Source organism: Nuphar pumila, chromosome 12, assembly GCF_984573655.1.
Source record: "Nuphar pumila chromosome 12, dmNupPumi1.hap1.1, whole genome shotgun sequence".
NCBI classification, from domain to species: Eukaryota; Viridiplantae; Streptophyta; class Magnoliopsida; order Nymphaeales; family Nymphaeaceae; genus Nuphar; species Nuphar pumila.
In genome coordinates, this window is record NC_143260.1 from 29,276,281 (window position 1) to 29,420,459 (window position 144,179).

At 36.7% G+C, this 144,179-nt stretch overlaps 3 protein-coding genes across 4 annotated transcripts; 2 read left to right on the forward strand and 1 right to left on the reverse strand.

Moving 5' to 3' along the window:
* Positions 1-11,702: 11,702 nt before the first annotated feature.
* Positions 11,703-39,048, forward strand: LOC149820464 (uncharacterized). Of its 2 annotated transcripts, none has more exons than XM_089983589.1 (2): positions 11,703-11,813; positions 37,584-39,048. In XM_089983589.1, the coding sequence occupies exon 2, from the start codon at positions 37,597-37,599 to the stop codon at positions 38,689-38,691; it is 1,095 nt and encodes a 364-aa protein (XP_089839715.1). In that variant the 5' UTR covers positions 11,703-11,813; positions 37,584-37,596; the 3' UTR covers positions 38,692-39,048. The 2 variants fall into 2 exon arrangements, with proteins under 2 accessions (XP_089839715.1, XP_089839716.1); XM_089983590.1 differs by lacking the exon at positions 11,703-11,813 and adding an exon at positions 11,887-12,087.
* Positions 39,049-54,759: 15,711 nt separating this feature from the next.
* On the reverse strand, positions 54,760-104,855 carry LOC149820465 (uncharacterized). The gene is made up of 12 exons (XM_089982678.1): positions 104,731-104,855; positions 103,824-103,922; positions 103,610-103,725; positions 103,103-103,257; positions 101,328-101,416; positions 100,687-101,212; positions 99,042-99,185; positions 75,993-76,222; positions 73,758-73,840; positions 59,808-59,919; positions 56,736-56,804; positions 54,760-55,485 (listed from the first exon to the last, which is right to left on the reverse strand). The coding sequence occupies exons 1-12, from the start codon at positions 104,821-104,823 to the stop codon at positions 55,363-55,365; spliced, it is 1,839 nt and encodes a 612-aa protein (XP_089838804.1). The 5' UTR covers positions 104,824-104,855; the 3' UTR covers positions 54,760-55,362.
* Positions 104,856-127,198: 22,343 nt separating this feature from the next.
* LOC149820466 (early nodulin-93-like) lies at positions 127,199-128,872 on the forward strand. Its single transcript, XM_089983534.1, has 4 exons — positions 127,199-127,306; positions 127,693-127,754; positions 127,896-127,971; positions 128,685-128,872. The coding sequence occupies exons 1-4, from the start codon at positions 127,201-127,203 to the stop codon at positions 128,768-128,770; spliced, it is 330 nt and encodes a 109-aa protein (XP_089839660.1). The 5' UTR covers positions 127,199-127,200; the 3' UTR covers positions 128,771-128,872.
* The last annotated feature ends 15,307 nt before the right edge of the window (positions 128,873-144,179 follow it).

Sequence of the window (144,179 nt, forward strand, 5' to 3'; positions counted from 1 at the left end):
GCTACCCAGGAGAGGATAAGTAACCTAGCCTACCTCAGTAGATTGAGAGCTCAATAGTTCGAGGAAATCTCTCCTGAAACAGGTTGTTTAGCAAAAATCTCGCATCCTTCTTTCCTCTCTCTTTTACTATGCACACTGTAATCCAGAATCAATAATGGTATCAGAGCCACAATTTTTGGTATGCACAAAGATTATTGTCGATAAGTGTAATTACAACCCTCACAGGGAAACTTAGGAACCCTCAGGCTCAGCCGACGGTGTTGCCTATTCTAAAAATAGGCAACAAAGTAGAGAGGACACCTCCCACAGGCGGTTGTAGGAGAGAAGCAGGTCGACCATACCAGTGTGTGAGGTCCTAGGTACTGGTGTGCACCCATGACGATGTTGCATGGGAGAATTGTCAGCAACAAAGTGTGACACAGTAGCCGAAGAGAGGCTGCCACGAAAGAGAACCCCTTTCAATTAGAGTGGTCAACACTGCTAGCCCATTATATATCTCCACTAGCAACAACGTCGATCAGGTCAACTTGAACAAGTAGAGCCCCCTCCTCCACTACACGACAACGGATGGGCCGCTCGGATGATGGAGTTCCTACTGGGGGTTTGCAACACCAAGTATGTGGTCACCCATAACGGGAAGATGCTCCACATGTCGGCATTGGGGTGGTCTGGATGGGCAGAACAAGCGTGACAGCGGTGTCACTCAGGCGAAGGAGGCAACACCGACAAAGGAGATCGTTGATATTAAAGAGGGAAATTTCCCCTTCGTGCTTCGTCAGCCACCGGGAGGCTGAGCCTAATAGAAAAGGAGGTTCAGAAGCTGTGGAACATGCTCAACTCCTTTGCCATCAAGTTGTCGGTTTAATCCAGCCTGGTCACGTGGTTAGGGTTCACGATGAGGGGCTACAATGCGAAAGATGACATCGAAGATGAGGGCCCAGATGGATCTTCCCCATTGTTGCGATCATTGGGTGACAAGGGACAGTCGATTTTCTCCATCAGGTGTAGGTGTGGCTGTACCACCAATCGATGTACCATGCCAGTGATCCATTAGAGAGTGCCAAGTAGAACGCCACTCATGCAAGATGCCCTTCAGGTTGGCGAGGCTCGTGCTCAATAGAGGGGTAGTGGAGATCCCCTCCATTGGTGCTCATCGTGAGTGGCAGTGATGCTTTCATGGGCGACTACGACTGAGGAGGTTGTTCCCCATCAGACCCTTGTTGCCGTGAGAGGTAGCAACCGAGGAAGAAATGTAAAACCCTCCCTCAAGATCTCTAATTTAGAAGAAGAGGAAATCGATCCTCCGTTATTGTGGAGCGTGTTACTCATCGTCACCACTGCCTCGATTGCCCGACTCTACCGCTCCACCCTCCACACTCATGCTTCCCCCTTCTCTCTTCTTTCCCTCACTGTCTCTACCTCATCTAGCATCGAGGTCCATATGGAGTCCATCATTGACTGGTACCACTCCTGAAACATGGTCTCCGACAAAAGCGTGACCATGGAGGTGGTGGAGGTTCTTCCACTGGATGAGCAGTTGCTAAAATTCATGGTGGCACAGAGGAAATGGATAAAAAAAAAAGAAAAATGAATAAGAGGAAGAGGGCGACAACTGCTGCTCTCCCTCTTCCCTCTCTTAAAGAGGGAACCCTAATCAGGTTTTCCCTTTTAGTATAAAGAAAAGAAAAAAATGAAAAGAGGTTAAACTTTAAGGGTCTCTCCCTTTTATGGGAGAGGGTGAAAACAAATAAAAAATGAAAAAGAAAAAAAATAGGGGAGTCCACTCATTGCTTCTGGTGTCCACTCTCGGCGATGCTGAGGCGGAGGGATTCCGCCAGTGCATACAGGAGGAAGAGGAGACCCCTCGTTAGGTGGACGCTACCAGAGAATGGTGGTGATGGTCGATGACTAGTCTTGCATCAAGCATGCCCTCGACTATCAAAATAGTACAGTCTTATCGATGTTGCGCATAATGGCGGTGGAGGGCAATCAGAAGTACGTGACATGCTGGAGGGGGGATGCTCGTTGTCTTCTGTTTGTAAACAATTACTTCAATATGGTGGTGTTTGCAGTGTTCCTACATACGATGGGGAAGGAGCATGGCCAGAGGTCATTGTTGGTGGCAGTGGTAGCGGCAGAGCAGAACTCCGGCCAGCTGACCACCAAGAGGTATGGTGATACCCCACTTTATCGGGTGGTGGCCGAAAACCTCGATGGCAGCTGTGGAAGAATCTGCAAGAAAGATAAAAAAAATGAAAAAGAAGAAAATGAAACAGGGAGTTATGGTTTCTCAAAAATTTGAGAACCCTTTGTTTTATTTTTTTCATATTCAGTCCCTATTTTATTCAATATTGTATTTACGGGCTTCTGTTTCTTAAAAATTCCAGATATAAGTCTGTTCTCTAAAAAATATAGAGGCAGGGTTGAAAATGTATTTTTCTCAAAACATGCTTTCAATCTTTTTGAAATTACAGAAAACCACTTCAAATTTTCTATTTAACTCAATAAGTTCTAAAAATTCATTTTTTAATGTTTTAGTCTATTGATTTTACCTAGAACTATTTTGACTTTTATGATTTGGGATAAAAGTGCTTCCGGTTTGCAGGATACCTTCTAAAGAGTTATCCAGATAAGTTTGGATCTGAATTAGGTCAAGTTGTTCAGGTAGTTTCTTATAAACTTGGTTAGATCCGGTAAAACTTTTTGGACCCAATTATGATTTGCTTTAGATCTCTACCCTGGTATGAGAGAGGAATGTTTAGCATGCATATATATATATATCCTAAAATATTGTGTTTGCATATATTTTTATATATACTTTAATATTTTGTTCATGTTTCAGATCATTTTAATATCTGGATCTAGTATGGTTTGTATTGATCCAATTTTTATATGGATCAAGTTTAAATGTAAGATCTATTAGATCTAATGTTTGGATCAATATTGGATCTTATCAGTATTGGATCAGATGCTTGGATATGGTAAGGTGACATAGACCTAGTTTGATTCAGTAAAGCATATTAGATCTGGTTGAACCTATATAGATCTGGATAGATCAAATTGATTGAGTATAGGTCCAATTGAATTAGTTTTGGATCTAGACAATGTTATTGAATCTTGTTGAACTTTAATAGATCTAAATATATTCAGTAATAACTTTTGGATCTAGAAAAAGTAATTGAACATACTTGAACTAATATTATATTGGTATGGGCAAGAGTGTTTTAAGGTTATTTAGATGTTGAGCAAACAACTTAACTTGGATCAATATTAAAATCCAACTTGAAATTGTTTTTTACTCAAAGTTCATAGTATGATATGAACCCAATTATGGTCGGATACATGTATAATTTTGAATAGTTTCTTGATTGAGTTCTCTTATTGAATGGATTTAGTGTTATGTCTGGATTTTCGGATGTGAGATATGGATCTAGATTTGATCCAGGTTTTATAATAGATCCAAAAAGTTATAATGCCTGATTATGAGACATAGATCAACATTTGATCCAGAGTTTATAGTGGATTTGGATAGTAACAAATTAGATATTGAACCAGATAATATATTTTTGTATGGGTTCTTGTTTGAATCAGATAGATTCAGATAAGTATAATGTTGGATGAGTGATATGTATCCATTTGAATTTGAAACATATGAATATGAATATGAATATGGATTTGGATTATGGTAAAATCCTTTATGATCCATGGTTTTATTTTCCATGAGATCCATTTGAATTTTAATATGAATCGTGTTGGACTTGATGAGAACATCTCAAGTCACATTTCGACATGGACTCATATAAATTTAATGAATTTGGATATATATTTTTTGTTTGAGTGGATTTGAAAATGGATCTAAACTTATATGTTCAAAAACTTATGGTTTGATTAAAGCCTTGAAATTGGCTTATCATGTTCGTCATATCCAAATGGTAATAAGATCTCCCATTATATATGAATTTGATGCATATCCAAATTAGATTTGGATATGAGAATTTATACTTTACATCATGATGAAAAATCAACCTAGTATCCAATATTCTTATGATGGTGATATATCATGAAGGAAAAGTCTAACTAGTGTATATAAAACCTCATAATGTCATGGCTTAATGCACATATTGCTTAAATGCAATGCATTTGAAAAGTAAGAGTTGTACTATAATTTTACACATGTATGTGAATATATTTATTTAATGATAAATAATCATTATAAGTCATGCTCCGAAATGGTTTATGAATGCATAAAAGAATATTTTTCATGCTTTAGAAGCTTATGCATGAAATGCAACATGGTGTTAGTTAGTCATATTTATGACTTTGGATCTAGATATACTAATCCAAGATAATCAGGCGGTGATCAATCTCAAGAGAATTTAAGAATGTTGCATGTGATAATGCATATGAATAGTGGGAGTATAAACTATGATGAAAGTTTGAAAAATAAAAATATTTACTATGTTTGGCAAATCATGGATCTATAAATTAATCAATTTTATAGTACTCCACTAGTGTGCATATGAACATGATAATGTCCTATGGTATGGTCATGGAGGAGCCGTAAGAACCCCAAACTATGTGAGACCCACATTATGATATATTCACTTCTTCTTTAGCAGTATTGACTGCATGACTTAATATGTAGTGAATGGTGAATACTTGAAATAAATAACTATACATTAAGGGTTATGATAAAAATTATGACATGATGAAAAAATAACAAAATTTCTGAATAACATTATGATAGAGATATATTATGAAGGAGAAAAGTATATGTAAAATCTCATGATATCATGACAAAATCCATATAGTTATGTGAAAGGAGTATAATACATAATGCACCCGTTATAATATAATATGGGTGTTCGGCCTATATGGCCAAGTGAGAGATGTTGGATCATGGTATGGATCCAGTGTGACCATTGAGTCTTACATATGGAACCTATAAGTCAAAGTTAGATCTAGGTATATGATCTGAAATATGGATCTATGTATTGGATCCAGAGTTGTGGGTCAGGAATCCAATGACCCACTTGAGTAGTGGGTCATTGAGTTATGAACCACTGACATAATGGTGGACCCCCCATCATACTTGAGAATCCAATGGGACAGTTATGGCTGGGTAACAACTACCCAGGGGAGGATAAGTAACTTAGCTCGTGCCCTAGCAGATTGAGAGCTCGATACTTGCATCGAAGAAACCCCCCCGAAGTAGGTTGTTTACCAAAAATCTCTCATCTTTCTTTCTTCTCTCCTTTACTGAGCACACTGTGATCCAGAACCTAACAATAATACCATCTAGACAATGGGAAAGTATGAAGGCACAAGATTAACAATGCCAATGCCATAGATGAGATCTTATGAGTGTGTTTGAATCTTTTGGATCTCAAGAGTGAAGCGATCTAGTTCGGGTGAGAAATACTCAGATCTATCATCTTGAAGAATGAACAAGAGATCTGAGTATCTCTCCCCTTCTCCCTTTATTTTAGGATCTAAAATCCCTAAAGTAAAGGGATCTAAATCAAATGTTTGAATTCCTCTGGATCTTGGGGTGACGCCGCCGCATCGACAAGTCTCACACCGGTTAGATCCTAAAATCTAAGATCTAAAGCATTCAAACACATCCCTTGAACCTTTTGCAACTTAATCAATGAATAGATTGGCCTTGTTGATATAAAGTGTCAGCGGAACATGTTTGAAAAGTATATTATTTTGACTCTATTGACAAGGCTATTTCACCTTTTCTTATTGTTTCTGTTTTTCGTAAATTAAAGGGGATGAAAATTGATTTTATTCTCTCTAACTAATAGTCATCAATTTTCAAAATTCTCAGCCAGATGTTGCATGTCATTGTCGAAGTGCATAATAATTTATGAAAATGGCTGAATCGAGTATAGGACCTTATCTTCTTTCAATTGCAAATTTATTGAATTAATTACAATTGAGAATAAACAAGGAAAAAATGAAATGCCTTGTGAATTTTCACACACACACACACACACACACACACACACACACACACACACACACACACACACACACACACATATATATATATATATATATAGAGAGAGAGAGAGAGAGATGTGTAGGTGCAAAATTGATATGTGCTAAATGGGGTTTTTTTGCCCTTTCGGTGTTTTTTTTGTTCCGACCCCATAATGTGTTGGGAATGGTTGATATAAGAGGAATCCACACCTGGATCATGTGTTTTCGATGAAAAAAATGACATTTGAGGCCTCAAAAATTTATAAAGATTTTAGATCATTGATTTTTTGAACCTTATAAAAACCCACCCATGTATCGGAATTGAACACTTCAAGAGCTGATCCCTATAAAATCAAATACATAGATCACATATGTACGGTCAAAATTTAAAAATAAAACAAAAAAATCCTGAAAAACTCATTTAGCACCTACCCATTACTCTCTCTTTCTATATATATATATACTCTCTCTCTCTCTCTCTATATATATATATATATATATATATAAAGAGAGAGAGAGATATGTAGCTCGTTAGGTGCTCAAACGAAGGTCACTCATGCCGAGTGTCCATCACATGTCGTGATAGATGCTCAACATATTTTTGTGCCAAAAGAGTTTTATTAACACCAATAAAAGTCTAAAAGTGTCCACTTAGACTTTTACTGGTGCTATTTTAGCACTGCTAAGTCTTTTTACACAAAAAAAGATGAGCATCCATCATGCCATGTGATGGATGCTCAACACGAGTGACCTTCGTTTAAGCACCTAACAAGTGAGCAACTACCAATTTTCGTATATATATATATATATATATATATATATATATATATATATATATATATATATATATATATATATATATATATATATATATATATATATATATATATATATATATATATATATATATATATATAAAGGGGTGCCATCCAACAAAAAAAATGACCAAAATTTATAATTGATGATGATCAATGGCATTTTTTCTCTAACAATCGAGTTTTTCAGCGATCAAGCTTTACATATTGATTTTTTGTCATTCATTTAGTAAGCGACATATTTTAGATTTTGAATTTTTGATATTTAGATGTATTTTTAAATGGAAAATGATCATCTGTCCTTGCAAAAATGGTGTGTTTCTCAAGATACCTAGCAATTTGATAAAATCCTTTATATATCCAAAATTTGATTTATGATTTTCTTATTTTTAGGATATTTTTACCCCTTTCGCAAATACAATATGATCTTTGCAACTCTTACTTGAGAATGTCACTAAAATGTGTGAACCTCCATAAAAAAGGCACATGTAGGGGGACATTCGCAAATATAGTACGACGTTTGCATTCACAAATGTGTGAGGATATTCGTGTGTGAATGTCAAAACATTCTTAAATGTGATAATATTTAGTTAAAGGAGGTTCACACATGTTGAAACCTTCGCAATCATGAAGGTTCCAAAAATGTGAGAACCTCCTTTAACTAAATACTGTCATATTTGTGAAAAAGTGATAGCTATCTAAACGAAACACACATGTGCTGACCGATAGATGGTCAGCACGCAAAAGTGCTTTAAAATGCAAAAACGAACACTTTTGCGATGCTTTAAAACATTTCTTAAAGACCCTGGAGCGATTCACCCATTATTTTTTCAATTGGTTTTAGCCGTGTTTTGAAGCATCGCTAAAGGTCCCAATGGAACTAAGACCTTTAGCGTCTCTTATACAGTACGACATTCACAACCATGGTATGACACAAGCAGGAGGATATTTACAAATACGGTATGACATTCACAAATACACATATATATATACATATATATCTATCTAGAGAGAGAGAGAGTAGGGCACAATACTAAAATGACACACGTACAAAGACAACACGATTTACATAGTTCAGCAAAAGCGCGCCTACGTCCACGAGAAAGGCTCTCCCTTCAAGTCACTTGAGAGCCATGATTATTATTAGATTTATAGACTTAAGAGGACTTCTGGGTTACATGATTTTGAGAGTTCAGGTTCCCAAGAGGTCTACACTTTTTTTTCTTTGGACTCTTGTGAGTTTCAATTCATACAAGTTTCTACAAGAGACTCTAATCTCTGAGAGTCCTGCATATAGGTTTTCTTCTTGAGAGAGTCCTCTATAGTATGAGAGTCCTTCACGTGTCCAGCACTCATCTGCATGTGTCTTGCACTAATGTGTCCTCTAACAATTACGTTGGACAAACGTGTGACAATAATTGCACGTTATTTTTTGCAAAAAGGAACCTTTAGTGATTATCTTGATCCGCCTAATTAAAGGGTAGTTTTCCATCAAAACATTTAACGGTTGTCTATGACGGCAGCTAACTGTCAAAAAATACAAAAAAAACTGAGATCAAGAGCACTGGACGCATCCGACCCTCATTCGATGATTGGGTGTTCGATGATACACCCAATCTTATATATATATATATATATATATATATATATATATATATATATATATAGGAAAATTATTTGCTACTAATTAAGGTAAAGAACTAATGAGCTAGGAATCATAGGTGCGAGTTGCATCCATTCAATCTAACTACGTAGATGTGTTAAACATGGTCCTTGGATGGTGCTTTTCTAATGTAAAATTGTGGCATTTTGAGTTGTGAAATTTTGACGGGCGGTGATTTTTAGACCTCCTTAAAAACCTAATTATTTATCATAATCACATGATTCAAAACAAGTTTTCTACTAAACAAACCATGTAGATCACAACGGTAACACTTGATCTATAAAAAAATCAAAATTGTTGAAGAAAATAGTGATTTCTACTCGTTAATTCCTTCATTAGTAGGATATTTATATACACCATGGTTTCAAAACTGGCCAGCTGAACAGTGTCATGATTTTTGGGATCCAACTAAAATTGAACATGAAGAATTTGGCAGAATTCTGTAGGAGCAGTCAGTAGTTGCAATGATAGGGATTAATTAGATCAGTTTTAGAGGGATGCTCTTTTTCTTGCTTTTGACAAGGGGATAACTACCGATTCGCATTGGTCTCCATAGACGTGATCTACATCGTCTATTTAATAAAAATCAGAATTTGAAACACTGGAATCCGGCTTTTGTACATGATTTTTTAGAGATTCGGAAGTCAATGGCTGAAAAGGCACAAAATTTTGTGATTAAAAAAATCATATTTTTCTTTCATTGGAAAAAATATGATTTAAACGTCTATTCATATTAAATCAACCATGCTGAATCTATCTATGGGGTAAGATTTGATCAAAACAACACATCAATGAGATTTCGAAGGGTATGACCATAAGGGATGAGTGGAACCAGATTGGAACAACAACAAGCACTATAAGGTTATTATTGTGTATGCTTCTACGCTTGAGAAAAGCACACTGATTAGAAATTCCGTGTGCCCTATTCACCATGATCTTAAAAAATGAACTTGTAACTAAAATTGAATGAATCTTGTTCTTTTCTTTTATGGTCCGGTCATGTTTAGGGGTGACAATCGGGTTAGTTTGGCGGGTTGGTGGGTCAGAATACCTCAACACGAACATAACCCGTTTATTAAAAGGGTCGGATGTGTCAAACACAAACAAGACCCATTTATTAAACGAGTAACCCGACAAGACACGGTTAACCCGTTTAATAAATGGGTCAGGTTGACACGACATGGCAACCCATTTATTAAACGGGTTGACCCGATAACATAGACACGATAACCACACAGGCGCACACCACCACCAGAGAGGAGAGGTCTCGGGTTGCGGGTTGACGGATTCGTGTAAACAGGTTGACCCGCCTGCCTAACCTGTTTATTAAATGGGTCAAATGAGTTGGAGGGTTGGCATACCCCTAACTAACACGACATGACCTGTTTAATAAACTGGTTAGGCGGGTCGACCCGTTTATGACACGAACCCATTTAAGCCAAACCCTAACCCGGCTAAGAAGCGGGTTGGCAAGTCGGGTCAGATTTTGTCACCCCTAGTCATGTTAAGTGTACACAAAGAACTTTTATGGTCCGGTCATGACGGCGTGGTTGGTAGAGCTGTCAGTGCATGTCTGCTTTTGGTGGAATGTTGCACGTTCAAACCCCGTGGTACGTTGAATAATAGCTGGTGGGGTCTACCTAACCCCAGCTTGCCTTTCAAAAACAAAAAAAAAAAAAAAACTTTTATACTGGGTCTTTGCTCATCCAAGTTGTGGAGACCTTATAAGTTAGAAACCCATTGGAGTGATCTCTTGTCACAAAGCTGAAGCTAGTTGTACTCTTAGATGGGTAAGGGGAGTTCAAGGATTTTATCAAATAGAGGCTTACCAATATGCTGCCGGTGATTGAGGAGTTTTCCCTTAGCCTATAGTCAATAAAAAAAAAAAAGTAAAATAAAATAAAAACTTTACTGTCAAACTTTTTACATCAATTCATTTGCTTTTTTGGTCTAACAAGACAGATGAATGATTATGTTGCACTATCATAATTGAGAGGTCTTTGATCCTATCCGATGGGCCTTTCCCAGCTTGACCATACTAACAAAAAAAAAAGAAAAGAAAAGAAAACATTGCTTTGTTATTATATGAGCAAAGTTGTATGCTACAAAATGTCAAGACAAGCAGAGGAAGACCAGGGGTGCAAATGGATGTGATATGGCCAAAACTTGTCGGATCCAAATCTAAGATCTCATTTTGTGTACTTAATCCAAATCCAAGTCCAAACTTGACAAAAATCTGATGATTTAGTATTGAAATTGGGTCCAAACTATATGTAGTAATACTAAATCCGATTAAAATGTATCCATGTTCTACATATAATAATAAATGCAATTGGATTGGATTGAATTTGATCCAAATGTGAATTACACCCAACATAGAATACTCATTTGAATGTGAAAATTAATGAATGAAGCGAGTTCAAGTGTGATCCAAGTGTTCATTCAGATCTCATTTGAAGGACCTGAATGCAGAAATAATATACTGAATCTGGATCTGGATCTGGATCTTAACGTAACTGACCCGTTTGCACCCATACGAACAGCGGAACAGGGGCACCGGTGAGAGGGAGGGATTGATCGGATCCAAGGCTATGTAAAAAATATTTTGGATATATCATGATTTTTATTGTAACATTTCAAAAGCTGGTATCATAATTTTTTTTAAATGTTGAAAATAATGTGTTTTTTCTCCCTGTTATTGATGCCATAAACCTATGTTACAGTGACACGCCATTTTGATGGCATGTCCCCAGTGACACAAGCGGACATGCTCGGATGCCACTGACACGTATGAACAATATTTTAATATTATGTTATTATTTATAATATTAAAAGATCAAAAAAAGATTGTCATTGATTAAAGATAAAAAACTCTGTGTCCTCGTATCCTATTCTTCTAAAAAAAATTCGAACTTGGCAATCGAACCCGCGTCAAGCGTCCTCGTGCCGGCGTGTCTTTCTCACATAACATAAAATCCACCTTTTTAATAACTTTTACTTTTATATGGACGTTTTTATATTTTTAATATTTTTATATTTAAAAATTTTAATTTATCGCGATGTTTTCCCGAGACAAGATTTGTGACGTTGGACTATTGGGGGAAGATTGGCACAACACTCACACCCGACTCGTATCAGTCTTCTTCGAGTCTGCGGACCATGCCCTCCCACGTCAGCTGCCAGCTCAGCAGTGACTCTCTGTAAATAGCTCCGAAATCGCTTACACCGTTTCTCTTTCTCTCTCTCTCGTTCTCTCTCTCTCTCTCTCCGAGAAGGACGAGGAGGAGGAGCCGCCTGATCCTATCTGACGTCCTCAGATAAGATCCAGACCGTCCATCGAGAACCTGGTAAGAGTTTGGATGAAACCCTAACTCTTCCCCCCCTTTTTTGTCGATTTTATTTATTTATTTGACTCATGGGTCTGTCGACTATGCTCTACTTGCTTGGTGATTTCTCGACTTCAGATTCGATTGCTCGATCTGCCTCATCTGTGTAGAGAATTGGGTTTACGGATTTTTTGTCTGGGTTTTCTTTTCTTTTACTTTGTTAGGTTGTGGAAATTTTGGGGTTTTATGGGATTTCGGATGGCAGCTTTGATCTTTGGATCCGTTTCCGAGGAAGGTATTCCGTGATTTTTTTCTTTTTTCTAGATCTTGTTCTGTTTGATTGCGGGATTTGTGTGACATGAGAAATTCAGCTGTCCAGATGAGAGTGGTGATGAATTGGTAGTTTTTGTGTGAACTGTGAGTTTATTACAAATCGAGCTCCGTTTTTGAGGGCGGGATTTTTGTGCCTATTTGTTGTTGACGGCCATTTATGTATCTTCTTGCAATGATGGATGCCGGATTGTGCTGCTACGTTGTTTGGATTGTTCGTCGAGAACAGAATTGTGATGTATGATGTGGATACCGACCTGTTGTAGTTTGGTAGGGCAGGTCGGTGTATGTTTGTTGAAGTAAGCCTTCATGTCAAACATACTTTCTGTATTTGTGAGTGATATAATTGTTTTTTTTTTCTTATGATTTCTTTTGTGAACTAAGCAAACATCTCTAACGCTTAGTGTGCGGTTGTTTTTGGTTTTTGTAGCTCGTGTAATTCAGTATTTTATTTTGTTTTTGGTGCCACTTATTTTAATTTTCAAGCAACCGCTCACGAGTAGGCAGATTCTACTTGGAATTTTAGCAAGCTCGTTCTCTACTTGTTGGCCTTCCCGTGCTTATCTGTTTGATTCCTTATAAATCACACAGAATGTGACATTTCACTCTTGTTCTCATTTTTACACTTCTATTGTGGGTCACAGTAATGAATACACACAATATTTTTATTTTTCCCTGTTTCATTGGTGATCAATTGTGTGGAATAGGTATGTTTTAAAGATTTTGTATCTATTATCATGTCTGGAAATCTTTGATTGATACCTAGTAACCTATATCGTGATGACATTTACATTTGTCTTTTTCTAGTACTCTGTGCTCTAATGAGAATTAGAATTCTTGAATTGTTTGTTTGCTTTAAATTTTCATTTTTTCATTTGCTTTAATTTTCCCTGGATTTCCCAAGGAGAACCGATTTTTTGAATGTCTTCTGATAATTTTTATAGTTGTGCTGTCATAGCTGAGGGGTCTGGGTTTAAAATCCTCTTACAGTTATCCTTCAGTGCCCTTTTGTAAAAGAAAGGTGAAAAAGGGAAAAGGAGAAAAGATCATGCTGTGTGTGTATTGATCTGGCCTTTAGAAGAGAAGATGGTTGTTTCACTTTTTATTTGAGACATTGATTGTCTATAAAGAATGAACCCTTAGAAAAATACACGAAAATTTGATCCTGAACTATTCCATGCTACCCATGGGAATGGTCATAAGTTTTGCATCAGTTCAAGGTGTCTTGCTTATCCAGTCAATACTAATTTTTCTATATTCCATGTCTCTCATTTCTTTGGATATAGAAGTTCTGATTTTTCATCATTTTGTATTCCTCATGCCATGGCGTGCTTAGAATCTCATTGCTTGCTTTGTGCTTATGCCAGAATCAGAGGGGAAAGTGTCTCTGCTAAAACATGTGGTATTCTTTAAGTTATAAGTAGTTTGTTCATGTTTTGACAACAATGTGGCATGGTAACAAAAATCATGTGAGTTGAGAACTGAGAAATATGAGCACATGGACGCTGTGACCAAGCACCTGCATGCTTCTGGCATGCCATAAGCATGAAGGGTTGTATGTTCAATTGTATGGATGTGCACCTTAGTGGCTGGATCACTGCCTGATTTTTTGCTTGTATGGTTCTTTCTACGGAATTGTTGCACCAACTTTTGTTGTTTGCTTGAGCTGATAATTAGAGAGCTGCTCTGTTCTCTAAACAGTGGGAGCTGCAGGATAAACTTTTTAACATATGTAATACTGACTTAAGATATCAATGTAGTCTTTTCATCTCTGAATATCATATGTATCATATCTTATTCTCTCTTTTTTTTCCTTATTTAGGCTACAAACTAACCATTTGAAGTTTGACTGCCTATTCTATGTTATGTGTTGCTAACTGTGCCATCATCCACAAAGTTTCATCAGGTACTTGATTTTTTAGGTCTTCGTGGTCATTCACTAGAACTGGTAAGCAGATAGAGTTGTATGATTGCAACCCATGCCTCTTTGCTGATCAACTCCTACGCAAGGCTAAGAAAATAATATTTTGTGATGACAACACAGGTTTCTACATATTATGGAGGGAGAATATGACCATCCTGGGGTATGGACTTTATACTGTACTGGAGTTTCAGACGAAGGTGACTATATAGTTAGTGGCTCCATATGTTGCTATATTTTAGGTTATCATGTGTTTAAACGGAAATACATGTACTGTGTACATAACTTCATTACTATTTAACTGATGAAGTTGGTAATGTGATTTTTTTACCAGAGCTATGAGGTTTCGTAGTTTATTTAGTCACACTCTTAAGTGATTATGGTGTAAAAGAGTTTTCAATGATTACAGAAGGAAAGCAAAAGAAAAGAAACACATTGTTTGGATTCTATCTCAAAAACGATATGGTGACCGAAATTATGAGTTGATTTTTAGTGTCTTCCTCCATGTGCCTATAGACTGAACATCCTTTGTGTAGTATTCAGAACTCTTTTCAGTGATTCTCTATCCATGTTGCCTGAAATAAGTGCTTTTGAGATTGGCTAGCAACCCATATCTTGCAAATTAGATCTACAAGTGAATGTAAGGTATCCTTTAAAGCCTGATGGGATCTGGACAATCCAATTGGATTGCTTCCTCTGAACTGAAATATGTGGAACTTTAGCAGTGCTTTTGAGGATTAATAAGTTTTGCTCTCTAGACTCCAGGTCCTTTTTTTTCCAGAACTCCAATCATCATATCATTTTTAGGTATTTTCTTTAGCAGTACAACTAAGAATTAGTTTTCCCAGTTTTTTGTGAGACAGAAAATAGTAGTTTGGGGTATAGATTTTTTTATGAGCATTATGATAATTGGCTGTACTACTGGCATGATATTACCCTTTTAAGGTCTAAATGGTTTTCATTTCTTCACCAGTTCCAAGGGATAAATGGTCACCATTCTTCGAAAGTTTGTTGCTGATGAAGATCATCAGTAGTTCTGTTTGTTGATGTGTTGGTAAAGTGATATTCATCAGACAGTGGGCACCTATGTCACCTGGGTAAGGGTGCGGGTACGGAACGACATGGCATATTAAAAAAATGTGGGTGCAGGGACACAACTATATATATATATATATATATATATAAAATAAATTCAAAATAATATAATATCTAAAATATATATTATATACTTAAAATATGAAGTTATAAACTGAAAATATAATTATAAATTATAATTTGAATACAAACTTGTATGTACAAAGGGTAAAATGGTATGTCCAGGTGTCGACGCCTGTCAACAAGGGGACACATGTGTCGACATGGGTACGGAGGGCAAAATGGAGTGTTCGAGTAGCATTGGCCGCTAAACAAGGGATGAAGGTTGTTAAAACATATGTAATAATACCATAATACCTGATAGGGGTATTATGGTCATTTCACAAAGTACCCAATAGGGGTACTTATTTTGTTTCTTTTATTTTACTGTTTTTTATTTTTATTTTTATTATTTAAAATGTATTTTTTAGATACCGAAAAGGGGCCCCACAATGGAGTCGTTGGGGCCCCCAACGGTCACAAATGTGACCGTTGGGGGCTCCCAACGACTCTATTGGGAGCCCCTTGTTAAAATATATGTAATATATTTATATATATATATATATATATATATATATATATATATATATATATATATATATATATATATATATATATATATATATATATATATATATATATATATATATATATATATATTTGTCATTCACTACCCGATAAGGGGTAGTTCTGTAAACTCACCCAATAGGGGCATTCTAGTCTTTTTCTTTTTCTATTTTTTTCCTTTTACCTTTTTCTATTTTTTTCCATTTCTTTTTGTCTTTTTTTATTTTTATTTTTGTGCATTTAATGCACAGCCATTGGGGGCCCCAACAAAGAGTCGTTGGGCCCCCAACGGTCACAATTGTGACCGTTGGGAGCCCAACGACTCCTTGTTGGGACTCCCAATGGTCCCTCTCTCTTGCTTTTCTCTAACTCTCCCTCACTCCTCTCTTGCCTATAAATAAGTGGGGTCTCCCCCTTTGTAATGTGTGGCTTCTTCAAGCCCTTTAGTGCATTTATAAGATTTTATGCTTTCTAGCCATTATTGGCTTTTGTGTATGTCCTCTTTTGGACTTGTTCTTTGATAATGTCCATTGTAGGACATACATTTCTTTTCCGCATATTTCATTACATGGTATCAGAGCCTTGGTTGTGCTCTTGATTCATATAGCTAGTTGTCTAGCTTTCTCTCTCTCTTTGTTTGTCCTCCATTCTTGACTATATAATGGAAGGAGAACAAAAGATTGATCTCTCCTTCAAGCTTAATGGTACGAACTACATGATGTGGGCCGTCGCCATGGAAAACAACCTCAAAGGTAAAAAGCTTTGGGGATATGTGATGGGAACCATTAGGGAACCTCAACTTCAACTTACGAAAATTGATGGTGATCAAGAAAAGGCTCTAGAAGGAAGTGCTCGCATGAAGGCTATTGAAGATCACCAATCCAAGGTAGAAGATTGGGAAAGTAAGCATGCAAAAATTCTTGCATGGTTCATGAACAACGTGGAGCTAAAGATTTGCGCCAACATTGCTAAATTCCGCCTAGCAAATGAAGCATGGTTCTTTATGAAAGGTATGTATACCCAAAAAGACCTTGCTCGTCAATTCTTTATCCAAGAAAAAATTCGTACCATTAAGCAAGGTGAAATGAGTGTAAGAGATTACTATAGCACTCTTGGACCTTTATGGGATGAGCTATCCCTTCTTGAACCCAAATGGGTACAAAGTGAAGATGTTGAAATGAGAAAAGAACAAATGGAGAAAGAACACTTTTTCCAATTTTTACATGGGCTTAGGCTCGAATATGAGCAAGTTAGGTCCTCCTTCCTTCATAGATCAAAACCACTTCCATTGGAAGATGCCATAGCCGAAATATGCCAAGAAGAAACACGTCTTGGCATGATTAAAGGAGGAGATGAAGTTCTTGCCGTGTCTAGACCCGGCAATCATATGAAAGCATATAAGCCTCCACACTTTGGGAGGCAAAATAACTATAATGGCAATTATAGGAAAGCTATTTGCCATCATTGTCAAGAACCGGGTCATATAAGACCTAATTATCCAAAGATAAATGAGCCTCCAAAAGGTAAAGTTGCTACTATTGAAGAAGTTCCCCAAAAGAAGGAGGAGCCAATGAAAGGGAAAGAGTCCTTCTCCCTTGCTCAACTATCCGAAGCACTTCAAATTCTACTCAAATCGCCGTCAACTTCGGGAGCCGCCATTGCCTCTTCTCCTCCTCCAGGTACGCCTTCTTGGATTCTTGATTCTGGAGCATCTTTTCATATGACCCCTATCGAAAATGGACTATCCAATGTATGTAGCAACTCCAAAAACTCTTTTGTCTCCACCGCCGATGGTACCTCTTTACAAGTTAAAAGTTTTGGAACCTTAGATTTTTCGAAAGATTTTTTTGTGCCAAATGTAAGAGTAGTACCTCAACTTAATTTAAATCTTTTATCTGTCTCTCAAATTTGTGATCATGGATGTGAAATCTCCTTCTCAACCAAGGATTGCTTTATACAGGATCTCCAGTCCGGGAAGCGGATTGGGCAAGGCCATAGGAGGGGAGATCTCTACTACATGACCAATTTGAAACTTCCCACTAACTCTTTTTGTAATCATGTCCAAGATAAAAATATAGAAACTTGGCATCAAAGACTTGGACATCCAAGCTTCTCAAAAATGTACTCTTTTCCCTTTGGAAAGAAATTTTGTAATGAGAAACATTTTGTTTGCAAGAGTTGTATTTTTGGAAAAATGAAATCCACCCCCTTTCCAAAGAGAACATTTGTGTCAAAAAGACCCTTTGAATTAATTCATTCGGATGTTTGGGGTCCTTCTCCGGTCATATCAAAAGGAGGATACTCATATTATGTTACTTTCATTGATGATTTCACTCGATATGTGTGGATCTATTTTCTCAACTTAAAATCCGAAGTTTTTAACTTTTTTAAAAAATTTCATATGATTGTCAAAAATCAATTTTCAACTAATATTTCCATTCTTCGATCCGATTCCGGTGGAGAATATCTATCAAATGAATTTCAAGAATATTTGGAAATCAATGGAATTTGTCATCAAAGGTCATGTCCTAGGACTCCCCAACAAAACGGTCTAGCCGAAAGAAAGCATAGACACATTTTGGAAACCACTAGGACTTTTCTCATTTCCAAAGAAATTCCTAAATGCTATTGGGCCGAAGCCGCCTTAACCTCCACTTATTTGATAAATAGAATGATATCCTCATCCCTTCAAAATATATCTCCATATGAAAAACTTTTTGAAAGAACACCCGATTTTAATAGGTTAAGAATTTTTGGGTGTAAGTGTTTTGTCCTTACACATAAAAGAGATAAGTTATCTCCTAAAGCTATCGAATGTGTATTCTTAGGATACGGAGAAAATAAAAAAGGTTTCAGGTGCTTCGATCCCAAAAGCAACAAACTATATGTATCCAAAGATGTTACCTTTTTGGAAAATGAAAACGGCTTTGAGAAAAATAAAGATATTGATGAAAGCGAATATGCTTTCTTATTTGATCTTCTCTCTCAAGAAGATGTGACTCCTCAGCTAGAGGATGTTCCCAATGATTTAGAGGATACTCCTCTTAGTAATGATGAAATTGAAAGTAATGATGTTGAAAATAGGTCAATTCAAACCTATGCTAGGCGTGGTCAAGAAATTCCCATAAGTGCCTTAGAAAAATATTCTCAAAATTCCAACATAGAAGAAACCTCTTTAAGGAGATCTAGCCGAATCTCCAACCCTCCTAATAGGTTTGTTTCCTATGAATCCCTAACACCTAAATATAGGGCATGTCTAATTGCATTACACTCTTATCATGAACCATCACACTATAATGAAGCCAAAAACATTCCTCAATGGGTTGAAGCCATGAAACTAGAACTTAGTGCCCTTGAAAAAGCTAAAACTTGGGAAATAACTTCATTACCCACTGGAAAGAAGTCTATTGGATGTAGATGGGTCTTCAAAATTAAAACTAAAAGTGATGGGTCATTAGAACGTTATAAAGCTAGGTTGGTAGCCAAAGGATATGCTCAAGAGTACGGAATAGACTATGAGGAAACCTTTGCTCCCGTAGCTAGAATGACTAGTGTTAGGACTCTTATTGCGGCTGCATCCATTAAAAATGGCCTATCTATCAATTGGATGTTAAGAACGCATTTCTTAATGGCGAACTAAGTGAAGAGGTCTATATGGATCCTCCACCAGGAGTATCCATTGGTGAAAACAAAGTTCTTAAACTAAAAAAGGCACTATATGGGTTAAAACAAGCTCCAAAAGCTTGGCATGACAGATTTAGCAATGTGATGACTAGCTTAAATTTTCGTTCATGTTATACTGACACTGCGTTATTTGTGAAAAGTGCAGGGTCCTCTGTAGTTATTTTACTACTATATGTTGATGATATGATCATCACTGGAAGTGATGAGCAAGGAATCCATGATACAACAAACAACAACAACAACTACGCCTTCATCCCAAAACAATTGGGGTCAGCGATATGAACCAAAAAAGAAATTCATTTTGGGTCTTCCACATGAATCCTTTTCCTCCAATCATTTCTATCCAACGCCATGTCCTCGGTGAGGTTCAAAGCATTCATATCCTTTCCTATCATCTCCATCCAAGTCTTCCTAGGCCTACCCCGACCTCTTTTAACTAATATATTTTCCCATTTCTCCAACCTTCTAACTGGAGCATCATTAGGCCTTCGCCGAATATGTCCAAACCACCGTAAACGATTCTCTCGCATCTTATTTTCAATGGGTGCAACACCTACCTTCTTACGTATCTCTTCATTCCGAATCTTATCTTTTATTGTATTTCCACACATCCATCTAAGCATCCGCATCTCAGCTACACTCATTTTTTGAATATGATGTCTTTTGGCAGCCCAACATTCCGTACCATAAAGTAAAGCGGGTCTAATAGTCGTCCTATAAAACTTTCCCTTCAACCGCAATGGCATTCTACGATCGCACAGCACTCCAGTAGCACTTTTCCATTTCATCCACCCAACCTTTATCCTATGATTTACATCTCCATCAATTTCTCCATACTTTTGAATGATGGATCCCAAATATTTGAAATAATCATTCACCGGTATATCTTGCTCACCAAGCTTCACTACACTCCCATCACTACTTCGTTGCTTACTAAACCGACATTCCATATATTCAGTCTTACTCTTACTCAACTTAAAACCTCTAGCTTCCAATGTCTGTCTCCATAATTCTAACTTAGCATTAACCCCAGCTCTAGACTCATCAATCAAAACAATATCATCAGCAAACAACATACACCACGGTATATTTTCTTGAATTGATCTCGTAAGCTCATCCATCACTATCGCAAATAGGAAAGGGCTTAAAGCAGATCCTTGATGTAACCCAACCGTTATCGGAAAATTGGTTGTCACCCCTCCACAAGTGCGGACATTGGTTACTACTCCTTCATACATATCTTTAATTATACTAATGTACTTGAGAGAAACACCTTTCTTCATCATTGTCCACCAGAGAACGTCCCTAGGTACTCTATCGTATGCCTTCTCTAAATCAATAAAAACCATATGCAAATCTTTGTTCCTCTCTCTATATCTTTCAATAAGTTGTCTAAGAAGATGTATAGCTTCCATAGTTGATCTTCCAGGCATAAAACCAAATTGATTCTCCGATATCATGACAACCTTCCTCAACCTAGACTCAATCACCCTCTCCCAAAGTTTCATAGTATGACTCATGAGTTTTATACCACGATAGTTTGTGCAATCTTGTATATCACCCTTATTCTTATATAAAGGCAAGGAATCCATGATATTAAGAAAATTTTAAAAGAAAATTTTGACATGTCTGACCTTGGTTTCTTAAGATATTTTTTAGGTATTGAAGTTGCATATTCACCCCGAGGGTATATTCTCTCTCAGATGAAACTTGCTGCTGACATTTGTGCCAAGTCTGGAATTTCGGATGATAAAAAGACAGAAACCCTTGAGGTTATCAATGCAAAGCTAAGGCTGGAAGATGGGACACTTCTTGAGAATCCTACTCCCTACCGTCAACTCATTGGGTCTCTGACATACTTATCCATCACTCGGCCAGACATAGCTCATGCAGTTCATTCCGTCAGTCAATTTCAACATGCACCTACAACTGTGCACATGAGTGCAGTCTTAAGGATTGTCAGATATATTAAGAACACCATAACTAAGGGAGTTTTTCTTTCCTCTTCATCATCACTTGATTTAATTGCCTATACAGATGTTGATTGGGGAGGAAATCCCAATGATAGAGTCTCAACCACTGGTTTTTGTGTTTTCTTAGGTGACTCTATGATTTCTTGGAGATGCAAGAAGCAGCATAAAGTATCATTGTCCTCAATTGAAGCGGAATATCGTGCAATGGCCACTACAACCATGGAGCTTGTGTGGCTTAGGAGTCTCCTCGGTGATATGGGCATCGTCATCTCAACTCCTTCGAAGATGTGTTGCGATAACAAGAGTGCTATCTATATTGCAAGCAACCACACCTTCCATGAGCGTACTAAACATATTGAGATGGATTGCCATTATGTTCGAGATGAATACCTAAAAGGAACCATTACACTGCCCTACGTCACATCCGAGTACCAGTTGGCGGACTTCTTCACCAAAGCTCTTGCTGCTCCTCGCTTCATGTTTCTTCTCAACAAGCTTTTCGTTGTATCCCCGTAAAGCTTGAGGGAGGGTGTTAAAATATATGTAATATATATTTATATATATATATATAGATATATATATATATATATTTGTCATTCACTACCCGATAAGGGGTAGTTCTGTAAACTCGCCCAATAGGGGCATTCTAGTCTTTTTCTTTTTCTATTTTTTTCCTTTTACCTTTTTCTATTTTTTTCCATTTCTTTTTGTCTTTTTTTATTTTTATTTTTGTGCATTTAATGCACAGCCATTGGGGGGCCCAACAAAGAGTCGTTGGGCCCCCAACGGTCACAATTGTGACCGTTGGGAGCCCAACGACTCCTTGTTGGGACTCCCAATGGTCCCTCTCTCTTGCTTTTCTCTAACTCTCCCTCACTCCTCTCTTGCCTATAAATAAGTGGGGTCTCCCCCTTTGTAATGTGTGGCTTCTTCAAGCCCTTTAGTGCATTTATAAGATTTTATGCTTTCTAGCCATTATTGGCTTTTGTGTATGTCCTCTTTTGGACTTGTTCTTTGATTTCTATGTATGAATGTCCATTGTAGGACATACATTTCTTTTCCGCATATTTCATTACACCCCTTTGGTCTCCTTTTCTTATAAATAGGGGGAACCCCCCATGTATGTTGTATTGCTCTTGAGAGCTCCTCTTCAATAATAGTGATATTATTTTTCATGTGTAGCCTTTTTATAAGGCCCTTTGTATATCCCTTAGTGGATTTCCTCTCTTGTGCTTGTTGCACTTGTCCGTGTGGGACATAGTGAATGCTTTAGCATTCTTGGTTTCTTCCGCATATTTCATTACATGGTATCAGAGACATACGATCTTCTAAAGGTAAAATCTTGTCTCTCTCTACTTCCTTTCTTTCTCACATCTTCATTGTGTAGCAATGGAAGTCAAGATCGATCTATCATTCAAACTCAATGGAAAAAATTACATGATGTGGGCATCCGCAATGGAGAATAATCTCAAAGGCAAGAAACTTTGGGGTTATGTAATGGGAACCGTTCCGGAACCCCAACTTAAGCTCACAAAGATGGAAGGAGATCAAGAGAAAGCACTTGAAGGCGATGCTCGTCTCAAGGCCATTGAAGATTATAATCATCAAATGGAAGATTGGGAGAGCAACCATGCAAAAATCCTAGCATGGTTTATGAATAATGTCGAACTCAAGGTATGTGCAAATATTGCAAAATTCCGTCGGGCAAATGAAGCTTGGTTTTTTTATGAAGGGTATGTTTACCCAAAAGGATCTTGCAAGAGCTTATTTCTTGCAAGAAAAAGTAAGAACCACAAAACAAGGTGACATGAGCATACAAGATTACTATAGTGCTCTAAATCCTTTGTGGGATGAATTGGCTCTTTTAGAGCCTAAATGGGTAGCTATGGAGGATGTGGTTCTAAGACAAAAACAAATGTAACAAGATAGATTGTTTCAATTTTTATTTGGGCTTCGTCCCGAATTTGAACAAGTGAGATCCTCACTTCTCCATAGATCCACGTTTCCTCCCTTAGAAGAGGCTATAGCCGAGATTACTCAAGAAGAGACTAGCTATGTCACATGGGTGCGGGTGCGGGTGCGGGTACGGGTGCGGGTGCGACACGGGTGCGGCGCAATTTCAAAAATTTTGGACACGGGGACTCGGCTATATATATATATATAGACTCGGTCAAAGTTGTGCCCATTAGGGGACAGGTGATGAGTTGTGAAGGCATTCTGTACACTTTCTTCATACAGGAATAATTCACTTTTGGGCACTTTCATCATACACTGTAATAATTCACTTTCTTCATACAGGAAAAAACCACAAAAACTTGAGTTGTGCACATTCTGTATTTAAAACTTGAAAGTGTACAAGTTTTTTAGTTGTGATGGGTTTTTTTCCTTACAGCTGTAGCCCAGAAAATTTTAAAAAAAAGTAAAAATAAAATTTTTTTCCAAAAAATGGACCAAAATGACCCTGGGTGCGTTGACCACACCCAGGGTCGGGTTGACCGAGTCCGGTCCGCACCCGTGTCGGTGCGTGTCGACGCGGGTGTGGCGACCTTAGAGCCGAGTCCGTGTGACATAGGAGACTAGGCATAGCATGGGTAAAAGCATAGAGGAAGTTCTTGCCGTATCTAAACCCGACAATCATGTTAAAACATACAAACCATCTCATTTTGGTAAGCAAGGGAGTGGTGGAAGAAAAATGATTATATGTCACCATTGTTATGAGCCGGGACATATTAAACCCGTTTGCCCAAAGCTAAATGGGGCATTCAAGCCAAAGGTGGCTTCCGTTGAAGAATCCACCACCAAAGAAGATGACGGCAAGAACGGGGATCTCAAAGATACTCTTGGACAACTCTCCTTGGCTCTCCAACAAATTCTAAAGGTCACTTCTTCCACTTCCGGTGCCGCCATTGCCTCATCATTACCTCCCGGTACGTACTCTTGGATTTTAGATTCCGGAGCCTCTTTTCACATGACTCCTCATGAAAATGCATTAACCAATGTGCACGCCAATTCAAAATTATCTTGTGTCTCTACGGCCAATGGAACTTTTCTCAAAATAAATGGTATTGGAACTCTTGATTCTAAAAATATTCAAAATTTTCTTGTTCCAAAAGTTAGAATAGTTCCTAAATTAAATCTTAACCTTTTTTCCGTTTCTCAAATAGCCGACCATGGATGTGAAATATCTTTCTCATCCCAAGGGTGCTTTGTGCAGGATCTCCGGTCCGGGAAGCGGATTGGGCAAGGCCATAGGAAGGGAGACCTTTATTTTATGGATAACTTAACACTTCCAAATACCTCATTTTGTATTTATGTCCAAGACAAAAATATTGAAACTTGGCATAAAAGACTTGGACATCCAATTTACTCTAAAATGTATCTTTTTCCTTTTGGGAACAAGTTTTGTAAAGAAAAAGATATCAATTGCAAAGATTGCATTTTTGGAAAAATGAAGTCTACTCTTTTTCCTATTAGAACCTTTGTGACAACAAGACCTTTTGAATTGGTGCATTCCGATGTATGGGGACCATCTCCGGTTTTATCCAAAGGTGGTTATTCGTATTATGTTACGTTTATTGATGATTATACTAGATACGTATGGATTTATTTTCTTAATGCTAAATCGGAAGTTTTTAACTTCTTCAAAGAATTTCATGCAAAAGTTCAAAATCAATTTCAAAGTCAAATATCCATTCTTAGATCCGATTCGGGTGGAGAGTACTTATCAAATGATTTCCAATCATATCTAAAACATGGCATTTGTCATAAAAAATCTTGCCCAAGAACTCCTCAACAAAACGGTCTAGCGGAGAGAAAACATAGACATATTTTAGAAACCACTAGATCCTTACTCATTTCTAAAAATATTCCTAAAAATTTTTGGGCCGAAGCCGTGTTAACCTCCACCTATTTAATCAATAGGATGCCATCTTCAAAATTGAACAATATCTCTCTTTATGAAAAACTTTTCAATATGACACCCGACTACAATCGTCTTCGTATTTTTGGGTGTAAATGCTTTGTTCTTTTGCATAAAAGAGATAAATTGTCACCTAAAGCAATAGAATGCGTATTTTTAGGATATGGTGAAAATCAAAAGGGCTATAGATGCTTTGACTATAAGAACAATAAATTATTTGTCTCCAAAGATGTGACGTTTTTAGAAGATGAAAATGGATTTGAAATTTTGGAAAAACCAAATGAAATTGATTATATGTTTATCAATGATCTTTTAGAAGACTCAAATGATGATCTTTTGAGTCATCCGGAATCTTTAGAAAATACTCATGACAATGATGTATCACCAACTAATGGTGACAATCTCCAAGTATACACTCGGCGTGAGGAAGCACAACCTATTAGTGCTTTAGAAAAATTCTTGCGGCTTAATGAACCCCTAGAAGAAACCTCTCTTAGGTGTTCTTCTAGAGAATCCATTCCACCAAATAGGTTTGTCTCATATGAAACTCTCTCACCTAAATATAGAGCTTGTCTAATTGCCTTGCATTCTTACTATGAACCTTCCCACTATAATCAAGCAAAAAATATTCCTCATTGGGTTGAAGCAATGAAAGTTGAACTAGATGCTTTAAATAAGGCTAAAACTTGGGAAATAGTTCATCTTCCTCCAAATAAAAAAGCTATAGGATGTCGATGGGTCTACAAAGTCAAAACAAAAAGTGATGGTTCCCTAGAACGTTATAAAGCTAGATTAGTTGCTAAGGGATATTCACAAGAATATGACATCAATTATGAGGAGACTTTTGCCCCCGTGGCTCGCATGACAAGTGTTAGAACTCTAATAGCAGTAGCATCATCTAAGAAATGACCTATATTTCAATTAGATGTTAAAAATGCCTTTCTTAATGGTCAGTTGAATGAAGAAGTATATATGGACCCTCCGCCGGGAATTAATGTTAACCAAGGTCAAACTCTTCGGTTATTAAAAGCTTTATATGGTCTTAAACAAGCCCCTAAGGCTTGGTATGATAGATTTAGTGCCATCATGTTAAAATTGGGATTTCGTTCATGTTATACTGACACTGCTCTTTTTGTTAAACGTGCAGGTAATAGTATCATCATCCTTCTGCTTTATGTTGATGATATGATCATCACTGGCAATGATGAAAGTGGTATTCTTAATGTTAAAAATATGTTAAAACATAATTTTGATATGTCTGATCTGGGTTTTCTCAGGTACTTTCTTGGTATAGAAGTAGCATACTCTCCTCGAGGGTATATACTGTCACAGATGAAGCTTGCTGCAGACATATGTTCCAAATCTGGGATTTTAGATGGCAAAAAGGTGGAGACTCCCGAGGTTATCAATGCTAAACTACGACTGGAGGATGGAGTTCTGCTGGATGATCCTACGCCCTACAGGCAACTCATAGGCTCCCTCACCTATTTGACTATCACCAGGCCGGATATTGCTCATGCTGTGCACTCTGCAAGTCAATTTCAGCATGCTCCTACATCTGTGCATATGAGTGCTGTGTTCCGGATCATTCGATACATCAAAAATACTTTGACTAACGGGCTATTCCTATCCTCAATCTCTTCCTTAGACTTACTGGCTTATACTGATGCTGACTGGGGAGGAAACCCAAATGATCGAATCTCAACTACTGGCTTTTGTGTTTTTCTAGGAGATTCGCTAATTGCTTGGAGGTGCAAGAAACAGCAGAAAGTCTCGTTGTCTTCTACTGAAGCAGAATACAGGGCTATGACAACTACTACAATGGAGCTTGTGTGGCTTCGAAGTCTTCTTCAAGATATGAGAGTCGAAATTACCGGGGCTTCGAAGCTTTGTTGCGACAATAAAAGTGCCATCTATATTGCCAGCAACCACACCTTTCATGAAAGGACTAAACATATTGAAATGGACTGTCATTATGTACGGGATGAATATCTTCGTGGGACAGTTACACTGCCATATGTCACTTCAGAATATCAACTTGCAGATTTCTTTACCAAAGCCCTGCCTGCTCCTCGCTTCTTGTTCCTTCTTGGCAAACTTTCGGTCATTCCCCCGTAAAGTTTGAGGGGGGGTGTTAAAACATATGTAATAATACCATAATACCCGATAGGGGTATTATGGTCATTTCACAAAGTACCCAATAGGGGTACTTATTTTGTTTCTTTTATTTTACTGTTTTTTATTTTTATTTTTATTATTTAAAATGTATTTTTTGGATACCGAAAAGGGCCCCCACAATGGAGTCGTTGGGGCCCCCAACGGTCACAAATGTGACCGTTGGGGGCTCCCAACGACTCTATTGGGAGCCCCTTTGGTCTCCTTTTCTTATAAATAGGGGGAACCCCCCATGTATGTTGTATTGCTCTTGAGAGCTCCTCTTCAATAATAGTGATATTATTTTTCATGTGTGTAGCCTTTTTATAAGGCCCTTTGTATATCCCTTAGTGGATTTCCTCTCTTGTGCTTGTTGCACTTGTCCGTGTGGGACATAGTGAATGCTTTAGCATTCTTGGTTTCTTCCGCATATTTCATTACAGAAGGTATGCTGCTGCTTATTACTGGAGAAAGCCACAATAAGACACTGAACTTATCAGCTGTTTACAAATTGCCAACCATCTTTTTGTTTGTTACATTTGACCATTATTTTGTCTTCATGTGGAGTAGTTTCTTGAGGTTTAAAGTTACTCTTTTGTGGGCAAAAACACATATCCTTTTCTCTTTTAAGAGAATAAGTATTTAAGGGTATTTTTAGTTATTTTGTTTGAGGAAGCAGTGGTTGATCGACTTTTGCATCAATCATGTCTTTGAAACAGGACTGAAAAAATAAGGCAGTTAAATGTAATGACCAAAAAGTTGGACAGTTTTTTGTAATTTAGGGTATGTTTGGTTGCATTCAAATATGATTTGTAATCTCGTGCAAATGAGCGAAATGAATCTCATTTGCAGGTATAACCAAACGTGATTTGAAATCTCTTACAAATGAGAGAATGAATCTCATTTGACATGTGATTTGGAATCTCATGCAAATGAGAAACAGAAAGTGATTTGAAATCACATTTGTGTCACATTTGGTAACATCTCATGAGATTAGAACTCATGCAAATGACAAGACAAATCTCATTGGCAGAACTAGACAAACATCAGAAAACTGAGCAATAACAAGTAGATTGTCATTTGCCTTTCCCGTTCTCATTTACATGAAAATCAGAATCCCAAGGAGCCTCTTGTGATACAGATTCATGTAACTCAAAATAAAAATTGATTTAAAGTCACACGTGGCCCAATAAACCAAACATACACCTATATATTTGGTTGCATTTAAATGCGATGTTGAATCTCATGCAAATGAGAGAATGAACCTCATTTGCACAGCTAATCAAGCATGTGATTTCGAATCTCATTCAAATGAGAAACAAAATATGATTGAAATCACATTTGGGGCATGTTTGGTTGTCCCCCATGAGAATCACTCTCTCATTTGAATGAGATAGTGATTCTCATTTGGCCCCAAATCTCAATCTGATTCGAAATCACATGTGATTCAAAATCACATGTGATTCAAAATCACTCCAGCCCATGAGATTTCGAATCTCATGGGTGGATTGTGATTCAAATCACATGACTCAAAATTACGCCTGTGAATCACGGGGCTATACCAAAAAGCCTGCAAAGGTGAACGCTAGGGATTGAGACCCAACATTCATCTCCTTTCCTCTTTCCTCTCTCGATGTATGAAGAAAAAAGAACACGAAAGAGGGAGAAGGGGAAGGTCGCCAGAGATAGTGAAGGACGTCAGAGGAACTCGCCTAAGAAGTGAAGGATGTCAGAGGAAGCTTGCCGAAAAAGAAATCAGGTAGGATTTTTTTCCCTGGTTGATGCAAAACCATAGGGTGGTTCCATGGTGGAGCTTGCTAGAATTACGATTTCGGCAAGCTCCATTGGCTACTAAACAAGAGACGAAGGTGTGTTGTTGCTTGTTTTCCGGCGAGTCTCTCTTCCTACAATTACTTTCTTTTGGTTAATGCAAAACTGTTAGAATATAAGTGTTTCTTATATATATATATGTTCATCTACATATATATTTTGTACATGTAATATGTTTTACCCTTCAAGGGTATTTTGGTCCTTTGACCCATGTAATAGGGACAGCCCATTAGGGCCTGTAATGTATTTTTCTATTTTATTTTTTGTTGTTTGGCTTTTGTTATATTGTCAAGAGCATTAATGTCCTTGTCAATATAGCTATTGGGAGCCCCTAACTGCTAGAAATATAGTTGTTGGGAGCCCCCCCCGCCCCATCAGCTATATTTTAGGAGCCTCTCACTCCCTCCTTTGTGTATAAATGTGGCCCTTGAACCCCTTGACATGTATGCATTTTGTGTGAATTTTATGTGTAATAAAGATTATATTTTTTGTGTGTTGTGTTCCTATAAGCCCCTAAGTGGCTAATGTGCTTGTGCTCCTTTTGTATTTGCCTCTTGTTTGAGGAGTGTGGAGACTTCTTGATCTCATTACATGGTATCAAACCATTGCAATCTTGATCATGGTAAAACTTGTTCGTGTGGGCGTGAGATCGTGGACTCGTGATGCCCAAAAGTATTATGCTTTCATTCTCTCCTTCCTCTCTCTCTCTATTTTCTCTCTTTCTCTTCTTGTATCTATGGAGGATGAACGAGAAGTGATTGTCACCGTGCCGGTGAGACTCAATGTCACAAATATGTGACGTGGGCATCCATATTGAAGCACAAGATTTGGGAAAAGGGTCTATAGGGATTGGTGGATGGATCCAAGAAAAAACCAAAGCTTATGCTCACCAAGAATGAAAACGACAAAGAAATTGCACTTCAAGGAGAAGAGATAAATAAAGCCATTGCCGACTATAAAAAGAGATGGAATGTGTGGAGGATGGGTCATTCCAAAATCATGGGATGACTCATTAATAGTGTTGAAATAAAAAAATGTTCTAGCTTAGCAAAGTTTGAATTTGCTAGTAATGCTTGAAAATATCTTCAAGATATGTATTTTTTAAGAGATGTAGCTTATATATGTAATCTCCAAAAGAAAGAAAGAACAATGACCTAAAGAGATAAGAGCATGATAGAATACTACATGCTCTTTCTGTCTTTTGGGATGAATTAGCTCTCTTAGAGCATAAGTGACATTGTCCACTTGACATAGAGCTTCGAGAAAAGAAAATCAACTCGGATCATTTTTATCATTTCATAAATGGTCTTAGGTTCGAATTTGAATGGACAAAATTGACCCTTCTTCATAGAGGAGGTGTTCCTTCTATAGTAAAAATTCTAGAAGAACTAACTATGGTAGAAAATAGATTGAAAAAACCCTTCTCTACCAAAGATGAGGAATCAATGCTTGCTATGTGAAGACCCGATAATCACACAAAAGCATATAGGCCTCTTCACTTTGGAAGATGCCAAAATGACTATGGAAAGAACTCAAATGACTATGAATACAAAAAAGGTGGTAAGATAATATGCTACTTTTGTAAGGAGTCGGGCCACATTAAGCCGTTTTGCCCAAAAAGGAGAATAGAAAATCGAAGGGTTGAAAAGAAAGTAGCTTCTATGGGATCATCAAGCGAAAGGGGTGATGTAGATGAAGGATCCAAGAATGTCTCATTTGCTCAACTCATAGAAATCCTTCAACCACTAATCAAAGGCCAATCTTCCTTTCTCTGGTGCGACCGTATCAACGTGTGTGCATCCCAATAAGAACTCTTGGATTCTTGATTCCTGTGCCTCTTTCCATATGAGTCCTAATGAGCCTATACTATCCAAATTTCTCATTAACTTCAATGATTCTTATGTTTCAACCGTTGATGGAAACGTCTTTGGAAATTAAAAGTTTTGGTACTTTGAAAAACTCTTCTAAAATTAATCAAAATGTTTATGTCCCAAACATTAGAGTTGTACCCAAACTTAACATAAACCTTTTATTCGTTTCTCAAATTACCGACCATGGATGTAAGGTCACATTTTTTTATCTAATGATTGCTTGGTACAGAATCTCCAATCCAAGAAGCCAATTGGGCGAGGGTATAGAAGAGGAGACCTCTACTACGTGGATAATTTGGATCTGTCAAATCATTTTTTTTTGTAATTTTGTTGAAAATAAAAGTATTGAACATTGGCATAGAAGATTAGGATACCCAAGTATGTCAAAAGTATATTTATTCTCTTTTCTTGAAAGTTGTAATGAAAAAGATGCATTGTGAAAATTGCATACTTGAAAAAATAAAATCTTTACCTTTTGAAAATAGTCAATTTGTGTCTAAAGAACCATTTGAATTAATACATTCAGATGTATGGGAACTGACACCGGTTATGTCTAAACGAGGAGTTTCTTACTATGTGATATTTGTGGATGATTATAGTAGGCACACATAGATTTATTTTATTAGACTCAAATCCGAAGTATTTGAGTGCTTTCAAAAATTTCATAGTTATGTTAAAAATCAATTCAAAACCTCATTTTTGTTTAATCTAATGCATGAGCATAATATTGATACTATTGATGAAAGTAACAATATTGATGTGAATGAAAGTAATGATATTCATGATATGCTTGAGTGTCAATGGTAACACTCATGATGCTCGTAAAGATGATATGCCTATTGTTGAACCTCACAATGAACTTCAAACATATTATCATTGGACACAAAGCCAACCATGTGCATTAGAAAGGTATACCCAAAGTCATTATATTAGATCAATCTAGTGTTTGAAAATCTACGAGAATATCCCAAGCACCTAGTACGTTTGTTTTCTATGAATCTTTTGAACCCCATTATAAAGCTTGCCTCATGGCCATATACTCCTATGTTGAACCCTCCTCTTATAATGAGGTTAAAAATCATCATGAATGGATTGAGACCATGAATAATGAATTAGAAGCCTTAGAAAAGGTCAAGGCAATTCAATCATTACCTACAGGAAAGAAAACCATAAGGTATAGATGGGACTATAAAATTAAAACCAAAAGTGATGGAACACTAGAAAGATACAAAGCTAGGCTAGTAGTTAAAAGGTATAGTCAAGACTAAGAAAACGATTATAAGGAAACATTTTCTCTAGTAGCTAGGATGACCATATTTCGAACTCTCATCACCATAGCATCTATTAAAAAATAACTTATATTTCAAATGGATGTTAAAAATGTCTTTTTAAATGAAACCCTTAATGAAGAAGCCTATATAGAACTTTCACTCGGGTTAAGTTTGGCACATGGAAAAGTTCTTCGTTTACGAAAGGCTTTGTATAGTATAAAACAAGACCGTTTTAGTAATGTGATGGTTCAACTAAGATTTAGATCTTGTTATACTGATACTGCCTTGTTTGTTAAGTCCTCTGATGCAGATATAATTATGTTACTTCTCCATGTAGATAATATGATTATCTCAGGAGGTGATAGACAGGGAGTAAGTCATATCAAGTATGTTCTAAAAAAGAACTTTGATATGACAAATCTTTGTTTTTTCTTCGATATTTTTTTTGGGATAGAAGTTGTTCACCTCGAAGGTATTTTTTGTCTCAAACTAGGTATGCAATCGAGATAGTTGAAAGGTCAAGTCTTATTGATTAATAGAGTAGATATACCAGAAGTCATTAATGAAAAAAATTGAAGAAAGATGATGGAGAACCTCTGAAGATCTAAATCCATATCACCAAATGATTGATGCCCTAATTTATAGTTCTATTACTCGTTCTGATATTGCTCATGCTATTCATACTGCTAGTCAATTTCAGCATTCTTCCACTATAGTGCATATGAGTATTGTAATGAGAATAATTATATATATTAAAAATACTATTAATCATGGTTTGTTTTTATCATCTTCATATTCATCTCCATTAGATATTATTGCATATACTGACTCTGATTGGGGAGGAGATGTAAATGATCGTAACTCAACTACTAGTTTTTGTATTTTTTTAGGTGATTCCTTGATATCTTGGAGATGTAAAAAACAACAAAAAGTGTCTCTGTCCTCTACAGAAGTCGAATATTGTGCTATGACCACTACGACTTTTGAATTAATGTGGTTGCGACATTTACTAGAAGACTTTGGAGTTTAGATAACTGAACCTTCAAGATTACTCTATGATAACAAGAGTGCTAACAATCATACATTTAATGAGTGAACTAAGCATATTGAAATTGATTGTCATTATGTCCGTGAAGAATTCTTGAAGAAGACAATCACTCTACCATATGTACCATCTAAGTATCAACTTGTGGATTTATTCACTAAGGTGCTGCCCTCCCCCAAATTTCACCTTCTCCTTGGTAAACTCTTTGTTGTGATTTCGTGAGTTTGAGGGGGGGGGTGTTAGAATATACGTGTTTCTTATATATATATATATTGTACATGTAATATGTTTAACCCTTCATGGGCATTTTGGTCTTTTGACACATGTAATAGGGACAACCCATTAGGGGCTGTATAGTCTTTTTGTTTTCCTTTTATTTTTTGCTGGTTGGCTTTTGTTATATTGTCAAGGGCATTAATGTCTTTAACAATATAGCTGTTGGGAGCCCTCCCCATCGGCTATATTTTAGGCGCCTTTCACTCCCTCCTTTGTGTATAAATATGGGTCTTGAGCTGCTTGACATGTATGCATTTTATGTGTAATAAAGATTATATTTTTGAGTTGTGTTCCTCTAAACCCCTAAGTGGCTATTGTGCATGTGCCCCCCTTTTGTTGGTTTTGTATTTGCCTCTTGTTTGAGGTGTGTGGAGACTTTTTGATCTCCACCAGAGGGTGGTTTTATTGTGAAGCTCACCAGAATTGTCACTGCATCCAACCAAACGTTAGAAGTGAAATCTCATAAGACTCTAATTCACATGATTTTGATAAATCACGACTTCTAATCACATTTGATTCCATCTTACGTGTTTCCAAGTCACATGAGATACAACCAATCATACCCTTAGTCTTATCATTTGTAGTGCGTGTTTTATTCTTTTGTATATGCATGTATATTACGAAAGAGGGAAGGTGCAATCAAATTTATGTGGTGTATCTACAATCTAAGCCATTTGCTAGATTTGATTCAATGGATTAATCTTTTAAATCAAAGCCTTATAAATAATAACCTACTAATCAACAATCATTTATGACTTGCCATGTACAATTAGGTATGAACTTTTACAATTCCAATTCATTGGATTAAATATAATTAAACAATCTAGATTTTGTGATGGATGTAACACTGTTTTTGTTTTGCTATTTTTACTTTTTACTCTGCACATTATGGCGAGGAATATTATATTTGGATTTGATTCAACTACTATTACTTCCAAGTTCAAACGGTTCTTCTATGTGAATAAAATCTCTTGCATGAGATACCTCTTATTAGGAATTGGCATAGTATTTAGGATGGCATACTGCAGTTCAAATCTTTGACTTCCACTTTAATGTATCATTTTTTCAGCATGTGTGCATTAGTAGCTGTTGCTTGGAAATGAAATTGTTTATTTGCTGGAAGCTACTAGGCCATATTCCCCATAATTTGTGTGCACTGATTATTCTCCAAGAATTTTTTTCAAGGCTTGAGAAGAAGGAATTGCATTAGTAATGTTTAAAAAAAAAATTGATACACATTTTAAAGAATGTTTTTTCCCTACCAAATTGTTTCAGATTCATGGCAGAAGTTGCAAAGCTTCAGCCAGAAAAATATATTATGGAAAAAGAAAAAGACAATGGAATATGTGCATAAAGTTCTTAAATATTTCAAGTTAAGGATCTATTCTTGTAGGCTTTGTTCTACTTGACCATTGTTAAAATACAAACATCAAGAGTAAGGAAATTATCTAGTGATAGTGGTCTCAATTCTCAATCTAACAAAGAATCATTACAATAAATGATATCCTCGTTGTTCTTCAGTGTGATGTCACAAAGGCAGCAATGACTAGGCCCTTGTTAAGTGAAATTGAGCTACTTTAATCATGACTCTATGTTGGATCGTGTGTTAAAATCTACGTTACAAGAAGATGCAATTTTGAGCTACCTATTCATTTGACATGGTGTTTTTCTTTTACAATCATTTTTTTTCTTTTTCATGGTTTTGTTCATGTTTTCTAAATCATCAAGTGTGGAGAGTATGTGACGCTAAACTGCTGTCAAAATTTATTTTCAAGATGACACATGAAAGTACTTGAGCTTGATAATTTTGATCAGCTTGGCTTTGAGGAGAGTAAGGTTTTTGTTGTTTATAACATAGTCCTCATTTTCTGTTGCCACTTTCGACACCAGTGTTATAAAAAATGTGCCTTGAGGCGCAAAAGGTGTGCCTCACCTTGAGGCGCGGCCGCGCGGCTCTCTGTGCCTAAAGGCGCAAAAAAAATTTATTTTATTTTTTACAACAAGACTTTTGAGACATAATCAAAAAGATTTTTGTAGGTTAATCTCATATATTTTCCAGTTATTTCAGTTATGTAATAAGTTTCTTATTATATTACTATATTTTTACTTTTGTTGGTTAATCTTGTATATTTTTCAGTTATTTCAGCCATGTAATTAGTTTCTTAATATATTTTAACTTTTGTTGGTTAATCTCATATATTTTTCAGTTATGTAATCAGTTTTTTAGTTACTTTTATATGTTAATCTCATATTTGTTAGAATAATCTCATATATTTTAACTTTTGTAGGTTAATCTCATATATTTTTCAGTTATTTCAGTTATGTAATCAGTTTCTTAGTATATTTTAACTTTTGTTGGTTAATCTCATATATTTTTCAGTTATGTAATCAGTTTTTAGTTACTTTTATATGTTAATCTCATATTTTTTAGAATAATCTCATATATTTTGACTTTTGTAGGTTAATCTCATATATTTTCCAGTTATTTCAGTTATGTAATCAGTTTATTAGTATATTTCAACTTTTGTTGGTTAATCTCATATATTTTCCAGTTATGTAATCAGTTTTTTAGTTACTTTTATATGTTAATCTCATATTTTTTAGAATAATCTCATATATTTTAACTTTTGTTGGTTAATCTCATATATTTTCCAGTTATGTAAACGGTTTCTTAGTATATTTTTTCTTTTATTGGTTAATCTCATATATTTTTCAGTTATGTAATCATTTTTTATTTACTTTTATATGTTAATCTCATATTTTTTAGAATAATCTCATATATTTTAACTTTTGTAGGTTAATCTCATATATTTTCCAGTTATGTAATAAGTTTCTTAGTATATTTTAACATTTTTTGGTTAATCTCATATATTTTCCAATTATATAATTAGTTTTTGGTTACTTTTATATGTTAATCTCATATTTTTAGTACTTATTTGAGATTTTCTATTTCTTATTGGTTGTTATTTCATCAATAAAGCATTTCTTTATTTATTTGTATTTTTAGATATTTTTTATATTTTTTTTAAAGTTTTCAAAAAAAAAATTTGAGGCTTACGCTTAGGGATGGCAGTGGACCGGGGGAAAGCGGGGCCCCACCCCGCCTCGCCCCGTTTGGACCGGGGATGAAGGGTATGAAACGGGGATGGAGGCGGGGGTGGAGGATAAAATCCATCCCCGCCGCGGAGGCGGGGTGGGGGTGGACGTGCACTTTTCCCCGCCCCGCCTCATCCCCGTTTGGACCGGGGATGAAGGGTATGAAACGGGGATGGAGGCGGGGGTGGAGGATAAAATCCATCCCCGCCGCGGAGGCGGGGCGGGGGTGGAGGATAAAATTTTGAGGCGAGGCAGGGGTGGAAACCTTGTCTCCCGCCCCGCCCCACTGCCATCCCTACTTACGCTTTACGCTTCGAGGCTTACGCCTCGCCTTGGTTTTTGGTGGAGCGCCTCACTACGCCTCAACACTTTTCACAACACTGGTCGACACATTTGTTGGTGAAACAATTATCAGCTTCTTTGTAAATTGAAATAAGAACCATGTGTCATGAACGCCACCACTTTCATCTCTGTGAATATGTATAGTGGCCAAGAAACCCTTTTTGTTTCATGTTTATAAAAGAGTTTGCTAGTGAGAATCTTTGTTCCTTTGGCTTGAATATTCCTCAATCTGTTATTCTTTTGATGCATCTACTGAGTTGAATACCCTTAAGCATCCTAAAGCCTTCTGAGCGTGGCCCTACTATATTGAGAATATCCTCTAATTTTGTGAAGTTGCAAACATGTGAATGATGTTTTTTCTTCCCCTCGTGGCAACAGTTGTAGCATCGACATGCCGAAGGAAAGAAGGGATCGTTCTACATCTCTCCAGAGATGCAGAGCGTCTCCCTTTCATTGTAGCTCCAGTAGAAGTAGGCGATCTTCATCAAGAAACCCCACAGAAGCTGAAGATATAAAGGAATGGGAAGAAGTGCGATGCCCTGTTTGTATGGAACATCCTCATAATGCTGTGCTGCTTTTATGTTCTTCCCACGACAGAGGCTGCCGTCCTTATATGTGTGACACCAGCTATCGCCATTCAAATTGCCTTGATCAGTTTCGTAAATCCTTTGCTGAATCTTTGTCCCCATCACCAGATCTCATCACCCGTGTAGAAAACCTTTCAGAGGCATTGCCACTTAGAGCTTCCTCTTCTCATTCAACCACTCACAGAGATAATGAAATCAATTCAGATGATAATACAACCCAACATGGTGATTTATCAGCCGATGCAATCTGTGAGTGCCAGGAAATGCCAAAGCTCTCTTGCCCACTTTGCCGAGGCCAGATAAATGGATGGATTGTAGTGGAGTCTGCACGCCATTTCATGAACACGAAGACCAGGAGTTGTGCTCAGGAATCATGTACATACAGTGGAACATATTCAGATCTCAGGAAGCATGCAAGACTTGAACACCCACTTGCGCGCCCATCAGAAGTGGACCCTGACCGGCAGCGTGATTGGAGGAGGCTGGAACGTCAAAGGGACCTAGGAGACGTCCTTAGTACCATTCGGTCAGCAATGCCTGGAGCACTGATGTTTGAGGACTCCTTGGAGGTTGATGGGGAGAGTGATCTTACAGGTCACGAGGTAGAGTTCCCCAGTGATGAAGGGAACTGGTGGACTGTACTGCTCCTGTTCCGGGTATTCCGTCCAGGATCCCCCCTCAACCGGGAGTGGGTGTTTCCATCAAGATTCAGGGGAGTGACAAGGACACGGCGCAGAACAGCCTCAGCCCCGATTATGAGGCGGAGCCTTTGGGGAGAGAGTTACGAGGAAGGTGGTGCCCCCGGTGCTAATGGTGGCAGTGACAATGGCTCTGAAGGGGTATCAGGTTCTCCTGGCCAGGAAAACCGAGATCGGCATGGTACCCCAGATGAGTTATAAACGGCTCTGAAGGGGTAGCAGGATCTCCTGGTCAGGAAAACTGAGATCGGCCTGGGACCCCATAAGAGTTCTAAACTAAAGTGAGGCAGTCTTATTTGTGCATTTTAAACATCTTCGGAGAGATTTGGATGCTTTTGATACTCGGTTGGCTTGCCTCAGCACATCCTGTGCCTTGATGCCTGTATTAGTTATATGTAGTTGTTGTGATCAGTTATGGTCATACAGGATTTGTTTCCTCAATGCATGATGCGAGAAAGAAATGCGTTTCTTTAGCTGATATCATATTGAATGAGAATGAAATGAATGAGATTTAACACTTCAGTTACTTTGTTGAGTTTCTGGGGTATTTTTCTAAAAGCTTTTTAGTGCGACTTTCAGGAATCTCGACTGAAGATATGGCTGGGTATCAGTCATACTTGTTTCCCTTGATCCCTCGGGTTGGTGCTTAATTTTTATAGATAACTCTCTCAAGCCCTGTGCTCTTTTGGGACCTTTCTCAATATTTAAAGGATATAAAGAAAAGGGCCCTTTTCTTAATTGATCATTTCTCCATAAAATGGTCAATCCTGTGATGATGCAGCTCTCCGCGACCTTGTTCAAGTGCTGGTTGGCCGATGATGTTTTTTATTTTAAGGGAAAGCTGGGGTTAGGCAGACTCCCACCAGTTACACGACCTACCATTGGGTTTTGAACTTGCAACTTCTCAACACAGTGACCTGCACTAACAGCTCTTACCAAACAAGCGGAGCCTCCGTTGTTCATGTTTTTTTTATATTTAAAATGTTTGATAGTGTATAAAAGAAATAACAAGTTCATGGTTAATGGGATAACAAGCATCGTAGTTTTGCCACTCGTGCAAGTAGTGCACGTCACATTATGTTGGAACAGTGCAAGTTCAAATCCCAATGGTATGGTTGTACAACTGGTAGGGGTTTTGTAACGCTTTTAAAAAATTTAACCTTTTTAAAACCTTTTTAAAACCAAAAATTTGAGAAAATTTTAAAACTTTTTATTTACTATAAAAATTGACATGATTCTCGAAAGTAATATACCAACAACTTTGACTACGATCACATTTCAACTGTTTTAAATACTAGACGACTCATTTGAGCATAAGCACGAGTGTATATTAGTCTCTTAATATTAGATCTAGTACGGAATCATTCATAAACACAACTTGAGTGAGGTTATTATTTTAGGATTCTCACACATGAAAAAATGCAGAAGTCAAAATTTATTTAAGGTTTAAGACAATTAAGAAGTTACATAAAGATTTAAAGTTTCCAAATCATGGGCATAACTATTATAGAATTGAAAGAACAGAATTCAAAAATCTTCTCATTTCAAAATATTACAATTCTTGAAACGTAAAGATCTAGACAAAAGTTAAATTGTTACAAGTTTATAACTATCAAAAATTGCCTAAGTCATCTAGGAATCATAATAGGTAAGAGTAGAGTCTTTAGCCACACAGCAACTTGCACTTCGTTTCAATCATTTATGAGGTTATCAGTAATATTATAAGGCATCAAAAACTTGCTCATAGAAAACCAAAACTAAACTTGAAGAATACAAATCAAGTTATAATTATACCATCAAAGTGTGATTCTCATCATTTCAAAATGAGAGTAAAAAGAATCCACAATAACACATGCACTTAACATTCAACCACAATTATCATCATCCATTGCATAGCATTCACAATTACGTAAATTGTAAGCAAAAAACTCAAACTCACATTGATTCTCATTCATGATATTAAACATCACATTCATTCATATCCATAACAGGTGTTCGCATAAATGAACGAGAATTCACAATTCATAACATGCTTTGAAGTGAAGTAAAATAAGGCAGAAAGTTGATGGGTCTATTGAAAAATATACAGCTCGTTTAGCAACCAAAGGTTATAATCAACGAGAAAGAATTGATTATAATGAGACATTATCTTCGGTTACCAAATTCACTTTTATTCGAGTTTTGTTATCTTATATGGCTTTCATGATCTTGAATTATATCAAATGGATGTCAAAATTGTTTTGTTGAATGATCTAAATAAAGAAATTTATATGACACAACCAGAAGGGTTTGAGGTTTCAGGAAAAGAGCAAAAGATATGCAAGTTGCTTAAATCTCTATATGAGTTGAAGCAAACATCAAGACAATTGTATAAGGAATTTCATGATTCACTTGTTTCTTATGGTTTTTATATGAACAAATGTGATTATTGTATATATCACAAGGTTAGCAGTAGTGTTATTTATGTCTCTTTATGTATATGACATTCTTATTGCTAGTATCGATTTGAGACTCATCGATAAGACAAAGCAATGGCTTTCATATTTGTTTTCTATGGAAGATCTAGGTAAAACTTATGTTTTGGGAATCAAAATATTTGATTATTAGAGATTAGTTTAACAAGACTATTTTCTTGTCCAAAAAAAGTTATCTAGATCATGTTTTTGAGAGATTCAATATATCAAATTATAAGCCTAACAGTACACCAATGAACAAGTTCATTAAGCTCAGTGTTGAGATGAGACCCAAGAATGATGATGAACAATAAATGCATAAAAAATTCCATATGCTAGTGTTGTGGGTTCTCTCATGTATGCCAAGCTTTGCATAAGACCAGATATACATTATGTTGTGGGTCTTGTGAGTCGATATCAGTGTGATCTAAGATAACAACATTGGACCATAGTAAAGCATATATTATATTATATTATATTAAAGGTACCAAATCTCATTCTCTTGTATATGGAAGTACAAATCTCTTTCTTCAAAGATATGCAAATGATAATTGGCACAAAACATTTTTTACTTTTGGTTATGTTTTCACATATGGTGGCGGTGTTGTCTCTTGGTGATCAAGGAAACAATCTAGTATTGCACTATCTACAATGGAGGCATAATTTCATGCAGTTGTAAAATTTGTTAAAAAAGCCATGTGAATAAAAAACCTTATGATTGGCATGAGCATATACAATGAAGTATATTTGCTTATCACCATATTTTGTGATAATCAGTCTACTATTGCATTATTGAAAGATCCAAAATTTTGTGGGAGAGCAAAACACATAGCTTGTTGTTACTCATTTATTGAAGATGAAGTTGAAAAGGGATAGATCAGCCTACCCTACTTACCTACCTCGGCTATGCTTACAGATCCATTAACCAAAGCACTAAACCCAGGATCATTTGTGAAACATGTTTTTGACATGGGTGTTAGATTGTACTCTCTAGAAAAAATCATTTAGGCCAAGTGAGAGATGTATTTTGTATGGCCTTGCATAATTTTTTAATGAAATCCATGGATATTTAAATAAATAAATTTATGTTTTTTTCATGAACAATTTCATAGCATGGCATGCAATTGTGGCTTATACAAATTTATATTCTGGTACTAATTGATTATTTGCATGATGAGCTCATCTAAAATTTAAACATGCCTTATGTCATTTTGACATGAGAAAACCCCAACCTCAATATTGTTAGATGCACTGCCTTTGATGTCTCATATATCAGGCTAGGGGTAAATCCCTAGTGAGTTTGGGTGATGCAATGCATCTTTTTTTGTTTTTTCTACATTAGGGTTTTCTGTAAAAGAGGCCTTCAGGAGATGAAACTACTCATGGTGTCACTATGGAGAAATCACCCTAGGACCCAACAGAAAACGATGGAGCATGCAACACACATGCTCGCAGGAGACCCCCGTTATCTCTGACATTTTTCAGTGTGCAAAGGGCAAGTAGCCCTATGTAGAGACAATAGCTAACAACCACACTCATTGGTGACCTTCAAGTTAGAATTAACTAAGCGAATTATGGTTTTGCATAATTAACGTGCCAATTATCAGTTCACATGTCCATGTACTGGGCAGGGCTTTTCTAATACTCGTTATAGTACCAAACTTAAGCACACCATGCAGGCCAAACCTCTAGTACAACTTTTAATGTGAATTATATTATATATAATAATAATTAAGTTTATTAAGTCAAAATCATGATTTGCCAAACAAGTTTTCATAAATCAAATTTTTTGAGGACGTGCTTCTAAAAACCAAAATTATTGGATATTATTTTGGTACCCCTAAAATATTTATAACCTTCCTTTAGAAGAGTCCTAATTTTATTAATTAAAATTAATTAGTAAATATTTGGCTTGGTTTAGGAAAGTGCGGTTTGAGATAAGGTCAATGGGACTCCTGTCTTAATGGGAGAAGGGGTCCCAAACACTATAAATAGGGGTCTCACCCTTGGGAGAGTATTGAAAAATCTTTCTGGGTACCCTATCGCAATTAAGCCAAGAGGCAAGCCTAAGGTCCGCCCCATTCAGTTTACTCCCAAACCAAGGGTGAACACAAAACATAGGCCGCTTGGTTCAATCTTTGATAATGGCTCAAGGAAAAAATAACGGTTTTTCCGGCACTGCTGGCAGTTGAGATCGGTCGCTGGACCATCGAGCTGGCCGAAACCCCAAAACCCTCGTTGGATTGGTTTCTTTCAGAGGGCTTCCAGCCATAGGTCGTCTCTAGGGAATCGCTATCGCCAGAGACCGTTGGGTGCGGTGGTGGTCGCCGTTTCTGGCAGACCTTTCGGTTGGTCACCGTGGGGCCTTTCGATTTCTGTTTTCTGTGCAGTGTACCGGGTCAGATCATATTTACCAACCCGGTGGAGGGCCCGATCCAGACCCGTTTTGGGTGGATCGGGTCTGCCTCACTGCTCGGACCTGGACCCATTTGTATTACAGGTATGGGTCTGAACCAGGGAATAGGGATGAGCCTTGGAACCTGATCCTCCAGTTGGACCGAGACCCATTTGGGATCCGGGTCTATGATCGGATATGACCCGACTGGATCAGAATCAGACCCATTTGGCTTTTGGGTCTGGTCTGATCTGGTTGTACCGAGTCAAGATCCAAAACCAATTAGACTGGGTAAGGTCCGGATCTGATCCGATCTGTATGGACTGGTTCATGATCTGGATCTAACCAGATTCAGGTAATGTTTAGATCTGGGTCTGATCCATAAAGCTTGTTGATAACTGGATCCGACCTGGTTGGATCAGAATCGAACCCATTTGGGTACTAAGACTGGTCCGATCCGAATGTACAAGGTCTCGATCCGGCTTCAACCCGATCTGGGTATGGATCGAATCTGTTATGATCCAGTTAGACCTGGTCAAGATCTAGACCCAACTGAATTTGGGCATGGATCGGGTACAGATTCTGGACCTGATTCGGGTCCTATTCTAGATCAAATCTAGGTCCAGATCGGGTTTTGGATCATTGGAGCCAATCTGGGACCTGATCATAACGGGTCTAGATCCGGACTGGGGGTATCTGATCCATGATCCATTTTTAAGTGGATCTGGATCCATATTGGATCAGATCAAATCCAAAACAAGTCTATTATATATTTACACATGAACCATTTTTGTGATCGATACAACCATTTTCAGGACCGGTTCAGAGTCATTTTGACCAATTCTTTTCGGTTTTTCACCAGTTTCAAGATATAGAGACCATGTTTTCATGAATTTATGAAAAGACAGAGATTTCTCATTCGATTATAGGGTTGTATGAGCTTTTGTTCATGTTTTGTACCAGTTCATTAGGTCCAGAACGGGTTCATAGCCTTAGATAACCGGTTTGGGGCCATTTCAGATCGGTTCAGGGTGTTTTTAAACTGATTCTAACTCAAGAACCCTGAGTTTTACCCATATGAGTATGTTTTTGTCATTTTTCATGTTTTATAAGTGTTTATTATTAAGCAAGCATGACTCATGCATGTCTAATACATGTATTTTATATTATTTAAGTTATGCATAAAAATTTTAAGCATGATTATGACTAAATTCATGATAATTTTTAATGTGTTATCATTAAAAATTAGTTTATGCATATAAGTTAAAGCATGAACTTGTATTTTGACAATATAATGCATATTTCATCATGAATATACATGCATTAGTATGTGTGCATGAGCATGCTTCATAATACAAATATGATTTCGGTAAAAAATCTTGATTGACTAACTCATATAATCACCAAAGTAGTATAAGTTGTGTTGAATGAGGATTCTTTGGACCATATTAAGATTCAATATTATGATTATATGTGACTTTATGAAACAATGATTTTACCCAAAGGAAAATCGTTGTGTTCTAAATTTACACAGGGTGTAATAGTAGATGTGTATTCCAGCCCATAAAGCATGTTCGTACCCAAAGGTACAATGTTGAATTGCCTTTGAATACATGATATGCTAGTTTCACCAACTGAAGTCAATTCATTTTGAATTAAGAAGACAGAGCAACTATGAGTATTGTTGTTTCCACCAAAGTAGAATAATAATAGCTCAATTATGCTTGTCTCAAAAAAAGTGAATAATAAAGGGTCTCAATGTTTACCTTTTCATCACAAGTCTCGTCTGAACAATAAAGTTTTCTCTTTCATTCCTTGTTGTATCATATTCTTTCCTCATTGACGATTCTAGTAATATTCTCCTATTAAATGGATCTAATTTTTCATAATGGAAAGAAATAGTGTTGTTCACTCTCGGATACAAGAACTTAGATCTGGCTCTTAGGACTGACGAACATTCCGCTCTTATAGAGAAGAGTACAACCGAACAGAAGGCTATCTCTGAGAAGTGGGAGCGCTTGAACAGACTTAACATATTGCTTTTGCAATCTCAAGTGGCTAAAAAGATTCGATGTGTTATTCCTCACTGCAAAATAGTGAAAGAATTTCTGAAAGCCATTGAGGCTCAGTTTGTCAGTTCTAATTGGGCAAGGGCTAGTACACTAATGTCTAAATTAGTATCTATGAAATATATTGGTGATAGTCACATCCGACAACATATTTTGAAAATGAGAAACATTGCATCTCAGCTGAATGACATGAAGTTCACCATTTCTTATTCTTTCTTGGTCCGTCTAATTTTGACCTCATTGCCTACTGAATATAGACCCTTCAAAATCTCCTACAACACACATAATGATGATTAGTTTTTTAATGACCTTTTGGTCAAGTGTGTTGAAGACAAAGAAAGACTAAAGGGTGAGAGGGTGTCGAGTGCACATGTGGCCTCTTATAAGAAAAAACATAGGCCGGGGCCAAAGAAAGGTTTCTTCAAAAGGAAGAGCAAGAAGAAAACCTCTGAAGAGAGTTCAAACTCTCAGGCAGAAGTCAGATCCCAGGTAAGAGGCTCTTGTATAAAGAGTTTCTTCAACAAAAAAAAGGGACATAAGAAGGTGGACTGCTTGAAATATAAGAAATGACTCAAAAATAAAGATAATAAGTCATTTGTTTCTCATAGTGTAATTTGATTCATGTTCCATTGCATAGTTTATGGATTGATTTTGATGCCACGGTGCACATTGTCAACTCCTTTGAGGCATTTCTGAACAAAAGGGAACCAATAGAGCATAAAAAGCATCTTCTCAAGAAATAAGATGTGTTTGCATGTCAAGAACATTGGGACCTGCAGAGTTGTGTTGGAATCGAGATTTATTTTGGTTTTGGTTGATACATTTTATATTTCATCCTATAGTCAAAACCTGATTTCAATTTCGAATGGTTTTAGTTTAACATTTGAAAACTCAAAGCTTGTTATTATAAAAAAATTTATTAATGTAAGTTCTGCATATATGTGATGGTTTGTATCAGTTAAAAACTGAATTCTAAATTCAGGAATCTCATTCTATTGAAAACACAATGATTGGCAATAAACGTGGTCTAAAAGAAGATCAATCTTATTTGCTTTGACATCGAAGGTTAGGACACATCTTGAAAGCGAGAGTTTAAAGACTTATGAAAGAAGAAATTCTTGGATCCCTTGATTTCACAGATATAGAGTCATATGTTGATTGCATAAAGGCTAAGCAGTCTAACATATATAAGAAAGATATCAAACACAACAATGAAAAGTTGGAGATAGTGCATACGTATATTTGTGGCCCTTTATCACTGTGTTATACGGGTGAAAAGTATTGTGTCGCCTTTATAGACGATTACTTACGGTATATGTATCTCTACTTATTATTTAAAAAATCAAAAGTCTTTCAAATTGTTAAAAACTTCAAGAAAGAAGTAGAGAAACAAACTGATAAAGTTATTAAGGCGATCAAGTTGGATAAAGGTGGTGAATATTATGGTCATTTTATTGAGATTAGACAAAATAAAAGACCATTAACACATTTTCTAAAAGAGGAAGGTATTGTACCTCAATATACCATGTCTAGTAGTGCTTACCAGAATAATGTAGCTGAAAGAATAAATTGTATGCTTAAAGAAATGGTTCGAGCGATGTTGAATCACTCAAACCTTCTCTTGACCTTGTGGGGTGAAGCTCTTAGGACATCAGTGCATATTTTGAATAAAGTTCCTACAAAGGTTGTTCAAAAGACTCCTTATAAGTTATGGACTGGTAGAAAACCTTCTTTGTCATATATGCGCATATGGGGATGTCCAACAGAAGTTAAACTGTATAACCTATATATAAAAGTCTTTGATCCTATGATGACTAGTGGATTTTTCATTGGTTATCGAGAAAGATCAAAGGACTTTAGATTTTATTATCTATCTCATACACCATAGATAATGTAAACAGATAAAAAGAGATTTTTTAAAAATGGTTCTATTGGGATAGATGCATCTCAAAGTATTGAATTTAAGAAAATACAGGATTCAGCTTTCATACCTGCAAAGAATAAAAACCAAGTTTTTTCTGTCATTATCCTTTTTTATAATGTGAGGAAAAGTTTGGTCAATGAACATCAATCCCAAATAGAACAAGTTGTTGATGAGGATGTACAACAACAACATGATACACAAGTTTATTTTGAACCACCTATAGCACATGTATGGAGGTCTACAAGAACCATGAAATCCACTATTCATCCAGACTATGTGATGTATTTGCAAGAGTCTAATAATTTCATAGATATTGATGATGATCCCTTCACCTTTGCAGAAGTCATTGAAAGTGAAAGATCAATACATTGGATTAATGTCATGAATGAAGAGTTGAAAGTGAAAGATCAATACATTGGATTAATGTCATGAATGAAGAGTTTAACTCTACAGCAAAAAATCAAGTGTGGGATCTTATACCTTGACCTGATGGAGTTAGACCTGTTGGTTGTAAATGAGTCTTTAAGACCAAGACAAGCTCTAAAGGTCAAGTGAAGAAGTACAAGGCTAGGCTTCTTGTAAAAGATTTCACATAGATAGAGGGCATTAATTATAATGAAACTTTTTCTCGTCTCAACTAAGGAATTATTGAGGATAATCATGGCCCCCGTAGCTCATTTTGATTTAGATCTACATCAAATGGATGTAAAAATTATCTTCCTAAATGAGAATCTAGAATATGAGGTATACATGCAACAACCTCATGGTTTCAGTATAGATGACTTGAATCATTTAGTTTGCAAATTTAAGAAGACAATTTATGAACTTAAACAAGCCTCCCGCTAGTGGTATAAAAAGTTGAATCGGGTAATTATGAATTTTGAATTTACTGAAAATATTGTTGATCAGTGCATATACATTTAGACTAGGACTAGTAGTTAATAATTTTGGTTTTATATGTTGATGACATTCTTCTCGCAACTAATTATTTAAGTCTACTATATAAGACAAAAGATTTTTTTTTCTCTCATTTCGATGTGAAGGATATGGGTGAGACCACATATGTCCTTTGAATCAAGATCTGTCATGATAGAATTAAGGGTGTCCTTAGCTTTTCTAAGAAATCCTATATCCTTAAGGTTCTTAAAATATATGGGATAGAGAATTGTTCTCCTAGTTCGACACTCATAGCGAAATGAGATAAATTGAACCTAAAGGACTGTCCTGAGGATGATAATGAAAAGACTCAGATGACAATTGTCCCATATACTTCAGCGGTTAGAAGTTTGCAGTACGCACAGATCTACACACGACTTGATATAACATTTGTTGTGAGAATGCTTGGTAGATATCAGTTAAATCCAAACATTGCGCACTGAAAGGCAATAAAGGTCATGCGCTATTTATAAGGAACGAAGGACTACATGTTGCCTACAGAAAGGTTGACCACCTATAGGTCATTAGATACTTTGATGCAGATTTAGGTGGATGTCTTGACAGTAGGAAGTTTACTACTTGATACATTTTTGTACTAGCATGTGGTGTCATCTCATAAAGAAGTGGAAAGTAGTCTACAACTACTACTCATACCATGGAGGCAGAATTTATTGCTCTATACGAGACTTCGTCTCAGGCCATTTAGATAAGAAACTTCATTATGGGTCTTACAATTGCAGACTCTATTGAGAAACCACTAAAGATCTTTTATGACAATGAAGCAGTCATATCCTTCTCAAATAACAAGAGCTCAACCTCGTATCGACACATAGAGTTAAAATACTTTGTTATTAAAGAAATGATTGAGAATCATCTGGTATGTATTGATACAATTGGTACGAATAAAATGATTGCGGATTCTCTTACTAAAAAGCTAGCATTGGGATTATATTTTCAACATGTAAAGAGAATAGGTCTTTTTTATTCCTTCTGATGTATGACAATACATTACGTAATCATATTTATAAAAATGAATTGATTCTATGTGACTTTATATATTATTGATTTTGCATAAAGGATCTCTCATTTGGTTAGAGAGAATAGCATAATAACAATATTAAATTATCAATAGAATAGGTAAGAGACCAACCTATTCATAAAGGTAATCTAAACATGCTAAAGCATTGAAAATGAATTGTATTGTAGTACATGAAAATATGACATTTCATAAAAAAATGATCATCTTCCTGCCTCATATGATTTATTATTGTGATATAGGATAGCATGTGAACCCAGATAAAGAATTAAGTCAAAATAACGGTATTAACCTTGATTTAGTACTCTTTTAATGTCAATGAGTCAAGTGAGAGAATATTGAACATTTAAATTTGGGTCCAACCCATAGTGTGCCCCAATTTGACAATATGAGCGGGTTAGTGGGGCTGTTAGTGGGCACTAAATGGGTGTTAGTGGAGTGGAGGTTACATGAACATGAAGAGTTCATATTTGGGCTCACAGTAAGATGAGAACAGTCATAAACGATAGCTTCTAGCCTATTGCCGGTAACTATCATTGGGTTAAGGGTCCGGCTGATCATAGACTTAAGGCTTGGGCTCATTGTGGGTGTCGATAAGCTAAGAAGAACGCCAAGCACTTGCACGTCACATCGATCGTCTACTGATATTTGTATATTTTGTATTTCAGTTTTAATTTTTGAGTGTATTTTGTATTTCAGTTTTATTTTTTGTGAATACGCCAACCGTTGAAACATTCACATCTCTTGTAACGTTATTATTATGTATTACGTTAATTTTTAACATGTATATTATTCAAATATGTCAATAAATCGATATATTTAAGTTCTATAGGTTATTTATTGATCCTAACCTACTGCGTTTTTCAAGAAGAGAATCCTTCCCTGTCGCCACTGATGAGCTCTCTGCCCTCTTCGCTGTGGATGCCTTCTTCCTCCTGCCGCAACACTCAGACGATTCCCCTTCCTCTTCCTCCTTGCACGGTCGGCAGAACAATGGGATCACGACGTCGAAGAACTTATCGTCAGCGGGTACCTAGCAGGAGTAGACCGACCGCCGGAAGTGCCGAGCGATGAAGAAGTTAGTGCCGTAGACCCTCGCATCACAAGACCGGCAGAGGAAGGCGGAGTCTGAGAGTCATAACACTGCGGCCTCGCCGGAAAGCTCTGTCCGTCGCTAGAGCCGTCTGGAAACCGGGTACCGCAGTCATGGCAGTTTCAATAAACCAGAGAGCGGTTTCTCGGTCAGAAGATTTTCGGATTAGGGTTTTTTCCTCCAGCCACTGCACAGCTCGTTCAAGCCACGCTCGGTCCAAGCTCAGTGGTGACCTCACCGTCCGGGCCTTCGGCACCCGCCTCACCGACTCACAGGATCTCGCCGTCGTGGGCAGGGTGCGAGGTATTTTTTTTTAAACCAAATATACGCCGTTAACCCTTTCTGATGCTCGCCACATGGCGAGCATTAGAACGTACAGATCGACAGTCGTATTTGTCGAATGACTTTTATGGTCATTCGACGAATGACTTGATCTGTACTTGTTTTGTTTTTTTTATTACCATTGTGGTGGTTTCCAATGTGGTCAGCAAGGTCCTATGCTAAGTTGAAGGCTCGTGATCGAATCCTGCTAGCTCTTGGGGGCTATCATTACTTTATCATGGTTGAGGTACGTGAGCCCAACCCGAAGTTTTACCTCACAGGAAAGCAGACCCATTAAGTGACCCAGTTTTCGGTGAGGGTTTTTCTTCGACATAAAAAAAATGTTGCGATTTGTATTACACATAGACATGTGATGGGAAAGCGGGGTCGGTTGGAACGGAAGCAAGAGGAATCGAAGCATGCGCTAACAGTTCAATGATAAAGAATTGAAGAAGAGAATGCTATTAGCAAAGGACTCACCAGCAAAGACACATAAGAAAATATAGTTACGTGCAAAGGCGTAGCTAGGGGGGGGATAGCCCAGTCCTGCCTCCCGAAACAGTTAAATTTTTTTTTTAAAGCCCAGTCCTAGCCCAGCCCTGATTCCATATGAAATAGATTTTTATCCATTTTTGTAGCCCAGCCCTGACTGCAGCAAATAGTTTGATTTGTCCATATGAAATAGATTTTTATTAATAATTGTAGCCATTTTTTATTTTATCTCAAAATTTTTTTTCGGGAACGCTGCCCCCGAACCCCCGACTATGGCACAAATAAAATTTTTTTTGCTACACCCCTGTTTCCCCCCCCCCCCACATGAATCCTAGCTACGCCCCTGGTTACGTGAATGAGTTCATTCCTGTCCCAGTTCCGCACCCATGTTCCTTCTTATACGACAGGGACACTACATTGATTCCAAAATGATCTGAATTTGATTCATATGTAATTAGGCACATAGAAGCTATGCACAAATCATGCTATTTGGGATTCCGTGCCTCAGAGCAGATCATGTCAGGGGCGCCCCCTTCGATGCCGTTTATCCATGGTGATTCACTGTATCAAACCAGAACGGTTGCATTCTTCATGCCCAAGATGGGCCCCAACAAAAAATTTCAGAGTCGTTGATGCTCTAGATGAACAGCATTTAAAGCATCTCTAATGAACAGCTGAGAGCAAATGCTCCAGCCATGGTGGTCGGATGTCGTTCATCTAGAGGATGAACAGAGTACTGTGTAAGTACTCGGTTCGATCATTGGATCAAACCTCATCCAAGGGACCCCTGATGGTAACAAGCAGAAGTGCCATGTAATACACTTTGATGCGTGCCTAACACTATTTATAACTTATTATATTTTTAGTAATTTCTATACTTTATTGTTTATAATATTATTTATTTTCATAAGAGTCGGTAAAGTTGATCAGCCACATTTATAAGAGGTCGATGCTTCATGTTCACAATGAATTTTATTTTTGAAAGGCAAGCTGGGGTTAGGCAGACCCCTATCAGACAACTCTTAAGCCTCATGTGGCAGAGGGATTCGAACATGGGCCAGCTTGGCACAGTACCAGGTCCTCAATCACTACAGCTAATTTTTTTTTTTTCATAGGGAGCAGAAAAACTGCTTCCAAGCTAGGAGACCTGGTTGTGCTGATCTTAGCCGGCCATAATTATGGTCGCCATCCTAGTAGCATAAAACCGTGGTATACTTTCCTCGACCCCAAGGAGGAGCCTCTATGCTTTGATGAGTTGTGGAGCCTGATTCAGAGTTTTTGCCCTTGAAGGAAGGGGGGTTCGGGGGCTCCCCTGGCGCGGGTCTCGGTTTATTATGAATCAGACATGTTTTGTTTAGGTTTAGGGTTATCGCATTTTTCTTGTATAAATACTTTCTTTTGTTTCTCTCTTATAATAGTCGGAAAAAAAGCAATAAGATTTTTCTCTGGGCGGCCATGATTTTTTATTTTCTCTAGTTTGAGGGAAGGTTTTTTCACTTTGTGTGTCCCTCTTCTTTGTGTTTTGATTGTTCTTGTTTCTTTGTTTTCTTGCTTGAGCATTTCCTAACATGCTTTCCCATGCAGAAGGGAGTACCCCACATGGGGACTGAAACTTGGAATAGGGGGGAATATCCCAATCTTCAGCAAAATTCTTATTTAGGGTATGTTTGAGATGAAATCAAATGTAATTTGAAGTCATGATTTCAAATCACATATTCCACCATGTGATTTGGAATAACATGAGATTCACTTCAAATGTGATTTCAAATCATATTCCATTTCTTATTGGCATTATATTTCAAATCACATGTTTGGTTAGTTGTGCAAATGAGATCACTTGCATGAAATTTTAAATCACAATTGCATCCAACCAAACATACCCTAAAGAAACAATAAATGTATTCCAGAAAGCAGATTCTTCAACTGACGCTCCTGTCCAGATCTAGTTCACACTCTGAGATTTCAATACCAGGACCAAACCCGAGTGGTTAGAGCCATTAGCGGGTCTAATTGAGCCTTTTTAAAGAATTTTACTCTTAAGATTAATTTCCAAATCTTCTTGGGTCAGGTTTATGAACCTCTAAACAAGACTTAAGCCCATTTACTACGACATGATTAACTAGTAAGACCTATTCTAATGGGTTCAGAACCAAATGTTAGCAGGTCAGTTTTGTATTGTGTGCTAGTTTGTAGATCTTTTCTCTGACACTACAATGTCTTCTTTCTTTCACAAATTTTGTGTACGAATCTTAATTTACATATTTAAACTCCAGGTTTTGAGTTGTATTTAGTCACAAATAGATATTTTATATAAAAATATAAAATAATATATTTTGTAAAGTGAATTTTGACTTTTTGTTTTCCTCCAAAACAAAATACTCACTCGATCTTTAAAAGTAACCATATGTTTTTTAAAATATCATTGCTTTTAATGGTATGTTAATCATTTTAATCAGTTGAATGCAGCTAATATTAGTTATAAAAAAATTTAATATTAAATAAACACGCACACACACACGCACACACACACATAATGTTCATGATTTACTCATAAAGAATTCATTCAAACTTGCAAAATATAATAAACAAAGCCACACACAAAAAAACATTCAATTTGGCTAAACTCGACTCGACTCATTAAGCAGAAGTATATTTTACACACATTTTTACATATATAATGAAGTATATAGCAAGTCGTAAAGAGCTCATTCAAACTTGTCAAATAGAACGTAAACAACAAACGTTCAATTTGGCTCAGTTCGACTCATATTAAGCTCTAAGGAGTAATAAATATATATATTTTATATACACTTTACATATATGGTACAGTATACAGCAAGTCATTGAAGTATTTAGTTTGCAAAAAACATGTTTTAGAGTTGAAATCCTATAGATTCCAGCTTTGAAACAATATACATTTTGTGTAAATATGCCAACTCACGCTCGACTAAGAAGTAAGAGTTCAAATCTTATTACTTCCAGCTTTGGAACACTATTACTTTACCAACGGGAGGCTCCGCGTGGTTGGTTGGAGATGTCAGTGCGCGGCTCCTTGTGGTGGGACGTTGCAGATTCAAAACCCAGTGGTATGATGAATAATAACTGGTGGGGGTCTGCCTAACCCCAGCTTGCCTTTCCAATAAAAAAATGTATTACTTCAGTAACATGATTGTTCGAGCTCCACTCGTTTAGGTTGGGCACTTCATGAGCTCAAGCTCATGCTTCAGCTCAGCTCGGTTGTCCGGACCTTGAACACCTCAAGCTATAGGTTGTTCGGCCTATTTACCAGCCCTAGTTACCACATTTCTCTCATTGAGATTATTTCTTTTGATAGCAGCATAACTCGTGTAATCAGTTTTAGCAGTGTCAACAATTGGTCTTTTGGGGTTAATGATTATAGCAAGAGCAGAAAACGTCGATCCGTTTACACAATGAACTGTATTTTATGATACCATCTATTGAGAAATGCTGAATAACAAAAAGAAAAGAAACATTAGGCAATTACCCAAAATAGGGGGATAAAAGGCTCGTTCTAATCAAGTGTAGGATCTTCACAAGCTATGCAGTTCAGTCACCAACAAACATTATGCATTTGCTATGAATGTGTTTGGCACTACTAACTTCATTTTTTGTTTCACTAAGACGAAGAAGAAAAGCTAATGAAAATTTAGGGGTGCCACAGAATTACATAATTAAATGATAAGATTGGTAGATAAATGGCAATTAATCTGTCACATGGACATGGCCAACAGACACTGTATCTGTGTTGTTTTCTTTGAGGATGGTATCTAAGGTGTCATGAGAAGGGACTAAATTGGAGCATGTCAGTAATATAGCGAATAAGCATTTTATGGTTGACGACAAACGTTGAAATGGCAGGTTTGCTGGGATGCCTAACCTCCAACTGCACACAAGCTTCACCAACTTTATGCAGAATCCGTTATCTCAGATTTCATTGGAACTGGCTCCTGTCATAACTGGAATTTGTCTTTGTATAGTTACCATCACTCTAGCATGCCCAGAGTACTTTGATCTCCGGTCATGATCTCTTGACATAACAGGATGTCCAGCCACATGGTGATCTTCACCCCCACCAATCTAAAACTATGGTAACCATGCTTTTGATGCCATCTTCAATTACGGGAAAGCCCTTTCACTCGTCACTTTCTTCACCATCAGTTTCCATTGCCTCTGTCAACTCTGCATCGCTGTCACCTTCATCTTCATATACAACAGCTGGGGTCATGTTTGTATCATCTGTCGCATCATCAGAATTCTGCTAAAAAAGCACCATTAGTTTTTTTTCTGAAAGATAAATTATTTGGATAAATGTGAAAAGGAGTGGAGAAAAAAAAAGAGATTCAGAAAGCAAGTGTTTTAATAGTTAGCAAACAATCTTAGCGAGCTAGAACACATCAAACAAATACCGAAGCCAGGCCATTAAGCTAGATCATTGAATTCACCAATGAATCATGATTTAATCTTCCACCATGCAAGGAAAATCTACCACTTCCATATTAGCCAACATTTTTACCCTTTTTCCTTGCACCCAAGAAGTGAAAATAACGTGCCTAAAAGACTGCCCCATTGATCAAAATTTCACGGGCCAGATATCTTGATGTCCATGACTAACCTTTCACACAATTCTCCATGGCAGTGCAGTGCACCCTATGTCATATGGGTACAAGTACAGGTACAGGTACAGGTACAGGTACAGGTACAGGTACAGGTACAGGTACAGGTACAGGTACAGGTACAGGTACAGGTACAGGTACGTAGGGTACGACACGGCAATTTCAAAAAGTGAATAGGACATATATATGAGTAATGCACTCGTTCTACCCCGTTAGGCCCCTTCAAAAATAGTAGTTTTCGGTACTTTTCTCACATCAAACACCATAGATGTGATCTATAGGTTTTGTTTAGTAGAGAAGGGCTTTTGGATCATCGGAATCTGACCTGTATACAGGTTTTTCCCGTGATCCAAAATCAATGTCTATGAAGGCATCAATTTTTCCCAGCTCATAAAAATATATTTTTTCATCGAAAAATCATGATCCAAGAGTTCATTCCCACTAAATCGAGCATGCTAAACACATCTAATGGTCCAGATCTATCATAAAACATTTCAAACTATTGGGCCTAACGGGGAAGAACGAGAAAAGAGGGCCTAATATATATATATATATATATATATATATATATATATAAAGAGAGTTTGGGTATGGATCCGGTCTGGCTCTCCATTAGGATTCATATTACAAATTTGAAAACAAAAGCCCCTGAATAGATTTTTTTTATATGGTCAGAGGTTGAATGAAATTTTTGAAAAGGGGAAAAATTTAAAAAAAAAATTAATAAAAAGGAGGGTGTGGGATTGAAAGGGGGCTTTCTGACGTGAACTGAGATAGGTTGGTCACATGAAAAGCAGCAGCTCCTCATCAACTTTGTACAACTCCAACAAAGATGTCCATTAGCAGAAAATTTTGATGATTGTTGGTAATATATAGTACGTTGCATACACACCTCTAGAAGGTCCAAGCAGGTGGACAGCTTGAGGGCTGATTCAAAGTTTGATGTCCTTGATTCAATAAGCTGCATATTAAATATTAAACAGTCAATAATTCAAACAAAGATTATAGGAATAGTGAATTCTCAAACATACCATGATATTTTCCAGTACTTTACAAGGGAAAAAAGGGAGCTAACTTTTGAAGATTAAACGCCATGAAGTTCGTCTTCACTTTACAGCCATACAAAATCATAAAATATTTTTTGGGGTTAGTCCCTTGATGTTTTTTTTTCAATTTCTAAAACTAGATAAAGCAAGGATGTTTCTCAAGCATCCTATGTTAGCCTTTCATAGAAAATAATTATTCACTAGAGTCAGGGGCAAAAGGTCGTATATGCACTTTCTATACCATAGCCATTAATGCAAATATTTCAAAAGTGTAGCAAAATATCTTTTTTTTTGAGCAAAAATATTGAAAGAAGAAAAAAAAAAGAAATATCACAACATGAAAATCATGTCACATATACGATTTTTTGGCTAATATCACAACATGAAAATCATGCCACACATATATGGTTTTTTTGGCTTTCAGGAGATTCTTCGATTGCACCATAAAATAAGGACCATATACTGTGCACAAAGGGAATTAAGCAATCAACACAAGCATGTTACAATGTAAACAACTTTCTAGCACTACCAAGTTTCACATTGGAAAACGTAAACTCTTGAATTAATAAATGAATGATGTTTAGAAGTGAGAAAAGAAGAAAAAAAACTCCATTGTGCTCCAAAGTCTATCATGAGTTTTCCAAATAACACGTTGCAGTTGAATATGAAACCGAATATAATAATTAAGAAATGGACCTGGTATATGGATTTTAGATCTTAGAATTAGACAATGCCGCAAAAGGGATAGACATAGGATAGATCCTAGAATTAAGTGGTGGGCACTGAAAGGAGCTAAACAAGGAATGTTTGTAGAGCAGGTAGTTAAGGAAGTTGATTGGTGTCTCGAGGAGGATTCAGAATCAATGTGGAATAAGATAGCGGGTGGTATGAGAAAAGTAGCTAAGGAGGTATTGGGTGAGTCTAAAGGCGGTGCACCACTAGGTAAGGATACATCATGGTGGAACGAGGATGTCAAATTAGCTATTAAGGTTAAAAGAGAGTGTTATAGAAATCTAAGTAAGAGTCGTGATAATGAGAATTTGGAGAAGTATATGATAGCAAAGAAGGAAGCTAAAAAAGTTGTTCGAAACGCGAGGGCTAAGGTATATAAGGAGGTTTATGACAAGTTGGATACCAAAGAAGGCGAGAAGGATATTTATAGGCTTGCAAAGATGAGAGATAGGAAATCAAAGGATTTGGGTATGGTTAGATGTATCAAAGATGAAACGCAAAGGGTTTTAGTCAAAGATGAGGAGATTAAGGAGAGATGGAAAGATTATTTTGATAAGCTATTTAATGATAGTCATGCTCAAGATCTTGGAGACTTCTCCATTCCTTTTCATGAGATAAATCGTGACTTCATGCGCAAGATTCAAAAGAAAGAAATTGCAGAGGCTTTGAAGAAAATGAAGTCAAGAAGGGCAGTTGGCCCAGATGGTATACCTATCGAGGCTTGGAAATGCTTGAGAGAGAAAGGTTTAGAATGGTTGACAAATCTTTTTAACTTGATTTGGCGAACAAATAAGATGCCTAATGAGTGGAGGAAGAGTACTTTGGTGCCTTTATATAAGAATAAGGGTGATATACAAGATTGCACAAACTATCGTGGTATAAAACTCATGAGTCATACTATGAAACTTTGGGAGAGGGTGATTGAGTCTAGGTTGAGGAAGGTTGTCATGATATCGGAGAATCAATTTGGTTTTATGCCTGGAAGATCAACTATGGAAGCTATACATCTTCTTAGACAACTTATTGAAAGATATAGAGAGAGGAACAAAGATTTGCACATGGTTTTTATTGATTTAGAGAAGGCATACAATAGAGTACCTAGGGACGTTCTCTGGTGGACAATGATGAAGAAAGGTGTTTCTCTCAAGTATATTAGTATAATTAAAGATATGTATGAAGGAGTAGTAACCAATGTCCGCACTTGTGGAGGGGTGACAACCAATTTTCCGATAACGGTTGGGTTACATCAAGGATCTGCTTTAAGCCCTTTCCTATTTGCGATAGTGATGGATGAGCTTACGAGATCAATTCAAGAAAATGTACCGTGGTGTATGTTGTTTGCTGATGATATTGTTTTGATTGATGAGTCTAGAGCTGGGGTTAATGCTAAGTTAGAATTATGGAGACAGACATTGGAAGCTAGAGGTTTTAAGTTGAGTAAGAGTAAGACTGAATATATGGAATGTCGGTTTAGTAAGCAACGAAGTAGTGATGGGAGTGTAGTGAAGCTTGGTGAGCAAGATATACCGGTGAATGATTATTTCAAATATTTGGGATCTATCATTCAAAAGTATGGAGAAATTGATGGAGATGTAAATCATAGGATAAAGGTTGGGTGGATGAAATGGAAAAGTGCTACTGGAGTGCTGTGCGATCGTAGAATGCCATTGCGGTTGAAGGGAAAGTTTTATAGGACGACTATTAGACCCGCTTTACTATATGGTACGGAATGTTGGGCTGCCAAGAGACATCATATTCAAAAAATGAGTGTAGCTGAGATGCGGATGCTTAGATGGATGTGTGGAAATACAATAAAAGATAAGATTCAGAACGAAGAGATACGTAAGAAGGTAGGTGTTGCACCCATTGAGAATAAGATGCGAGAGAATCGTTTACGGTGGTTTGGACATATTCGACGAAGGCCTAATGATGCTCCAGTTAGAAGGTTGGAGAAATGGGAAAATATATTAGTTAAAAGAGGTAGGGGTAGGCCTAGGAAGACTTGGATGGAGATGATAGGAAAGGATATGAATGCTTTGAACCTCACCGAGGACATGGCGTTGGATAGAAATGATTGGAGGAAAAGGATTCATGTGGAAGACCCAAAATGAATTTCTTTTTTGGTTCATATCGCTGACCCCAATTGTTTTGGGATGAAGGCGTAGTTGTTGTTGTTTGTTGTTGACCTGGTATATGGAATTCAATGCATGTAATGAAATTTCCTGGGCCATCAGACTGCTAGAATGCTGAAGAAGCAGGTTCCTTAGCCACGGGATGATGCAAACTACAACCGTTCCCCTGTCATACAAAACAAATCACAAATGATTACATCAACATAAATTAATTAAATTAAAATATCAAATATTAGACAATAAAATGGAAGCAGCAATGAAATAATAGAAGATAAAAATGACAATTTATAGTAATGGGCAAGGTTAAATGAATGATATTAAAAAATTTCAATGAAAAGTCAACACTACAAGAATTGAGAGGATGCACATAACAGCCATGTAGTGAAAACACAAAATTAAGCCTAAGCATTCAAACCTGCAAAAAATGCAAGAATTAAGATCCTAGGCCAAAAGCATGGAAGACAACTGTCATAATTTTGTGGGCAAATGGTGCAAAAAATAAACTTGCCATGAGAGAAAAAAATGATATCGAGTTAGCAACCCTCTGGATTCCTTTTGAGAATGATTGGTGCTAGCTACCACAAGCAGAACAACCATCTTGTTCCAGACATTGGACATCCATTGCACAAGGACAATTCTTGAGCAACTAGTAAGCAGAATAATCTAAAATTCAACAGTGCCGCAGACATTGGACATCCAAAGGTCTGCATCCTACTTCTTCATAGCTAGATGCATTACTTCATTGCACTGGGATAATAAAATGGACCATTTCTCATGGCAGAATTAGTTCTCTCTATTAAAGACAATGAAGGCAGATCACCGAACATTTTACCAGTGTCACCAAACAAAAAGAATTTCACTTCATGGACAAGCAAAAATACAGCTATTAGACTCCTCAACAGGGTTTGAAAAGGTGCAGATATCTGAATTTCATTTGCAACAAAAGTAATCAGAAATATACTTCAGTCACATTGCCACCATCCCAGATAATGAAAAACCTCAGTTTCAAGAGCCCAGGATTTTTAAAGGAAAACAATTTATACCATAAGATCTATGTCACAGGGATTCAGCCAACAAGGTGCAGCACCCGTGGCACCCGATGCGGTCAACCCGACCCTGGGTGCGGTCAATGCACCCAGGGTCATATATGTCCAAATTTTGGACTTAAAAAAAATAGAGCCCAATGAAATGGGCTGAAGAGGATTAGGGCAAAACATTTTTGCCCTCTCCTCTGTCTCCCGACCCCGACGCTGCGAGTCTGCGACCTATCTCCCGACCCCGATGTCGTCGATGCCTACAAGCTGCCACCGTCCGGTACGCATTCTCTCCTTCAATCTCTCTCTCCACTCGTCTCTCAATCTCTCGGCTACCGCTCTCTCTAGATCATGTCTTAAAACATTAGGGATCTGGAGAGGAGCTGGCCGAGAAAGAACCTTTGAGACAGATCTATCGAAGGCAAGTTGGGAAGAGGTACGGTTCCTTGTTTGTTTGAAGACATTGGTGTACAGGTTTTATAGAACTCAAGTACAAAAAGCGTCTTGTAATCCCCATTTTTTTGGCTAGAACACTAGCCAAAATGGTTAGAGTGTGTAATGAAACAATAGTGAAACAAACACAATGCCAACAAAGGGCTTTAATAAACTCACTTAAGGTTGGTCACTAATGGACCAAATACAATCTCAAAAGAGATAAAAATATCAAACAGCACAAAAGGCATACAAGCCTATAAGATGGGAAAAAACTGTAGAGAAAACCCTCAAATGCTTCTAAGAGCATTGAGGAATAACAAGGGAGTGAGGCTCTATTTATAGAGCCTCACTCCAACACATGGGAGGCAGTCCAGCTCTTTGGATTGCCTTTCCCTAGATCATATTTTAACTGTTGTGCCCAACAGTCATATTTTGACGGTTGTGTCCAACCGTCATAATATGGCTGTTGGGCAGGTTATTTATTACAATGCTAAATTACATTTCAGTCTCTAGTGGATTATACTATATGATAAAAGATAGAAATACCCTTATCAGGTATTTGAATACAAATTTATTTTTAACACTCCTCAAACTTATGAGGAAATCACTGAAAGTTTGCTAAGAAGATACAAAAATTGAGGTAGTGGAAGAGCTTTGGTGAAGAAGTCTGCGATTTGAAATTTGGACTGGACATATGACAATGTAATAGTCCCCTTCAAATATTCTTCGCGAACATAGTGACAATCCATCTCAATGTGTTTTGTTCGCTCGTGAAATGTGTGATTGCTGGCTATATAGATGGCACCTTTATTATCACAGCATACCTTTGAAGGTTCTTAGACATTAACACCTATATCGAAAAGTAGTGCTCTCATCCACACAACTTCAGTAGTTGTAGTAGCCATTGCCTTGTACTCAGCTTTCATAGAGGATAAAGACACTTTATGTTGTTTTTTGTATCGCCAAGAAATGAGAGAATCACCTAAAAACACACAAAAACCAGTAGTTGAGTGACGGTTATTGGGATCTCCTCCTCAGTCAGAATCAATGTAAGAAATAAGACTTAAGGATGAGGAAGAGAATAAGAATAGTCATTTAGATATAGTTTTCTTCATGTATCGAACTATTCTTAATGTTGCACTTATGTAGACGGTTGTGGGCGCATGTTGAAATTAACTTGCAGAATGTACGGCATGCGCAATATCTGGCTTTGTAATGGATAGATACATCAACGATCCAATATATTGTCGATAAGGGTTGGATCATCTAATAATACTCCATCTTCAGCTCGCATTTTCACGTTTAGTATCAGCATATTTTGTGTCAGTGATTCCTGAACGCTCAATAATATCAACTGCATATTTGATTTGAGATAAAATGTATCCTCTTGGTGAGTAGGTTGTTTGATTTTCAATCTCCAGGTCGTTCCACGCGTGAGAGCTGAGAAACAGAGAGAGATAGAGAAAGGGAGAGAGAAGTTGGGGAAAAAACGATACCCAGTTATATTAGGGTCGGCTGTTGTGTATACTCATTTATATTAACATGCTATTACAAAATTAGGGTACTAAAATACCTTCATTACAATAAATTATATTACACAATGCCTTTAATAAGAAGTGAATGTCACGGGTCTGGATCTACAGATCCATGACCCGTAACAAGAGAAAACACTTCTTTTCACCCTCCCTCAAGTTGTGCATGATCTTGAACCATGAACAACTTGCCTTTTAACATCCAAAATCTGTCTTTTGTCAATCCTTTTGTAAATATATCTGCCACTTGATCTGTAGTTCGAACAAATTCAGGCTCAATCTCTTTCTCTTCTACCTTTTGTCTCACAAAATGCTGGTCTATTTCAATATGTTTGGCACGACTGTGATGGATTGGATTAAAGGACATATTAATGGCACTCTGGTTGTCACACAAAAGAAGTGATCGAGAGATCGATTCTCCGACTTCTGTCAGTAAGTGTCTAATCCAAGTAGCCTCAACAGTGGCGGCTGCCATTGATCTGTATTCAGCCTCTGTACTGGATCTGGCAACAGCCTTTTGTTTCTTACTACTCCAAGAAACCAAATTCATCCCAACAAAAACACAATAGCTGGATATTGATCTGCGTTCATCTGGATCTCCCTCCCAATCCGCATCAGAATAAACAGTGATCTCATGTGCATTTTGCCCATTTGTCTTTCGCTTATATATGAGGCCATCTCCAACCGTTCCCTTCAGATATTGTAGTATCCTTTTAACTGCTTTCATATGCCCTTCACATGGTGCATGCATAAACTGAGAAACTTGATTCACCGAGTAGACTATATCAGGGCGAGTAAAAGTGAGGTATTGTAACATACCCACTATGCTACGGTACTGTGTGGGATTATCAAATGGATCTCTGCTCCGTCTTGAGAGCTAAGCTTTTGATGAAGAACGCTAGGAGTGCTCAAGGGTTTGCAGTCTTTCATACCCGCTTTATTGAGAACATCAATGGTATACTTATGTTGAGTGAGAGTCATCTCTTCAGAAGTACTGTCGACTTCAACTCCAAGAAAGTACCGTAGTTTGCCAAGGTCCTTCATTTTGAACCTCTGATTCAAGAGATGTTTGACTTCTTCAATGTGCTCATTGGAATTACCAGTGATGATGATATCATCCACATATATCAACAACAGAGTAATTGTGTCTTGGTTCTTAAATATAAATAAGGAGTGATCAAGAAGAGATTTCTTAAAACCATATTTTTGTATTTCAAGAGAAAAGTTGTTGAACCAAGATCGAGATGCCTGCTTCAATCCATATATCGCCCTTTTTAGTCTGCAGACATATTTTGTAGGATTGCCTTCTGCGTAACCAGTGGGTTGTTCCATGTATACTTCTTCTCTCAAATCTCCATGAAGAAAAACATTTTTCACATCAAGTTGGCTAATAGTCCATTGATGTTCAATAGCTAAAGAAAGTATGACTCTGATTGTCCCCATCCTCACCACTGGACTAAAAGTTTCATCATAATATTGTCCTTGTTCCTGTGTAAAACCTTTGGCTACAAGTCTCGCCTTGTATCGCTCTATAGTCCCATCTGGTTTATACTTTATTTTGTACACCCATTTCGAACCAACAACGTTTCTGTCAGGTGGTCTTGGTACGACATCCCACGTACCACATTCATGTAGAGCTTCCATCTCCTCATTCATTGCTTCAATCCATCTTCTGGAATTTGACGCTTGAGAGAACGTTGTGGGTTCATCTTCTTTATTCAAGGCTGTTAGAAAGAGTTGAAAATCTAATGAGAAATTTTCATAACTGACCCACCTTTCAATTGGATGGCGAGAACGTGTGGATCTTCTAGTATCAACGATGTTGGATGTAGAGGATGCGTCCATATCAGAATTAACTATGGTGGGCGGCTCTCTTTCTCGTCGAGTGTAGACGATGCCTTTATACCTTTCTGGATTCAAAATTTGGTTTGTATTTTCGTGGGCAATCATTTCATCAGTAGACACAGGTCTCTTATCCTTTTGAGTGCAGCTTGAGCAAACATCACTAGCTCCTGAGAGAAGTTCATAATTCAACCAAGGATAATAAGCTTCAACTTTAGGTTTTGATTCTGAAGAACTAGTACATCGACAATCAAAATTCAATTCATCGAAGATGACATTTCTTAATATTTTGATGTGCTTGCTCACCGGATCATAGCACTTGTACCCTTTATAGTCATGAGCATAACCCACAAACCTGCACTTCACGGCCTTATCCTGAAACTTATGTCTCATTGAACTGTCAACATGAACATAGCATAAACAACCAAACACATGCAAATCATAGTAGTTGGGATGTACACCAAAGAGAGACAAGTAAGGAGACTTGTTTTCCAAAACAGTCATGGGCAATCGATTTATCACATGAACTGCAGAATGAAAAGCCTCTGTCCATAAAGTGATCGGAAGACTACTGTCATGCATCATGCTCATCGCACTCTCAACAATATGGCGATGCTTCCTTTCAGCAATCTCATTCTGCTGAGGTGTGTGTGGGCAAGACACCTTCTTTCTTATCTCGTTACTTTGAAGAAAGTTAGTAAAGTCAATGGAAGAGAATTCACCTCCTCTGTCACATTGGAAACTTAGGATGTTTTCAGAAAATTGGTTTTTAACAAAGGAATGGAAGTTACGGAACAACTTGAAAGTCTCAGATTTGTGTTTCATGAAAAATATCCAAGAATAGCGAGAATAACTGTCAACAAATAAAAGATAATATCTAGTTCCAGATATGGAAGCAACTGGAGCAGGCCCCCAAACATTAGAACAGATAGTCTCAAAAGGTCTTGAAGCTCTTTTATTGATAGAATGAAATGGTAAAACATGGCTCTTACATAAGAGACAACTAGAACATTTTTTGTCATTGACATTTATTCCTAAACTTGACTTGGGAATGAGGTTATTTGAAACAAGCTTTTCAATGAAACTACTACTGCAGTGACCTAGACAACCATGCCAAAGGTTTGGCTTATTGACTTCAGAGGCACTAAAAACACGATTTTCAGAAGGCAACGATGATTGGAGCTTCAAGTTTGGGTCTGCAGAGCGAATATGTGATGAAGGATCTTCTTGAAAAACATACATATTGCCTTGTCGTTTTCCTCTAGTGAACGTCTCCTTCGTGCAGAGATCCTTGACAAGAACAGAAGAGGGAGTGAATTCAACTGAGGCTTTGATATCATCAACAAGTTTAGAAACTGAAACGATGTTTTTCTTGATATTAGGAGCATAAAGAATCTTTGAAAGGTTGATTGAAGATTCGGGCAAGGGTATAATGGAGTTTCCAATATGAGAGACAGAGTGGTGTGATCCATCTTCAGTAACTATACTACTTCTACCAATGTAAGGAACAAGTTTTAGGAGCTTACCTGCATCACCAGTAACGTGAGTCGCTGCGCCAAAGTCCACATACCAAGTGCCTTGCTCATTTTGTTTCAGATTCAATTCTGCTAAAGCTGACAACAATAACTCCTTTACTTCTCCGTTGGTCCTTGTACTGTCTGTGCCTCTTTTTGCTTCAATTTGTGTTGATTTTCCTTTATTTAGGGGATTGAACCAACAGTTAGCTTTGATATGCCCCTTTTTATTACACAGAAAGCAAGTAGGAATTGGCCTCTGTCTTTGTAGATTGATATATGTGTTGGGTGTAGGCAATAATCCACGACCTCCTTGACCACTTCTCCCTTGTGCTCCCTTTCCCTTGATATCATAGCTTCCTCGTCCTCGTGCATAAGTCACCCCTGTAGCAAGAACTTCATGTGCCCCAGTATGCATAGATGATTCATCAGAAAATCCCTTTAGAGTCATCTCATATTGTAACAATTTTGCACGCAGATCTTCAAAGTTGGGCAGCTCAGGTAAACATAACAGGAAAGTGACAATCATATGATATTCGTGTCTCAATCCACTGAGGGTTTGTTGTACCAAATCTTTATCAGTTACTGTACTTCCAACAACTGCTAGTTGATCTGTGATAACCTTCATTTTGTTCAAATATTCCATGATGGTCATGGAATCCTTTCTTAACATTTGAAATTCTCTTTTAAGAAACATAATCCTGGCCTGAGAAACCTGTGAGTATGTTTGAACAAGTCTATTCCAAAGTTGCATGGCAGTACAGTCATCTGAAATGGCTACAAGTACCTATTGTGACAGTGTAGATGTAATATAAGCAACTAGCGCTTGGTCTCTTTTCATCCAAGCCACAAATTCAGGATTCCTAACATATACTGTAGTGGATTCCCCTTTGTTGTCCCTTTCTTCTCGTGATATGAATTCAGGAGGAACTGGAATAGATCCATCCAGATGTCCAGAAAGATCCTGACTCCTAATGAAAGGTATGATTTGCCTCTTCCAAGTCAAGAAGTTACCATTATTTAATTTTTCAGACACGAGTTGGCTGAGGAAACTTGAGGAAAGAACCGACTGGCTAGGAATTGAATCCATGTTTCACAGAATTAAGAGTGTGTTCAGCACAATCTGCCTACAGTTTCTGTAACCTTTTTTTTTGCAGAAACTAATTCAGATCAATGGCTATCAGATTGCTGATTTGAAACAGAAATTGAATATCTATCAGATTTCTGATTTGTATAGGAAATGGAATATTGGGTATGAAAATCACAAAAAAATTCTGAATATGAATTCCCACTCGGTATTGACGCAATGCTTTCAAGCTAAAGGAGATAAAGTAGTAGGAATGAGAGTGTATCGGCTTGATCAGGTCTGATCAAGGATGCAGCTGAATCAAAATAGGGCCCCAATTGCGTGATTAGATCACGCTGTGATCAAGAACGATAAACAGGGTGTATTAATGACAGAATGAAGAACGAAGAAAAAGGTATTTTCAACAAAGGATTTGGGGTCGAAAATATGGGCTGAGTCACTCAGTCCTCTCTGAGTTGACTCAGATTAGGTTGGAAGATAGTTTGATCAGATCTGATTAACGTCAGATCTGATCAAGTTCAAGGGACAAAAAAAAGGAAGGAAGACAGAAACTGTAGGGAGAAGAAGGAAGGCAAATCTGATACCATGTTTGGTTTTCAATCTCCAGGTCGTTCCACGCGTGAGAGCTGAGAAACAGAGAGAGATAGAGAAAGGGAGAGAGAAGTTGGGGAAAAACTGATACCCAGTTACATTAGGGTCGGTTGCTGTGTATACTCATTTATATTAACATGCTATTACAAAATTAGGGTACTAAAATACCTTCATTACAATAAATTATATTACACAATGCCATTAATGAGAAGTGAATGTCACGGCTCTGGATCTACAGATCCATGACACGTAACAAGAGAAAACACTTCTTTTCATAGGCTACTTCAATTTCTAAAAAGTATCTCAAAAAACCAAGATCAGTCATATCAAAGGATTTTTTAAGCAAAATTTTAATATCTTCAATTTCCTTTTGATCATTCCATGTGACGATCATATCATCCACATACAAAAGAATAATGATCAATGAGGTACCTGTAGATCTCACAAAAATAGCAGTGTCAGTGTAATAAGATTTAAATCCAAGTTTTAATATCGTACCACTGAACCAATCATACCATGCTTTAGGGGCTTGTTTAAGCTCGTATAGGGCTTTTTTAAGATGAAGGATCATGCCATCTTCAATAGACAGACCAGGGGGAGGATCTATGTATACTTCTTCATTTAAGTTTTCATTCAAAAATGTATTTTTAACATCTAACTGATATATCGGCCATTTTTTAATGCATGTTATAGCAACTAGAGTTCTAATTGTAGTCATGCGAGCTACTGGGGCAAATGTTTCTTCATAATCTATACCATATTCTTGAAAATATCATTTTGCAACAAGTCTTGCTTTATATCTCTCAAGAGACCCGTCACTTTTTGTTTTAATTTTAAACACCCATCTACACCTTATTGTCTTCTTTTCGATAGGAAGAGGTTGAATTGCCCAAGTGTAAGCCTTGTGTAATGCATCTAATTCAATTTTCATGGCTTCAACCCATTCGTTTAAATTTTTGGCCTCGTTATAGTCGGATGGTTCATGATAGAAATGAATGGCTAGAAGACATGCCCTGTAGTTTGGTAAGAAGGATTTGTATGAGACAAACCTACTTGGAGGCCTATGTGTTCGTTCTGACCTTCTAACACTAGTTTCTTCAGTATTTGTTAGTTAATTATATTTGTCAAGGACACATAGATGCTCCCCGGTATTTCGTCTAGAGTATTGAAGAAGATCTTGAGATGGTTCGCTACTTGAGTCATTAATAGACTCGAAGGTTTCAATATCATTACTAATACCTTTATTAGGTAACAAATTAAATAAGAAAGCATACTCAAATTCTTCCTTAGGAACTTCAAAATCAAATACAATGTCATTTTCTAGAAAGGTAACATTTCTAGAAACATAGAGTTTATCATTTGTTTTATCATAACATTGATATCCTTTTTTATTATCAACACAACCAAGAAAGACACATTTTATGGTTTTAGGAGAGAGTTTGTTATATTTTTCAAGAAGCACGAAGCATTTACAACCAAATATCCTTAGCCTTTTTAAATCAGGAGAAATTTTAAAGAGTTTTTCAATAGGAGACTTGTTTTCCAAAGTTTGAGAAGGCATTCTATTTATTAGATAGACTGCGGTTAGGGCAGCTTCAGCCCAAAATTACTTTGGAATTTCTTTTGAAATAAGTAGGGTTCTAGTAGTTTCAATGATGTGATGATATTTTCTTTCAGAATTTTCATTTTGTTGAGGTGTCTTAGGGCATGATTTTTTATGCACAATTCCATGATTTTTTATATATAATTGAAATTCATTTGAAAGAAACACTTCCCCAGAGTCGGAGCGGAAGACTTTAATGTTTGTTTTAAATTGATTTTTAACTAGATTATGAAAGTTTTTAAAACATGAAAAAACTTTTGATTTGAGTTTTAGAAAGTAAATCCAAGTATGTCTACTAAAATCATCTATAAATATAACATAGTACGAATAATCACCTTTTGACATAACAAGAGCGGAACCCCACACATCCGAATGCACTAATTCAAAAAATTTATGTGTCACCGAGGTTCTAGACCCAAAAGGTATCATTTGCATTTTTCCAAGTATATAGTGTTCATATACAAAAATTTTATCTTTACAAAATTTTCCAAAAATGGAAAAAGAGATAATTTGGATATACTTGGGTGTCCTAACATTAAAGTCTTCCCCAGAGTCGGAGCGGAAGACTTTAATGTTTGTTTTAAATTGATTTTTAACTAGATTATGAAAGTTTTTAAAACATGAAAAAACTTCTGATTTGAGTTTTAGAAAGTAAATCCAAGTATGTCTACTAAAATCATCTATAAATATAACATAGTACGAATAATCACCTTTTGACATAACAAGAGCGGGACCCCACACATCCGAATGCACTAATTCAAAAAATTTATGTGTCACCGAGGTTCTAGACCCAAAAGGTATCATTTGCATTTTTCCAAGTATATAGTGTTCATATACAAAAAATTTATCTTTATAAAATTTTCCAAAAATGGAAAAAGAGATAATTTGGATATACTTGGGTGTCCTAATATTTTATGCCAAAGATCTATATTAATGTCTTTGACATGATTACAAAACGAGTATTTTGGTAAACACAGAAAATCCATGTAGTAAAGGTCTCCTCATCTATAACCTTGCCCAATCAGCTTCCCTGATTAGAGATCATGCACCAAACAGGCCTTAGATGAGAAGAATACTTTACAACCATAGCAATTTGAGAGACCGAAAAAAGATTTAAATCCAGTTTGGGAATGCCTCTCACTTTTGAAACAAAGATTTTTTTTTGAAATATCATCAAGGTTTCCTAAGCTTTTGACTTTTAAAGAGATACCATCGGTAGTTGACATACATGAGAAATATGATTTAATGCAATCGGATAATAGAGACTCATTATGAGTAATGTGGAAAGAAGCACCCGAGTATAGAATCCAAGAGGTCTTACCTGGAGGAGACGAGGAAGAGATGGCAGCCTCGGATGTAGAAGGTGTAGCCTTGAGAAGTTGTGAGACGGTTTCTGTTATTTGAGCAAGATTTAATTTATTGAAGTTGCTCCATTTTCTTGATTCTTGAGGTTCTTCACTTAAGGAGGACACCTTTTTAAATTTGGGACATTCCGGTCTTATATGTTCGGGTTCCTTACAATGATGACAAATAATTTTACCTTTGTATCCTCCTCCATTGTGTCCTTCCCCATTGAACTTCTTCTCAAAGTGAGGTGGTTTATATGTTTTCACAAAATTTTCGGGTCTTGCCATGGCACGAACCTCATCATTAGACTTGTGCATTCCAAGTCTTGTCTCTTCTTGACAAATTTGAGCAAGGGCCTCACTTATAGAAGGAGAAGTGGTCCTATGAAGTAAAGAAAATCTTACTTGCTCAAATTTCGGTCAAAGGCCATAAAGAAAGGAGAAAAGATTTTCTCTTTCGATTTGGGTCTTTCTCGTATCAATAGCCGAACCTTTCTATTTTGGTTCCAACATGGCTAATTCATCCCAAATAGGAGATAAAATACCGTAAAAATCTCTTACACTTTTATCTCCTTGTTTTGAATTACGTACCTTGTCTTGGAGATAATAAAGTCTAGCCATATCCTTTTGGATAAAGGTACTTCTTAGAAAGCTTCATGTGTCACATGCCTTCTTGAATTTGATGATATTGGTGGCGATCTTGAACTCCATGGTATTCATAAACCATGAGAGTATTTGTGCATTACTTGCCTCCCAATCTTCCAATTTATTTTGGTATTCTTTCAAGGCTTTTTATTTTTCTTCTTTTTCTTCTTTTTCTTTTTCGGACAAGGCTTTGACTTGATCTCTTTTTCTTCTAGTCAATTTGAGTTGTGGTTCACTAGTAGAACCACTAACAAAACCCCACAAATTTTTTCCTTTGATATGATTTTTCATAGCCGATGACGATGGCGGACTCTCTTTCTACCATAATGAATATTTGAGTTTAGAACAGAGAAGATAGGGAATGATCAATGATCAATGATCAATGATCGAAGAACACTTCACGAGATTCTCTTTCTTTCAAGAGCCTAACTCTAATACCAAGGTTGGTCACTAATGGACCAAATACAATCTCAAAAGAGATAAAAATATCAAACATCACAAGAGGCATACAAGCCTATAAGATGGGAAAAAACTCTAGAGAAAACCCTCAAACGCTTCTAAGAGCATTGAGTAATAATAAGGGAGTAATAACATGGGAGGCAGTCCAGCTCTTTGGACTGCCTTCTAACAGTCATTATTATGACTGTTGGGTGGCAGTCCAATGTCTAGTTGGATTGCCTCCCAACAATCATATTTTGACTGTTGTGTCCAACAGTCATATTATGACTGTTGTGCCTAACAGTCATAATATGACTGTTGGGCAGGTTATTTATTACAATGCTAAATTACATTTCAGTCTCTAGTGGAATGTACTATATGATAAAAGACAAAAATACCCTTATCGGGTATTTGAATACAAATTTATTTTTAACAGAGTGGTGATGAAATTTTGGAAAGAATCAAACCCAGTCCGACTGGCAACCTCAATGGGAGGATAAATAGATGTAAAGTTTTTTCAGTTATAATAAACTGGTAGGGGTTCACCTAAACCCTCGCTTGCCTATTGAAAAAAAAAAGAATTTTTGTCCACTAATGGCCTTTCCTCCTTTATTATAAGGAGAACTATAGATATAGAATAGCTAATCTATTACGTTTCTTTGGACATGGAATAGTGTCATGTCGAAGGGAGTGGTAGATTAATCTACTGACCCACAAGTGGGGCAGTCTGCATTAAATGCCTGACATTTTAAAATAAAAATTGCAACGCAAACAACACTGTATGTTATTCTTTTTATTTTAAGTCACGATAAAATCATGGGATATTCAATTTAAGCAATAAATTGAATAAATTGTACTCTTAGATGATTAATATTTTGTTTAGTGAAAATGTTGCCTTTTTATTATGACAAAAAAATAAATAAACAGTTATGATAATTGTTTTTTATTTCATTAGTGTTATTGTTGTTAACTGTTAAAACTTAAAAATTATATATATAATATATAATTATATATATATAATATATAATTATATATAATATATAATTATATATAATATATAATTATATATATAACCTCCCGCACCCAAGTTTTTTTAAAGTGCCGCATCGCTGCACCCGCACCCATGTGACATAGCATAAGATAGACAAATGTGGACCTAGATTTCCAAAAGCAATTGGACTATGTGTTGAACTCACTTTATCCTGCCAAAGGAAATCAATCACCAATATTCTTTCTTCATTAAGATAAAACAAAATACTCAAGTAACAGAAGTATCCATTATGATTTTCTATCCTTTAAATTTGTGCCGCTTCTTCACATCATTGTTTTGGTCTAGTGTTGATGCACATGCAGGTGCAGTGTGCAAGGACGCTTGAAGAAAGATGTTATATCTTTTTTCTTTTTTTTCCTTTCTTCCTTATGGTTTCTGAAGTTTCTACTATATTGGGGTTTGGAGCTGTTTTTTATGTGGATAAGAGATAGGACCAAAAAGAGTTCCAAGAGAGAGAGAGAGAGAAATCCATCCATCTTATCTTCCTTTCTCACTTTGATATTAGTTAGTTCTTTCCTTTTTTTGGAGAGTGATATTAGTTAATTTTTTTACTTCCAATTTTTTTATTTCTTTATTTTAATTTTCTACTTCTGCATTCAAAACACGTCACTCACCTTCCTAATATGGTGAGAAACCCCTACATCAGCATGAGCACATCCCAGGAATTACAGGAAGAGCTTAGATGTATTATTATCAGGGTTATCTACAAAAACATGCCCAACCTTTTTTTCCTTATTCAAGTATATGCCCAAGAAATCCCGTATTTCAAAATTAGTTATTAAAAAAATGTGTATCCAACCTACTTTACCTTAGTTTAACCAAGTTTACTGGTTAATTAATGTAAAAAAATTCTCATGGAAAACAGTTGATTGCCTAGAATTCTGACCTTGATTGGATTATAGATATTATGCAATTCAAAAGCTTGAGAGCATTTGATGGATTCAGCAAAGAGATCGAGTTCCTAATAACCTGCAAGTAGAGTAAATGAAAAGGTCATAAATTGAAAAATAAAGATAAAACAGAGTAGCAAATTGCTACAAACAAAATTTGATTCAATCTTCAGATTAAATCATAAATAATGCATTTTAAATGGAAGCACTAACTGATAGTAAGGGGGGAAAATACTCAATAGGCTTTAACATTGACTGTTTTTAAGAAAATGGTTGCAAAACCACTGCAAAATGTAGAACACCTGTTTTACATCTTCTATTTATTTATAATAGGAAGCATATGGTTCGAAGTCAGAATCATGTAAACTAATGACACGGAATCATTTACTGATGAACTGAATGGAAAACACTTCTTAATCTAGTGCACAAACATATCTCTATTCTTTTGAAATGATCCCATTTATACAGATGTTTTCAATGTTCATAATAATTCAACATTATTGAACAGGAAAAGCATATGCAACACCATTAAACATGACGGCTTGCAGTTTCTTGGGAACAGGGAAAAGGTACATGTCAAAAGTCAAAGAAAAATACAAAGTAGGCATAAAAACCATATATGTATAAGAAAACCAAGTAAAACACTGTAAACACTTTGTATTCTGCCACTACAAGAATCCCAACTTCTAAATGCAACTCATGTGCGATCATAGTAAAAAGTTGGCAACATCATGGTGCCCTTACAATCTTACTATCTAATATACAAACATCTAAATGCATAAACAACAAATATTATTAACAATGTTTGAATAAAATGAAGATGAGAATACACATTTGAATGACATTTTTCTAAGATTCTCTTGGATCATGGATTATGGGGCTGGCATAGACATCAGCAGCTGATTTATCAGGAAGACATGCTATGGCTTCACCACCTAACAGAAATAATGAAAAAAATAAATGATATTTTATATCACAAAGGCCTAACAGACAAAAGAACTGTATCGTAGCGTATATCATAAAATATGCAAAAGGGTTTGTAATTTTGTATCAAAAGAGACAAGAAAAGTTTTAAAGAATGATAAAATCAAGAGTGGCATAAGAAAGGGAAGAATTCAAAACTATTTTAACAAAAATATTTTGACCTCAAAAGACATAAGAATCAAACATAAACAAAACTAAGGTCAGAAGTAAACTAACATGGATAGATCTGTCATAAGCAATCAACAGCACATGAAGTCAACAATAGATATAGCCAAATTTCATATTCAACAGGGAGTCATATTTACATTATAGCATGCCTGCAAAAGCCATTTAGCTAACAAATAATTAAGTAAATTACAGATACCAAAGTTGAACTATAAGCATGCCAGTGAATTACCACAAATGGAAATCTGTAAAGTTATTAACATAAAAATCCTCTTAGTCTCCAAAATTAAGATCCTAATACTCCTTTGATCTCTTTCCTGGGTAAAATCTCCAACATCTCCTTCCTAATTTTCTTCTTAGTTTCGTTTGGGAATTTTCTTCTTCGACTTTCGTGGTGGTGGAGGACAAACATCTTCTGAAATATTGAGCGAGAGAAGAAAAAAAGATGAGAGGACGAGAGGGAATCGTTGGCAAAAAAAGTCATCCTACATTACTCAATGGTTCACGTGGGAGACTTTTCTTTATTATATATTATCAGGGCTTGGAAAATTTACCAATATACCCTTTATAAAAATACATATTGCAAGACATACCAGTTACACTTCTACATAATAAAACAAAAGAGGTGAGAAGGTGTCATCACATACAACAGAGTACGGTCTCCTAAAAGGAAACTGGTTCAAGTCTGAAAGTTTTGACTATATGAATTCACAATATCATCTCATGGAGAATCAATGTAATGTGCCACAGTTAAAATAGTCATGCTGTCTATGCACAAAATAAACCATAAGCATAGGAAGTATGCAACTGAAACACTCTAATTCCAGTGAATAATGTACACAAATATTTGCCTCATGAACAAATAACTAGAAGTTTAACAATTTGGCACAAAATAATGCTTCATTCCAATGCCCACAACAATGAACACTTTGCCCATGCATGATGCTTACGGTCATGCTTTACATATTTGACATGGGAACATGCAGAGCAAATTATCAAAGAATAGTTAGATCCAACAAAAAACAAAAGTATGCCAGTGAAACTCCCAACAAATCCTAATACTTTGGAGCTTGACGGCAAACCTTTTCATCTCGTGTGTAAAAGCACTCCAATAAAAGAGCCCGATCATCAGCATTAAGTGCTTGTTGAAGCAAAACACCAACAGAATCTGCACTAGGGAGTGGATCATTTGGAGGCTTTTCAATGGATGACATGTTCATCTTGGAACCATCTTTTAAGTCTAAACTTGCAAGTTTTTCTTCCATTGTTGGCTCTTCCATATTGTATGAAGTGATGGCCTCATTCACAGTTTCTAAATCAACCCAAAGGCAACAACAAGACTTAATAAGCACTACACCTTTTATAATGATAATAACTTATGAAAAAATGATGAATTATGAGAATAATACAGCATGAAGGAAAAACCTATATTGTTCCTTATAGTTTTAAAAACTGCGATAGCAAACTGACAAGAAGTTATAATTTATCCTTGTGTCCAAGAATAGATAAGCAGCTGCATTGGTTACCTATAAAAGTATGTTTGTGATAATAATCATATAGCTCAAACACCAAACAATATGATCAATGAATGTAAGAGTGACCACTCGTTTATGGATAAGCACTATCCAAATATAGAACCATATAAAGGGCAATAGTTACTGTTAGTTTAAATTTTTTGCTAGGAGTGGTTGAATGGATCTCTTGGCCCATCAGTATATTAGGCCAAAAAGCCAATAGCAAAATTGACCTTACAACAAAATCTAGGTTTGTGGTACATGATTGTTCTTACATGCTTATACATATTCTGGTGGCTAGGGCTGTCAATGGTTCACATATTTGGTAGATCCAAAGACACCAAGAGAACGTGCAGCCAGGTTCAAGTTCAGCTTTGGGCGTAGAATACTCGAAGCCCAAACCCAAGTCCGTATAATTTAAAGTGCTTAAAATGTCTTTACTTAAAAATACATATGAAAGAAATTAAAAATATCCTCAAAAAACATTTTGATATGTCTGACCTTGGTTTTCTTATATATTTCTTAGGTATTAAAGTGGCTTATTTACCTAGAGGATATATCTTGTCTCAAATGAAGTTGGCTGCAGATATTGTTGTCAAATGTGAAATTTTTTATGATAAAAAAGTGGATACGCAGCAAGTTGTAAATGCAAAATTAAGATTGGAAGATGAAACTCCTCTTAAAGATCCAACTCCATATCGGCAGTTGATTGGATCGTTGACCTACTTATCCATTATAAGACCAGACATTGTTCATAGAGTACATTCAACCAATCAATTTCAGCATGCCCCATCTACGGTGCATATGAGTGTTCTGCAAAATGTCAGATATATCAAAATTTCTATAACTAAAGTGTTATTTTTATCCTCTTCTTTAGATTTAATGGATTATACTGATGCATATTGGTGAGAGATAATCCTAATCAAAGTGATGAGTGGTTCATGTTCCCGACTACGGTTGTAGAAAACTTTCAGCCACTTTCCCTGAGGGTGGTGTTGTTGACTCAACTATAGTTATTGGTATACCAAGACAATGATATCAATGGATGATGATTTCATTGATGTCCTTGTTAAAAATATAATATAATAATATATTTTTTATTTTTATTTTTTTTCTTTATTTTTTTTCTTTATTTTTTATTTTTATTTTCGTCTAGTTCATTTTGAACTAGTCTATTTATCTAATCAAGATCACATTAGATCTTGACTAGAAAAGAGCTTTTCTCCCCTCTCTATTATTATATGAATAGGGGTGATCCCCTTTCCTTTGTAATTTAATTCTTCTTAAGCATTTTTCATAAGAAATAAAAGTTTATTATTTTATCTTGTGTTCTTCCATTTATACCCTTTTATGGGTTGTGCTTGTAGTGTCTCCAATAGACACCTATTATGAACTTTTGTGCTTTTGTGAAAAACCACAATTTCATTACTTGGTATCAGAGCTTGGAAGCTTCTAGATCTTGGAGAGTTTTCACCTCATTTTTTGTGCCTAGCAAAAGGCGATTCATGATCTTGTTCGTGATTCAAGTGATTTTTGTGCAACTCTCATTGAAGAAAGAAGACGTTTGGAGGATAGAGTGGCTACACAAATTCGTGATTATACTTTTTTTCTCTTCCTTTCTTCTTCTTTTTCTTTTTCTCTCTCTTCTAATCTATTTTTTTCTTTCTTTTCTCACCCTTTAAAATATGGATGACAATGATAAAGTCACCATCATGCTCATAAAATTAAATGACACCAACTATGTGATGTGGGCTTCAATCATGAAGCATCACATTTAAGAAAAAGGGTTGTGGGGTATACTAGATGGTTTCGATTCGAAACCAAAACTAGTCGTAAAAAAATTGAGAATGAGAAAGAAGTACCTCTCACTGAAGGAGAGAAAAATAAAGCTTTCGCTACCTATGAGAAAAAATGGAAAGAATGAAGGATAGGGCAGCCCAAAATTATGTCATGGCTAATTAATAGTGTTGACATCAAGAAATGCTCTAGTCTAGCCAAATTTGAGTATGTTGATAAAGCTTGGGAATATCTTAGGAATATGTATTTTCTTAAAGATATTGCACATGTGTGCAATTTGCAAGACAAAGTTCAGACTTTGACTCAAAAAGAGAAAAGTATAAGGGAATACTACAATGAGTTATCCGAACTTTAAAAAGAGTTGACCCTTCTTGAGCCAAAATGGCATTGTTCCGAAGACATCGAGCTTCGCCAAAAGCAACTCGATATGAAACACTTTTATCAATTTATAAATGGTTTAAGGCCAAAATTTAAAACTACCAAATTGGTTCTCTTATATCGAGAAAAGGTTCCTTCTATCATTGATACTATAGAGGAACTAACTACGGAGGAAAATACACTAAAAAAGAATACTCCAAAGCATGAAGACGATTCCGTTCTAGCTATATCTAGACCGGAAAAATAAGTACGTACTTATAAGCCACCTCACTTTGGTAGACAAAATAATGATTTTGACAAAAGAAAAGTTATTTGCCACCATTGTCATAAATAGGGGCACTATAGGCCTCAATGCCCTAAGTTAAAGAGAAGAAAAGAAAAGAAAGTTGCATTTGTTGGTTCGAAATCAAAAGATCAAATCAACCAAGATGCACCTGTATCTATGGCTCAATTAATGAAGATCCTTCAACCTCTTCTCAAAAGAGCATCCTCCTCAACTGAAGCCTCAACCAGTGCAGTTGTTTCATCCTTCTCCGATCCAAGTAACTTTCCTTAGCTTCTTGACTTTGGTGCTTCTTTTCATATGATCTCAAATATCAATAGTTTGTCTGAATGTCTTAACAATAACTCAAGTATGTCAAAAGTTTTTACAGCCGATGGTACATCTCTTGAAATTAAATGAATAGAAAATTTTGAAAATCTTCAAAAAAAAAAAAAAATCTTTATTCAAGAAGTTAGATATATTTCAAAACTAAATCTAAATCTTTTATTTGTTTCTCAAATATCTAATTATGGGTGTAATATCTCATTCTCTTCTCATGGTTGTTGGGTACAAGATCGTCAGTCAACGAAGCTGATTGGGGAAGAAGGCCATATAGAAAGATGACTCTATTATATGGATTTTTTGGAATTGCCCAAAAATGTTTTTTGTTATAATGTTCAGAAACTAGAATTGGATCTATGGCACAAAAGACTTGGCCATCCTCATATGTCTAAAATCCAATATTTTTCAAGTTTAGGAAAATTTTGTAATTATGAAAGTTTTACTTGTAAAGATTGTATTCTTGGTAAAATAAAAAGGTTACCAATTTATGATAGAACTTTTGTTTCTTCTAAACCACTTGAGTTAATACATTCGAATATTTAGGGTCCTGCACCGATCATATCAAAAAGTGGATATGCATATTATGTATTTTTTGTCGATGACTTTTCTAGGTACAATTGGATTTACTTAAGCATAAATCTGAGGTTTTTTCACTTTCAAATATTTTACAAAATGGCTAAAAATAAATTTCAAAATGATATTTTCATTTTTCGCACTGATTCGGGAGGAGAATTTATGTTCAAAGAATTTAAAGATTATCTCAATTTACATGACATCACACATCAAAGATCTTGTCGACACATACCATAACAAAATGATCTAGCCGAACGAAAACAACGACACATTATGGAAACCACTAAGACTTTATTAATAGCAAATCAAGTTCCAAAAGGTTTTTGGGCAGAAACTACCCTAACTGCTACCTATCTCATTAATCAAATGTCATCTTCTTCTTTGAAAAATATAACTCTAATTGAGAAATTTGTTAACTTATCTCCTAATTATTCTAGATTAAGAGTCTTTGGATGCAAATATTTTTTTTTCACCAACAAAAATGATAAACTTTCCTCACGTGCTATGTCCTGTGCCTTCTTAGGTTATGCAGATAATAAAAAAGGCTATAGGTGTTTTGATTTTCAAAATGAAAAATTGTATGTATCAAGAAATGTAACCTTCTTGGAAAAAGAAAGTTTCTTTAAATTTGAAAAGCCCAAGGAAATAACCGAATATTCTTTTTTGATAGATTTGACTTTAAAATCTAATGAATGTGATCATGAATACGATTTAGACAATGATCAAGGTACTATTGATTCTGGACATAATGTTGATAATGAAGAACAAACTCATAGGGACGTTAATCTACAATATTTAAGACGTACAAAATCCAATCTTCCATGTGCATTAGAAAAATACTCTGAAGTGCAAACCAGAAGGTCATCCAGAATTTCTAGATCTCCTGAAAAAATTGTGTCCTACAAATCTTTTTCACCCACATATAAGGCATTTATTGCATTAATACAATCATATATAGAACCAGCATCTTATTCTCAAGCCAAAAACCATAGAAAATGGGTAGAAACCATAAAGGCAAAATTGAAAGCATTAAAAAAGGCTAACACTTGTACTATTCAAGATATTCCTCTAGGCAAAAAACCTATAGGTTGTCGATGGGTTTACAAAGTTAAAACCAAGAGTAATGGAACTCTTGAAAGGTATAAAGTCAGATTAGTAGCCAAGGGGTATGCCCAAGAGTATGACATCGATTATGAAGAAACATTTGTTCCAGTTGCCCGAATGACCACTGTTAGGACATTAATAACTTTAACCTCTATTAGAAAATGACTCATATTTCAAATGGATGTCAAAAAATGTTTTTCTCAATGAAAATTTAATTGAAGAAGTTTATATGTAAGCCCCACCTGATATTAGTATCCCTAAAGGTAAAACTCTTTATTTAAAAAAAGCTCTTTATGGTCTTAAACGTGCACCAAAAGCTTGGTATGACAGGTTTAATCATGTTATGCTTGATATTGGTTTTCGATCTTGTTTGACTGACACTGCTTTGTTTCTTAAGAATTCTGATATAGGAATTATTATTTTTCTTCTCTACGTGGATGACATGATCATCACCGGAGGTGACAAACATGAAGTTGAAAATATTAAAAAGCTTCTTAAAACTCATTTTGAAATGATGGAATTAGTTTTATTAAAATATTTCTTAGGAATTGAAGTTGTTTATTCTCCTCGTGGGTATTTATTATCTCAATCTAAATTTACTTTTGATATTGTTTACAGGTCTAAAATTACAAATGATAAGAAAGTGGATACTCCATAAGTTGTCAACATCAAAATGAGAATCGATGATGGAGAACTGCTTGATGATTTAACTCCTTACAGACAGCTTGTTGGAGCATTTTTTTATCTTTTCATTACTAAACCTGATATAGCACACGTACACACAGCTAGCCAGATTCAGCACGCTCTCACTTCTGTTCACATGGGAACAGTTTTGCATATTATTAGATACATAAAGTCCTCCCTTTTACGAAGCCTCTTCTTTTTTGTTTCATCTTCATTAGATTTAATTGCTTATACTGATGTTGACTGGGGAGGTGATTTCAATAACAAGTACTCAACCACTGGTTTTTGTGTTTTCTTAGGTGAGTCCCTGATTTCATGGCAGTGCAAAAAGCAGCAGAATGTATCTCTTTCGTCCACTGAAGCTGAATACCAAGCCATGGTCACCACGACAATGGAAGTAGTTTGGCTCAAATGTCTGACAGCTGACATAAGAGTTTAAGTGACACAAGCTTCACGCATGTGCTGTGACAACAAGAGTGCGATTTATATTGCCAACAATCGAACGTTTCATGAATGCACTAAATATATTAAAATGGACTCTCACTATGTCAGAGAGGAGTATCTGCATGGAACCATCGATCTGTCATATATTACATCAGAATATCAATAAGCAGACTTCTTCACCAAACGTCTTACTGCTTTTAGATATCATTTTCTCTTAAACAAACTTTCACTCATTGTACCGTAATTTGAGGAGTGTTAAAATATAAAAATATAATATAATAATATATTTTTTATTTTAATTTTTATTTTTCTTCATTTCTTTTATTTTTATTTTTGTCTAGTTTATTTTGAACTAGACTATTTATCTAGTCAAGATCACATTAAATCTTGACTAGAGAAATAGTCGTTGGACTTAGTCTAATATAAATAGAGCCGTTGGACTAGGTCCAACGACTCTTTTGAGAAGATCTACCCTCTCTCTATTCTTATATAAATATCTCATCTTTTTTGTAATTCAATGCTTCTTAAGCATTTTTCATAAGAAATAAAAGTTTATTATTTTATCTTGTGTTCTTTCATTTATACCCTTTTGTGGGTTGTGCTTGTAGTGTCTTCAATAGACACCTATTGTGAACTTTTGTGCTTTTGTGGAAGACCACCATTTCATTATAGTCCTAACAATAGGTGATGATTCCTAATGTTTCGATAGATGGTGATGATTTCTGATATCGGTCGAGGAACAAGTGTATAACTCAGTAATTAAAATACAAATTGTATATTAAGATACGACTGAGAACTGCTTTAAACCTCAGGAACTTTGCCCGTTTTAAGTATCTGCGGATTTGTAACAAAGTAAAAATTAAATTTGTGTGCATTAAATAAGGACATGCATGCAAAAGCAATTCTAATAAATTAACTTAAAAAGTTATTTATGCATGTTGCATTAATTCATGCATACCTAAATGTTAAGCATTAATTTCATGCATTCCTAAATGATTGATTTAGCATGAAATTGTGGTTTGCTTTCTTAAACTACTTAGATGGTAAGTTGTTCTGATAATATATTACTGGTGATTCCTCTTAAGTCTATGCTTGATTTAATTTATGTTATTTCCTTACTGTTGAAAATTGAGAGGGTCTTGTACGAGAACTTCGGTTCTTACCTGTTTTCTAAAAGTGTTTTTCAAGCACCGAAACTCCGTGATGAGGAGATTGGCTGGTTGGAGGACTTGAGGTTTATGGTCCAATGGCTTGGGTTCTGATGTGCATAGGATTAGCTAGAGTTGATTTTTTTAGTTTATGAACTTTATTGACAATATTTGATTAAATAAATGAATTTCAGTTCATGGTTTAAATTTATTCTATGTCTGAAATGGTTGATGGGTTGTGAATATTAAATCTATAATGTGCCCCTGGTCATTGGGAGGTTTTTCGCAATTGTTTAAAAAAAAATCTGCATTTGCGAGGGTTAGTTTTGGGTCCTTGTCTTTTTATACAATCTCAAAAGCGTTAAGCTCTGATACCATGTAATGAAACAAGCAGAAATACAAAAGAGAACACAAAGAGAGTGCAGAGACACTATTCCACCAAGGAACAATACAATCACAAAGGAAGAATAACCTCAATAGCACAATGCATGCATACAATAATCACTAAGGGCCAAAACAAAAGAAAAAAATATAAATCAGATTCATAAAATGCTTAAGAAAGCATTCAGTACATACAAGAGAGGGAGTACCTTAAATAGGGACTCCAAGACACAAGGGGGCTGGCCCAACTAGCCATTGGACCAGCCCTAGTTGGACCAGCCTCAAACAGCTTTAAAGTACAAAACAAAAAGAAGAAAAAAAAATTAAAAAGACAAGTCAGTCCCTAGAGAACTGACACCTATTACATAGTTGAAATGACTGAAATACCCCTGATGGGTATTTCAATTTACATACACAGAATATATATATATATATATATATATATATATATATATATATATATATATATATATATATATATATATATATATATATATATATATATATATATATTAGCAGGATACCCAAGACAAATACAACCTTACTGGTAGCCCTTTAATCTATGCATAATTTACCCATATATATGCATGGCTTAATACCAGTGTTTACTGATTGTTTTGATAATCAACCTGTTAAAAAAGCAAGTACATACATCATATACACTTATAATAATAAGAGATGTTTTGGCAAGTTTATATTTAATTATTTATCAAAATGGAGATTTCATGGACCAATTGTGACATACCTTTTTCACTATTTCATTTCATCTTAGCTCAAGAAACTTGGGATATTTGTGACAACATTGGTGGCCAATGTCATAAAAAAACTGTATGTATCATAAGACGTGAAATGACACATGACTATCAATTCCAATCTGATAGGATACAACCCTAAAAAATTAGAGTATTGGTCCTATATCATGTGATTGCATGATACCAGTACACCTGAAACTTATTTTTCCAAGAGCCCCTTTTGCAATTTTTTCGGAAGTCCAGCCACTTTTAACCAAAATTTGTAACATTGTTTTCTTTACTGCCAAACACACCCTAAGACCCTGTTTGGATGACACTCAAAACCTACGTCAGATAGGTGTGGGTGCGGATGCGGCACTTTAAAAAAACTTGGGTGCGGGGAGGATATATATATATAATTTTTAACAGTTTTAAGTTAACACTACATGTATTTGTGTGCATTTATGTATTTAAATTTTATATATAATATAGATAAAAATGGACTTGATTAAGGTTAACTGAATCTACTTTTGGATAGAAATAGACCTCAGTGTGGTTGACTTCACCTAACACAAAGAAGTTGTGTCCAAGTGTTGCACCCACCTGGGTGCGGGTGCGGTGCCCTGTTAGAAGAGTCCATGTGACATAGCTCAAAACCATGTTTAAAAACTGGTTTTCACATGGAAACCGAAGACACCAAACCTGGTTTTCATGAAAAACAAGTTTGGCAAAACTTGGTTTAAATCAAGTTTTGAAAGACTCCACCTACCCCTGTGCCGCGCGCACCCCCCCCCCCCCCCCTCGTCCCCTCCTAACCCCTTTCCACGTTTGAACTATATCATACACCTGCCATTTCCGACCAATCACCAGTCAGAAAATGGCTGTCGACAGTACCAGCCAGCCATTTTTCCTGCCAAAATTGTCAAAAAACATCCTTTCTTTTGCTGGCAATTTTTCTTTTTTTTCAGTATTTTTTTTGTTTTTGTTCTCCAGCTATTTTCCAACCAATCACCAGTCGAAAAATGGTGATGATGGTATCGCCCTTATCGGGTGGCACCAAACTGGACCATTTCCTAGACAATAGCTAGCCGAAAAATAATCAGCTAGCTCTTCTTTTTTGGGAGTTTTTTTATTTTTTTAGTTTTTGCTATTTGACCATTTTCCAGCTAGTCACCAATCGGGAAATATCCGGGTTGGTGCCACCCCAGCCATTTCACAACCAGTGGCTAACAAGAAAATGGCCTAATAACTTTTCTTTTCTTTTTTTTAGTTTTTTCTCTTTTTCGCCTTTGCCCTCCAGCCATTTTCTAGCCACTCACCGGCTTATTGCCAGGAAATGGCCAGATTGGTGCCACCTTTGCCAGACTGTACCACCCCAGTCATTCCCCATCAGAAAATGGTCAGCAGCATTTATTTTAGCTTTTTATTTTTTTCCTTAAGTTTTTCTTTTTTAGCACTTCAACAATTTTCCAACTAGTCACCAATCGAGAAGGTGGTGCCTGTGAAAATGTCTTTAAAGAGACAAAGTGCATAAAAAGCACTAAATGCTCAATCGTATAATGTGTGCACAAAGGCACAAGAAGAACACTTGAAATAAGTGTGCTCAAAGGCACAATACATACAAGAAATCACCAATGCACAAAGGCATAAAAAAAATAGAATGTTTATTGAATAGTAGAGAGCTTTGACTCAAAGCTTAAAGAAAACAATAGGGCCCCTATTTATAATACATGACATGGAGACCTTGGAGGGCCTCCATATAGACGTTGGAGCCCCTCCAACGGTCACAACCGTTGGAGGGGCTCCAACGTCTATATGTGGGACCCCCAAGGCTAGAAAGAAATGAAAAATAAAAGGAAAATAAAAGAAAAAGTACAATCATATTCCAAGGAGAATATGCGTAAAAGGTAGAAATGTCAGTTTTACCCTTAAAAGGTATTACAAAAATTATATATAATATATATAGATACATATATATATATAATATATGTGATACATTTTAATATCCTCCCTCAAACTTACGGTGTGATGACCGAAAGTTTGCCAAGAAGAAAATTGAATGTCTTAGCAAAGAAGTTAGCCAGTTGCTATTCTAATGTCACATAAGGGAGATCAGTAACTTTCTTCAGGTATTCTTCTCTAACATAGTGACAGTCCATCTCGATATGCTTCATGCACTCATGAAACGTGTGATTCTTGGCAATATATATTGCACTTTTGTTATCACAACATAGCTTTGTAGGACTTAGGACATGAACCCCCATATCTTCCAACAATCGCCAAATATATATATATATATATATATATATATATATATATATGTGATACATTTTAATATCCTCCCTCAAACTTACGGTGTGATGACAGAAAGTTTGCCAAGAAGAAAATTGAATCTAGGTGAACAGAGTGTCTTAGCAAAGAAGTCAGCCAGTTGATATTTTGATGTCACATAAGGGAGATCAATAACTTTCTTCAAGTATTTTTCTCTAACATAGTGGCAGTCCATCTCGATATGCTTCATGCACTCATGAAACGTGTGATTCTTGGCAATATATATTGCACTTTTGTTATCACAACATAGCTTTGTAGGACTTAGGACATGAACCCCCATATCTTCCAACAATCGCCGAATCCACACAATTTTCATGGTTGTAGTTGTCATGGCTCGGTACTCAGCCTCGATAGAAGATAGAGACACCTTCTGTTGTTTCTTGCATCTCCAAGAGACTAATTATTCACCTAAAAAAATACAAAAATCAGTGGTGAAGTGACGGTTATTTGGGTCACCTCCCCAATCGGAGTGAGTATAAGCAATTAAATTTAATTCAGAAGATGAAGATAAAAATACTTCCTTATTTATGGTTTCCTTTATATATCTGATAATTAAGAGAATAACGTTCATATGCACTGATGTAGGGGCATGTTGAAATTGACTAACAACATATACTGCATGAGAGATATCTGGTCCGGTAATGCTAAGATACATTAATGATCCAACAAGTTGCCTGTAAGGAGTGGGATCTTCTAAAGGAATCCCATCATCAATCTTCTTCGGGAGTTTCACAAATTTTGTCATATGTAATTTTTGACCTGTCAATGACTTGACAAACAAGTTTAGTTTGAGACAAAAAATAACTCCTATGAGAATAGACAACTTCAATACCCAAAAAATATGTCAGAAAACCTAAGTCTAACATTTCAAATTTTGTTGTTAATGTGGATTTAATACTCTTGATTCCTTTGGCATCATCACCTGTAATCAACATGTCATCAACATATAATAACAAGATTACAATTTCTGCATCAGATATCTTGACAAACAAAGCACTGTCGTATAACAAGAGATAAATTCATTTGTTATCATTAAATTGTTAAAATGATCATACCAAGCCTTGGGAGCTTGTTTAAATCTATAAAGGGTGTTTTGTAAGCGAAGAACTTTTCCTTTAGAAACATTCATTCCTGAAGAGCATCCATATAGACTTCTTTGTTTAGATCATCATTTAAAAAGGTATTTTTGACGTTCATTTGATATATATTTCATTTTTTAATTGAAGCAATTGTAATAAGATACTTAACAGTAACCATACGCGCAACGGGGGCAAAGGTTTCATCGTAGTCTATTTGATATTCTTGACTATATCCTTTGGCAACTAAACGAGCTTTATACCTTTCAAGAGACCCATCACTCTTGGTCTTGACTTTAAAAACCCATCTACATCCTATTATCTTTTTACCATTGAGAAGATCTTGAAATTCTCAAGTTTTAGCTTTTCTAAACGCTCTAAGTTCATTATCCATGGCTTCCTTCCATTCGATAATTTTCTTGGCTTCTTTGAAGTTTTTAAGTTCTACATATGAATGAATGGCACTAATACATGCTCTATAGTTAGGTGAGAAGGATTCATACGATATAAATCTAAAAAGAATTCTTCTAGCTCTTTCGGTTCTTCGAGGATTTAGATTGTTTGTGGAGGAAGGCTCACTAGATTCACTACATTTTTCAATTGCACTTCTAAAAATATTTTTATCGCTATGTGTATAGATGATAGGATCACTAGATGTTCTTTCATCGATAGGGTGATTAATAGATTGATAAGATGAGTTGATATTTTCCTCTAAATTTTCATTATCACTAAGATCATGGTATACTAGATCATCATCACTTGAAATATCATCATTTCTAGATAACAACTCAAACAAAAAGAAATAATCCACATTCTCTTTTTCTAAACTATGAGATTCACATTCTTCAAAAACACTCACATTTTCTAAAAAGGTCACATTCCTAGAAACATATAATTTATCATTTTTAATATCATAACATCTAAATCCCTTTTGTGTTTCCGAATATCCAAGAAATGCACAAGGAATGGCCTTCGGTGAAAGTTTATCATTTTCGTCAGTAAGAATAAAACATTTACATCTAAAAAATCTTAGTCTATTATAATCGGGTTCCTTTTGATACATAATTTCAAAGGGTGATATTTTATTTAAATTCTTTAAAGGAAGGCGATTTATAAGGTAGACAGATGCCAGAGCCGCCTCGGCCCAAAATCTTTTAAGGATTTTTTGAAAAATAAGTAAAGTTCTAGTTGTTTCAAGTATATGTCTATTCGGCTAAACCATTTTGCTGGGGTGTTTTGGGACATGATCTTTGATGAACAATTTCATTGGTTTCAAGATAATTTTTGAAATCATTTGAGAGATATTCTCCTCCGGAATCAGTTCTAAGAATTTTTAACTTACCATTAAATTGATTTTTTATCATCGTATAATACATCTTGAAAGTAAAAAACACCTCATGTTTATGCTTGAGAAAGTAAATCCAACAAAATCTCAAGTAATCATCAACAAAGATAACATAATAAGAAAAACCTCTTTTAGATACAACGGGTCTCGGTCCCCATACATCCGAATGCACAATTTCAAAAGGTTTGGTTGTAAACATAGTTCTTTGTCCAAAAGGTAAACTTCTCATTTTCCAAGAATGCAATCATTACAAGTGAAATCATCTTTACAATAAAATATAAATAAGAAAGATTGACAATATTGGGATGCCTAAGACGCTTATGCCAAACATTTATATCTTTATGTTGGGCAATGTTACTATTCAACATTTATTTGATGAGAATTTTATATCACACCCATGGTCCGAGAGACCGAAAGCAAATTTAAATTTAACTTAGGTATAAATCTAATTTTAGGAATAAAAGAACTTTGACTTTCAAAATTTTCAAATCCTTTATTTTAAAGAGAGGCACCATCGGCGGTTAAGACAAAAGAAGGAGATTAAATGTTTTGTGTATTCGGAAAGAGCAAAAATATTTGGAGTCATATGAAAGAAGGCACCCAAATCCAAAAGCCAAGAGGTCTTACCGAGAGGAGAGAAGGTTGGCATAGCGGCCCCGGAAATAGATCCTTTGAGAAGAGGTTAGAGAGCTTCCATGATTTGATTTAGAGATAGAGCTCCATTGTTGGATGTAGATGATCCTTCCTCTTTATGTGGTTGAAATGTTGTAGACATGGCCACCATTTTCTTCCACTTTAGACAAACGGGTTTAATGTGACCCGATTCTTTGCAAAAATGATAAATAATCTTACTATAATATCTTCCTTGGTACCTTCTATTTTGGCCATTATCTTCTCTTGCTCCTTGATTTTGAAACTTGTTAAAATGCGGGGGCTTATATGTCTTCAAGTTATTCTCCGGTCTAGACACGACATAGGCTCCTTCATTTTCATCTTTGTTTGGAGGCATAGCAAGAACACTTGGATTTGTTTTACTCATTCCCAATCGAGTTTCTTCTCCACTTAGTTTGGTGAGAACATCTTCAAGAGGTGGAGAAGTGAAAGAAGACAAGAAAGAAGATCTTATTTGTTCGAATTCGAATCTAATCCCATTCAAAAAATTAAAAAATTGATCGTCTTCCAATTGTTTATGTCGAAGCTCAATGGCTTTGCCACTCCATTTTGGTTCAAGCATAGCAAGCTCATCTCAAATGGATGACAATTCAGCGAAATATTTTCTAATTGTCAATTCACCTTGTTGAAGGGTCAAAGCCCTTTTTTGAAGATAGCACTTGTGGGATAAATCTCTTGAAGTATACATCCTCAAGATATTTTAATACTTGAGATGCCTTTTTGAATTTTAAAATTGTTGCATTAATTCTAGTATCAAGTGAAGAAAAAATCCATGAAAGAATTTTATAATTTTTTATCTCCCATTCTTCATGCTTTTTGCTATATTCTTCAAATGTTTTTTTCTCCCCTCTCCATCAAGAACTTTTATTTCCCTTTTTTCTACTATAGTGATTTTTTATTCAGGCTCTGGGATCGTACCTTAGATGTACTCCCATAGACCCTTACCCTTGATGTGAGCCTCCATATTGCCAGCCCAAACATGATAGTTGGACCCATTGAATTTAAAACCAAGGAAAAAGTAGGAATCTTTTTCCGTCATAGAGAAGTTTATATGAGAGACAGAAGTTTATATGAGAGACGGAAGTTTATATGAGAGACAGAGACTTCAAGAATAGAAGCACTCACCACAACGGATCTTATAAGCTTACTTGATGAGGTGAGTCGCATTTGAGATGGATTGCAAGAACTTTTCGTGCCAAAAAAATAAGAAAGAAGTGTGAGCACTACTTTCGAGGAAACCACCGGGATGAGGCAATATATGAGCTTGTCCTTTTAGAAACTTCGCTCTGATACCATGTGAAAATGTCTTCAAAGAGACAAAGTGCATAAAAAACACTAAATGTTCAATCGTATAATGTGTGCACAAAGGCACAAGAAGAACACTTGAAATAAGTGTGCTCAAAGGCACAACACATACAAGAGATCACCAATGCACAAAGGCATAAAAAATAGAATGTTTATTGAATAGTAGAGAGCTTTAACTCAAAGCTTGAAGAAAATAATGGGGTTTAGACCCTATTTATAATACAAGACATGAAGACCTTGGAGGGGATCCATATAGACATTGGATTTGTGACCATTAGAGGGGCCCAACGTCTATATGTGGACCCCCCAAGGCTAGAAAGAAATGAAAAATAAAATGAAAATAAAAAGAAGAAAGAAGAAAAACTAAAAGAAAAAGTACAATCATATTCCAAGGAGAATATGCGTAAAAGGTAGAAATGACAGTTTTACCCTTAAAAGACATTACAAAAATTATATAATATATATATAGAGAGAGAATACATTTTAACAGTGCCACCCTTGTTAGGACGCACCAACCTAACCATTTCTTGACTGGTGGCTAGTTGGGAAATGCATGGCCAGCTTTTATTTTTATATTTTTCATTTTTTCTATTTTTTTGGCCCTTCAGCCAGTCACTAGCAGAAAAAAGGCCATTGTTTTTTTGTTTGAAACCTAAAAACCTAGTTTTTCAGGTTTTGGGTAATCCAAAAACTAAGAAAACCTAGTGTTTGGCAAAAACCAGGTTTTAAGTCAAAACTAGGTTGCTAAAAAACCTAGTTTTGCCTATGTCATCCAAACGGGCCTAATATGTTTTCTTTGTTTGATAGTCCAGCATTGGATAATTTACATTTTTCTTATTAGTTATGAATGATGTAACTATATTATTAACCTGATTCTTGCGTGTTTCATATTTTATTTGGTTGATTATTATTTCTTATGTGAAATTTTGGCTTTGTTTTGTACTTCATAGCAGTGCTTCTTGCATTATGTTTTCATTTTTTATTTTTTAAGGGAATCTTTTGCGATGTTTATGATACATTACTATTTTCGAAGATTTATGACACATGACCATCACATTTTACAACCCTCGGTGACAATTAGTTGATGTCCATTGGCAGGGGAAAAGGAATAACCTATACACCTTGTTCTTTCCTTCAATTGGATTGAGCTACTTCCAATCATTTTGCTTTTTTCTTTGAATTTTAACTTTCAAAAAATCTTACATTATCAACTTCAAATACTCCACTACTTCCCCTTTAAAAAAATCCTTCATTACATAGTTTCAAGCAATAATTACAATGAAAACTATAAATTTCATATTTATTAAGCATCTTAAGTAGTTCATGAATAGAGGATTGAAGGACATTTTATTCTTACCAAACTCATCTATGAATCTTGTCGCATCTCCATCTTAATTATGTTTTAAACAGAGTTGTCAGCCGGGGAAGCAAGAGCGGAAATCGAGGCACTTCCAAAATTTTAGGAAGCGGAAAGCGCGGGACAACTTAGAAATGAACCGGGAATTGTCTCGTAAGCGACCTAGAAAGTGAACCAAAAGCGAAAAAGAAAAAAAAAATATGAAAAAAAAACACAAAAATGAAAAAAATAAGGGGAAGCGCACTTCCTAAATTTTTTTGTGCTTTCCCGCACGTTTCGCACTTCCAAAATGCGCTTCGAGGAAGCGCACTTCTCCATATGCTATGGCGCTTCCAGTGACCCTGGTTTAAAATCATGTTGTATGCCCACCTTAATATCAAAAGATAAAGTCATCAAGGCCAAGTACATCCACGGTGTAGTATCATTTCATATCACATGATAGTGCTTTATTGTACTAAAGTGTACAATATGACCCATACTATATTAGTTGATAAGAAGCTTCTTAGCTAGGAGGAAAGCACACTTTTTGACAACTCGTTTTGGAAGCGTGATACTTCTTGTTTCTAAAACTTGATGGGAATCTCAATTACCTTATGCTTCTATGTTTTCCACATGCTTCATCCATGCCTTCTATATGTGCTTCTTTTCATGTTTTCTATTGGATTTTTTTCATGCTTCCCACTCACTTTCCATGTGCTTTCTTTAAATTAATAACCATCATTTTTAGATTTTGACAAAAATTTAATTCTCATGCTAAAAAAATCATGAAATTCAAAAAGTCATTTTTATTTTAGTTTTTATTTGCTTCACATTCAATTCTCATATCGCTTGGTTTTCTATTCCCATTTCGCTTTCAAATAGATTCCACACTTCTCGCTTCCTATATATTTTAAAATGCCTTGCTTTTCGCTTCCACATTCCGTATTGTTTCTTGCTTTTGCTTCCCCGTATGGCAACCTTGGGATTTTACAATAAGTTCTTAAATCATTTCCTAGCCAGCTTTGACTATTTTTTACATATAGGATCAATTGGAATTTGTTTTTCACACCCAAAAGAAAATTGGGTTTTTCATGATTTTCTCCTATTTTAACTATTGAGACTACATTCACACATGAAGATTGCATATCTATGTTTACAGAGAAAGTGGTGAAAATTGTGAAGTACGTTTTTTATAATGTCCAGCTTAGGAGTATTGTGTCCTCATACACAAGAACAATAGGTTGGTCCAATATAAGTGCTACCTAAAAGAATTTCGTGGAGAATATCCTGATTAAGACAATATTTGACTTATATGGAGCAGAATTAGCCTCATGTGCTTCTAGAAAACTACTAAATACAATAAAATGGAAGATTAACAATATTATTATTGAAAATAAATAAAAAAAAATAGATGATGATTGTTAAAATATGTTGATCCTTAAATGTACATATATATATTTATATATATATATATATTATCTTCCTAAAATACCCTCAAGGGTATTCTTGTAAATTAGCATTTTACGCATATTCCAATTGAAATATGCATTGTAATTTTTGTTTTATTTTTATTTTTTATATTTTTGGATTTCGTACCACATTGGGGGCCTCCCAAAGTGACGTTGGGGGCTCTCCAACGTCCCCTTTGGGAGCCCCCAAGGTGGTCCCTTTTCATGCTTATAAATAGGGGATTTCCCCTTTGTATTTTGAATTCTTGAGGGAGCTTATGCTCCATTGTAATGGGGTTTTTACCCCTTCTCCATTATTCTTCAATGATATGCAACTTATGACTTTATGTCATATTTTTTCCTTTTTATGGGTTTTATGTGTTAGCACATTATGTGCTTATGTTGTTTCCCTTTAATGGATATATTTGCACTCCACGTGCATAAGTATGGGTTCATTATTGAACCCAATGTATTCCAAGTCACTTTTTAACATGGTATCAGAGCGAGGTCACGATGGGGTTGTCCTTTGGTGCAACGGAAAGCGTGTCGCTCAAGAAATGGTGAAGTATTCATTGCTCTTCCTTTTTGCTTTGAAGTTATTCGGTATGTATCCCTTTTCTTAAAATATTATGCATTTGAAAATATGTTTCTTACATGTAGTTTGTTCGTTTAAATGGTTATGATAGTTGAATTATCTCCCTCAAATTTGGTGAACTCGTTTGTTGTTCAAATATATAATTTGTGTTTATCGAACTACTCATCGCATATAATAGCAATTTATGTTTTTTTTTTTTAAATTACCTTCAATTATGTGAGATTTATAATTCTTACATAACTATCTCATGATTGACCTATAAGTTAATTTTTAAAATTATATATATGATTTCTTGCTAAAGTAATGATCTTTGCTTAAAATTTCTTAACTCTCATATGAACCCATAATTTGATTTGAGTTCCTCTTTTTATTTTTATTTTTAGTGCATTTTTTGAAAAATTTGATATAATCCTTATATGAAAATCTCTCACATCTAAAAATCTTTGTTGAGTCCTAAAGTAGTTCTTGTTAATGATAACTTATAAGAACTCCTAAAAGTTTTTCAATGTTTCTTTTTTGAAAAATTGTTTATGATAAACCATTAGGAAAGATTTTTTAAAAAGGAATTTCTCACACTACATAGAGTGCATAGTTCATCTTTTGCATCCTTTTGGTATAAATGATTTCATTTTTCATCTTTATAAACTTGTTGGTTTGTATTTTTTCATAAGGTTTCGAAACCTCTTAATAATATCTTTTAAAAATGCCTACATTGGCCATAATATGGTTTTCTTTGTCCTCAATTGCAAGTATTAAAGTTTGAGAATTTCAAGCATTGCTCTTTTTATAAAGTGCATACTTGCTCACTTTTGTGTATTTTTGTGTTTTGTGCACATTTGTTTCTCAAATATTTGCGCTTGTATGCATTCCCTTTTTTTTATGAAATACATGCCTTAGTGCATGTTTGTTTACACCTTGGTGTGTATTTGTTCAAGTATTGTATGAGTGCCTTCGTGCACATCTTTTATAAAGCCTTTTGTGCTCACATGTGTATTGTCTCTTCGTAGACATTTTTGCATTATGGAGCCTTTATGCACATTTATTTTTGTGAAAAATATAACGAATTTAGATATTGAGTCCTTTTTAAATCATTGTAAGTGCTTTTAGCACTTTGAATGTTTCCGCATATCTCATCACAATCAAAGGTTTTTTTAAAATTGTTGTATGGGATTTAATCCCAAATTTATAAATTTTCAAGTGTTTTAAATATTCATTCCTTAAGTATTGTGTTAAAGCCTTCTTTGTGAACCATTACGGTTCTTATGATTTCTTTGATTAAAAGCTTGATTGTCTTGATGAATTCTTTATGTTGTTGTGTTTATTGCTTAATAAGTCCTTTTTGGTATAAATGACTTGTTTGAAGATTAAGCATAATTTGTGTTTATGCAAAATTGTTGTTATAAAGCACATTATTGATTATTGGACCTTTTGATTCAATTTTTTAATCGGTCATCTTTTCTTTGAAAAATGATTCCTTAAGTGTTTATTGCCTTTTTGTGGCATTTATATTTGTCCATCACATGTTATTTAATGCATCTTTTATTTGGCCTTATTATTGTTATATTAGAGATGTTTGTTGAGGTGAGTTATGGGCACCTCGTGTTATATCATTTTAGTTTGTCCACCTTCCATATTATAGATGGTTGTTGAGGTGAGTTATGGGCACCTTGGGACTCTAAAATGATTTGTTGTATGATCTCTAATTATGAGTGTGTCACTCATTTTTTCTCTTGTGGCCATTGATATTATGGATGCTTCTATGTAAATGTGATGGACATATGGTGTTTTAAAACCTTAAATGTTTTAAGGTATATTAAAAATCAAGGGTTTTTGGATTATTGCCCAACCTTTTCTTGTTTATGAATCTTATGAGTGCATTTGCACATTTATGATTTTGTGCTCTTGTGATTTTGCACAAGTATTCTAAGTGTTCTTGGTGTGTGTATGTTCACACATTTGTTCTCAAGAATTTTATTTTATCGATTATAGTATCTTGTTGAAGATATTTTTTACATGCATGTTATTGTTATGAGAATTCATTTTAAAAGGAGTATTGTTTTATTCGAGGTTTATTTTCATTACAAGTTTATTGCCTCAAAAGTCTTTTCCTTTTATGCCCATTATCTAAGTGTCATCATATGTAGACAAGAATTTTATTACACCTTCGTGTGTTTTTAGCCCTTTGTTGGCTTTTGCTCTCTTGGTCTAGTAGCTGAATACACTTGTCTTGAGTGTTTTTATATGTAGACAAGGCACGTTGATTCACACCATGGTGTGTGATTTTTAGCCTATGTTGGCGTTTGTGTCCTTGTTCTAGTCGCTTAAGATGTATGCCCATGGTTGGCTTATTTCACTCATTTCAAGTGCTATCATATGTAGACAAGAGATGTATTATGTTTTAGCCCATGGTTGGCTTATTACTCTTGTTCTAGTAGCTGAACATACTTGGTTTTAAGTGTATTTTTTACGTAGACAAGAGATACTTTTTAGTCCATGTTGGCATGTATTCTCTTGTTCTTGTCGTAGATGCACTTATTTCAAGTATTATTATATGTAGACAAGAGGTTCTTTTACACACCTTTGTGTGTGTCTTTGGCCTTTAATGGCTTTATATTCTTGATCTAGTAGCTTATACACTTGATTTATGGGTTTTGGAGGACTAATGAGGAAGATGTTTGTAATGGATAAACTATTGTTGAAATTTGCAAAATTTCATTCATGACTTGTGTTTTTCAAGCAAATCATATTTTTGATATGCATATCAAGTTGATTTCTTAGCATTTAATCTATATATTAAGTGCTTATGGTTTTTGCCATGCTTATATGCAAAATGTGTATTAAGTATGTCTTTCATAAATTATTTTAAAACCTTGTGAACTCTTGGGTTTATTTTGCCTAAAGTATGCTTGGAGACTTTGTTTCTCTTGTTTGACACTTCATTACATGTTTGAAGCATGTTCATTAATGAGTTCTTTGAGTATTAATTCATTTCATGATAAGTATATGCATATGCTCTTTATGGCCTTTTTGGGCCCTCATTCAATAATGTTTATGTATATCATGCCTCTTCGTAGGCTTATTGTGGTGTCCCTTAGTGGACCATTTTGTTATTCCCCATTATGGGGTTATATTTGTCCAACGTTGGACCTTATAAATGCATTATGCATTCTTGCAATTTATTTCTGCATAATTTGCTTCCGCTCATTTTGTTTTAAATATGATATATGATTTTGAAACTTTAGTGTCATTTTTGCATAATTTGCATCTCTTCTAACCTGTGCTAGTTAAAAATGTTCCATTTGAATAAAAGTACAAAGATTTGTTTTACTTATTTCTTTGTTGTTATTTCACAGGATCTTGGAGATAGGACAAAGAGAAGTACCCTGGATAGTTCGGGAAATTTGAAGACAATAGGAGGAAGGCCTTTTCAAGTTCCATTGCATCCTTGCCGGAGCCTCTTGGAGTCTTGCCCTTTGTTCAATCTTTTCGTTTCCCCGCAAAGATTGAGGGGGGGTGTTAAAATATGTTGATCCTTAAATGTACATATATATTTATATATATATATAAAGATACGTATACATATATATATATATATATGTATACATATCTCTATTTATATATATATAAATATATATATTTTATCTTCCTAAAATACCCTCAAGGGTATTCTTGTAAATTAGCATTTTACGCATATTTCAATTGAAATATGCATTGTAATTTTTGTTTTATTTTTATTTTTTATATTTTTGGATTTCGTACCACATTGGGGGCCTCCCAAAGTGACGTTGGGAGCCCCCAACGGTCACAAATGTGACCGTTGGGGGCTCTCCAACGTCCCCTTTGGGAGCCCCCAAGGTGGTCCCTTTTCATGCTTATAAATAGGGGATTTCCCCTTTGTATTTTGAATTCTTGAGGGAGCTTATGCTCCATTGTAATGGGGTTTTTACCCCTTCTCCATTATTCTTCAATGATATGCAACTTATGACTTTATGTCATATTTTTCCCTTTTTATGGGTTTTATGTGTTAGCACATTATGTGCTTATGTGGTTTCCCTTTAATGGGTATATTTGCACTCCACGTGCATAAGTATGGGTTCATTATTGAACCCAATGTATTCCAAGTCACTTTCTAACAATGATAATACAAAAAGGAGAAATTGGTGATTGAAACATGCCCCAACCATGGGAAGATATGCCTTGTTCTGAAATTTCTGATGATCAATAATATCATAACAGTCCAATGCAAACATCAAAACAAATGTCAAAAGTACCATAACTATGTCAGGGATGTTAAAACAATGAACATAAGCCTTAAATGTGATAATCAAACAGAAATTGCATTGTTTAATTGCATCCCAAACTACTAAAACATCATTAATACATGTAAAAAATTACTCACAAGCAATATCTTATATAGAAGTGAGTAAAGATATCAGAAACCAGTTACATGTGAAAGAGTTATTGCACCAAAAGAACTTCCTGAGAAAAGGTAGCTCACTTTTATAACTAACTTAAAAACTTGTACAGCATAAATAGAGTTCTTAAAATACTGCCCAAATAACATGTTAGCAATCAAATTCATGAAATAGATTATGCAAGAAACAGTTATAAATGTCATATATTTAGTCCAAGCGCAAATGAGAAGACTTTACAACCCTGACCTACCATCATCAACATTATTCCCTGCATCCACAAGATCAGATTCGGATGAAGACCGCCTCTTTTTCATAAGTTTCATTTGACTTTGTTCCATTGCTTCTGAACTACTATTATTGAGTCCATTCATGGTAGTCACTTTAAGATTAGCAACTGAAATTTTCAATAAAATGGAGACATCAAACCGAAGATTCTTAAAGAATTGCCAAGTTCCAGATAAACAATCATACCATGATTATTATTGGGTGAATAACACAATATCCATAGGTTTATAGATCACAGTCAAAGAAAAGCCCCATTCATTTATATGATTAATAAGCTATGCATGTGTGTGTGTGTGTGTGTATATATATATATCCCACAAATCTCATTCTTGAAATTTTGCAGACAAGGGAAAATCTCAAATGGTTTTAAAAAAGTATTGTTTTCATACAATCATGGAAAATCTCAAAAGAAATAGCAAAACAAGAAAACAAAAAATACCCAATATACATTCTTTTTTACTACATATATTTTCAGGATAGTACTGGGAAATTTCTCATTATACGTTGATGACTACCTTAGGATCATATTTTGATAATTCCAATTAAGCAATGTTTTGAAGATATTTGAATTTTTAATTTTTTTTGTTTCAAAAAGCCTTGGCTGAAAATATTGTCAAGATGTTGAAAGTATTTGTGAAAGCTATACAGTGAAAGAATGTGTGCATGCGTCTACATATTATAAACACATTAATAAGTAGATACAATACATGCATAGATTTATGTGCATGCATGCATATATGCATCTAAGATCTATGAGATGTCTATATGTATGTAACATACACACATATATGAACAAAATTACCTGGTTGTTAGAGCAGGAAAAGGATGCACAAGGCACAAAGCATAAAGCAAGTAGCTTGCATGTTTAAGAGAAGCCTTGATGCATGAAGCATTAATGATTTTACCAATATCGAAAGTGGCACTGGAAGCAACTCAACAATGAAATCAAAACTGTAGGAGAAGAAAGTAGCAAGCCAAATAGACATATAGAATCACAAAACAGGATGCAAAATGGAAGCATCAAACAATCATTATTAAGCCCCCTGCAACACAGCTTCCCCAATTAGACCTCAAGGATACTCAGCTCACACTTCCCTCTGTATTATCAAGACCCCATAAACTCTCTAGATGAACAAAACACCCATGGATTTGCTTAAAAGGATCTCCTTTCAGTTTTATCAAAACATCTCTCGCGTATGAAGATTTTACACAGGAAAGAATGATTTCATGAGATATTAAACCTGTATTTCATATAAAGAAAGCTTTGCATCTGCATAATGAGAAATGACCTTCCCCATTGTCAAAGCATGCTTCTCAATTTTGAACACATTTCCCCATGTTTCCCTTATCACTTAAAATGCACATAGTTTCATGTTTTTGAAGCAATTTCCTAATGAGTACATTTCCAAGGCCTAGAAGTGACTGCATGCCTATGAGCATACATGCATGAAATGTTATACATGTACGTATCCATAAGCAATCACGCTTACGACAAGCATATAAAATTCGACAGAACTTCCAACAACTAAAATCTAACAAACAAACTTCAACAAATCATATCAGATGTACATGAAGCGATGATTTGTTACAACCATACATGCAACCCTCACCATTTCTTTCAGGAGTAATAGTGGAAGTAGCAGGAATGAGTTCATCTACAGCATTTAAAATAATTTCTTCTCCTGGGTTTGTTACTTCAAAAACCTGAAATCTTGGCCTGGCAAAGGAACCATATGCTACCAAGACTAATAAATGATCATCCCTTTTCACCTCCTTTAACCTTGCATAAAAAATATTCATGTTATTTTTTTTCTTGCTTTTCTTTTGTGGTTCATTTGCTGTTTCAGACTTCACAATGATCTCTGTTGGGGTGGCCCCATCTTCTGATAAATTGACTCCATGCCAGATGTAAGCAACACCTTTCTCAGAAACAGAAAGGACAACCGGGCTCCTTTTATCCTTGGTTGAGCTCTTGCATTCCATCATGACTGGTGGACTTTGCATGGGTAGTTTGGAAACTACAGACAGGGTTCTCCCAGTAATATCATACTCCCACACATCAAGCTGTCTTTCACCAAATGCAGAAGAAAAAATAGATTTTCCGTCCTCAGAAAAAGCCATAAACTGCACATTGCCCTGTTAGAAAATTGGTTCCATTCAAATGTTACATGACAGTAAAATAAATACAGAAAGCGCACATCACACACAAGCATACACATGCACACACTCACAAACCGCAAAGGTTACATACAGTATCAGCATGCATCTTTTTGAGTTTCTTTCCATCATCAACATTCAAAAGTATAATCTTGGAACTTGCTACAGCCATGAGTTTCTCATCTGAAATGCACAAATACAAGCTATGCATCATCATCTATAATCGTTTCAAGTTAGAATCACCTAGTACTGCTTAAACCATAACAAATAAGTAACGGTTGTCAGCATCAATAGGAGAAAATATAGAACAATTATAAGATAGCAATTTTCCAAACTGGACAAAGTTATAGAGCATTTAACTGAAGATACTAAATAAACTGCAAAAGCAACACTCAAGAGATACAATTGCTTTCTAGATCCACTTCAATCAGATGGTCCACATTCTTAGTACATGTTCAAGTTTTTTTTTATGCCGAGGAACCCTCACAGAGAACCGGGTCACTTAATGAGCCCACCCCCCTGCAAGGTAAACTCCGGGTTGGGCCACCGACACCCAAGCCCATACGGAGCCCACCAGTTAAAGGCACCTGCACACCCGGTGGGAGTTGAGCCTGGGATGAAGGGGTCAGCACCAAGGTTGCCAAACGAGAAAGTGGAAGCGGGAAACAATATGGGAAGCAGAAGCAAGAAGTGATGCATTTTAAAATATATAAGAAGCGGGAAGCGAAGAATAAAAAAAAAACAATATAAGAATTGAATGGGAATCGAAATGGAACACAAATAAAAACTAAAATAAAAGTGACTGTTCTTAAATTTCATGATTTTTTAGTGTAAAAATTAAATTTTAAACAAAATCTAAAAATGATGACTGACAAAGTGACAATTTAGAGATAGCACATGGAAGTGAGTGAGAAGCGTGAGAGAAAACATACAAAAAAATGAAAAGTAAAGTGAGAGAACACATAAGAAGAATAGATGAAGCGTGTGAAACATATAGAAGAAGCGTGGGAGAATCGAGATTCTCATCAAGTTTCGGAAGCGAGTATCGCGCTTCCAAAGCGAGTTTCTGGAAAGTGGGCTTCCCACCTATCAAAGAAGCTTCCGGTAACTCTGGTCAGCACCTTCTCCCCAGACCTGGTACCACTCCGGTGACCGAGGCAGGTGCAGTATATGTCCAAGATTAAACATTTGAATTAGCTGTCAAAAACCCATCTACAGGTTGGAGATATACCATTTACAACCAAAAGTCTAGCAGGCTTCCATGGGGTTGGGCTAGAGAGAGAGGAGAGTCAAAAGTACATACAAGTCAACAGTGAGGATGCCTCAAAAAGTTCAAACAGATAAATTTTAAACGATTGAAAATTTGTGGATGTCCCTAACAGAAAGTTCAAACAGATTAAATTTAAAACAAGTGACTTAAGGCACACATGTGCTCCACGGACTATCTATGCTTCTTCCAGATGAATATGCAAAACCATGACTGTCTTCAACCACTAAGAGGAACACGTGAATTCCTCATGATAAAGCAGAGTTCCCCTGATTGTTGGTGCCAATTTAGAGGGAATGATAGTCCTCTAATGGGAGTGAAATGCAACATTTCAGCACTTCCTGAATTTGTTGAAACAATAAAATGGTGCCATTTCACTTTCTGTCCCAAACTAAATGGATAATGTACAAGAAAATCAAGCCAAGTCCAAATCCAAACTACAAGAAACATATAACAGAATACAAACTATGTGCACAATGTCCCAAAAACTTTCCCTCCCATTTTTCCCATTCTCATGCGAGACAACCTAAAATGATAAACCAAAATATATTGCCAGACTAGTAAAATCTTTCAACAATTTAAGCAATGAGAGAGATGCTCGCCATGAGAAAGAGCCAGAGCTGAAATGGAACTCTTTGATGCTTTGAAATTTATGATAAGTGTTCCTGTTCCAGAGTCCAACTGGTACACCATTCCATCAGTCCCACTTGCATAAATAGAGCGGCATTCTTTTGTAAAGGAAAGGACCGTCACACCACTGTTAAAGAAAAGCACACTATTATCATCCAATCACCATATTGAAGTTTACAAAATTTTCACAAGAACAATGTGATAAATGAAAATCTCTCGTGTTAATAAAAGTAATAATAAGATGTCTATGTATTCAGTAGTAGACCAGATCTACAGCATCTAGCAGATTTTCCATGTCCATCCCCAATTCTTGTTTGGGTTTGGCAACGGCATAGGGATGCCATCACCATACTAATGAATGATTCCTTTAAAATATTGTAGACAAAGAGAATCGAACATTTGGTTGCATATCAACATGTAATCAGTTTTTTCAGATAACATTGGACTTCATGTATGCTCAGGTGAATCAACAAACCTACCCAGAATCACAAACAGTCGTTTTCCATATCCTCCCACCATTGGAAGTGTTGATAGCCAAGACATCACCTGTGTGTGTCCCAATAGCAAGTAGATAACTTGAGCTTTCCTTTTTGCTCTATAACACATAAACAAGTTTTTGTAGGAAATCAACAACAAAAACAAAGTACTTGTCAAAACCATAAACAATTCAAAGCTTCCGGCCAAAGTAACTACCTTCTTTTGAATGAGCCCATATTGGATGGACCTGATAGATAGGCCTTCATCTGCGTCTTTCCATTCCATTTGCAAATCTCCATTCCCAGTGTCCCAAACCTGAAAAACACAGTCCCACCTTTTTCTCATACAAAAGGCATCAATGAAGGTCATTAATCTATGCCAGCTCTAGCAACATGCGATTGATTTTCAATGTCATTATATGCTGTTAAGGATTATGGAGTCAAAATTTACCAGTCAAAATCTATAATTTTCAAAGAATATAAATAGATAGAATAGTTTTTTTGTTACATACGATACGTCACAAACATTCAGCACACATCAAAGCATCTAATTTGCAAGAGCATATTGAGTACAGTACTTTTCAGGACAGCACATCGAGTACGGTATTTTTGTATGACAGTGTGCACTATTTATTGTCCTTTTGTATGAATGTCCTTTTGTATGAATATCCTTTTGTTTTGAAATTAATACAATGAGATTTCCAATCAAGAATTACTATAATGCTTTCATAGCATCAATGCAAGCTCAATTATAAGCCCTTGCACCTACTTTACTATCCGGTTCGAGCAAAACACAAACCAACTCTCAGAAAACCCTCAAACAAGCCCATTTTATAATTACCCATAACACAAATAATCACATAATCGATGCAACCATTCGAGAAGGAAAACCCAAAATTCGACTAGAAACAGAACCAAGCCGTGAGTTGATCCACGACCATGAATCCAAAACAAGCCAATCTCAACATTGGTGCTCAAAATCATTCGTCCAAACCCCATTTCGCGAGTTCCCAACAGCTCACGACGCAAAGAAACACGAAGAAATGACCGCACTCAAAGGAAAAATCAATCAAGGAACAAAAAGAGAGGAAAAACGTTAACTCGGGATGGAAGAAAGAGCTTACTTTGACGCTTCCACCGTGGTGCGCGACGGCGAGGTATCGGCCATCGGGGGAGAAGCAAGAGGAATGGCGGGCGGAGGCTGCTTCTCTCACCATTGCTGCACCAGGACAACCGCTACAAGTTTGTGTTGACGTTGGGAGAGCACGATTTTTGAGTCCGCTGGAGTTAGTCGCCCTAGTCTAGTGGCAATGCAGACTCGCAATGTTGTTTGTATCGGTTTCGGAAATAAATCGTTTTTTCAAAAATATCTGAATCGGTCCGAATCCATCCGAGTCGTATGGCCTTAGGACTAGCCGTCAAGACTCACGAAGAACACGCCGGAATCCATTGACACCAGAATCTTCTCCGGCTTGCCACCGGCTCTTGCCGGGTATATAAAAAATGAGCAAGTCCTACTGTTGACGTACAGGTATCGGGCCTGTATCATTTGGCCAACGATTCAGGTATTCGGCCGCCGATATTGATACTCAAGTGAATCGTTCTAAATCGGTCGAAACAAATTTGTGTCATTAAGAACGTGACACCTGTTAAACCTATTAAAATAATATAAAAATTAATTTTAAGTATTTTTTTATATTTATTAAAAAACAGCTTATTCAAGGGTAAACTCCGCATACACGGTTGATCCCAAGCCCGGATAAAAGAGGAGGGTTGTGGTAGGCCCGTGACAGCTAGCATAAAAACTTAGTCACATCCTATGAATATGAACCTATATGAGAATTTCGTTGGGGCGTTTCCTACTGAGTGACGTGTTGTACTCTATAGGCCCGGAGGCAGTGATAAATGGGCAAGGGTTGCTAGGTCGTCGCCCAGAAGCGACGCGTTACACCGGTGCCCGGGTGTGGTGTCAAATAGGCAATGGTTCTCTCACTGTGTTGGACGGGTGGGGGTAAAGAAGATAGTTCAAGACCATAAAATTAGGTTAGCCACTTGGAACATAGGGTCTTTAACTGGTAAGTTGGTAGAGTTAGTAGATGTTATGTATAAGAGAAATATGGATATTTTATGTCTACAAGAGACCAAATGGGTAGGTGAGAAAGCAAAAGTGATAGAACCTTGGGGATATAAGATTTGGTATACATGAATAAATAGGAATATGAATGGAGTAGGGATTGTTATTAGTCGTGAGTTTATAGATAATGTAGTTGAGGTCCGTAGGAAGGGTGATAGGATTTTACTTATTAAATTAGTATTAGGTACGGATATTATTAATATTATTAGTGTGTATGCACCTCAAGTAGGTTTAGATGATTTCATTAAGCGTCAATTTTGGAAAGATTTAGATGGAGTAGTACAAGGGATATCTTATGGTTTTTCATCGGCGGTGACCTTAATGGACATGTAGGAATTAGTATGGATGGATTTGAGAGTATCCATGGAGGCTATGGTATAGGAGAAAGAAACAAAAGTGGAGAAAGGATTTTAGATTTTGGTTTGTCCTATGATATGATCTTAGCAAACACTTGGTTTAGGAATAGGGAGTCTCACCTAGTAACATTTAAAAGTGGGGTTAATACGAGTCAGATGAAATTTTTTTTACTTAGAAAGAGAGATAGGGGTTGTTGCATCGATTGTAAGGTTATATCGGGAGAAAGTGTAGCTACACAACATAGAGCCTTAATTTTAGATCTTAGAATTAGAAAATGCCGCAAAAGGGATAGACACAGGATAAATCCTAGAATTAAGTGGTGGGCACTGAAAGGAGCTAAACAAGGAATGCTTGTAAAGCAGGTAGTTAAGGAAGCTAATTGGTGTCTCGAGGAGGATTTAGAATCAATGTGGAATAAGATAGCGGGTGGCATGAGAAAGGTGGCTAAAGAGGTATTGGGTGAGTCTAAAGGCGGTGCACCACTAGGTAAGGATACATCACGGTGGAACAAGTATGTCAAATTAGCTATTAAGGTTAAAAGAGAGTGTTATAGAAATCTAAGTAAGAGTCGTGATAATGAGAATTTGGAGAAGTATATGATAGCAAAGAAGGAAGCTAAAAAAGTAGTTCGAAACGCGAGGAATAAGGTATATAAGGAGGTTTATGACAAGTTGGATACCAAAGAGTGCGAGAAGGATATTTATAGGCTTGCAAAGATGAGAGATAGAAAATCGAGGGATCTGGGTATGGTTAGATGTATCAAAGATGAAACGCAAACAGTTTTAGTCAATGATGAGGAGATTAAGGAAAGATGGAAAAATTATTTTGATAAGCTATTTAATGAAAGTCATGCTCAGGATCTTGAAAACTTCTCCATTCTTTTTTATGAGATGAATCGTGACTTCATGCGCAAGATTCAAAAGAAAGAAATGGAAGAGGCTTTGAAGCAAATGAAATCAAGAAGGGCAGTTGGCCCAAATGGTATATCTATCGAGGCTTAGAAATGCTTGGGTGAGAAAGGTTTAGAATGGTTGACAAATCTTTTTAACAAGATTTGGCAGACAAATAAGATGCCGAATGAGTGGAGGAAGAGTACTTTGATGCCTCTATATAAGAATAAGGGTGATATACAAGATTGCACAAACTATCGTGGTATAAAACTCATGAGTCATACTATGAAACTTTGGGAGAGGGTGATTGAGTATAGGTTGAGGAAGGTTGTCATGATATCGGAGAATCAATTTGGTTTTATGCCTGAAAGATCAACTATGAAAGTTATACATCTTCTTAGACAACTTATTGAGAGATATAGAGAGAGGAACAAAGATTTGCATATGGTTTTTATTGATTTGGAGAAGGCATACGATAGAGTACCTAGGGATGTTCTCTGGTGGACAATGATGAAGAAAGGTGTTTCTCTCAAGTACATTAGTATAATTAAAGATATGTACGAAGGAGTAGAAACCAATGTTCGCACTTGTGGAGGGGTGACAACCAATTTTCCTATAACGGTTGGGTTACATCAAGGATCTGCATTAAGCCCTTTCTTATTTGCTATAGTGATGGATGAGCTTACGAGATCAATTCAAGAAAATGTGTCATGGTGTATGTTGTTTGCTGATGATATTGTTTTGATTGATGAGTCTAGAGCTGGGGTTAATGCTAAGTTAGAATTATGGAGACAGACATTGGAAGCAAGAGGTTTTAAGTTGAGTAAGAGTAAGACATAATATATGGAATGTCGGTTTAGTAAGCAATGAAGTAATGATGGGAGTGTAGTGAAGCTTGGTGAGCAAGAAATACTGGTGGATGATTGTTTCAAATATTTGGGATCTATCATTCAAAAGTATGGAGAAATTGATGGAGATATAAATCATAGGATAGAGGTTGGGTGGATGAAATGGAAAAGTGCAACTGGAGTGTTGTGCGATCGTAGGATGTCATTACGGTTGAAGGGAAAGTTTTATAGAACGACAATTAGGCTCACTTTACTATATGGTATGAATTGTTGGGCTGCCAAGAGACATTATATTCAAAAAATGAGTGTAGCTGAGATGCGTATGCTTAGATGGATGTGTGGAAATACAATAAAAGATAAAATTAGAAATGAGAAGATACGTAAGAAGGTAGGCATTGCATCCATTGAAAATAAGTTGAGAGAAAATCGTTTACGGTGGTTTGGACATATTCGGCGAAGGCCTAATGATGCTCCAATTAGAAGGATGGAGAAATGGGAAAATATATTACTTAAAAGAGGTTGGGGTAGGCCTAAGAAGACTTGGATGGAGATGATAGGAAATGATATGAATGCTTTGAACCTCACCGAGGACATGGCATTGGATAGAAATGATTGGAGGAGAAGGATTTATGTGGAAGACCCAGAATGATTTTCTTTTTTGGTTTATATTGCCAACCCCAATTGTTTTGGGATGAAGGCATAGTTGTTGTTGTAGCCTATTCAAGGGTAATTGCATCAATTTTCTGTCGACATCCACCGATACTGACAAGATTTGCCAAATTACTAGGGGGTCAACGGGTTTGCTTTGGACCGAGGTGGAACCAAACTTAGACTAGATTTTCAGGTATGGTATCCAGTCTGGATCCGTGTCTAATCGAGTCTACCATAAGAGAAACCATACCTAAACGAGATAAAAACTACATGAACCGAACCAAACTATACCTAATAAAATAATATTTTTTATCATTTTTACATTAAAAATTTGTGGATTTTAATCGAACCTCGAATCGAACCATATCTAGTATAAAATTCCATAAACTATACTAGAGTCCATGTATTAATCGAACCTTCGGGTCCAGACATGGGTCTTAATTGGTTCTTATTTGTCACCTTACCCAGACCCAATTGTAAAGCTCCAAAATTTTTGACTTGTAAAATTTAAAAAAAAATAAAATTTTCTTTGTCCATCTAAAACGAAGTCTAGAGTACAGCAAAAATTGTTTGATTAGCCTAAGTTAGCAAACCTCGGGCATGTTACAAGTGTGGTGTGAACCACATAGGTTTAGATCCAACTTTCCCTATAGAGCTTGGATCTAGGTCTAACAATGAAGATTCTATTCTAACTCCCAACCCCTTTCCTTTTCAAATAAATAAGAGTTTGAATGCTCATAAATAAAACAAGGAAAATTTGAGCAAAAATAGATATCATTCCAAAATAAATGTGATGTATGGTTTAGACAATCCAAAGCTTAGGAATTTTAACAAGTTTATCAAAACATAAAAAATAAAACCTAGAAGCCCTGGTCCATCATGCCCATCTCGCATCCCAGCCAGCACTGCTCAGCAAGTCATTTCTCACCTATATTCTTTTTAAAGGGTCCATCATCCCCGCCTCGCATCCCAGCTCGCACTACTCAGCAAGTTGTTTCTCACGTGTATTCTTTTTAAATGGTCAGACTCGTGACAGCCTGACATGTATATACACAAAAAACACAATATGAGTTTCTCTTTGATTGAAGGTTCCCTCAAGTACTCGGGGACTTATAAATTTTGTAACAGAACATTACTGAGTATTTATTATGCTATTGTATTTTAAATTAATCAAAGGTCTAACTGCCCAAGAGTCCAAGCGGACAGCCAGTGGCCATGAGATAGTTCCTGCTTGACACTAGAAAACAAGAATTATAATGTATCATGTATTAATTACAACAGTTGGAAACCTATCACTTAGGATACATCAATAACCCCGGCCTCCTAACCTATAAGTGACTGGAGACCAATTGAGATGCCTTGCTCCCATAAAATATTAATAAGATAGATGAACCTATCATTTGCCACTCAAGGCTTGTACCGCCTACCCTTTTCAAGGTAGCGCAAATTCGTAATGGGTTATAAAAGTTGTCTATCTCGTAACCCATTTGTTTGCTTTAGTGCCTTGAATCATTCAAGCATCTCCTTAGTGAAGGCGAATCATTATTTATTTAAGTGTGCATGTTTAACATGTGTGTCTTTGCACTCATAGAGGTTCTTTATAACCCCATGCTCGTTACAGGGCTAACATTAGTACAAGAATGCTTTATATGCTTACACTACAAATGTCATATATACCCCATAGTTATTAGTCGGGTTCCTTGAACCATCGACTATAACATGAGTAACAATAGTTTGCGCATACTGCCCAAGGTAACATCTCATGCATACATATTATGTTTTTTCAATAGTTAACATACTCATATTTGGAAACCAACAAAGTATTTTAGATAATACCGTAAGGACTAGATTCATCAATAATACTCATATCAAAAGTTAAATTGCCTTTACTAGTCTCAAACTGTCATAAACCCTCAACTAAGGTCACAAGAGTGGTCACTGCAACTTAAGAAATCGACTCACTCATATCAAGAGTTGACCATGCAATCCTGGTGTTGAGTCTTGTTCAAAATAGTTGTTTTACAAAGTATAGAGGTCGACTCTTTCTTCAAAAGAGTAGACTATTGTTCAAAAGAGTTGATTTACAAACATATAGGGGTCAAGTCTCTCCTAAGAAAAATCGTCTTGTACCATATCATAGATCAGCTATTGATTAAAAGAGTCGACTCACATATAGCCAAGGGTCGGCTCTTTGCTTAACTCAAGGGGTCGACTCTTGTTCAAAGAATCTAACTTGCACACTTTTAGGAAGGGTCAACTCTTTCTTCAGAAGAGTTGACTCACAAAGAGTCGAGGGTCAAATTTTAAACTTAGAAAGAGTCAACCCCCATAAAAAATAGGAGTCGACCCTTGTATGCCAAGGGTCAACAGTAATACCCAGCAAGAGTCAACCCTCGTGGGTCTTTATAACAACTAATACACAACATGGGTCAACCCTTGAGGTCAAGGCTTAAAACATAGTCATCCAAGTGTCGACACTTCATAACTAAGGGTCGACCCTCGGGCATGACTAGTGACCCTGTGAAGCAGCCAGGGGTCAACTCTTGTTTGCATGAGTTGACTCCATTGCTTCACCGAGTTGAGTAACCTCTTTTCAAATCAAGCTTCTTTATAAATTTTCTCAAATCGAGATAATTTTGCATGATCTACGCACAAGTTACGTGCATAAATATATATTAGAAGCATCATATAACACCATGCAATTCGAAAAGTTGTATAATTACTATAATATCTGAAAATTTTATCGAATATTGTATTGAGATATAGAGAATTTTACATGTTTGAATTCTGATCCATACTCATGAATTCCAAATAACTAACGAGTTATTCTTATTTACAGTGAATTATTGTTAATTAACAAATTTAATTTGAGATTTACAAGGTTCGAGATGAGGTATTGGATCCGGACCTTAGTAGAGATCCAAGACAATCAACCCTCACAAATGCACGCAGAACTGTTCGAATAAGGACATTAGATCACTGAATCTTGCATAACCAGGTTTAGATTTTCGAATGTTTCGGGTCAACCCAAATGGGTTCACGTAAGGTTAGACCCATGTTGGGGTCTAAACCAAATATGGGAGAGTTTCAAATCCATTTGAGACCCAAATGGGTCTCTTTAAAGATTTGGACCCATTGGAAACCCAAACAGACCTCTTAAAGGTAAACATGATTTCCGATTCATTTGGAGACCCACATGAATCTCACCAAAGTAAAAATAGTTTGGATCTATTTGAGACCCAAATGGATCCTACTAAGCTAAATAAGAATTTGAATCCATTTGAAACCCAAATGGATCTTAATAAGGTAAAAATAATTTGGGCCCATTCGGGATCCAATTGGATCATATAATATACATATTAGATATATATAATATTATATATATAATAATAGGTTGGATTTGATGAGACCCAAATGGGTCTCACCAAATCTAAGTCCCATAACTCATAATGAGTTGGGTTTGGATCCAATTGAATCCAAACTCAACCCAACCCATCACAATCCCATCACCCTCAGTCGCACCCCTATTCCTTCACATCGTCACCCTGCTCTTTCACATTGCCACCCTACACCACCCTATCTTGCGAACTACCCTCCCTCTTTCATTTGCCTATTTAGACCCATCACTCCTAAGTTTTGTTTTTATAAAGACTTCATGTTTCCCCTCTTCCCATCTGATCTCTCTCTCATGTTTATAAAGAACTCACTTACAACTCTCTTACCCTCACTCCTCTGGTGGTGAGTCCTTGCCAAAACACCACCACCACACGCTGCTGGTGGTGTCAGCCTCCACGCTTGATGCAGAGCATCCTGAAGATCCAAGTTTTAAAGACGAATAGGTCTAGTTGGCATTAAAGCCCTAAATCTTGTTTATGACCATCAAGGTTTAGTAGATAATATTGATTGTCTCATTGACAAATTTTGATACTAAATTTGGTCTATTGTTACATTGTATTGCTTGCGACTTATCTTGTGATTATCAAAATCTTAGTGCAAAATTTGATAGTTTGAATTGCATGATAAATAGTCAAATGTTATCTATTATTAACCCAAATTTTGTTATTATCTGCAACATGTTAATGCAAGGTAAGATTATTAAATACAATGTCTTAGATGCTTTTGAGATTTAATTCCATTGTTCTGCTTTGAATTTATTTGAATTGCATTTTATAGAGCATATTGCATCAAATATTCTTGTCATTCTTATATAGAATTTTCTATCTTGTTTAGTTCTCTTTTACTTGCCTTGAACAAATTCTGCGTTGATTATATTTTGAATGTGTGCAGGGATTATAGAGTGGAATTTAAACAGAAACAAGCTTCGAGGATGAAGCCTTTCGGCCGAGGAGGAAATGATGCAGGGCATCCTGAAGATCCAAGTTTTGAAGATGAATTGGATCCAAATCCAATTCCCAAGATTCAATCCAGGATGCGATCCAATCGTGCAGGACTATCAGGGTCCAATTGGATCTCTGTCAACCCAGACCCATTTTGATGATCATGCTACACTATCTGAGATATTTTGTATCTTTTTTAAAGATTGTATTTTTATTATTCGATTCCATTTTGGCATGTGAGGAATCACGTTAATTATGTTTTTATTTGTAATCTTTTTTATTTTTTTAGGAGTCGGATTCTACGGATCTGAATAGTTCTGGTGCCTTGTAGGATTCTTTTGTGGCACTAGAGGGTGTATGGGGAACATGAGTAGTTTTTATTTGTTCGTAAGTATATTTTTTAATGCATTTTATGCAGGATCCAGTTCGTTGCATGTTTTGGATCTGGATCAAGATCCATTTCAATGGAACCCTAGTTGGCGCCATTTGGATTGGACCATTTTGATTCTCATTCAAATTTCAGCCTTGACTAGTCCAAGTCAATATGGTTGTTGGTCACTTAATGCACTTGGCCAAAAATAGCCTAGTCAAAATCATGGGTTGTGCTATGATTAGGAATGTCATTTTCCTCTTTAATGTGGCTCTTCCTCAAGCTCCAAGCCTATTAATTAAGGGAGGTCGACCAAGGAAAGGGGCTTTTGTTCTAAAAATTTTGAAATTTTCTTGGTGGAGAAGAAGTGTTTGAAGGGTGAAGACATTCTCATTATTTTGACTGTATCTCCTTAGATACTAATTTAAATTGTATGATCTTTAGCTTGTTGGAAAGATAAAATCTTATCCTACAAGTTTGTTGTTTACCATTTTGCGTGATTTGCTAGGTTAAACCGCTAAAATCTTTGACAAGTTTTCTGCTGACAGCATTAACCCTTTTGGCTGGTGGAAAGCTAGAGTTTATGAGTTTTTTTTAGAATCCCTTTGGTGAAGATCGATCTTGCCGTGTTGTGAAAGCTTGAGATTTGTGGTTGATGGCTCTCAAAGTGATTGTTCAAACTGCTGTTCGTAAATCCTCATTGGTGTCGATTGCTTTCCAACGGCATCCATTACCATCTTTATTCCAGATAAAATCGCTAGTTCACGTGTTCCTTCATTTTTTATTTTTTTCATGTGTTTCTCGTTAAATATTGCTTGTAAATTGAAATAGGGTATGTATTGTTTTTCGATTGAATGAATAAAAGTTTTTTATGTTACTAAGTGACTTTATTGTTCACAGAATATCTTGTTCTATTGGTTATTATATAACTCGGATTTTCTGTCAAAACCAAGATTCCCGAATCTCAAGTTGTCTAGAAAGACTCTAATAAAATGATTGTATCGGCCTCAATACTGATCGGTTTCTAGCATTCTTTAACTTCCCCAAAAGATAAGATGATTATCTACAACTTTGTAGTTGAGATCATGTCGTGAATCAGCCGTTTGAGTCCTTGAAAAGTGCTATCAAAGTCTCAGTCTCACAGGAATCCATTGTCACCAGTTTGGTTCAGAACACTCCCAGTGGTGTTCGGCATTTTTTAATTATCTTGAGATTTTTGCATAAAAAAATAATTTGTTTGATTCTGTGGAAAGCTAAAACCTAGATCTAAAACTTTTATGTTCAAAGTCTTAGCTGAATCTTCGTTTAGGTGTCTCAAAAAATCTCAGTCTTTTTACTGTTATCGAATAGTTAGAAATTTAATTCATTTGATAATATTTCATACAATTTCCAAAATTCATAAAGACTCATAAAAAACTCAGAAAAACCAAATATTAATTTGTTGGAAAGGTCTGGATCTGACCTATGCTTTCTCAGTTGGTAGTTTTTGCAAAATTCACCGTCTACAGGGTCAAAAACCCCTACAAACTGACTATCCATGGAATGTGAAAGTCTGTCATAGACTTGCTTATCAGTCTTGGTCTCGAGTCCGTGGAACAAACACCTATGATCTGAATTCCGTGTTTTCAGATTTGTTGGAAAGCTGTGCAAGTCACGTACGACTTTTATTTGGACCACATATGTCAAAGAAGAGTGTTCAGGTCCTGAAATTCTGTTTTCTTAGAGTCTTGTTCAGACTCATTGTCGTATAAGCTTCCACGCGTGTCAAAATCTGTTTGGATCTTGGATCGGTACATACCGAGTCCACATCGTGTTATCACATCACCACCTCATTGTCTTCTTTTTTTTGTTCTGTCGGCAATCACGAGCAAACACACCGGTATCCCTGTGTTCGTTTGGCAACCACAGCAGCCGCAACTGCTCTGTTTTCTTTTGAAAATTGTGGGAAAAAGGTGAAGCCATTACTTTTTTTCCCTTTTCCCCTTCAAAGGGGGTTTTCGATGGATTATCTAGTCTGTTTGTTTCTGCAATTTTTATGCTTCTTGAAATTATTGATTTCTCATTGCAAATAAGTTATAATTGGACCTTGCCAAACCCTCTTGTTTAATCGGTTTGTTACAACCAATATAGATGGAATAAATGGTCATACTAAACTTCGATTCTTGTTTGTGGATTTGGTTAACGCATGTGTCACTTTGATATATGTTTTGGGGAAATGGGCAATAAGAATTTAGGGTTTTCCTCATCATTCCATTCGGTGGTTGAAGAATATTTCCTTGTTAGACCCATTGTTTGGTGGGGAGGTGGTTGCTTGGCTGCTGGTTTTATGAGAGTCAGTTTTGGTATCGTATCATGTTTATTTTCAACAATGGGCATTGTGTTTTTACAATTAGCATGAGTTCTAATTGATCTTTTCTCACTTGAGCTATGGTTTCACAAGTCTTAGTGTTTTTGATGATTAGCACCATGTGTCGTCTTGCTCATTTGGTCTATATATACATGCCTCTTATAACTTTTTTGTAAGCTCAATGCAAGTTAGAATGATGGTTTCTTTTTCGAGCAGAACTTGAAACAACCTAGACTTGCACTCGGATTGACTCAACTCTGGTGAAGTCAGCCACTAGGTGTTGGACCCTAATGCTAATACACAATGCTTTTACATATCAACATGAATTAATTATCCTCTATGGTGCTAGCTTGTGCAGTGAAATATTGACAACAGTTGGAAATAATGTGGAATCACCTATCCCATAATACAATGCTTCGTTCAGATTAATACTTTCATATTCTTATACCTATATTTATAATAATTTATTTTTGTTTTAAATATTTATTTGTGAACGTTTTCCTATTCTTAATGTTTCTTTATAGCAAGTTTTCTCTCTCTCTCTCTCTCTCTCTATATATATATATATATATATATATATATATATAGGAAACTGAGCTATGGTTTCATAAGTCGAGTCAGCTGAGTAAAACACTTTGCGAGCCTCTGTCGCCATTCTTCCCTTCTTCAAATTTCAATCAACGAAACCATGCCACCTCCTCTATCGTCAGAACCCCATATCACATGAGTACCGAGGCCACAATCAACTAAGCTCACTACCATCTGTATATGTGGCACTAGGTTCGAGTCACAAATCATCTTTACCACATTCAAACTAACACATCTCAAAAATAAAATACCCAGGGGTATTTTCTGAAGGTTTTGCTCATAAACTGCACATATTTCAAGGTAGGGAGTTCTTACACCAAAATTTAGAACATTATTGCCCGCAGTTGTTCACCGAAGACAAAGAAAGGGCAAATAAGTATATTCGGGGATTGAAGGAAGACCTTCGCTTCAGAGTAATGACTAACATACCTTAAACCTTCCTTGGTGTTGTTTCAGCTGCAACAATGTTGAATGAGGAGTGGGAGCGCTCCGGAGTAGGACAAGCCAAAAGGCCCTCTGAAAATGGTAGAGGCTACAAACGACCTCTTCCTATTAATCAGGGTCAGTGACTGCCCTTCCAAAAAAAGAAACCTCGAGGAGGTAAGTTTAACCCTCAGACCAAGAGGCAAAGACAACAAGGAGCAGCCCAGCCTCGCCAACAACCGAATCAGGCTTGTCCGAAGTGTAATGATAACCATTCAGAGTATCCATGTCCCCGTGATACAGGTGGTTGCCTCTACTGTGGAAAGATGAGCCACTATGCCCGTAATTGCCATAAGAAGAAAGCAGACAACAGGAGGATGGGTGTTGGAGGATCCCAACCCCAACCTTTTTCGAGCACCTCATCCCCAACAACCACAACAACAATAGTCGCAAAATGCCCCAAAGAAAGTAGTTGAACGTGTCTATGCTACCTTCGTTAAACAACTAACAAAAGGCGACTTGGTGCAAGGTACAATACTAATCGCTGGGCAAGCATCTCATATTTTATTTGATTACGATGCAACTCATTCCTTTATTTCCATCAATGTTGTCAAAAGCTTTATTGTACATACTGAATCACTTGAACACAATCTAGAGGTATATAACCCATTAGGAGATAGAGAAATGTGTGTGAATTATATACTCAACTTAGATATTGTGTTAAATGAGCAAAATATGTCTGTTGATGTGATCATACTCGATATGACCGATTTTGATGTCATCCTGGGCATGAACTGGTTGTATAAATATCATTCTCGGGTTTTATGTCGAGAAGAAAATGTGATATTGTCGCATCCTGGAGCTCTTGAAGCAGAGTTTAGACTATCTAGACCCACCCTGAAGAACCATGTGATCTCATCATTGAAGGCATAGAAATATATGAGGAAGAGATGTATTGCCTTCCTAGTCAGTGCCATTTTGACAGAATCAACACCCGTATCAATTGAGGACTTAGAGATAGTTTGTGACTTTCCAGAGGTGTTTCTCGAGGAATTGTTGGGACTTCCCCCTCACCGAGATATTGAGTTCAACATCGAACTCTTGCCTAGAACTGTACCTATTTCCAAAGCACCATATCGGATGGCACCAGCAGAGCTCGAGGAGCTAAAGAAGCAACTGCATGAACTAATGGATTAAGGGTTTATACGCCCTAGTATATCTCCATGGGGAGTGCCAATGTTGCTTGTTAAAAAAAGGATGGATTGATGATGTTATGCATCAATTATCGAATGCTTAATCATGCCACAATAAAAAATAAATATCCATCACCTCGTATAGAATATATGTTCGATCAACTGCAGAAGGCGAAGGTATTTTCAAAGATCGACCTTAGATCTGGGTATCATCAACTCAGAATTAGGGACGATGACATCTCAAAGACAGTATTTCGAACAAGATATGGGTATTATGAGTTCGTAGTAATGTCATTCGGGCTCACTAATGCACCAACAACATTTATGGACTTAATCAATCAGATCTTCAGACCATACCTGAATCAATTCATGATCGTCTTCATTGATGATATTTTGATTTACTCGAAGAATGTGAAGCAACATCAAGAGCATTTGAGGATCGTATTGGATATTCTCAGAAATCAACAACTGTTTGTCAAATTCTTCAAGTGTGAATTTTGGCTCAATGAAGTTATGTTCGTAGGTCACGTTATCTCAAAGAATGGAATATCTATTGACCCTTACTAAGGTAATCACCTAACCTCTTAATGTACTATCCAAAAATAAAGATAAGACTCTTTTGTTGTTAATTCTTAATTAAATCATAATTAAGTGGAAGTTGTACTGAATTGGGAGCAACTTAAGAACATTAGTGAGATCAGGAGTTTTCTTAGCTTGGTTGGATATTATCAGAGGTTTATCCAAGACTTTTCTCGTGTTGCCTTGCCAATGACAAAACTCCTAAGAAAATGAGTAAAGTTCGAATGAAATTAGGAGTGCAAAGAGCGCTTCTAGAATCTAAAGAAAAAACTTACCACTGCCCCTGTGTTGACCTTATCTTCTGGTCAAGGTGGCTACATGGTATACACCGATGCTTCAGGAGCTGACTTAGGTTGCATATTGATGCAAAATGGAAAAAAAATTGCCTATGCTTCACGTCAGTTGAAGATTCATGAAAAGAACTACCCAACCCACAAATTGGAGTTAGCAGCCGTGGTGTTCGCCTTGAAAATTTGGTGTCACTATTTGTATGGGGAGTAGTTTGAGGTACTATCTAATCATAAGAGCCTTAAGTACCTATTTTCGCAAAAGGAGTTAAATATAAGGCAACATCGTTGGCTGAAGTTTATCAAAAACTATGAATTCACCCTCTTCAAACACCTGGAAAAGGCGAATGTTGTAGCAGACGCTCTTAGTCGCAAGACTCAAGGCACTTTAACCAGCCTTATGAGTGCATGTTGAAAGTTAGTAGAGGACTTTGTCGCATGGAAACCATTTGTAAATAAGCAGGGTATTATCAGATTCTCTAGTCTGACTGTCCAACCTGAGATCATCACTAGAACTATAGTGATGCAAAAAGAAGATCCATAGTATGAAAAGATGAAAGCGCAAGCTCAACAGAAAGATACCACCTTTCATCTTAAGGAAGATGAGAGCATTTGAATGCAGAACATACTATGGATACCAAATGACCCTAAGTTGAAGGAAGAAGTCCTAGATGAAGCTCACAAAATTAAGCACACCATTCACTCTGGGAGCACAAAAATGTTCAAAGACCTTCAATGAAGGTATTGGTGGAACGATATGAAGCGCAAAGTGGCAACTTATGTCTCTCAATGTTTGACTTGCCAGCAGATTAAGATCGGGCATCAAAAGCCTAAAGATATGCTGCAACAAATGAAAATTCTGTAATGGAAATGGGAAGATGTTACCATGGATTTTATAGTGAGATTACCAAAAACCCGAAGGCAACATGATGCAATTTACGTAATCGTCAACCAACTCACCAAATATGTGCACTTCTTGCCAATCTGTATCAAGCAGTCCTTTGAAAGTTTGGCAGAATTGTACATCAGGGAGATAGTCTGTTTGCATGGAGTGTCAGTCTTGATTATTTCTGATTCTGACCCTCGTTTCACTTCTAGATTTTAGAGACATTTGCAACAAGCCTTAGGTACGAAATTGAAATTTAGTACGGCTTTTCATTCTCAAACCGATGGTCAATCAGAACATACTATACAAACTTTAGAGAATATGTTGTGAGCCTGTATGATAGATTGAAAAGGCGAATGAGATGTATATGTCGTACTCACCGAATTCGCTTACAATAATAGCTATCATGCTAGTATCGGGATAGCTCCATACGAAGCATTGTATGGAAGACAATGTCGATCACCAATCTATTGGGATGAAGTTGGTGAGTGAACTGTAGACTCGCCGATAATACTGCAACACTATACTCAACAAGTACAGATGATTTGAGAAAGACTGCGTACAACCCAAAGTCGACATAAGAGCTACACAGATCAACGATGCCGAGAGCTCGCATTCGCAGTTGAGGATATGGTGTTTGTCAAAGTATCTTCAACCAAGAGCGTGTTCCAATTTAGAAAGAAAGGAAAATTAAGTCCTCGATACGTGAGACCATTCAAGATATTAGAGCGGATTGAAGAAACAACTTATCGTATAATGCTACCTCCTCATATGATGGTGGGTCAGAAGGAAGGCCCTTCACTGCCTGAACTTGATGAGAAGAAAAAGGGGGCAGGGCAATGTGTGGTTTGACGAAGGCAACTCGTGGGGAGGGTAGACAAGGGAATGGTGGAATGGATGGTGGCTAAAGCGTAGAGATGGGAGATCCAGTCAACAACGGAAAGGGGAGAAGAGGTGCAGCGAATCTCTGTTCTCCTTCCTCGACAGCAAGTGGGCAAGAAGGGTTAGGCGACGGTGGAGGGGGAATCACTGGCGGTGCTGTTGGACTCGACAGTAATGGCATTGGGCGGGCTGGTTGATTCATGTTCTTTCCATCCTTTTTGTCATGCGTGATCTTATTCCAAAATCACTCAATATATATCCAAGCCCACATTTCTTGTTGGATCATTTGAAATCCATATTATTTAGTGTGAATATTTCAGTATTTGAGTCATTATAATGGATCTTGAACCCAATATTCAAGTTTTATTAGATTATGATAAGTTTTGTAGGTTATCGGTTTAGGGAATCTAATAGGATTAGAAGTCTTTTCCTAAACATGTAGGGAAGTTTTAAGATTAAAGAGAGTCAAAACTTGAGAATTCAGAATCGAGATTGATTTTAGTATTTCAAGTTATTTGTTTCATTATCTATTTTGGGGTTAATTTCTCGTATTTTCTATTGATTTATTGTATTTCTCAACTTTTTCTAGATATAATCATAGTGGTTATAATTTAAAAACCGGGCAATCCTGATTTACATCATGGGGTTTAGCGGACCCCTGCCAAAACAACAACTGCCTCATGTGGCAGAGAGATTCGATCCTGGGCCTTCAAGACCCCTCTTACCACATGGGCTACCACCTTGGTGGTTTTTTTTTTCCTCGAGCTCGAGTTAGGCAAACACCTACCAGTTATACAACTATACCATTGGGTTTTGAACCTGCGAAGTCCCACCACAAGGTGACTTGCCCTAGCTCTCCTATCAGACAAGTGGAGAACCCGTTGGTACAATGTGTAAATTCAATTTGACGGTCTAAAAGCCTGGATATGATCTGAGATGTGACACAAGCACAATGCATAAATTCAGTTTTTTTTTTTGGAAAATAGGCAAGAGGGGACAATTTTTTTCATTTTTAATTAATAAAAACATTTTTTTGATATTTCAATATGTAAAATGCTCTTCTCATTAAATATCATTAAAAGTATTAAAATGATATCCATTTTTTATTGGTAAGCTAGGGTTAGGCGGGTAGGTCCTGGCCACTAGACGGGTGATCATGGTTCGATTCCCATGGTTGTCGCCCTCTCTACAAGCTGGCGCCCAACATAAGCTCTGGGTGCAGGGGGTCCTAGCCTCAAAGTTTTACGCCGTCCGCAGGACAACCATAGGTATAGAAGTCGACCAGGTCTTAATACTGGGTGCAGTTTCTTCGGGTTTAAGTAAACCCCTACCAGTTACGGAGAATATGGATCAGATTAATTACGTTTCATTCGGGGGTGGAAAACCAATCCGGTGGTTTGCCTTTTCATACCCTGTCACGACCAAAGAAGCCCATCCGAGCTTAGATTACAAGCTCAATAGCCCCAATACTTGTTTGCATGCACACACAATTTTTTTTTTTAAAGGCAAGCTTGGGTTAGGCAGACCGGTCATTTATACTACTAAATCCTTGGGTTTTGAATATGCAACCTTCCAACACAAGGTGACGTGCACTAGCTGCTCCTACCAGACAAGTGGATCCCCCATTGGTACACATACACAATTGATGTGCTGGAAATTTGACATCATGTGCACAATATCCAAATCCAAGTGGTAAGTGGGGTCCTGTGTCAAGCTGAAGTCCCAGGATCGAATCCCTCTGCCACATGGGGCAAAAAGTTCGGTTTCAATTGAATAATTGCCTATTCCCCAGTGTTTGTTTCTGAAGAGGCAAATTTCTCTGTCCAATTACACTTTTTTGGGTTACACACCATAAACCGACCGACCCAAACACAAGACCAGTTTCCTGGTAGTTGACTGACAACATTTTTTGAAAGGCTGTTCACTGACAATAACAAGTAGCCAGATAACACCAACATGGTGAAATTGGAAGCACAGGTTGCAGCTACGGAGCAATACCCTAATAAACGGATCAATTCTCAAGCTGGTTGGTTCCTGACAAAGAGAGCCAGTTTTTTTCTTTTTGGGTATTTTCGAGGAGAAACCACCCCTATGATTAGGGGTGGCAAAACCTGACACGACCCGCCAACCCGCCTCTTAGGCGGGTTCGGGTTGGGCTTAAACTAACCCGTTTAATAAATGGGTCGACCCGCCTAACCCGTTTATTAAATGGGTCGGGTTCGTGCTAGGGGTATGCCAACCCGGCTGACCCGTTTAATAAACGGGTTAGGCGGGCGGGTCAACCTGCCAATCCACCAACCCGCCCCGCCAACCCACCCACCAACCCGCCCACCCACCCACCCGACCCACCAACCCGTTTTCCCGACCCAACCCATTTATTAAAAGGGTTGGCGGGTCATGTCGGGTTACCCATTTATTAAATGGGACGGGTTAGTGTTTGCCACAGCCGACCCGTTTAATAAACGGGTCGGGTTCGGGTTGAGGTATGCTGACACGCCAACCCGCCAATCCGACCCGATTGCCACCCCTAGAATGGAGCACCCGAAGTTTTTACACTTATGAGGGGATGCTAGTGAAATGACGATTGAGGTCCCTGAGGGTGCGTTTGATCCATGGGACAAAAACACCCAAATTTTAAATGAAGAATCTGATCCAAAAGATAAGATATGGTTGCAAGTTGCAACAACATTGTCGAACAAGTTGTGATACATCCAATTAAGTATAATTAATTATACATATCTTTGTTCATCAAATCACAATCAATCCAAAAATGCATAGTATTCCTCAATTGGGTGGGTGTCATTGTAAGTTTCTTTAAGAACCATAATTTCTTTTGTATTCTGTGGGTATCTGAATGATTATTTCTATCAAAATCATATATCAAGATTTCATAAGTGTATATATATGTGTGTTCAAGCTTTATCAACTCAATCTCGCCACATAGATGTGTTTAGGAAGGTTTGTTTGCTAAAGATCAAGATTTCAATCGTGTTATTTTGATAAAAAAATATGTTTTTTGGAATCATAAAATTTCAGTGCATTGTAGACCGTTCATTTTTTAAATCCCTTATAAAACTTGGTTATGTCACGATCATATGATTCAAAGCTCATTTCTCACTAGCAAACATTATAGATAACAACCGTAAGAGTTAATTTAGAACAAAAAAAAAAAAACAAGCGTATGATTTTAAGTTCAACAGTTCAAAGCACCAAATATTATATATATAATATTATTAGTTGAATCATAAATATATATAAATAATGATTCAACTAATAAGGGCCCAGAAAGACGAGATTTTCATATAATTAAAAAGGTGAGTTTTCTCTCACAAACATACCCACTTAAAAGCCGTTGGCTCACGTGGGCCCCATGCTTTTCCGAGAGGTGAAGTTTTCTTATGAAAACCCTTTCCCAAAAATGGTGGGGGCCAGTAACGGCGTAAAATAAATTAAAACAATTTTATTTAGGCCATCTTTTTACCCTTAATCCCAAAAAAGCGTTCAAATTTTTGAAATTTCTTATGGATACCCCTCTTTTTTCTGTAAACTGCCAAACATAGATCTACTCTAGGCCCGGACCGGTGCCTGTTTAAAGCTCGGCCTGTTGGGCTTTCAGTGTGGCTTGTCCAGTTTACTAACGGTCCGAGTTTTGGCCGGGTTCTTAACGGGCTTGGGTATGAAGAGCAGCTCATTGGCCCCCAATGCATTTTTTACTGTGTTCAACTTGGCCCGGCCCAAATCTATTTGTAAATAGTAATAATTAACAAGTTCCTAACTTTTCATTCACTCAATTAATTAATTTTTTTTTATAAAATGAATATAACTAATTAGGTAAATAGTAATAGTTATTTTTTTATATTATTAAAAATTAATAAATAACTCAAGCCCAAGAAGCTAGCTCAGTAGCTCCTGGGCTGACCCAAGCCCGGACCACATTTATAAACAGCCCGGAACTAAAACCTTGGCCCAAACCTGGCCCATGACTGCCTGGGTCGGCTTGGCCCATCGGGCTGCCCGGCCATTGGCAATTAACTCAAAGTTAAATCTCAGTTAAGATGAATTAAATATCAATAATGCCCTCAAATGATTAAACGTTTTTCCCATTTCTTTTATAAGGGTAAATAAGTGTGTTTCAACTTCAAAGGGCAATATAAAGGACTCAAAAGAATTATGTTTCCCAAGACGTTGGTGGTTAATATCTTTGTTTTTATTTGGCAGTTTTCAGTAAACCTGCAGCTTATATCAGGAAATAAAAAAAAAAGAGAGGCATTCTTGCAATAAGGGTGTAAAAGTTTGTTTTCAAATGAAATTTTACGAAAAAAAAAACATCTTCTGAACCTGGGCAACCTAATGTACCAAAATATTCTTGAATTCTAAGGGGTATTATTGGAAAATAAATATGTCTCCAATCATTCACTCTTGCAGGTGATAAGACGATGAGCTCCATCTGAGCGTTCCTTTGTATATTATTTATTCCAAAGTGGTCCACCTATTATATAACAAAGAAAAAGTAGATCATCTGACTTCTTTTGCATTTGTTTACTCTTCTTCTATTCCCTTTTCTTGAAGGCTAGAAGACAACAAATAACAAGTTTATCAAAACCAAGTTTTGATGGAAATGAATTGGTTTATAAAGTAGGGGAAGTTCATCCAGGCCCGTGTAAAGATATGCTACCTCATCTATACCAAATAGAAGGTTTGAAAATGAGACAAGCGTCAACTACTACCAAGATTATCTTAATCCGTATCCTAATCTTCATTAATTAAATCTTTAAAGTAAGGCCAATTAATCTAGGGTATCAATGGGTTGGGTTTGACCTGAACCCGACCCGTACCAAACCTTATAGGGTCAGGGTTTGGTGATAAATAAGAAGGTCCTATTAGATCCCCGGTAGAACCCGAAGGGTCCGATTAGTATATGAAGCCAGATATGATTTGTCAAATTTTATACCAGAACAAGGCCCGACCTCATGAGTTTCAACTAAGATCTGCATTTTTTCAATGTAAAAAGATATACAACATTATTTTACCGGGTATGGTCTGGATCATGTAATCCTTATAAGATTTGGGTATATATAGTTTCTCTTATGATGGGTTTGATTGAACCAGCATATATACAAGTCCGATACTATCATCTCAAATCAGGTCTGGGTTTGGTTTCACCTGGGTCCGATCCAAATCCCAGCCGTTGATACGCCTAGGCTAATATATATATATATATATATAAATCCGATAAGAACCGTGTAAACCTACACCTGATTCATATCCGCTAAAATTACAGAACTTAATCGGAACGGGGTTTAAAACCGAGTTTGGTATGAAAATTTCATAAACCATAACTGACCAATTTCATAAACAATATGAAGCCTTGTGGACGATCTGGATAGTTAATCGGACCCCTTCTTTGTAACCAATCTTCGACTCTATAAGATCTGGTCCGAGTTAGGTTCGGGTCATACCCGATCCGTTGACACAGAAACGCCAGTAACTGCCAAAGGAGCGGGTTTACCATCGGATGTCCCACGCGTGTCCCTGACTTTTGGGGGATGGTGGTGATGTGATGCGACCCCCTGATTTCTTTAACCTCACCCACCCATGGTTTTCTCATCTTTTGGAACGCACCTCCAAAACGATGGACTCCTGTCCAAAACCCCCTCAATGGGAGCGTCCCCTTCTTCCAACAAACTTTATTACTCTGGGATGCAATAAAACAAAGAAAAAAAAATCTATTCTAAGGCTTCACCACAACCGACAAACGAGGAATGATTTACCAAGGGAATTTTTTTTTCTGAAATTTCTGACAGTTGCGTTTTTATAAAAAGTGACGGGAGGAGGAGAGAGATGCAAGAGATAATGATGTTTTTTAACAGGGAAAACGATATTTTCCGGTTATGTAAAAAAAAATCTGAGTTTTTTTTATGTTCAAGACTCTACAGCGCAATGGGAGTAAGCACAAAGGTTTGGGCTTGGTCCCAAGGAAGTCTAAAGAACACAGTTTTTAAACCTTTATTTTCAATTATAATTTTAAATTCTTAACTTGTTTAATCACGCGATTTTTTAGAAGCTGTGAAAGGTCAAAAGACTGTGATTCAAAGCCCAGTGCTTTTGACGATTTATCGTACGTCATTCGATTCGGGTTCATCCTCTTCCGCTAATCATGATACCATGCTGAGGGACTAGAGTGGATCCCAGGGGTCAGCTTAAAGGGGGTGCCCCTGTTTCTCTTCAGTTATCTTGGAACTGACAGAAGTGGGAAAAATGACCCAAATCCATCAATAGACAGTGAAAAGTGATGTCATGTGTTTCCATAAGACTGGTGCACTAAAATAATAATATTTTTTTATCCAAACAATGGGTGCTCTGGTTCGGAGCTATTGTACTTTTGGCAAGAGTGGTTTTACACCTGTGGGGAAGTGGGATAATTTAAAATTTTTTTTTTTATCATTTCTAGCATTTTAAGTTACTTTTGTCCTCTTTAAAGTTTAGCCTTCTAACAAGTTTGTTTGTTTTTTTTTTTTTTATCATTTAGTTTTTACCATGTCCTTGGCATTTCTAATAAAGGATTTAAAATTATAGTTTTTAACTGGAGCCTTTATACCATCAACTAAAAATAACCAGTAGCTGGGGGCCGACCCTAGATTTCTTTCTCCACAAACCCGGAGAAATCTCAGTAGTTGCTCTTTTCCTCCTCCCACTATAAATTGCACACCCTCCACCCTTCATCCCACAAGACAATCTGTTCTCCCCAAATCACTCCTCCCTCTATCAACCATCACCTGCTTCTAAGTTGGTTGTTGTTCTCAATCAATCTTGTGAAAGACAATGGCTGGTGATTCTTCTGCTCGTAATGTGGTTTCTTCTCCACAGGAGATCGGCTGTTTGGGTTCTCTGGATCAAAAGCTAGCCATGGAAAAGCGCTGTGGACGTGGTAATTTTATTCTTACCTTGTGAAGATGAATCTTGATTAACATTACAAGGGAGCCATGTATTATTTTATTGATCATTCATCAATTGAGGATCTTATGTCCAAAAAAAATGACAACCCACATCAACATTTTTTATGCTTTTCCTCTTGGTTTTGAAGTTATTCAGCTTACTTGTCAGTGTCATTGTATCATTCCCACTACCATTTTCCACATTTGATAGATTTTTAGAAGCTACTAGTTTTTTCTTTCGGTTTTAGGGGGAATTTCTAAGCAAGAAAAGGTCCAAGAGATGCATAAACAAACCATTTTTGTTTATAAGCCATCCTACAGTTTTTCTAAGGATTTGATTTTACTGAACGACTGATGGTTCTGGTTTTTGAATGTGAAGAGGGTGTCGTTGCAGGAGCAAGGGCAGCTGTAGTTGCCACCGTTGCTAGTGCTATCCCTACCGTAAGCAACCTTTCCTCTCTCTCTCTCTCTCTCTCTCTATATATATATATATATATATACTTCGTTTATATCAATTATCCTGTACCTTTTTCATCTCTTTTCAATTTTATTTTGGGTTTCATGTCTATGTGTGTGATGCAGTTGGCAATTGTGAGAATGCTGCCTTGGGCAAGGCGCAACCTGAACCCCACTGCACAGGCCCTCATTGTCTCCTTAGGTAAAAATTTTGGTCCTCATCATTCACTAATTTGGAGCCTTGACCATGTGGTCAGACGCATGTAGGTAGGACCCAGCCTGGTTTGGTTTGGTTGAAAATCAGACTGAAACCTGTTTGGTGCCTATTTATTAAAGGGTTATATCATTATCTACCCTGGTGCGTAAGGAACCCCCATCTTTCAGGGAGGCTGTTTTTACCAAATCAGACATCTTGGATGTGTACAGTATGGTCGCAATAGTAAGAATCAACCATTTAAACTTAATTTTTTTTAACATAAAAATATGTTCCTTTTGAGGTTTGAAGATTTGGTACATTACAGGCATTGATTCTTCAATCGTCATAAAATCTGTCACACACGTCAGAAAGACAATCCCAAAGGGTCGGATGTGAAAAAAAAAGAGTAAATTATTACAAATTTTCACTAGGAGTTCCTTATCCACGAGGGTATCAAACATTTCCCCTCTTGTTAAAATACTTATTTTACACTTTTTGAAAACCTGGTTTTTCTCTGGGCTGGGCTGGGCTGGGCCGGGCCGGGTTTGGATCAGAATCACCTTTTGTGCGACCATGTTGGATCTACTCATCCAGACTTATCCTTTTCAGACCAAAAAGCTTGGTTTATGTGGGATCTGTTTTATAAGTTTCAATAATCATACTGCAAATTACTGTCTCATCATAGTTAAACTAATAGAGTTGGGGGATTTTGATTGCAGTGGCTGGTTCCGCATACTTCATTGTGGCAGACAAGACTGTGTTGGCTACGGCACGGAAGAACTCCTTCCAACACAAGCAAGTTTGAGAAATAAATGTTGCATCTTCTATATGCTAATATTATCACGTCTGTCTTTTTTACTCATGTTTGTTTGTTACATATCTGATCAAAATATGTATCATTAGCCCCTGTTTCATGATCTCTCTCTGCAATGTGATTAGTGATTACACAATAAAATTTGTGTGTGGAGCACGGATCAGGTGCAATGTGATAGCACAAGAAAAGCGTTTTTTCATAATCGTCTTTACTTTATAAATAAAAACATCCTTTATTTGTTTTTTCAAAAACATTTTTACATTTTTAAATATTACGATAAAATTCCCACTTCCCTCTAGAAAATGGCAACGCTTTTGGGGGGGAAGAGACAAAAGTGAGGATGCTTTTGTGTTTGCCATATAGAGGATAATCAATTAAAAAAGAAAAGAAAAGAAGAAGCTCTGCCCTTAACAACTACACCGCTTGGTTTATTTCAAGAATCTGTCAAATTTTTTCGAGGCCTACCGTACGAACCGAACAGCTGTCACACTTTTTGTGCAATCGCGTTGCACATGATTTAGTAAAAGATAGTTACGACTTCTCGTGTAAATGACTAATGAAGCTTTGTAACAAATTGTCCACCGTTGTTTGATCATATTACATATCACGGCATAACCATTGAAATGTCATATTTAATCGCCTAAGGTTTTACACATTTAGAATCGAAATTTGGTTATTAATAGGAAACTCATAATAATTTATTATTCTCCACATTTTTCATGAGAACATGTTATTAAGACATAAGACAATAGCTAACCTCTTCCCGCATGGGTTTTGATTTTAACCTCCATTAAATGGGGTGAGTCTAGGCGGGCCACCTTTGGTCCATTGCCATTCCTAAAGAAAGATTGGAGTCGAGGCAGTTCATCCCTGCCTCCGTTACCGCATAGGTGGGTCTCCATGTCGATGTTGACCTAAACTGAGACACTGACAATGGCTTTGTTAAAATGTTCACGATCAGGTTACGTGAGGACAGATTTTGAACGCCAAGTTGTTTCTTAGCCACCATTTTTACAGATAAAATTCACATCAATTTCGTTATATATATTTTTTTATTATCAAATGTGGGATGTGTTGTAAGTTAAGTGTCCCTGATGTTGTCAACAATGTATTGTTTTTGATAAGTTCAAAAAAGACTTACAATCCTTTGGGCAGCCTTTTCAATCAACATCAGATTAAACGTAAATACCAAAAAATTTGGGCGGCTTGAGCAACAGCAAGCCATATTTAATAGTGAATTTCAATTACCATAGGTTCCATGTTACACTTCCACTTGAGACCTAGGGATTATAAGTTCTATTGGTATTACTTTTCAAAGAGAACAGTTCAAAATTTACATAAAGAAACATGATTAATTTTTTTTATTCTTATTCATAATAACTTATTTTTTAATACAATGTTCTCATTCATAACAAAAAAAAATAGAAAATAATAAATATATTATTGTTCAATCACATGAAAGTAAAAAACTATCAAATACTCTGTCGAAGAAGAAATCAATCAAGTTCTGTCTGTACTAGTGTTCTTAGAACCTACAGTTGTAATTAAACAAGAAAGATGAGTTTACAATTCAGTAAGAAATAATTTTAAACAAATAAACACTTAAACTTACAACTGTAGTGGGCTTTAAGCCCATAGCCTTAATTTAATTTTCGACACACCATATAAGTTTGTATATTTTAATTACAATTATTATATTTCTCAAACTCTTTTAGAACAAACTATCACTAGGTCGGCTATAGCCGTCTATGAGCGTAACACCTGCGTAAAGCACTCTAATTTTACATGTTGGTGAGACAATGAATCATAGACTCTCAGTGATCTCCGAACCATCAGGCATTGCAGTGAAATCAACATGAAGATCTCACTGGTAGCTAGCTGGGAGGTCAGACTCTCAATCTCGGTATGCTTCATGCTACATCCTAACCATGATGATTATTAACCATCCATGGTCCTCTAGAGTCCCAAACACTGTATGAGTATAACTCTAAGTAATAAATTAAGTTCAACACGTTGAACCACATTTTTAAACTCGTAATTCACTCATCCTCTCACGAGTGATGTCGTAAACTAATCACGATAGATCTTACTCTTTAATCTCATGATGACATTAGGACTTACACTACCTTATACTAAACACACAATGATATAGTGTCTCCACATCATTAAATCACCGGTGACCCGCTCTCTATGGAGGCTGCATTCTGGCTGCGAACCAGGTAGCCTTTGCTACAAGTCGTGACTTTCAAGATTTAAGGGATCATGCATGCTGATCTCAATATATTCATTCATACAACATGAATAAAATAAATGAGACTCTAATCTAAACATAATCCCATCACAATACATGTTATCAGTAATCACACATACATACTATCACAATATAATCTTTTTCTAATATGCATGACATACCATAACAACATGTACATCACAATAAACATGTATATGAAATCATTTCATAATCTCAAGCATGGTAATTTTTATGCATGTCATGTTTTCACTCTAAAACTATCATGCTAATCATATTAATTCACAACATTACAATAGCATGCAACGAAAATATTTTCATTTACATCTAAAATTATTTATAATATCGCTTACCTCGACTGTAAACACTGTGCTATGATTGCAATCAAGTCTCAAGATGTTCTAACAGTATGATCTGGTTATTACACAAACATGCTAGCATTAAAGCACAAAACCTTATATAGAATTACCAAAATATTCATCTCGAATTGACTCATGAAACTCTGATTTGTGTGTCACTAATTTGATCTGTGTCACACCTAGACCGACCAGGTCTTGAACCTTTTTTTTAAAGCTGTCTCGGTCTGGGTGCGACCCAAACTGACCCAGTTTGGTCTGGGTCACGCCCAGACCGACTGAGTCTTAAAATCCAAAAGCAGAAACAGAAAGGGGCAAAGCTCCTTTCGTCTGCATAGGAGGTCAGCCTCTGAGCCAGCCCTCTCCCTCATTTCTCTGTGATAGAGGGGTCAACTGTTGTCGTCAGTCGACCGACCCTCTCTCTCTCTCTTTCCCGCACTCTCTCTTCTTTATCTTTTTTTTTTGTTTAACAAGAACTCGCCGGCAGCCATGGTTGCCGACCCCCTTTGCCAGAAAAAGAAAGGAGAAGTGAAGAAGAAGGAGGAGTGGAGGTTTACCTCACCGCCAGCCGGATTCTGGTAAGTCTGTCTCTCTCTCACTCTCTCTACCATTCTCTCTCCTCCTCCGTTGCTCGCTTGATGTGAGATGGAAGGCTATGTGAAGGCTTTTATCTCACCCTTCCACAGATTGTGGGGGGTGAGGTTTATTGTCACCCCCTCTCTTAAACATAGTTTCCTCAAAAAGAAAAAATAGTCCTTGTTTTTAACTTTATCCCCTCCGACGAAATCGTCGGAGGGGGTTGCAATTCTATTCCCTTTAAAAGAAGATCCGTCCTGAATCTTATCTAGAAACAAATATGAAAATTACTCACAGATATCCGATTCACGGTCTTATATAGCCTCCTTATTGTTGTAATGACTCCATCTAACTAATACCAGAGCTAGCTCTTTATTTCTCAGTTTCTATACTTTTGCATCCAAAATCTCTATGGGCTTCTCATTCATGCTCAAGTCATCTTGTATTTGCAATACTGACTCGACAATATATAGTATGTGGGAGGATCAAACACATACTTCCGCAACATAGATACGTGAAACACGTAAATTTGAGACAATGAAGGTGACAAAGCCGGTCTGTATGCCATCTGACCAACTCTCGCGAGTATCTTGAAAGGTCCAATATATCTTGGATTCAATTTGCCTCTTCGACCAAAATGCATCACTCTCTTAAAAGGAGATATCTTCAAAAATACATGTTTACCTTGCTCAAATTTCAACTCGCGATGTCTTTAGTCTACATAACTTTTTTGTCGACTTTGCACTGCCAGAAGACGTTCTTGAATAAATCTTACCTAGTCGGTCATCCGCTACACCAAATTAGGCCCTAACAATCTTTTTTCTCCAACCTCATCTCAATACAAGTGTGTTTGACACCATCAACCATATAATGCCTCAAACGGCGCCATGGCTATACTTACTTAAAAATTGTTATTGTAGGCAAAGTCTATCAAAGGTAGAATGTCATTTTATGAGTCACTGTACTCAAAAGTACATGCCCGTAGCATGACTTCTAGGGCCTGAATGGTTCATTCTGGTTGTTCATCAGACTAGAGGTGAAATGTCGTACTCATCTTTAACTGCATCCCCATAGCTTCTTGAAAACTCTGCCAGAATCGCGATGTGAATTTGGAGTCTCTATCTGAAACAATCGAATTAGGTACTCTATGAAGTCTGACAATCTCTTTAATGAACAATTGGGCCAACTAGTCACAAGAGTGAGTTGTCTTACAAGCCAAAAAGTGAGTTGACTTAGTTAGCCTGTCAACAATCACTCATACTGAGTCTATCCTATTCTTGGTCCTTGAGAGTCCTGAGACAAAATTCATAGTGATATCTCTCATTTCCATTCAGGTATAGAGAGTGGTTACAGTAGTCCATCGGGTCGTTGGAGTTCAATCTTCACTTGCTGGCACACCAGACACTTGTTTACAAACTTAGCAATGTCTCTCTTCATACCGCTCCACCAAAATATATCTTTCAAATCTCGATACATTTTGGTGCTGCCAGGGTGCATGGCATATCTAGAGTGGTGTGCCTCGCCTAATAACAGCTGTCTGAGCTGGTTATCCTTAGAAATACATACTTTATTACGAAATCTGAGAAATTCTTAATCATCAATTTTGAAATCTGACTTCCCACTTTTCGAAATCTTCTGCCTCACTTGAGCCAACTATTGATCTAAAGGTTGCATTTCTTTAATTTGCTCCCACAATTCTGATCTCAATATGGTTTGCACAAATAAAAACTGACCTAGTAAGCATTGAGCTTCTTCCTTCTCATGTACGATCGAAGAAAATAAATTCCAATCTGTAAGTGTTGCTAATGCTCCTGACTTTTTGCTAAGAGCATCAACGACTATATTCACTTTTTTTTAATGACATTTCAGCCAAAAGTTATAATCTTTTAAAAATTCCAGCCATCTCCTTTGCCTCAAGTTCAAGTATCTTTGCGAAAACAAATATTTGAGGCTTTGGTGGTCGGTAAAAACTTCAAATTGTTTGCCTTATAAGTAGTGTCTCCATATCTTATGGGCAAATACGATCGCTGCAAGCTCCAAGTCATGCGTCAGATAGTTGACTTCATGTGTTTTGAGTTGGTGAGATGCATAAGCTATCACCTTACCATGCTGCATCAAACTACAACCTAATCCCTTATGAGACACATCACTATAAATAGTGAAACCTCCGGATCTAGAAGGTAAGACCAACACTGAAGCAATAGTTAAACACTTCTTTATTTCCTGAAAACTAAGCTCACACTTATCATTCCACTTGAACCTTACGTCTTTCTTAGTGAGTTTTGTCATTGGAGTTGCTAATAGGAAAAACCCTTCCACGAATCATCGATAGTACCCAGCTAATTCTAAGAAACTACGAATCTCAATAGGATTCTTGGGTCTAGACTAATTGGTGACTGCTTTAATTTTCGCAGGGTCTATCATAGTTTCATCTTTAGAAACAATAAGTCCAAGGAAGGATACTTGTTCCAACCAAAAGACACACTTAGGGAATTTGGCGTAGAGTTGATGTTCTCTGAGTGTCTGTAAGACTATCCTCAGGTGTTCTTCATGCTGTTATCTCATGGTGAAATAAATGAGGATGTTATCAATAAATACTGCAATGAACTTATCTAAATATGATATGAAAACTCTATTCATTATGTTCATGGAGGCTGCTGATGCATTAGTCAGACCAAAAGGCATAACCAAGAATTCATAATAGTCATATCTTGATCTGAATGCTGTTTTAGCTACATCTTCTTTCTTAACTTTTAGCTGATGATAACCCGATCTTAGATTCAACTTTGAAAAACAAGAAGCTCCTTGAAGTTGATCGAACAAATCATCAATCCGTGACAATGGATATTTATTCTTGATGGTCACTGCATTCATTTGCCGATAATCTATACACATTCGCAGTGATCCATCCTTCTTCTTGACGAACATAATTGAAGCACCCTAAGGAGATACTGACAGTCGAATAAAACCTTTCTCCAACAATTCTTGCAGTTGCTCATTGAGTTCCTTAAGTTTTGCAGGTCCCATCCGATAGGGAGCCTTCAAAATAAGCATTGTTCACAAAACAAGACCAATTTGAAACTCAATTTCTCGTTAGGGAGGGAGGCCTGGAAGTTTCTCCGAAAAGATATCAGATAAGGTGAGATCTTCTCTCTCTTCGATCTTTATGTAGGCCAGAACTCCCATGCATCCTTATTGAATGTATTTGTTGGCCTTTAGGCAAGATATATCGTTGGTTTCAATTGTTTTCTAACACCCTGTTATATGAAAGTTGAAGTATAGGAGGTTTGAAAACTGACATACTTCTTTCTACAATCAATGGTGGCATGATGGTTTAACAACCAATCCATGCCAACAACCACGTCTATATCTTTGAAATTGAGTTGCAATAAGTTCACACGCAACTCACATTTTTTTATTTTCACTATACAATTGATATATACCATATCCACAACGATGTACTCGCCTACAGGTGTTTCTATGAAGTAAGAAACACTCAATCGTGAAGGTAAAACAGACAATCATTTTTCCAAAAGTTGAAGTAATGAAACTATGTGTAGCTCCAGAGTCAAACAATATATATGTTATAATACCAAAAATAGGAAGTGTACCTTCAACCACTCCGGGACTAGTAAGAGCTTCTTGAAGAGCAACCACGTAAATTCATCCTGGTACAACAAGCTTCTGCTTTGGGGGTGTACTGCTTCTCCGATCAGGTTGAGGGCAATTATTGGCATAGTGACCCATCTGCTAGTAGTTGAAGCTTTTGACATTCCTTATGTCATATTTTCCCTCATACCACAAGTTCTGCATGCATTGTACGACTGGGTCGACTTCTGGATCTTTTTCCTTTTAGCTTGTTGACCACTCTTATTCTTGACTTGCTTACCTTGGTTTTGACCAAGAGTCTGACCTCCGTACTGCCTATTGTTTTCTTGCTAGAATCTTTCTCGATATTGAAACTTTCTTTGAGAGGACTCTGCCACATTGCCACCATTGTGTTGGGCCTTATCTTCAGTCTTAGGCTTTTCTTTCTCTTGAGGTTTCTCTTCCGTCCTCATCTCCCAAAACTTATACCTGGAGGCGTAGTCCATGAGTCGACTGTATTTCTTTATCTGTTGTGGCCCTACCAACTTCAGAATTTTGAGTCTCAACTCCTCTCAAAATGTCTGCACTTCTGTTTCTCATTTTCCACCAAGGACTTGGCAAAACGAGAAAGAGAGTTAAATTGAGTTGTGTACTGAGTTACAATCATATCGCTCTGTTTCAGCTTCTTGAATTCCTCTTCTTTTTCTATTCTTCGGCATTTTAAAAAGAATTACCTGTAGAATCTCCTTACAAAAGTAGACCAAGGCAAATACGTATCTCGCTCTAAGGTGTCCCTGATGGACCTTCACCAATGCTCTGCATCGCTGGTCAAATTCGACATAGTTATCCAAATTGATCCTCTGGACATTATAGGACATCTAAGGCATTTTCCACTTGCATTATCCAATTTTTTGCTGCGACACCATTAGGAGTGCCATTGAAAAGTGGAGGTTGCATGTTCTTGAACCTCTCAGCCTATGAGGTGATGTCAGAAATAACCGTTTGACGCTGAATCTGCTGAGCTTGAGTCATTTGCAAGAGCTCATACAAAATACGATTTGTAGTATACTCAGGAGGTATCTTCGTGCTTTCTTCTGCTGAACTCCCCATTGGCGATCCTTGTGGGATCTCCATACTCTCTTCTCTATTCTCACATTGAGCGTGCCTCTCTGAAGTATGAAACGATGAGTGAGTTTCTTGAACTTGTGCACCTTCTGTGATAGAGGATAATCATGGCTTCATTCAGGATGGTCTACTAAGGTGCTCCCTATCTCCAGTTGTTGTGTCTAGCTGCCCTCTCTCTCATATGGCAGCTATAATGTCCTTAGATAGATAGGATGTTCCTCTACGAGTGGCCATTTATGCTGTGATTTGACATTATCATGTAATGAACTTATCATAATTTGATTCGTTTATACTCATACAGAATTCTAGCATAGGTTAGCGATTATGATAAAAGCATTCATTTTATTTCATGAATCAATCTCATACATATAACAGAAATATCACTAACAAGCAAGAAGAAAATAAATACAAGACAAGAAAGTAGAACTAGACTAAATAAGTTAACTATTCCTAACATTTTGCCACATCACGCTTTAATCCACCCGAAGCTTAGTTCTTTCCCTAAATTCTTTCATATCTAATGAGGGTGATTCACAGGAAGAACATTCAGGTCATACTAGGGCAAAGCAGGAGTATAAGTAGGTGAGGAAGGACTGTGGGTAGGAGAGGTAAGAGTGTAGGTAGGTGAGGCAAGATTATCAGTGAGGTCTTCATCATCACCTCATTCCTCCGAACTCTCCGAAGCTGTTAGCATGTACCTTAATCCTGGGCCACTTCGGCTTTCTTCTACAGCTTGCCATGCTGTTTTTGCTGCCTGAATTGCTGCCCTCCTAGTTTTTTCAGACAGAAACTCTTCGACTGGATGTGGAAATCTTTGGTTTGTTGCACTAGCGAGACTATGCAATTGAAATCTCTACCAAGCGTCACGATAAAATGCTAATTCCTTTCAAGTGGACCCTGTTGGCCGGCTTTTCGGGTGGCAATCCCCGAAAGCATATCAAATATCGATATGCCTTCTAGAAACTTACGGCTTTGTGGAAGTTTGCCTCTCCCACCAAATTTTCTGCATTAAATCGCATGGCGAAGGTCTTGCACGATTGCCCATGGAAGGAAATGGCGAAGGTCTTGCACGACGGCCCGCGGAAGGTGGCAGGCACAAGTTTGGTTGTGTACCAATGATTCTCAGGAATGGATCTGAAGCTTCAAGCTTCCAACCATGTTCCGCTTGGATTCAGCTACCCAGTTTGTCCGTGGAATGTTGGACAAAAGATGCTTTTAAGGGTATTGCGACCTATCTTCAGGGACACCTACTCGAAGTAGACAGTCTCATAAAGGCCATGGAACGTTGTTTATTCGCTCACATATGCATGAGATTGTGCCTAAGAGTCACTTAGAGATTGACATTTTGAATCGAAGGACCTTCATTCACTCAGGAGACTGTCTATGAGTATAACATAAAATACTATATATCTTACTTGTGGCTCGATGAACCACTCAGGGATCTCATGCCCAATTCGTCGAGAATTTGTCTCCATCAAAACTGATCCTCCCCTGAAGGATGAGTGGACCCAAGTGAAATTGCACTAACGTAGCAAGCCGACCCTGGGTCGGGTTCACCACACAATCCACTCCAACTGATCTGCGGCACTGAACAATGAGGCGCCTCTTAATGGCCACTCAAAGACTGATGATCTAAGGAATAACTCTGTTGGTACAAAGTTGAATAGGACCCTTGCGGGTTCCAACTTGTCGTAGGGATAATCTATATAAATTGAGCATCAAAGATCCTTCAAGCAAGAAGGTACAAAACTGAACAATCCAACTGGAGACTCCTAAAGCTAACGATGGTGATGACGAATCCCACACAGGTAACCATAGAGAATTGTCGACCATCCGTCATCACCTCCACAGTCTGGCAGACATTTCGACAGAGATCCCAGCTCGCTTGATTGAGCCAAAACTAGGATATAATTGTTTCCCACTTCAATGGGGTCTAATGGTGGCCCCAGTGGCGGAGCCACGGGTGGGCATGGGTGGGCGGTCGCCCACCCTAGATTTCGAAACCGAGTCGACTCGCGACTCGGGAAACCGAGTCGACTCGGGACCCAGACTCTCGATGAGTCTAGAGCCTGCCGAAAGGGGGCGAGGGGTAAAACCCTCGCCACTTTTTCTCTTTCCTATGTGCTCTGCCCTTCCGTTCCGGCGTTCCGTCACCGGCAACCCCATTCGCCGGCTCTCCTCCCCTGTCCTCTGCAACCATCGGCGACTGTCGCCGGCCTCCCTTCGGTGAACCCGCGGTGCCCCCCCAAGCTCCGACGACGCGAGGCACGGGTGTAGCAGTCGGACCTTCCTCCTCGTTCGCCGACGACCATCGCTAGCCGGCGTAGCTGCCGACCGTCGCACCACTGTCGCAGGTAACCTCCCCCACCATTTTTGGTTTGATTTTTGGTTTTGGAAACCTTAGAACTACGATTACCCTTCTTTCCCTCTCAAAATCTCAACTCAATCTCAGGCTCAGCCCCTCTCTCCTGTCATGCGGTCCATCCCCCTTTGAGTCTTTGACCATCGTGCTCCCCCACCATTTTCCAGCGTTGGTGACAGACTCAAAGCCTAAAGGAGGTCCCAACCCTCTTTCCTTCTCTCGAATCTCCATTCAGTCTCATGACCCCTCTCTCTTGCGGTCCATCCCCCTCTGGCCTTCGCCACCATTTTTTGCATCAGCGACTGAGCTTCCGCCGATGACAGGTAACCTAATCTCTCTCTCTCTCTCTTTGTTGCAAATAACAACAAGAGGGAGTCGCTATTTCTGTGTTCTTTATCTCAAATTTTCTTGTTTCAGATTTGTGGTTCGATTTATTGAATCATTTTTCTTGCCTCTTCTTATCCTTTTTTTTGTTATTATATTAAATTTTTTACTCTTGGTGTTGCGATCCCTTCCCGACAGGGGGCTTTGCTCTTTGTCCCTCGATTAACGGTTGGGGCTTTGCTTCTGATTGCCAACAGGGGGCTTCGCCCCCTGCCTTGTTCTTTTTCTTGTTGTCATGGGGTAATAATTTCATATTGATCTGAACCAAATGTTTATAGTGCTCCTATGTTCCCTCAAGGGTATGCTACATGCCCAACATGAGGTCATGTTCAGTCATTCAGTGTTTCTTTCAAAGCTTTTAGGTGGTTCAGAACAACATTTCGTTCATTCACTAACTCAGTCTTCTTGTTCTTTTGACATCACACAGCCATCTTCAGCCAGTCTTAGGTGGTAGGTTTGGGCGTGTATAAGCAACCAGATCATATGGGATGCTCTTTGCAAGATGACTTTCTTTTAATTTCTTTCTAGTGGTCCTCTTTCTGTTCCAGGATGCCTCCTTGGCATCTATACTCTTCTGCCTTCATCTGTTTTACTTTTTCTTTTGCCAGTTTTTTTGTTTATCTCGCTTTTTGTGAATTTTCAATATTGCAGCTAATTAAGTGCTTAATTTTCATGAAGTCTTATCTTTCCCTCAATCTCCAACGAGTATATTATGTTATACTTTATGTTTCTGTGAAAATGCAGGTAAATGCTGCTGCAGAAGTGATATATGACCTTGTTGATCCCACTGCAAACCTAATCTTTGGTGCGGTTATAGACCAATCACTCAGTGGACAAGTAAGTTGGTGAATAACTATTTGCTGTTTTACCCCTTTCTTTCTGGAATTTCTGCTGCTGCTTCCAATGTAGAGAAATGCTTAGAAGTTAGAATCTAATAGTATTAATGATTAATGAGTCATGCATTCTCAAATGAGTGCTATAGTTCTTCTAAAGACCAACAATTCTATCTGGATTTGTGTCAATACTCAATAGACATTCTTTCATTGTTCCTAATCAAAATTAGTTGCTCTCTTGTTTTTTTAATAATCATGTCCTGTTTTAGTTGGTTTGAATGCCTTTTCAAAGTTCAGATTCTTTAATCAATCCTATCACTAGGTTATTGGCGACGGATTTGTAAAGGCATCTTACCCATGTATGTTGATGTGCCTGAGTTTGACTGGTAACTTAGTAATTTCTTAGTAGTAAATCATACATAGGTGTTTGAGACTGGTAACTGCCAGAGAAGTTTCCCCGCTTTTCGGGTGGGACCCACAGGGGGCTTTGCCCTCTGTCCCTCGATTATCGGTTGGGGCTTTGCTTCTGATTGCCAACAGGGGGCTTCGCCCCTTGCCTTGTTTTTGTTCTTGTTCTTGTTGTCATTTCATTTTACTCGATCATTTTTTGCAATGAGATTTGGCTTATATAACATTGTCATATTTTTTTTTCGTTGCGTAGGAATGGATAAGTTTATAACGTAAGGGTCAATCTTTGATAAATCTTCTGTAACTCGAGATAGAGAACCAAGTCAGAAAATATGCAAAACAGAAAATGATGAATCAGAGTTACCTGCAGACCCTGCACTTTGTCCTTCTATTTCTAGTTATCATCCTAATATCCAAGATAATGTTCGTAGAGCATATATGATCTGAGGTCCTTGTCAACCTCGAGATTGTATGTTTCAACTAAACCATCAAAAACGAAGATTCATTCCAGCTTGGTATGATGAGTATAAGGATTGGTTGGAGTATAGTACAAGTAAGCATAAAACATATTGTTTGCAGTGTTATCTTTTCAGGCCAAAAAGCACATAGAAGATTAATTTAGAGGCATTCGTATCTGAAGGATTTGATAACTAGAAAGACAAGAAGAGGTTTGATAAACATGTTGGAAGCTCTGGCAGTTTTCACAATTCAGCACGAATGAAGTGTCAAAATTTGATGCAACAAAAACAACATATTGATTCTATACTTTATCAACAAAGTGTTCGACAGAAAGATGAATATAGACTTCGCCTTTGGGCAACTGTTAGTGCAATCAGATACTTGTTAAGTCAAGGATTGACATTTCGAGGGCATGATGAAGCTGAAGAATCTCTTAATAGAGGAAATTTTATTGAGTTGTTGAAGATATTTGCAAAGATCAATGATGTCATAAATAAAGTTGTATTGAAAAGTGCTTCAGAAAATAACAAATTGATATCTCCTGATATACAAAAGGATATTGTCAAGGCTGCTTCTATACAAACCACAAATGCTATTATCATGGAACTTGGAGATACTTTTTTTTCTATTTTACTTGATGATTCTCGTGATGTATCAACTAAAGAACAAATGGCTATTGTTTTATGGTTTGTTAATGAAAAAGGTCGAGTGTTTGAGAGATTTCTTACACTTGTGCATGTTCTTGAAACAAGTTCTCTGTCACTCAAACAAGCAGTTGAAGAAGCATTCTGTAAGAATAAATTAAGCATATCAAGTTTGCGTGGACAGGGTTATGATGGAGCAAGTAATATGAGAGGGGAGTTTAATGGATTGAAAAGTCTTATATTACAAGAAAATGCATCTGCATATTATATTCATTGTTTTGCACATCAACTTCAATTGGCATTAGTTGGTGTTGCCAAAAAAAATTCATTGCTTGATGTGTTTTTTAATATATTAGGCAGGTTGTCAACTTTTTTCTCCACTTCATGCAAGAGATCTGAGCTTATTCGAGAAGCAGAATTTATGCGAATTGCTGAAGCACTTGCATTGGGTGAACTTGAAACAGGACGAGGATTAAATCAAGAAATAAGTTCCAAACGACCTGGTGATACTCGGTGGGGTTCTCATTACGATGCTTTGGTTAATTTACTCAGTATGTATTCTTCTGTTATTCAAGTGTTAGATTTCATTGCAGAAGATACATATTCAGGAAAAAGTTCAGATGCAATTATTTTATATCATCAGTTGCAAGATTTTGAATTTGTGTTTTGCTTACATTTGATGTGTAAAGTTTTGGGAATAACTGATGATCTTTCACAAGCACTTCAGCGAAAAGATCAAGACATTGTGAATGCTATGAGTTTAGTCACTATATCAAAACAGTGCCTTCAAGGTCTGAGAGACAATGGATGAGACTCTCTCATAAACAAAGTGTTCATATTTTGTAAGAGATTTGATATTCTGATTCCTGATCTAGGGGACTCATATACACCTCAAGGACGACCAAGACATAAGGTTGAAAAGATCACCACATTGCATCATTATCGTATTGATGTGTTTTATGTTATTATTGATTTGCAACTTCAAGAGTTGAATGATCATTTCACTGAAGCAAATACAGAGCTCCTCCTTTCAATGACATGCCTAAGTCCAAAGAATTCTTTTTATGCTTTTGATAAAGATAAGTTGATTCGTCTTGCTGAGCTTTACCCTAAGGACTTTTCTAACGTAAACATAATTAGACTGGAAAATCAATTGGATATATATATTGCAGACATGCGAAACAGTGATCAGTTTTCAAATTTAAAATCTTTAGCAGAGCTAGCAGAGATGATGGTAGCAACTCAAAAGCACATTGTATTTTCTCATGTGTATCTATTGATTAAGTTGGCATTAACTTTGCCAGTTGCAACAGCAAGTGTTGAAAGAGCATTTTCATCTATGAACAATATCAAAAGTCGTCTACGAATGGGAGATGAATGGATCAATGATGCTTTGGTTACTTGCATAGAGAAGGAGACATTTGATAATATCAGTGATGATGCAATTATGAATTGCTTTCAAAATATGAAAAATAGAAGATGCCAATTGTAAAATTTTCATGAATTTAGTTGTTTGTATTTCTTAAGTGAACAATTTTTATTTTAGTTTAAAAGTACAATTTAAGGTTTTATCTTATTATGTTCATAAATTTAGTTGTTTGTGTTTGTAACAATTGTTATTTTAATTCAAAGGCTTATTTAAGTTTTATCTCTCCACGAATGACTGTTCCTCCAGCGAAAATTTTTCGGGTCCGCCACTGGTCCGAATAAATGGATCGTCCTTCAAGACCATAGCATTGTCTCCGAGACCCGAAGTCTGCCCACCCAAGGAAAAACTTCTGGCTCCGCCACTGGGTGGCCCACACGGTTCATGAATTTCTCAACTGTGAAGTAGTGGGTAATTTTGCAGCATCCCCTTTCTCTAGTCGTATTTTGTGCTTTTGGCAACCCCGTCGGATCCAAGTAGAGATACTATGGTGTTCCGATCAAGTGTTGAGAGTGCTGGTAGACGATGGATTTGATGTGATTGTTGTGTGCGTGTGTGTGTGTGTGTGTGTGTCTGGGGTCTATGGTAATAATCTTTACCTTGATTACCATCGTCTGTGGCAGACCCTGAACCAACACAACATTGACTCTCCCTGGTTTGTCATGGGTGACTGGAATATCACTCGTGCCCTCTCCGAGCATTGGGGATCTTCATCTCATCATATCTGGACACAGAAGATTTCAACCAGTTTATTAGCAGGGTTGGCCTTATAGAACTAGATGATCCTGCTTGCAAGTATACGTGGCATAATAAGCAACTCGAGGGTGGCCTCTGCGCGAGTAAATTGGACCGATGCTTTGTCAATGACTTTTGGTCCTCCATTTTGGGCCTTACAAAAAGCATCTTAGAGATCATAAATGACCTTCTTCTGGCAGCAAATCTGCGTATTTCCTATCCTCGACCATTCAAAAATTTCGCATCATGGGCATCT

Coding starts and splice junctions, on each gene's coding strand:
- LOC149820464 (XM_089983589.1), top strand. CDS start 37,597: ATGCCGAAGGAAAGAAGGGATCGTTCTACATCTCTCCAGAGATGCAGA.
- LOC149820465 (XM_089982678.1), bottom strand. CDS start 104,823: ATGGTGAGAGAAGCAGCCTCCGCCCGCCATTCCTCTTGCTTCTCCCCC. Junction 99,186..100,686: donor TATTACTCCTGAAAGAAATG/GTGAGGGTTGCA, acceptor TGAAAATTTCAG/TTGCTAATCTTAAAGTGACT. Junction 76,223..99,041: donor AGGGAATAATGTTGATGATG/GTAGGTCAGGGT, acceptor GGGTTGATTTAG/AAACTGTGAATGAGGCCATC.
- LOC149820466 (XM_089983534.1), top strand. CDS start 127,201: ATGGCTGGTGATTCTTCTGCTCGTAATGTGGTTTCTTCTCCACAGGAG. Junction 127,307..127,692: donor GGAAAAGCGCTGTGGACGTG/GTAATTTTATTC, acceptor TTGAATGTGAAG/AGGGTGTCGTTGCAGGAGCA. Junction 127,972..128,684: donor GGCCCTCATTGTCTCCTTAG/GTAAAAATTTTG, acceptor TTTTGATTGCAG/TGGCTGGTTCCGCATACTTC.